At 42.5% G+C, this 124,963-nt stretch overlaps 1 protein-coding gene across 1 annotated transcript; it reads right to left on the reverse strand.

Annotated features, from left to right (window-relative positions):
* Window positions 1-2,913: 2,913 nt before the first annotated feature.
* LOC138603565 (beta-1,3-galactosyltransferase 1-like) lies at window positions 2,914-121,406 on the reverse strand. The gene is made up of 4 exons (XM_069675416.1): window positions 121,318-121,406; window positions 84,174-84,264; window positions 61,116-61,171; window positions 2,914-5,080 (listed from the first exon to the last, which is right to left on the reverse strand). Exon 4 carries the CDS (start codon window positions 4,825-4,827, stop codon window positions 3,841-3,843), a length of 987 nt encoding a protein of 328 aa, XP_069531517.1. The 5' UTR covers window positions 4,828-5,080; window positions 61,116-61,171; window positions 84,174-84,264; window positions 121,318-121,406; the 3' UTR covers window positions 2,914-3,840.
* Between the last annotated feature and the right edge of the window lie 3,557 nt (window positions 121,407-124,963).

Below are 124,963 nucleotides of genomic sequence, written 5' to 3' on the forward strand. Positions count from 1 at the left end.
GTGCTCCAGCCGGAAGGAACCAAGTACCCTGTTAAGAGAGGGGTGGCTTCTGTTTACCAGGAAGTAGGAAAAACATACAGAAATATGATTTTTGTTTGTTGGTATGAAATGTCTTTATTCAAACACAGAATTGCAAAAATCTAGTCCTGCAATCACGCAACTGAAGAACACATCACCTCTTACTTCACGCCAAGGTGAAAGCCACTCACACCTCCCGCCGCCGTTATCGTTCCGGGTAGGCGTCAGCGCCGTGCTGCATCCCGGCATCCACTCTGATGGCACTTCTCCGAGAGGAAGGAGAGGATTGTACTTTCTCCCCAGCTGCTCTCAGTGAGCCCTTTTCTCTCTCACCTTGGTGTTAAAACGCCTGCACAGATGGCAGATTGCGCACCGCCAATTTGGTCCGCAGTTATTTTTCTGGGGGAAAAAAGCGAATCCTCTGTGCCTCGCAGGACAGGTCATGAGGAGGTCATGCTAACTGGAAGGCTGAGGAGAACACAGTCAGGGCAAAATAACATGAATATGTATACAAGGATTTAAAAAATGCTGCTTTTTCTGCAGCTGGAACAAATTGCCTCTAGCTTTAACACCATCTTACCAGAATACAACACCAAACCAAGGTCTTCTCAGTGCCCGAGCAGCTTTTTATTCCTTCCCAAGCCTGCCTTCCAACGCTTTGTTTTGAAATGTGAGTGTTCCCAATTGTCTCGCACTCCGCCTCGCTCGTTATGAGCTTCATTTACCACAAGCCTCGGAATAATCACCCGCTTTTCATTTTCCCCAAGCTTTAGCCTTTTAAACGCTCTACCACTGGGTTGTTTGGCCAATTACAGAGCAGACTTTCTATTACTCAGCATATTGTATCAAATTGCATATGCCATAGGGGGTGATCTGAGGAATGCAAAACACAGCACAGAGGATAAGACGTTGCGAATAACAATCATTTCGCATGCGTTTCACTGGCCAGGCGACACTTGTACATTTTTTGGAAGAAAATAAAGCCATTAAATGATAAAATACGCCGGCTGTTAGGGGTTGAATCCTTTCCGTTTGCGCGCGATAAACCGGTAAAACAAACGCACCCTAAACTGAAACACTGGAATAAAACCGTCTCAATTATATTTCTGAAACAAAAGCTGATCAAAAAGGCGTATTTGACGTAAAAGCTCCAACCGGGACTAGTTTTGTTATGAAGAAATCATAACAGCGATGGTGTGTTTTTCTCCCTACATGCTCCCACAAGATTCTTCGGAGCGAAAAACCGTTTGAGGGGAAAGAACCTCGCCACAAGTGCTTCCCACATTTCTTATGTTTATCTTTGCAAGTACAGAACAGAAAGACATTTTTCATTTCTCCAGCACCAAATCCCGCAGGAGGGTTGCTGCTCCCTCGGATGAGGATGACGCCTGGAACAAAGAGTTCAGGATTCCAAAGCACACACACACACACAAGCGTACACACAAAGCACCTGCAGGCACTGCAGGCTAGAGCAACCTAATTAAAGTGATGTTGTGCAGATTTGTCCATGCTTGCTAGCACACACGCTAACACACAAGATAAAATGTTTGTGAGGAAAACAGAAACAGTATCTACAATCAATACTCATGTTTCAGTTTTTAAAGGCATCAAAGATTTAACCTGTTGGGTTCACCGGTGACACACTAACACACAAGCAATATGAGAGTCACCAGAAAGACTGTGCTTTATAAGATACAGTAAGGAAAGCACTGCAATGATATCAGGTCAACACTGAACTTCACACATAGTCACACGTTTGTTGAGTTGATGTCTGTGACACAGCAATGGTTCTTCCTGTAAATGCGCAGGTTCTCTCTGGGTTCACCGGCTTCCTCTAACACTCCAAAGACATGCGTGTTAGGTTAACTGGTGGCTCTACAATTTCCCGTAGGTGTGGATATGACCGTGAGTGGTTGTCTGTCCCTGAGACCTGTCCAGGATGTACCTCGCCTCCAAAGTCGGCTGGGATTGGCTCGAGCGCCCCTGCGACCCTGAACAGGATAAGCGGTATAGATAATGGATGGATGGATGGATGGATGGAAGTTGAACTGCAGGACAATTAACATTCAGTTTGTGTTACCTGGAAGTTTTCATCTTCTTCTTTTCCTTCCGTGTACCTGCTCAGCGCCGCTCAAGGCTGCATTGCTCAATACGGCACCACATTCAAAAAGATGCATTGTATTTTCACACATAACGTAACCTTTCAGCAGTCTTTTGATCTGGGTCAGAGGTGCTTCAAATTCATAACAGGGCTAGCCAGCTAACGTTAGCATCCAGCCACTTCCTAGCAAACATTACAGCTTGAAAATGTTACAGGAATCAATAGGAAAGGCAGTACGGTAATGTTAGCTGGCTGACTGTAATGCTAGCTGGCTATCAGTCATGTTAGCTAGCTAACCAGAATATTAGCTAGCTAATGGAAATGTTAGCTAGGAATTGGTTAAATGCTTCTGTTAGCTGTTGTAGCTTAGTTGTCCATTCTAAGCGCAACATGTTGTTTTGCATTGAAACAGGGCCGGTGAGATGATTTCAGCCATTAAGCTTCCAATTACACAGATGCTACATTTGATTTAATACAGATTGCACCAAAATGTTTTGCCACAAACGCACCAGCACCTGCATGGAAAAACAAACTGCCATGTTGCTTCCCGATCCACTCAGCGTTGGCCCGTCACTGTCGTGTTGAGAGCTGGGACCTGCTTTCACCTGAGCACAGCTGCTGCCGGATGAACAGTCCTAATGAGAGGCTTTCACTGCTGCGACTGTTTTCCAACAGTCATATCAAAAAATCTGTGTAATCTTCTTTGTTATTTATTAATATAAAGATAATGTGTATTAAATTGAGCCAAATACAAACTTTTATATTGTTTTCTGTAATAAATACAATATCAAGTCTTATAAAAGCGCTTTATTGAATCTCAAGTAATTGAAAAGAAGAAAGCACTCGAAAATGTAATATTTGTCCTCAGTACACACTGCTCCTACAGTACATCTGTTCTCCATCATGTTCAAGTAATAGAAAATATAATAGTCTGCAGCCTGCTCACAGCCCGGTCTGAGACAAATAACTGCACAGTACACATTAACAGAAGTAACATTCGCTTGGGAATGCAAGCAGCCAATATCTTCGGTGGATCTCTTGTAAGAAAATATGTTTAATTCTGAAGAACGGAGGCAAACAGGTTCGGTCATAAATTCTCTTAATTCCTGCTGCTTTCCTAGAGTACGAGCGACATGATGCACGTGTTCCAGCCTCCTTAAATGAGTCATAACACTGTCACTGCTGCTGCGAGTGCCAGACAGTACATCCAACACCTTAACACCTTTTTCAGAGAAGTACAACAACTGAAAAAACATGAGGAACATTCATAATTAGAGCTTGTGATGGCGAATGTCTGGGTTTTAAGAACTGGGTTGGCATTTCTGTATTCGCAGCTGAGCAAATGGGGACAGTTTGTGTCTTGTATAAACGAGTGCTTTAACACAAGCCTCTAAGCTTCCTGTCTTGTATTTTCCTATAAAAATCATAGTGCTGCTGGCAATAACAAACGACCGGCTGAGCATTTGGCACATTTCAGGGAAACATATTTCCAATGTTGTGCCAATTTAGTGAGTCTGAGCTGGGAAGCTCTCATAAACACCTTGAAGTGAAGGAGGATGTAGAATACAGAAGAGTTTGGTTTGGCCTTGCACTGTAGAGACTCCTGGCAAAGCAATCAGTGACTGGAAAAACACGTCAATACTGCTCCGGTAGCTTAGTGCTACCTGCTGTAAAGTACTTGCCAAAGCCAATGATGAAGAAGGCTAGTGCTAATTGTCTTGCTAACATTTCAGGTGTTTCTTGCTGGTCATGTCGTTCCAGATACGGTGCATCTCCTCAGGGGAGATCTGGTGGACGGTGACCACCCGGCGGTAGCGGCAAAGGCTGTAAGCCATCTTCCAGTGGTTGAAGCCGCTGTTCTGGAACGGGTGGATGCCTAGCTTACGGAGGCACACACCCACGTACACGTCCTCCAGGTGAAGCAGCCTGGTGTGTAAGGAAGTCTTGTATATTAGCTCGGCAACGTCCGCCGAGAAGATGTATCCGGTGCCAGAGCAGAAGGGTGGGTACTTGCTCTCGGGGTATAGATCCCTTGGCATGTACCATTTGCTGCGCATGTCTCTGATTGGCCCACCGTTAATGACATAGCCAGTGAAGTACCTCCTCCTGGGCTTGGTGGTGGGCTTCAGGAGGTTGAAGATTAGGTTCTCCATGTTGACAAAGATGTCACTGTCCGTCTTGAGGACATATTGAGCCTTGGAGCAGAACGTGGCGACCCAGCGCATGCCCATGAGTGTCTTTAGCGTCAAGTTGTGGTAAGAGTCAATAAAATCCTCGACAACAATGTCATGAAAGATCTGACTCTCCTGCTCCACCATCTGGTTGAGGACAGTGTCAATGCTGCGACCCAACAAGAACAGCGTCACCACACGAACGTCCGGGAACGTACTCTCGTCACCCCATGTCTCTCGGATGGCCTGACGGGCATCGAATTCCTTGTGGGTGGTGCTGATCAGGATAACGAGGAAGGGCGGCTCTGCCTCGCACTTTTTGGCTTCATTGATAAGGTAGCCAAAGTCATGCGGGTTGAGTGAGCGTGTGCGGATGTTGCTGAAGGTGGTGTTCTTGTTCACCTTGGGTGCTTTGCGTATAGGGATAGTCACCTGGCCCACATAGGACGTGGAAGGGCGGGACACACTCAGGTACCACAGAGCACTGGCCCAGCAAACCACTGTCAGCAAGTATAAGCAGGAGACCTTAGAAGGCATCGCTGGTCACTTGGCTGTTGTTACCAGTGGCAGCAGCGTCGGAAACATTGAGGCCACGCCTCCATGGGTTGTCTCAGATCAGGCGGCGCAGCTTGAGGCTGCCTCCGCAACGCCGCTGACATTAATTTCAGATAATGGACTTCTCTAGAGTTCTGATCCAAAACAAGCCCTGAGGAGATTTCTTATCATGACTATGTCCTTACTGTATCCCATGGCAGCTTGGAGGGATGCTTTCAGATCTCTGTTACAGCATCTAAAAAAAGATGAGAAAACAAGACAGTCAGTTTCAACATAAATCAAAACTACATTATGAAATCTGAGCAACGAGATAAGCATGTTGACTGTAGGTGTAACAGTCTAACATACCCTTATCTTATTCTCATGACAACGGCCTTATTGTAGCAAGGAGTGTGCCGTATTTTAATAGTATCTTTTACCCCATATTCATTACAGCCCATAACATCAGTCCACTGGCTAGGCAGGCGGCACAGTGGCACAGAGAGTTACCCTATCTTTCTATCACTGCTTCAGATAAGAGCTCTGTGGTCTGAAGAAAGTGAATATCCCGGGAAGCCCTCTCCATTGATAGGCCCTGCTCGGCTCCAGCTCCCTACACTTTCTGTTTGCTGTTTATCTCCCTCTTATCCCCCCCTGGACCAGACACAGCCTGGCGAATCAGAGCCACTCCGACAGTCTGAGAGGAAGAGGAGGAGGAGGAGGATCAGGGCAGAGAAGGTGAAAGTAAAACTTTCTCCAGGGGAAAAGATTAATATCCACTTCCCTCTCCTTCCCCTGGTCTAACCAACCATTTACTCCCACCATTTCCCTCCTCAACCATCCCTTCCATAAGTCAATGTCAAACTGAACTTTGGCGTGCAGATTTTACATATTTCCTTCTGTAATGAGCTGCGCTTTCGTTAGCCGTGGAACTTTTAGAATCTGCGCTCTAATTGGACACACTGACAGACCATAGGGGATGAATTTAATCTCTAAATATTAAAAAAAATAAGAAAACAGTCCGCCTCCTGTGTTTACATGTCAGTTTGTGTTCAAACGCAGTGATGCATGGGCAATTCGAAGGATTATTGGCGTCTAATCCTTCTTTACAAACAGACTTTTATTTGCTACATAATCTCTTTTGATGCAGCAGCTGTCCTGTTGTTCTTTTGGGGAAACACATTTTTGTTTCGACCGTGCATAACTGATGATAAGCAAAGAAAGTGGCAAAGATCCTATTAGAGATACTGAAATCTGCAAAGATGCTGCTCCGTTTAAAGATGGAAGCGGCGAGATAAAACCCGGCTCATTCTTTTATCAGACACCAGATTTCGTCGGGTCTCGGGTCTTTTCATCAGGACTTTTCTGTTTTTCCTCCTCCCCCTCATTTCTCCTATCTCTTCCATCCTTTTCAATCCCTCTTTCTCTTTCTAAGGCAGAATCATCAATCTCATGGTCCAGTAGAAACCATCTCATCATGGCCGGTTTTCCACACCTCCTCCCTCTCAATCACTCTCTCCTTCTCTACTTCACTGGGTGCTTGATCCATCTTTATATGTCTCACTACCTCCCTCCCCCGCCGGTCTTCCTCCCAATCTCTATGCTTTATTGTTTTTGTCTCGCGGACTCATGATCGCAAACCCTTGTTCTTTCTTCATACAGTCCTGCGCAACCTCTCCTTTACTCATAATGTCGATGACATTTTTCCTATGTGGGTGTACGTTTCATCTCCTCAAATCTCTCCTCTAACTTATTGACAGCTTATATCGAGTTCAGTCTCCCTGAAGCCATTCAATCTCAACTCCCTGCACTCCTCCTCCCTCTCTCTCTTGGATAAAATCACCAAATCATCACCCTCTTTCCTTGACCTCGTTTCCCCTCGCTCCCTTCTACCTCAGTTGTATCATGAGGAGGGTCTATTGGTTTCATAATCCTCCAAAACTACCGTGCGCTCATTTCGCTACAGCCTAGAATAACCGATATCTTCGCCCGGCGATGGTCCTCATGCAATCATGAGACCTCACTTTCCCTCGGAGCAAATTGAGAGATGACTGTATCCTTTCATGCCGTCGTGTCACTTTGAATTACATTAGGGCTAGGCAAAAGTCCTCGGCTGAATATGTTGCACTTCCAACAGAATATCAGGGCATGGGATCGTAGCTTTAATCTGCAGTGAAGCAGCTCTTGAAGTTGTCTGGAGAGGGTCCGTTTGCTGCCAGATGAAGGACATTGGCTGATAATGGATGGTATATACTTGGATACAGGAGGCATTATTGTGTTACTTTCTGTGTTAAATTGTTTACAACTAATACCTTATTGACAACTGACAACAGGTTAGGCTTTACTGTAAAACCTTTAAGAGAACCATAATAATTTAGGGAGAAATGGTTACTGTAGGGAGGCTATGTCTCACTTTTGGATTCAAATCTTTTCAAACCATACATGTACCATGACGAGGTTGTTTCCAAGATTGTTTCGTTGACCGTAAACCCCAAGTCGCGTAAGTCGGTTTATTGGCTTTCATTGGGTTATTTTATAGCTCAAGTGTTCCTAAGAGAAACAAAAGCTCCCTAAGCTGAGTCAACAAACGTGCCAGTGGCTAATACCAAGTCCCCTAGGGGTATTAGTGGTTTAAAACCTGCGGCCCTGACTTCACTGGTAATGACGGCATTCGAATAAGCTCTTGGTAAACTCTCAATCGGAGGTAAAAACAGGGTGCAGCATACAATTTAAGTGGCCAGTGTGATCATTGGTGTTAAAGTGTCTGATTTCCTTCTTATGAGAGCGACTTCTAAGGCTTGAGACATCTCACAGTAAGTCCTCTTGATCCTTTGTATTAAGAACTCAGGCTCCAACAAACCTACCCTTTGGGCGATTCCGGCTACCAAATGCCAGGTATTACAGGATGGATACATTTTTTGTCTCTGAAGCCATGAAGCTGTCCAACTCTCATGATGATCACTCTCACGGCTGATGATTAGTTCCCATTCACATGATGATGGTTTAAATGATGGGTTTACATGTCTAAAGTGCCCTAATGTCTCTTGAAGTATTCACGTATTTGACCATATTTTTTGTACCTGTGTCCGGTAGCCTGCTTTTAAATGTGTTATGCCATTCCACTTAATGACAATAGAGTTGATGCTGAGGATGCTTGTCTTTCACACCGCAAGTGGTTCAATACCAAAGCTTTGTCACCGCTCTCGCATCATACAGACGCACAAGGTTCCCTTAAAGGGCCAGTTCGCCGATTTTCAACCTCAGCCCTATCATGCTGTTATGGGGAGCTAATGCAATTATGGTAGGAAAAAAGTGCAATTTCGCTCTGTGCCTTTGGAAGACGCTATCTGCTTCTCCGAGGTCCAGGGAGCTCGCTAAACTACACTTCCTCAATCACTAGGACGCCCTCCTCTGATGTCATGTCTCAAAATCGTCAGGTTTGAAATGTAGACTGCAGACCTGAAGATTCTCTAGACAATCCACCGGTATATTCTCGTCATGTTTCGGATTCTGTACCGCTCTGAGCCAATGCCTGCAACGATCAATGTCCTTGACTGGAAAGCGGTAGTATTTCACTCCAGCCGGCCATTCCTTTCAGAGGGAGGGGCGCAATGCACTCTGGGTGTTGTAGGAATGTAGAATGGGCGAAACCACGAGCTGTTTGTACAACTTTCTCCACAGCTATGGCGCCAATTTCAAATATTATTGCTTCTATGGATTACAGAGAACACCAGCTTTGACTGACAGTGGCTTTTTCCAGGGGTGAACTGCGCCTTTGCATCATCTGCATAATAAGCACCAGGCTCTTGTAATGAGCGGACAGGTCAGACCACAAGGTATCAGGTCATCATCAAACTCTGAGCTAGCTACACTCCCAAGTTTTAAGCCTGTTTGCCATTTGTCTGACTCATGTACTTGTTTGCCTCCCTAGTTCCTTGTGACGTTGATGTAACACAGATGCCTGAGCATAGCATTTAAGTACAACTTCAGGTCCTTCTCTAACATTACTGTAGATCATCATAATGACTACCCTGCTGTTAAAAGGGCAGTGAAACATGCCAATGAAAGAATAACTCCAAAATACCAGAGTGCAGTAAAAACAGGTATTAACGTGTAAAAAGGGGAAGGGGAAAAAAAGCGCTGAATAATTACAGTTATTATTAACATCCATTCACCGGGGTTATTGCTAATGATCTGCTAATCTGAACTGGTTGGCATGACAGCGCGGTGACAGGCCGTAGGGGGAGAGAGAAAGAGAGAGAGAGTGGGAAATGAAGGAGGAGGAATGGAGTCAATGTTCTGCGCGGCGGCATTAAGTGCTAAAGAGTTTTGAATGTAACCCCCCACGGGAAGTCAATTTAGCAACATCGTACCAGCTCTGCTGCTCGGGTCGGCGCTTCATTACGCCTCACAGTGATCCAGGACTCCACATTATGATCACCTTTGTGTGGGGGAAGAAGAAGGCGGCTCTTCCTTGTACCGGAGAGTGATCAAACATTTATCCAGTTTTTGGAGTGCTTTTATCACTCTGTCGCGCTGAGAAAGTTGATTGATTTACAGATGAATCAATCAAACAAGCAGCGAATTTGATGAATGATTCATCGTTTGTTAAGTCGTTTTTTCAACCAAAAATTATTGGAGCAGCAGGATGTTATTTATAGCTTTGTTAAGAGGATAAAACAGACCAAAAAAGCAGTCAGTGACATCACCCTGGGCTTTGTGACTGCTGACGTCTTATTGATGAAATAATGAATCAGCTGAGAAAGAACTCCGCCAATAAGTGAATAAATTCAGAGGATGTGAAACAGACATGTTAAAGAAAGAATGGTTGGATTGATGAGGCTGAGGCCTAAGGCCCGGGCTTCAATAGCATCTTATTGAATCCACTCAACCAGATCTAATCCGTTCAAATCCCTTATCAAATCAAAGTTTTAAACTTTTGCACGTAGGCAAGGCTAAAAATACCTTAACTGAAATTGATGTCTGTACTTTTTTATTGGCTGAGGAGGCAGAAATGTCGAGCAACAAGCCGAAAAAATGAAGTGATCAGCAGAAAATGTGAAAGGTTGATTAGATGTATCCAACACATTAAAAGTACAGGTGCAGGCTGTTAAGTTTTACAATCAATTTTAACAAGCTGCTTTCTCCAAATACTGGAGGTCTGGATATTAAATTCATAAAGGTAAAATCCTTATTGTCATTAGAATATAAGCGGAAGTTAAATTGTATAGAGAGACGTCAGCAATCAAGGGGTCTTCTGCCAACTGGTGGTTAAGAGAGCGAGGAGAAATTAAAGGACTGATTCATTGGTTTTTTCAACTTGATGAATCAGAACACTCTGCCAACTGGGAACCAAATCTGAAATGGAACCAGCAGTCTAAACCCATCCCTACAAAGGCAGATCCTTATATATATCCGTCAACCCTCCAAAAGTGTTGCATCACCAATGTCCCGAAAGATGTCTTTGGCTCTTTTAATACAGAGTTCCCTCGGACATTGAAAGGAAGTCATTATGCCCACTTTGATTTTTCACGCTGGACGAAATAGCCCCGGCAAATTGCGACATTTAACACAGCATACCACCATTCAAGGAGCAGACGCAGAACAGTGCTAGTCAGACTTGTGCATTGGGAAGCTTTCTAAATGAAAATAATCAACTCTTTATGTGATTTGTCTTGCTTTTTGCTCAGAGAGTAAGGAGCTCTTGTACCATGTTGTCTGGGCACTTAGCGGACAGTTTTTGCTGCTTTAGGTGAGCGGATAACTTTTTATATTTTTGAGTTAACAAACTGCTGGTTGTTCGCATACATGAAATGTGGTCAAAAAGTCCCACCCCTGTCCCGTCCTTCCAGTCCCCCCTTTGGGGTAGACGGTAGCTCGGTCTGTAGGGACTTGGCTTGGGAACTTGAGGGTGGCCGGTCCAAGTCCCGGTATGGACCAACCATGGAATTGGGGCTGGTAGATGGAGAGGTGCCAGTTCCTTTCCTAGGCACTGTCGAGGTGCCCTTGAGCAAGGCACCGAATCCCTCAACTATTTGGGGCGCATGCCCAATAAGATGCAGAAGTCCATTCTGCTGCTCTGATACTTCCCTTGCAGTTGGCTTTAAGGCCAAACAACATGGCCCCCGCTTTGCGTTGGGGTTCCATACCGCTATAACAACCCACTCACTGTGCATTATCCCTTCATATACAATAGCAAGGCAGGATAAAGGCACAACATCCCACCTTGCACAGGCTATGTAAAAGTGGCCTTTGTTAGACCATCCCTGCTTGCCGAGCTTATGCCCACATCTCCCAAACTCTGCACCTTCAGCCGTAAAAAACGTTTGGTCTCTAAGCACAAATTGAGATACCCTGATGGCGTCACAATGACATCATCAAGGGTATTTTCTACCCTCAAGCCGAGTCATACAAATGAATTCTGTCTTTTCTCTCTTTCGATCGAATTCTTCAGGAGCTGGGGTTTATAACAGCACTATGTTATCATACATGAAAGAAATCAATTGCGTATTTTACTCTCATATAGTATTTCTGCTGGGGTGGGAGGAGGGGCACAGGAACTTGAATCATCTGCTCGGTTGTCTTTACAATCATGTGACCTCTACAAGCAGGAGCAAAACACTGCAAGGCAACAGAGATGTGGGAGTTTCAGTCTCGTTTAATGTTGCGCCGGATAATTGATTGCGGTCATTAGTGCAGCGCAGAGTGACCTTGCTCGTGGGGGGGATTACTGTGTGTTTGTGAGTCACAGAAGGAGGGAGGCACGGGAAAAAAAAAAGGCTTTGCAGATGTGCGTCTGCGAGGTGGATTAATAGACTGTAACGTCTACTGTCTGTGCTGCTTTGGAGGATACATGCGAGTGAGAGATGAGCTCAGAGGGCAGACGCACCTGGAGGTAAATAAATCATATTTCGAGCGCAGGGATGACATCTAACATTCACGCTGCCTGCTTCAATATCACACGGTTTATGATTGGCAGAGAAAACAGGAAGCAGCCGCCATCGCTTGTGGTTTTTCATGACTGCTGATTTAAGCAAAGCTGTCAAATTGTCTTTGTAATTCTTTACATTGCAGCATTATGACGGGGTAATAGTATTGGAAAGCGAGGCATGACCTGTAAATATGATTCAATAGCGACGTCAAAGCACAGGGGGGGGTAATGGAAACAGAAAATTATTGCTTTTTACGTCTGAGGGGGGGAAAACAGGTACACAGGACCAAATTAGATTTATCAAACACACTTGCCACTTTGACTTCAGGCTGTGTGACATAGTCTTAGAGTGGCTGCGTATGCTTTATGATTGCTGAACAAGCAACAGACTCTCTAGAGGGAGAGGCGCAAGCAAACTACGCCGAAAACCAATGGGATGAAATAGACTCAAAGGCCAATGAGAGCTGCATATGAATGTTGCGATGTGGAGGCACTTCTGCGACTACATTTCAGGATTTCGACAGGCCTCTGGATTTAATGTGAGCAAGAAATCCAAGCGCATCCAAGACTCGTCCAAACCCTTCCTCCGTCCATATCCTGTAACTCAACACCTTATCTCCAAGCTCCTGCTGTTGAATATGTGATAAACCCAACAGGAGGTTTATAATTGTCAGCCCAACACGCACAAAAAACTGTCTTCTATTCGACGTTTGATCCTCTTTCCTTCCAATCTCGTGCCAAGTCCAAAACCCATTATGTCGCCTTCTAAACATTCAAAAGAGGAATTAATGCGTGAGGAATTTAACGGCAATGGCCAAATTGGTTTGCATCCCTTTTAATATGAGCGAAGCACAATTAAAATGTCAGGGATGGACGGCTCCCAGTGTGGCACTAGCTATGCTTTTGTTTCCTGGATAATAAAGGACTCGATGATTGTTGTGGAGCAGCACAGACAGCCGTATAGTCAGTATTACAGGCCACGGGCTGGACACTCTGGGCTTAGCGCGAAGCCTCTGAATGCAAAGCAGCTTAGGAGTGACAGAGGAAATGGGATATCAATCGCGGCCAACAGATTTGGCTGCTGTACAGACGGCTGATGCTCCATCCCCACTTCAGTGCTGACTTGAGCCCAAACAGGGCTGGGGCATATCAGTCTGCGGCCAAGCAGCGCTTGCAGAAATTTCTCAGTGTTTGTTTTAACTCCCTCAGAGAACTCAAAGGACGGTATAATGATGGCGGGAAGAGAAAAAGTTGCTTAAAGTCAGTTCTGAACTTGAGAACTTGCGCGAGCTTTGACCCCCGCCCATCTGGTGCTTAAAACAAGCTGTAAATTATGAGCAAAGGCTACAGCGCTGGTGGATGAGTAAGCAGGCAAAAAAATACATGGGGTTTGGCGCAGAAACACAGCTGCATTTCATAATTACGCACTCAAGAAAAATGCAAAAGTGGATGAGAACAGGTGCATTCGGTCTGTTCTGCAGAATCACGCGGATAAAAAGCAGCACTAGGCGTTGGCGAGGGATTTCAGAGTGGATCCTTTCAAGGCAAACCGCTTCAACCGACTCCTCACAGCATCCAGGCCTGTGCCTGGAATGTTAAGCTCCCTCATAAATTGGAAATGACAACTTGATTCATGCAGGTAATACATTTCACTGTCCGACTGGATGACATTGCCGTTATACAATATTCAAGCTGCACTGGGGTGAGCGAGGACGATGCCCCAAGAAGGCACTGGAATTATAGTAATGCCACTGAAACATTGTGTGACAACAGCTGCTGAGGACAAATGCTTCACTAACAGGGAAACGAGGCAGGGTGTTTTTGTGAAGGTGCGACAGAGGGGAAGCAGAGCAGTTGAGGCTTGATAAGGGAGGATGAGGTGGTTATAACCTTCAAAGATCCTGCAGGAGAAGTCAGAGTTTTATAGTATTGATGAAATGTTTCAGCTGTAGTCACTTGAGAGCCCGGCGCCCGGGGCAAGGCAGTGTTCGCTTTTCTAAACTTTTACATTATCCAGGGCACAGTTTTGCTGAGCACTCACTCTCAGCGCATTTGTACACTCACACGGCCATATACATCTGTGGCCAACAACTACACACCCGTGTCGAATTTACCCTTCATGGGAAAAGTCATTGAGAAAAATCCCTCGCAACATCTAAATGAATTCATCAATTTAAACAGCTTTATGAATTTCCTTTGGGGATTTAACCTGCATCAGCTATTACCAAGGTCCTAGACGACTTTTTAAAGACCCCTGATGCATGCAAAATTTCGAATCCGCAATGATCAGAATTAACTGCTGTTGTTGAACACAGGTCCAACTTGCAAAACTGAAAGAGTTGGAAAAACTCAGTGTGATCTGTGGAGTACCGCAAGGTTCAGTATTTAGCCCCCTTCTATTCAATTTGAGCATGCCGCTGTTTGGCCAAATATGTTTGTATGCAGATGATACTCTAGTCTACATTTGTCTTTAACTGAATGAATATGGCCCTTAGTATCTCGGGCTGTGGCGGTACAGAATTTTTCTAATCGGGGGTTAACCGCCGCGCCAGCCTGCTGCCAGAGTATGTTTTGTTAATTTCACGACAGTGCGTCCCCCTGTCGGTAAAACACCAACGACATGAGTGAACGCAGCATGAGCGGTGGAAAAGCAATTTTATTAACCGCTACTAAGTTCGCATCGTTAATTGTTGGAATGAAATCCGTGGTGATGGGTTGTTGTTGAGGTGATTATTTTTGGATCCAGATTCAGTTCAGTTACTGATTTAATACAGATTTTAGCAGTCTTAATAAATCAATACCAGCAGTATCCTTTCTCATCTAAAATATATTGCAAAATCAAAGTTCAAACACCATCCTAAAATATCAATCCAAACATTCATCTTTAATGTGCCTTACTATCGTCTTTCCTCAGGTCAAGAAAAGATCTTAGGCAGCTACTCCACTAAGGCAGAGAATTGATTTTAAAAATACTCCTACTGGTCTTTGAACGTTTTTTTTGTTCTAAGCCTCTCTTGTGTGTGAATCGTGCAATATAAATAATCCAGGTTCCATGCAAGTGAAAGAATTTATAGTATCTCTGAACAACAAAAGCAGTCTGGCGGACCAAGAACGTAATAAATCCTACTTTATGTCCAGAGTCATCACAAGGGTCTAACGAGCAAACATAATAGTCCATTTGTTTTAATTTTAGCCAACCACCACAGCACATGCATGGGTGTTTATGTGTCAACTGAGAAGGCTTCAAACAGGCATCCTGGCGGTTTTTATAAGTGATGAAACCAACCACGAAATGATTTCAGAGAAAGCAGGAAAGCAAGAAAAATAACATCAACGTTTTGAAGCTGACCTCTCCTCTCGGGGCGGCTGTATATAGCAGGTCATTTTCCAGATGCAATAGAGCGTATCCATCGGCCCCACTGGGCTTTGTCAACACAAATCAAGTAGAACCAACATAAAATAGTATTAGCAGGATCATTTTAAAGCTGACTAACCAGCAGCATAATTAAATGTTCACATCTGTAACAGACAGCAGGATTTAAATTGCGTATACAAGGCTATCCGTGCGATCGTCTTCATCTAAATCCACCTTTGTGATGGAAGTTCTTTTCCAATCTTACAATCTTTCCTTGTCAAGATTTTATATTCATTCATGTCAGATAAGATGTAAGCAAAAGGAGTCTCAACAGAAGCAGAGGAAGCTTTGTGTAAGGCTGAAAAACAAGCCGAGAAGCCAATCAATACAGCAGCAGCCCGCAGTGAAGTGTAGACACATTATGTAGCAGGCAGCAGCCTCTCAAACTCTTCTCTTTATATTTAAACGCCCGACCCCCCTGCTTCTCTTCTTCTTCCGCACTCTCCCTTTTCACTGGAGCATTGACCTTAAACCTGTGAAAGTGTCTACAAGCATCTTCGACACTAAAAGCCGCCGCAGCTGCCTCTGATGAGCTTGTAAATTTGCTGGTATTGATCTGGCCTCGGAGGGTCTCTCAGGTCGTTTCTCTGTAATTTTATTTTCCTTCTGTTACGTCCATCAGCGAAGCAATGAATCAGACTTCCATAAAATTGCGCAAGCATAATATCCTGAGGACAAGGGCTTCCATCAAAAGCACAAAATCTAAACCGCAATGCACGGCCGCAGACATACGCAGAGTAAATGAAAATGGTAATTCAAAGTGAGTGACAGTAAACAACAGACAAAGGGTGAGAGAAAGATAAACAGGCGGCTCAAAATGATCCTCGAAATATTCAAATCACTGCTAACATTACCATACTGACTGATCACCTTTCTCCCATCATGCTCCTCTGTCCATATGGCAGCAGTTTCTATGGGGACGAAACGGTCCCCAATGTACCAGGCACTTGGCGATGTGAATTGCATGCATATTACGTTACTCATATCGAGTGTTTCTCTCCAAAAATGAACCACCAATCTAAAAAAGTGGCACTTCAGCTCGTGATGGATGGGACACGAATTGAGATAAGTGATGTTCCATTCTGAACACAAATGGGTAATTTCAGCACTTAGGTGATAAAATTAGATCACTTCTAAGTACACCGTCCTCTCTACTTTGAGGATAATGAAATAGGTTTGGGGCAGTATTTTCCCAAAAGTGAGCGTAGTGAGTGTAGTGTTGGACTTTAAGGCTTTGTTTAACATGATGTATAATAAAATATATTTTGTGGTCTGTAGCCATTTAACTTTACTTTACAGTTTTCCTCCATTAGTCATTGGAAACTGTTGGTAGAAAGGTCTTGCGTGGAGTTCTTTATGTCTTCTGATAGCCACTTCATCAGCCTCTAGGTTTTCTTCCTGATACAGCTTACTTGACCATTGTTCTGCTAGCTGCTATATTGCTAGCCACTAAACCATGTTACTGAAGGCTACCACTGGCCACTGTGCTGCTAGCTACCTTACTACCAGTCGATAATCCAGGTTGGTGCTGGCCATTGTTGATTAAAAGGCCACCTCTTTGCTGACTATATCGCCTTACTGCTTGGTGCTTTGCAAAGTTACTGCTGGCTACCATACCTCCCTGCCATGGACCCACATTCCTGCTGGCTACATTAATACGAACCCAGGTTTGCTTCCTAATGACTACCACTTACCAGTTGGCCACTGTTCTGCTAGCTACCATACTGCTAGCCACAAAACCATGTTACTGATAGCTACTTCTGACCACTTCACAAATCCTAGCTACCAAACTGCTAGCTGCTAAACCACGTTACTGCTTGCTACTTCTGACCACTTCACAAATATGCTCCTAGCTACCAAACTGCTAGCCACAAAACCACATTACTTATAGCAACTTCTGACCACTTCTCAAATGTGCTCCTAGCTACCGAATTGCTAGCTGCTAAACCACGTTACTGCTAGCTACTTCTGACCACTTCACAAATGTGCTCCTAGCTACCAAACTGCTACCTGCTAAACCACGTTACTGCTAGCTACATCTGACCACTTCACAAATGTGCTCCTAGCTACCAAACTGCTAGCTGCTAAACCACGTTACTGCTAGCTACTTCTGACCACAAATGTGCTCCTAGCTACCGAACTGCTAGCTGCTAAACCACGTTACTGCTAGCTACATCTGACCACTTCACAAATATGCTCCTAGCTACCAAACTGCTAGCTGCTAAACCATGTTACTGCTAGCAACTTCTGACCACTTCACAAATGAGCTCCTAGCTACCAAACTGCTAGCTGCTAAACAACGTTACTGATGGCTACTGCTGGCCACTTGACCACTGTGCTGTAAGCCACAGTATTGCCAGCCACTACTTGGCTATTTGATCACATTACCACGTTATGCTAGCTACTGTTGACCTGTTGACCACCTTGCTGCTCGTTGCCTTACTGCCAGTCCCTAGGTAGCCTTCCTGCTTGCCATTAATGGCCCTAAAGAAACGTTACTGATGGTCCCATGACATTATTACTTCTTACTTACTAACAGCCAATAGGCTCCTGGCTACAGCTGGTTTTAAGATCACCTTATTTATAGCTCGTGAACTCCCAGCCTTTATCGCTGCCTACTGCTTGCCCCTTGGCCACCGCATTGCTAGGTATTGTAAACTACTAGGCTTGTTACTACTGAAGTCCTGCATTGGAGAGAGTGTTTTCAGGGCAAGAGTAATACAGATATTAAACAGCTCCTGTCACTGGACTAAGCTCATGTGACTGCCCCATATTCTCATTGAAAGAATAGAGGTTTGGCTCTGCAACATTAAAAGGGCCATATGCTCAACATAGGGATTGTTGCACAAGGAGCATCAATTAGTACCAACACACACAAGCACACACACACACCGGAGAACCTCCCAAGTCGAGCTTTCATATAAGGCAGCTAATTAACTCACTGATTCTGAACAGTCACACACATTATTCACATTAACTAATTTACATGGTAAAACACCTGGAGGGAGCTGATGGAGACAGAGGACCTGCACTAGCCCAAACACATGCCTGTCCAATAGCTGTATTCCTCTACTGTGCTTCACCCCGCTGCAGAGCTCCAGCCTGCAGAGCTCCAGCCTGTATCAGGGGGCGAGGAGTTATCGGAAACACCATCTCGGAACTGGCAGGCGGGTGGAGCGTGGAACAGGCTGAACACGTCCCATTATATAGCAGGGCGCAGACAACTGCACCTGTCGAGATAACACAGGTGATGCTGGGGGGCGAACGCACATGATGCAGAGGCAGAGACGACGCAGGCGGACACTCTTGCGGGTTTTTTAATCTAAAATTCTCACGTGCGGGCGTCTTCCACTGTCTCTTAAAGGAAAGTAGTCCTCTTTTTTTGCCCCCACAGGTGCACACACACACCTGCTCGGTGTCTTCGCCACAAGCTGACGGAGCTCTTGTTAGCTGCTCTGTTGAACCTGAGAGCTGAGAGGATGCCAGATGAAGGGTCCTGTGATAATTACCCAGCCTCCTAGCTGTTTCCACCACACACACACACACACACACACACGTATACACAGACTTACGCACACACCACCCTGCCACTGCTGATGGCAGCACAGGCCGAGGACATGCAGCTTCAGCAGTCCTTCCGGTAAATAACACTGCTCCTACTGAGGGGCAGTGGGAACACTGCACACACACGCACACTTAATGCTAAAATGCAGTGTGTGTCTGGAGCTGAGTTTACTCTGTCCAGGTGCAACTACAGCAGGTACACACACAGGTAAGAGTTATTGTCATTAACGTTAAGACTTTCAAAATAAAGGCCTCAAGTTAGCGAAATAAAGACATTTAAGTAAGTAAAGTTCTAAATAACTTAATGGGGGAATAAAAAAAATATGACTAGATAATAATGTGAAATCAGCTTTTGTTGTTTGATAAGGCAGAAAGTTTTTGATAGCAGCCTAATTAAAGTCGACAACCTGAATCGAGGAGCAGAAAATGAGATGTTAATTAAACGTACAGGTATCTGACAGCTGAAGTCTTCTTACTTTAACAACTTATTCTTTCGTGAGCGACTCGCTTCTGCTGAAAATATTTTTACTTTTGTAGAGAAAGGATTCCACTCCGTTGAACTTCAGAAAACACTGTCAGAGCAATGATTAGTGGACTAGTCAATTATCCATCCATTCATCATCATACCACTTATCCTGTTCAGGGACACGGGGAGGCTGTCGCCCATCTGAGCGGACATTGGGGGACGGCTGTTGCTCAGTGGTAGAGTCAGCCGTCTCAAGCCGGCTCCGCTGTTTACACTGACGCCGATTCGCCGCTGTTGCTACCTCTGAAGCCAACTTCGCCCCACCATTCCGCCTCTGTGCATTTTACATATAAAGCGTAACAGAGGCGTAATAATCCCGCCTTAAACTTGATCATAGTATAAGGGGCTTATGTGTCAGCCCTGTGATTGACTGGTGATAAGTCTATTGAGCACCAGCTGGGATACACTCCAGCCCCCCTGCGTTCCTGAACACAGTAAGCGGTATAGATAACGGATGGATGGCGAGGTATTTGTTAGCATCTGAGCTAACTAAGCTTCTGCTGTCTGTCTTTGTTGTCAGTGTTAACCTCCCTGTTTGTGCTTGGTTAAGTGATTGTATGCTTGCATGTGTGTGTGTGTGTTTCCCCTCACACTTTCTAAATCCTGGTCATTTAATCCGCCTGACAGCGCGGCTCATTGTGAGCGTGTGAATCTGAATGTCTTCCAGCGTTTGGCAGGCAGGAATTGTAGCTGAAAGGGGGATAATTAGATTTCATTAGAAAGACAGGCGTCTCTTTTCACTTTTAATGGAATAAATTCTTTCTCTGCCGCTCTGATCTCATTCATGTTCCTCTTGCTTTTGAAATCCCCGGCAATGGGCTGTTCAGTAAATTCAATAATTATACAGTTTGTCCAGTTGGTTTTCAATAAAAGGAAGTATTAAAAGTGGTGGAATTTCTAAAAATAGATAAATAATAATACTGCTGAAAAATGGCCGCCGGTGGATGCAGGTAGATAAATATTAATGCACACTCTCCTCTCCACACGCACGGTGGCACACATGCATGACATTCCCTATCCTGCAGAAATCACAGCAGGCACTTTAGCCTCTCTGATGTGTGTGTGCGGATGGCGTGATAACCCACGGTCTAACTGCCCGCAGCTGCCTCGGGCCGTCGGGAGGTGAAGCCGCTATCTCCAGCCAGCATGAGGTCCGGTCAGAGGCCGCGCTGCTCAGTGCGCCCACGGTAAATAAATGATTCCACCTGTCAGACCTGCTAAGCTTCAGCTTCATGGGGGTGAGACGCGGGGAGGAAGCGTGTCTGTGGGTCAATTTTTCCCTGCGTGTGTGTGTGTGCAAGAGAGAGGAACAGAGCGCAGAGCAAAGTGGGGTTACTTTTAGCCGGCTTCAACCCAAAACCCCTGACAGAAATACACACTCCGGTTTCATTGTTCTGTCAGCCTGTCAGACGCAATTTGGGTTAAAAAAACACACACTCTATCCGCGCGCACACTCAAACAGGAAGTGTAAACCTCTGGCACACATGTCGGCATAGGCTGGGAAGTGATTCAAAGAATCTTAAAGTGGGCTTTTTGGTTTGGGTCGGAGCAGCCCTGAGGAAATCCTGTGACATCAGAGGGAGCGTGTGCGCGGAGTAAATGATATGCATCTCCTCCAGCAGCAGGAAGATGAATATTTAAACTCCCCTGTTGAGATTCAGACAAGGTTAACTTCCTGACTGGACTTCCACCTGCTTTTTTCGCACATTTTCACCTCCGCAGACAAACTGTTGTTGCATAACACGAAAAAAAAAAAAAAATGACGGCAGGAGGATGAAATATAAAGATTAGAGATGTGCTGCAGAGTAATGGGGCGACCTTAAGCCTCATAAGTGCAATTTTTTACCGTCCCCTCGCACAAGATGACCGTAATATATCTGCAGAGGTTGTTGATCAATAGGAGTGACTCGACGATTATCGTGCCAAGTGCTGAGGCTTCATGTTTCAAACGTTGTAAATAAAACGCCCATTAGATGACTTAACACCGCGTTGAAGTGCTCTTATAATTAGGATTAAGGGGCGATGCAGAGAAGAGGGGAAGTCCTAACAGGCATAATAAGAGACTGCAGGACAGTTTTGGGAAGGGGATTGTATAAGCTCACTTTGACCTTGGGCCACCAAAATTGGAACAATGCTATCTTGAGTCCAAGCGGACGTTTGTGCCAAATTTGAAGAAATTCCTTCTAAGATTTCCAGAGATATTGCTTGGAAAAATGGGACGCCAGAGTGAAAGTGTTTCTTCAGGTCGTTATGATGTCATAGTAAGTTGACCTTTTGGGTCCAAAATGTCATCAGAACATCATTTTATCCTTTCAGACGTGTGTCAAACTGTGTTATAATGAGCACATAACAATTTGGTTTATGGCTAAAAAGCGCTTGTGAAAGATTACAGTGACCTTTGACCTTTGACAGCCAAAGTCTTATAAATTCATCCTTGAGGGAAAGTGGATGATGCATCCAAATTTGACAAACAAAATCATGTAAAGATCGCCCAATGGCGGCTGGGATCGACTCCAGCAGCCGACAACCCTGAACAGGATAAGCTGTATAGATAATAGATGGATGGGTTGTAGCTAGCCGTCACTTAGTGATCGCATGTACGAAATGAGTACATCTAAAGAAGACTCACTGATCTGTGCGCTCTGTATATTGATTAAGCATCATCCCTTGTAATGAGGTGAACCTTAAAGGAACAGTACGCCAATTCCACCTCACTCAGTCTGTCTCTAACTGCTGGTTAGATAACGTTAGCTAGCCAGCTGTCAGCAGATATCAAGCTCATGTTAAGAGCAAGAGCAGCAGAATCAATGTGTCGACCTCTCTGCACTTCTCACTCTTATCCTGTCAAATGCGACAGCTTGGGTCTGTGTCCCTAAGCTTCAAAATATGACTAATTTAGTGCGCCTTGTGCCAGTCTGGCACACGCAGGGCTAAGCAGTCAAGTTAGCAATAATAAATAAGAAAGATGAAGTTAGACTTTTAGACGTGCAACCATCATTAGTTGGTTATATTTAGGAAAAAGATCATGGCTCGTGTTTAATACGTACTAATGTAAGTTTGAAAGTTACACAATAAGCATGGTGGACGGAGCTAGAAATTAAAGCCTCTGTAGGTCGTTAGTATGCTAATAGATGTGTCACCGAGAGTCGTTAGCACCCTCTGATGGGTCGTAAGGCTCACATGACCCAGAGTGATCCACTCATCTACCGAGGCTTATATTTCTAGCTCCGTCCACCAGTCACTTTAGAACTGAAGAAGCCTTTCGGATGAGAGAGGTGAAACGTCTTCACGAACGTCAACCAAGTCCAGTTGCCTTTTGGATTAAGCTTCGAATCACCAGGACCTGGATGTCTGAGAACCTTCACAGATACGTCACTTGACTTCAACCAGCATCAAAACAATAAGCTTGAGAACACGTCCAGACATGACGCTAAAGGAGTACCTACAGCGCTGTATTTTGACGCCTTGGGCCACTGACTGTCCACCAGTGGCCCAAGTAAAAATGATCATATTTAAGTCTTTTTTAAGAGGAATACCATTAAGAATGTACGGAATAATGTGTTGATCTTGGACGACAAAGTTAAAACAGCCTGGCTGTTACCCTCCGTTTAGCAGGAATGTGTGTGTGTCTTTACGCTGAGTGAGTGCGAGTGTGTCAGAGATGACAGGAAGTGATCCAGTACCGCTCTCACTGCTTATGACGGCTGTCAGGCGGGAGATCCATCTGTGTGATTAGCCGCTGGACCGGCTCCCTCTCCTCTGGGACGGATCGATGCGAGTCGGGCCGCTGTGATGACGCTCCCTACTGTCAAAATGACTGTGTGTGTGTGTGTATTTTTAGCAAACGCACACAATTTGTTGTTTTCTATTCTGCCTAAAATTCTTCTAAAACACATCATTAGATAAAGAAGGGATGAGGCAATGATGCAGAACAAATAAAGCTATTAAAAGCACAGATTGCACCTAATTAGACATTATAATGATGGACTAATTTAAAATTAAACAACAAATCACTGCCAGAGCCTTCAGTATATTTATAATGAAGCTTTAAACTCCATCTTTCTTTTCATTCCTCCTCTGCCTCCATGTTTTTCCCGCTTTCTTCCCCCCTCGACACCTTCCTCTCATCTTCCAGCCCGTCCTTGACCAACTACAAAATAGCCTCCATCAAAGCAGGATTATTCAGCTCCTTGTAGAACCCACTTGGGTGTAGTCCTAAAAAAGAAAAAGACCGAGTTGATGGGGCTTCACTGGAGGGGCGCTGTGACAGATGAAGCCAGAGCGACTTCTCACAGAATCTCTGATTAAACCATTTCTCTTTCAGTTAACGTGGAATCATTCGGGATCAATAGGCGAGTCGGCCTGCGCTGTTAGGAAGATAACGTGGACTGATTTGACCAGAAACCTCAGAACGAGATAATCCACAAGTCATTTCTCACTTTCTTTATCTGCTGTATCGTTCCTCGCGCTGACCGGCTCACTGCTGGAACACGGAGCCTCTTTCAGCAGGAGATTGTCTCCGCAGCGGCGGCCATCTAGACCCCGACGCAGGTCAACCACAAGATCAAACTTCCTAACAAGTTTTCTAGAAAGTTTCAGAAATCGTTCTGTTGCCTGGAAATGTGAAACCTTTCTGATACCATAGAAGCCGAGTGACTCCTCCGCCATTGTTGTTGACGAAGCTGATATCGTAAGTCCCGCCCCGTCTTGATTTTGATTGGTTGATGAGGGAGAAGTGACATTGATTCCAAAAGTTTTACTTTTATCAACTGAGAGCGCAGCGACAAAAAGAAGTTGACACCCAGGGTGTTTTTGCGCTGAGGACGCTGAACTGTATTGGCTTTTAGTGAAAACAGGGGCTGCCAGTGCAAAAAAAACGCTGTTAGTGGACACAGGACCTTAAGAACTGTAGCGGACATTAAACACAAATTACTTGGTTGTGGGGTGTGGCCAGATTTCATTGTAGGCAAATACTCCTGTACTGCACTGTAAAAGATGATATTTTCAGTATTATATAGTTTGTATTCATCTATTTATAAAACATCTTGGATTTCACTTTGAGACAAACTTGTGCTGATTGTTGAAAGTGCACCTTTGCTGTAAATTGACGTCTCAGCTGTTTGGAAGAGGCTCATTAATAAAAAACTCTGTGGTCTGTTGTGTTGTTTTTTTCTCACTTAGAGCCCAAAGGAACTCAGAAGTGCAATACAAACACTTCTTTTGTGGAAGAAGGTCAGTGTACTTTTGTGTTGTTCTGATAAAACAAGTGAGATATTGCATTGAAAGTCACACTTCCATTTAAAGAAGCCAAGCTAAAAGGAGTCAAACAGGAGGCGGGCTAGGATTGTGCACGGCAGCAGAAATGTCCACAACACTTTCCTCCCTCTCCGACATAAACATAGCTTTTAACTGCCCCCCTCCCCCCTTTGCTACAGATTCATTTTCCCTCTCCGTCCTTGAAAGGAGGATGTCTGAGAGCTGTCAGGAGCAGAACTTCTTGGTTGCATAACAGCAGCCACACTGAGTGAATGTTGAACTTCAGGCCTCCATGAGGCACTTTATCGCATTGATTTTTCGGCTCACTTTTTGATGGAATAAACGGTCGGTTAGGATCTGTTTCCAGATGAGACAGGCAGAGATGAAAGTGAGATGGACCGGCCTGTGCTTTGTCTCACTATGTTAGGGAATATAATCGGACTGATTAAATGGAGAAAAATTCTCTTGTGAATCTCTGTCGATAGAGTAAAAGGACGGACACTGTAAAAAGAAAACTGGTCGATTTTTCTTTCTTCGCTGCTCGACTGAAGTTGTGGTTTTGAACAATCTGTCCGATAAATTCTGTTTGCAACAATTTTTAATTCCTCCAAATAAAGTTTTGCTTTTTTAAATGCACTTTTCTACAGTCTAGGGGCCTATTGGTTTCAATTCAACTAATCAGAATCAACTAGCAAAGACTTAACACTCGTTAGACAGTCAAAACAAAAGACACACTGCGTCCCAATTCAGGGGATGCATCCTTCAAAGAACGTATTTGAAGGCTGATCGCGTCACAGCGGCGCGTCAAAGGCTGTCCTATTTAGAAGGCTCCTTCAGATGCAACAGACAAATGCGTCCTCCTTTTCCCAGGCCATGAAGAATCCAACCGGTACATCATTCGTGGCCCAACTTATCCCAAGATTCATTGCGTGCCAATTCAAACAAGATGGCGGACTCTCAAACAGCCGAGGAGTACAACTCAACTCAATCGAATAGCGATCGATACAAATGTTCAAAAAAACCTTACGGGATGTTAGTTATGTTAGCTAGTAAGCCTGCTAGCTACCTGTTACCTGCTACCAAAGTTTGGCCTTAGTGGTCTACGCAATCTACGAATGACTCATCCTCTGTAGAACGCGTCCTTTGAAGGATGCAGCCCCTGAATTGAGACACACCTACAGATCCATGAATACTTCCTGGTGGTGCATTCAGGAACTGCGCAGTATTCATAGCACTACATTCATAAGCTACAATGTTTGGAACCTTACCAGGGAGTACAAATAATAATTAAGCATGAACATTGAAAAAAAACTATTTTGCTAACTTAAACATTAAAGAGACATGGGATTGGTCTATGGCTAATTCACATGTTCATCATTGGTTTGTCAGGACTGGAGATTTGTCTTACACATTAGTGAACATGAAGCTAGTAAGAAGGTTTGATCTGCACAGGAGTGATGCTTTAAATAACGATGTCGTAGAAGGAGCTCCAAGTAGAGGATTATTGCACTTAGAGCAACTGTTTTAGTGTTTCAGTTGGAACCAGAGTAGAATCCTAAATAGAGAGTTGTAGAGAGTTATAAATGTGGGCAAGAAAGCGCAGAACTTTTAGGTGGTTGCATCACTTCAACAGGTTTTTCTAAATATTACAAAAGCTGGAATACGGCTGCGGGCTTTGGCACTAACGGAGGGTTTAAGCAGATAGTAGTAATTCTGCTTAAACATGTAAAACCATTGCTTTGGTCTTTTAAAAATGCTGTAAAACGCATTTGCTGAAGCCTATGCTGAAGATTTTAATGTGTACGTGTTGTAGATAAAACAATATACCTAAATTGTATGTCTTCAAAGCAACGCCATGGTGTTGAAAGAGAGGATAGAACAGCGGCTGCTGCTCCCAGATTATGCAGATTTACTCTATAAGCATAATACAAATGAAATCATCCGTTACGTTTATTATATATGTCATAAATTATGTAAGATCCAGTCATCTACTTTGTAATTGACTCTTAATAGTGCCTTTTCAAAGCACTCCAACAATACAGACACCAGTGACTAACACTTAATACTCTGGGGCTTCATTTGTTACCATTCAATAACCAGGCCTGCATTGTAGCTCCCATTAAATTGCTAATTAAAACACCCATAGTCACTGTTAAGAGAGTTTACAGATCATCTTTCTATCAGTTTAATTAGGCTCATTGCTATTTGCTACACTGCTCAGTGTAATTTCATTTAATTAAGGGTGGAATAAATAGATCTCACAGTGAGAATCATAAAGGTTCTTAACAGAGAATCAGCTCAGTATTCAAGCTTGATGGATTGATCAAGAGGAAGAGCAGAATGTGGCTGCCGTTTTATGTCATTTCTAAATGATAGCTATAGTGAGAATGAAAATGAAGCTATAGCTTATGTACGTTAGATGAGATTGAAATGGAAGTATGAGCTAAAAGGGCAAGTACTGATTATTTAAAAGGAAATTTGGAACATCAGATGCAAACATCAAGGTGTCATCGGCGTATGGGTTTATATTAATGAGGCCTAAATCTGTAGGTTTCTGAGATAAGATGGAAAATGTGTTTGTTTTAAAAGATCCTCATACTAACTGTGAATTAGGACTGCTTTCAACTACTACTCACCTCACTACCAAACACAAACTGCAAGTGAGAGACCCTCATTCCTCTATGTCAGGTCTGATTCAACAGCAATTAGAAAGGCAAAGTTGTAGCTAATAAGCTGTGTTGCACCATCCAATTTAATATAACTCTCCCCTGTCAAAAGTTCAACTTCTCAACAGATGGTTATTAGCTAAAGAGAAGAATCTTTTGAGTGTCTGATTAACTATTGATGCGGACCGTACGCAAGAAGACTTGGATAAAATCTAATGATAAATCTTTAAAAGACTAGAGACACCTTCTCACATCTTCAGACATTTTAGACTATGAAAAGACTGGGGAGCTTGTCACTGTTTACAAGACTGCAATTAGATTCCTATAAGGATTATTTTCCAAGGATACTTGTCCTGGCAGAAATTTCCAAGAGGGGAATAAACAATGGAGCAGGAAGAATCTGCCCTTGTGTGTACAGTGTTTTTTTTAAACTAGCTGCACCGATTGAGGACATTAAGGTAGCAGGGTTAGCATTATGAGCTAGCAGGCCATAAGCAAGGTATTTCATTCTTCCATAGTCCTTCAAAGTTTCTCTGGTTTACTGGAGCTAACTGTTGCTGCGCTAACAAGGTGTCCAAACAGCAAGCAAGCATCCAACTATCATGTCAAATCACAGTAGTTAGTATTATCTGTCGTGATTGAGGCTTTAGCTTTCTGGGTAAGCATTGCAAGCTAGCAGAAGGCTGATAGCGATGCATTTTCTACCTTCCTACTTAGCCTGCTAGCTACCTGTTGCTAGGCGACAGAAGCGGCATTTGGTGACACAAGGGTAGACCAGACCGTCTCGTTTCAGTTTGGCTTTAACGGTCTACGCAGGCTATGAATGGAGCATCCTCCGTGGACCGCTGCCTTCGAAGGCTGCAGGCCGTGGATTGGGACACAGATAGCGTCTTGCCCAAAGACACTTCGGCATGTGACTGTAGCAGTCAGGGATCTAACCCCCAACCTTCCAATTGAGAGACGACCAACTCTACCACTGAGCCATACCCGCCCCTGCCCATCATACCAAAAAATGTGGTTGGTAAGGCCTGCTAGCAGACTGTTTTGGGAGGATGTGCAACTTGTAACCGGGTCTTTAACCAGTGTGCCGGTGTGATAATTGCTTTTTGTGTGAGTGACTCCTCTTGTTCTATTGTTGAATGTATGAAATAAACTCTCAGGCCTCTCTTGAGCTCAGTGACACTTCCTGAATAAAGAAGCCCTGCTTGGTTGAGATACTGTATTCAGTTGCCTGATGTCACAACTGCTGACCTTTTCAGTTGAGTACAAAACATTTGTCATCTAACTTCAGTGAACATAATAATAAATGGGAGATCATGAACCGTAAAACTGAAATGTTGGCACCTGAAGGCAGCTGGAACCACTTTATCGCATCTCTGATGATTCATGATGGGAGGCAGACTGTATATGTTTTGACTGTCATCTTTTACAGCTAGGAGGTAGCGATCTGCTATCTGTTTTGAGCTGCTGTAGCTATGATGCACATTTGTATCCCACCCTCCCCTGTTGTTTTAGTGCCTGGGAAGACTTTATGGGCCGTGCATCAGCTGTATCAGGTGATACGTCTGAGAGAGCTACTTGGAGTCATCCATCTTCCCACTGGTGGGCACAGGGGTTATGTTTTAGATTATGTAACCCGACGACAGAGAGAGGAAAAGACATTATAGTCGGATACAGCAGTTTTTTTAATTATTCAGAAACATCTTGCTTGAGAGAATTATGTTATCCTCGTGTATTACAGCGTAGTGAAATCACAGAGCTCATTCTTCTAAACCTGATGAAAAGTGAGCAACAGCGGCAGACACTCAATATCTCCCAGAACATGTAATCCAATAACTTCTGGTACGGACAGGATGAGCTCTGAAAAGAGAGGAGGGAGCCGAACACCAGCACACGTTCCCAGGGCTGAGGATTAAAGGTACGGCTGGGATTCCTTTGAGTTCCAAATAACCGTGAAGACAACAAATAATGTGATTAAAGCCACATGGGAGGACTTATAGTGTTGCTTGTGGTTGCATGCGACTGAAGTTCTATTTTCTCAGAAGAGCTGAGGATTTTATTCACAGCTTGAACTTCATTCTTGCTACAAAACCGTCTTCTTCTGTTTGTGCACTTGGCCACTGTGTTCTAAATATTTAAAGAATTTCATGCATTTGTTTAAAACATGTAATTTTCATTGTCTCTAGCATCAAAGAAGACATACCCCAGTTCCCCTCTTGTAAGGTTTTAGAGGTATTAAAGATGAGGTAAGAATCATGATTTAAACATTACGGGTTTGTCTGGTTATCATGCAGGAGTGTGTCTGACTCCTCGACAAAGGTCATTCTCTGTCTGTATTGAGGTGTAGGCAGTGCATCAGGATCCAATATTTACTTTAATTATAGTCACTATACGCTCCAGATACTATATAACTTGCAGTGCATCCTTTGCCTACAAAAAGGCCGCAACCACTCACAGACCTTTGCTACAGATGCAGTTCTGATCAGCGACTCTGGGGGACTATGTCCAGCCATATCAATCCACAGAAAGTCTGCTACATTGAATGTCAGTCTGTTAACTGTGGCAAATAAAGACGACAGACAGGAAGTGCATGAATGGAAGTCATTGTACACTCATAATAATGAAGCATCAAATGAGTGCCAAAAACGTCCCCACTGAGGCCGACAACAGAAGCCAGTCGATCCCCATAGACTCCCAGAATGAATTACCAAGCCTCGTCCAAAATATGGGAAATGGAAATGGACTGTACTTAAATAGCGCTTTTCTAGGCTTGTGACCACTCAAAAAGAGCTTGTACACTACACCCATTCACACACAAAATCTGATGGGTGACATCATGTTGGATACATCCACTTCCTGTATGCAGCCTACGACGAAAACATTGCTCAATGGCGCCATAAGAGTTCAAATACTCCAGAGGGAACAATGGTGCTACCAACAATAATGGTTTCCTGTAACATTCTGTTAAGCATTCAATATTAATGCTATACAAATATCCATAAAGAGAGGATGACCAATAATAAATGACCAAACTTGTCGTCCAAATATGGTCACTTCTTGCAACAGATAACTAGGTTGGCAGCTACCAAAAAGACAAAGTCATCGCTCAAAAACATCGTCCAAAATCTGATGGGTGATAACACTTCCTGTTTCGAGTCGACTACAAAAACATTGCTTCATAGCGCCATTGGAGGTCAAATACACCAGAGGGAACAATGGTGCTACCGTTGCTATTGTTGGCGCTACCAACAATAAAGGTTTCCTAGCACATTCTGTTACGCACTCAATATTAATGCTACACAAATATACATGAAGAGAGGATGTGTGGATCAGTTGTGGAAGGACAGTATGGGCAACACTGAATTCCTCAACCAAACTGAGCAGTTTAAAGATGAGCTTCATCTTGGTTTGGATCCTAATAACAAAGAATACTATGTTTACATTGAGCATGAGAAACCTTGTTGATCATATCTCTGTAGGCTGAAGGAATAAAGGGTCGCAAAATATGCAGCAGCCAGCAGTTCAAATTAATGATAGATGCATGACAGCGGGTGTCCGCCCCCCAACAGGGCTACTCCCTCCTGAGTCAGCCGGCAGACTCCTCCATGCATCAGCTGCACTGTGCAGCATAGCACAGCGTTAGCAGCTGCTTTATGTAATAATGAATTGGGCTTCTGCAATTTCAGAAACTCAGTAAATGAAGGTTTCTATGGAGAATGTAGCCTTGAACTTTCATTTCAGCTTGTTAACATGATTCTGCCAACAAAGCATGCTTTGAAAACACTTGCTATGGCATTATGTTTTACCTCTAACCGCTCATCATCAATACATACTTCTTGAATGTGTGCAGGAGTAGGCGTTTTGAACTAACTGCTTTTAGGTCATTTTTGCAGTAATTCACTGAAAGTTTGAGAAATGGTTTGAAAGGATAACTTTTTAAAGGCTTCAGATTTATTCCCCGCCAGCACGTAGAGGTCAAAACAATCGTTCACAGGTCTGTAATTCTTTCTTTTGAAGTTTCACTTTAAATGAAGAACGGCTTAAGCTCGCCTGCCGTGTCAGATGGTGCGCGCAGGGACAACAGGATGAGATGTAGGGTGTGATTAACACTTCTGATATCCACCAACCGGTTCTCAGCTCTTGTTGCTTTGCTTTGTCTCCTTCTTGGCTTTCAGATCGGAGATAAGATGAAACTTTAATGATCCCCGTGTGGAAAATCAGGTCGATGGAGCCGCAAACAGGAACGAGACACAGCCAAGACGTAGAGAATAAAAGAGCGAAAGCAGGTCTTATAAACATGTGCCGACAATATGTTCAATATTGGTACATTAGTGCTGTATGTGGGTGAAGTGTGGAAGGGATTACACAAGAGAAAAGGCAATAAATGGGCAAAGAATAAACTGGATTTAAAGGAGTAATTACAATATATAGTTTGGGCATTAGTCTTTTTAGAGCATCATTAACCGCTAGCCAAAATGGCCCCAGTGTTGTTGTGAACCTGCTCTTCCTGTAAGTCGTTCGCTGTGGGTGAGTAGGCAAGCTTATTTCCTGTCCTGGTCATCACACACTCGATAATAACTGGAAAAAATCAGTGAAAACTCCCAAAGCAGTTTTCAGCAGGAGCCAAATTCAGGTCAAATAGGGGTCTATGAGAAAATGCAGCGGCTAATCAATGTGTCAAAACCCAGGGTTTATCCATAATGGTGCTGAACTGAGTTTTTAAATGTTTGCCACCGTGGAAACCTTAAATAGAGCTAAAGCATGTTTCTGACCTTTAAACTGAAAGTTTTATTGATTGCAAGATTCTGTGAATTTCCTCAAGCAAAGGCACGCAGTGAGGAAGCTGCTAAGCCTTTAGAATTTACCCAACCCGATGGTGTAAAACCATCAGGTTGCTGGGGGTGACCTTTAACAGAAGGAAAGTAGCTCTTCTTTTAAAACATGTTCTCAGGCTATATTTATCAAGCAGAGCCGGGCTTCACTCCCGATTGGATCTATACACTTGCACTTGCAAAGTTTTTGAGACCTAAACTGTTTGTAACTGACCTTTTGATGGATGCAACACAACTGAGCAAAAACGATCCGTCCAAATGTACTGATCTGCCACAACCGACAGTTTCAACCACAATGAACGAAACTCTGATCAGTTACTAAGCTCCAATGATAATTCACAGATTTATAATTGGCAACTATGCTTGTTGCTATACTGTTCGCCAATTTGCATACGATCAAGAAACAAAAAGGTGCCATTTTCTTTGTCTTATACCTCAAAACTTTTTGTGTTAACAACAGTGGGCTCATCCAACCAGTTCTCCAAGAGTGTCAGTCAAGATTGTTCACTTGCAAGAAGGAGGCTTCAAAAACTCTAAGGTTTAAACTTCTTATTTCCTCTGTCAAAACCTTCCCAGAAAATCAAAAATAATTGGACAGTTGAAGTCAAGGCAAGATCTGGAGGACCAAGACAAATGGAAGATAGAATGGCCCAAGACTAGATTGGAAAAGATCCCTGAATATAGCAGCAAAAAGAGGTACGAAAAAGGGGTGGACAAGAGTACAACATTCCTTCTAAAGTATGCAAAAAATCTGTTGAAGTAAGACGACTCCTTGAATTTGCTTTTCATTTACCAAACCAAAATGGACCTTTTTGGTCCCCTCCAAAGAAGGTATCTTAAGAGAAAAAATGGCAAAGCACTATAGGCAAGAACACCTTGCCAACTGTTAAGCATAGATGGGAATGAAAGGGAGAATGGATTCTGCCAAATATCAAGAAATTCTAGGGCCTAACGTTCGAAGGTCAATCTAGAGAGTTTGGGTATTTCAACAAAGCAATCATCCAAAGCATACCTCAAAATCAACCAAATCAAGCACCACACGGAAAGATGGACCAAGGATTGGGAAGGGCCAACACAGTCCCTTGAATGGACTTGAATATTCCAATAATACTTCCAGAAGAATGGGGAAAGATGTAAAAGGGAATGACCGAATTAGCAATAGAAAATGTGCCACATTTTTGTACCATTTGGAAGTCAGGTTCCGTTCTCTTGGATATTCATTGTGGAAGGCAATTTGATTCAGAGTGCCCAAATGTCTTTAAACCGCGGCATCTTTCAGTCCTACTTTGAGCTCAGGTTTTTTTAGTGCTCGTTTGACTTTCAGTCCCTTTCCTGAGGGAATCCAAGATGCCTGATAAATACAGGCCCTGAGGTTCTGTTTATTTTCTGGTCTCCCTATACAGTTCACTTAAACTCTAACAAATTGAAGCAGTTGTACAGTCCACACTAGTTCATTTACTCTCTAACAGTGACAGTAACAATCAAGGAGAAACGGGAAGAAATTCAGTCCCTTTGAAACTCCCTTTTTGGTGCAACAAGATTAAAGAACAAGATGCAAATTTAAAGGATAGGCGGCACTTTTGCATATGAGTGGTATTTGTAGGAATGGTTCATGTTGTATCTGTTTTAGAAAACAGCTCCTTCCTACTGTAGATAACAAGGCCAGTCTCTGGAGACCTTGATATGTGCTTTACTGTTCGCCTTATCACGAACTCCAGGCGGCGGATTCTTAACGCGGTGACAAAGTGCAAGGTACCTGTGCTTTGTTGCCTGTCCTTACTATCACGATCACCGTATAGACGCCATTTATGGATGGTAGTAGTGTGCGTTGAAGATAGCGTGTACAGAGATGTTATTCATTCTTTCACGACAGATATCACCTTGAAGGTAATACCCACATTCAATATTTCTTCCTTTACCTGTAGCAACTTCAATTATCAATCTTTTCCAGCACTTTCCCTTTATGTAGGCTAATGCTAATTCATTCAAATTTCCATGTATTGTGTTAGTTGGATTAACATTAACCTCTTTTAATATTTAGTCAAGCAAAAAGTGTCTAAGCACAAAGGACTCCAAGCGTGAATCCACACAGATATGGAAAGAGACAGAACAGTAGGTGTTAATGATGAACACTTTTTCAGCCAAAAATGAGTGACAATGATGTTGCAAAACATATCATCATGTGGCCACAGTGGTAATTATGGTTTCTAATGGGGGGCCAATTACAAAGGCCTGTCAAGCTGGGCTGCTCTCAATGTGAAATTAGATTTAATTACATGATAAAAGCATGGCTGATAGCAAGAGAGGACGGAATCCTGTTTGTGAATCTAGAGAGATGGATATGAGGATCGATGGAGGGGAAGGCCAGCGCTCCAAATTTAGACACATTTGGGGCTTTTTCAGAGGCAAAAAATGGGGTAAATTGTGACCGAAATGGGAAGTGTCATTTGGCTCTGAGTGCTGCAGTGTGTGACGGCGGGCCAGCCAGACTTGTTGAGATTTTTGTCCAACTCTTCCTTCCTTCCATCAACAGCATTTTCCCGCTGTGACACTCAGGCTCCTCCTGATATGGATGAATGTCAGTGCTAAACTAATATACATTAATATTGTCCAAACTTAACTTACCAACCCAACCATATACACAATTTCTACTACAAAAGCAGCAGGATATTTTGGGCACTTTTCTACATGTTCCACGTCTCGCTTTATAGAAGCCTGATAATACAGCCTGAGGTCTCAGAGGAGTATGTTTTCACAAAAGTCAAGATAGTCTGCTGGAAATCACAGCTGATCCACGTGAGACACAGCCCCCAGGTCAGAGCTCACTTTTGGTTTGACTGCCCAGTTAGTGAGAGCTGTCAGCTCCGCTTTATTGTGGCTACAGCCGCAGTGATGTAGTGGGGAATAAAAAAGGTGAAATACCTCCACTCAGTCAATATCAGTCTTAGTTTTTACCTTAGCAGTGCAGTTCTTCAGCTGGGTTGTAGCCTGTTATTTTATCGTCTAGAACCGTGGGTAGGGCTGGGCAGACCTGTCAAGCTCTGGTTTTTCTACATGCTAAAGCTGTGTGAAGGGCTCGCTGTTAAGAAAGACATCTGGCATGTGCAATTCATTAAGAGAGCCACACCTACAAGACAAAAGCTGTAACGAATAGTTTGTTTGCTCTAACTTGGCGGTAGATGCTAGCATATCCAGCTAACGAGCAAACTACCTTATTTAAATTAATAAACACGCATTACTAAAAGGCCAAGTAATATGTCATTAGCTCAATATAATTTAAGGAGGCTACATGTTATGTTTTAAAAAGTCTTGTTCAGGATAGAAGATTGGGTGGAAGCCAGTAGCCTCGAGTTTTCGCTAACATTAGCACCTGTCAGCAGCACCTCACCCACGATGGTACAATAGTTTAAATGGCTACATTTAATGTATAATTGTATAATGTTGTAGTGTAATAATTAAGCCGACTATCCAGCAATACAAGAACAATGCTGTTTCTTTATATCCATGGCTTCTACATGGAGCTACTTTTTACTTTGACTAGCTAGATTAGCCTTCATCTGTAGCTAGCTAAGTGTACATTTAAAACTGTTTAACATGGCTGCCCTTTTAGAAACGGTAGCTGGAAACATTTGAAAATTAACTGGTGAGAGTTTTGAACCAACTCATACAATTATTTGATTGATTAAAATTAATTAATTTGATTGATTTGCTAGCTAGTTACAGCTAATGGAATCTGCTAGCCATAGTTGATGATCATCGGCTAAACATGAGAGGCAGTTTTTGTTACTTCCGAGTGAAATCAAAGGCCAATTGTTTTACAAATTTCTAGAACTTTCAAGTGGGAATTTTTCCATTTTGTAAACTGCATACGTGCTGTGCAACAAGGGAAAGTTTAAAGCACAGAAACAGTACCTCAGAGAGGCAGGGATTAGCGAAGGTCAATTCATTACTAAAAGGCTTTGGGAATTAAATATACAAAAAGCATGATCATAGCTCGGACAAACAAACAGGGTTTAATTAAGGAAAATAAACCCTCTTCTACAGTTTTTCTGTCAACATCATGCCTGGTTTTAACTAGCCGCCAAATAAAGCGTTTAAATATAATTGGGAAACTGAAATGAGACTACACAGAACAGTGTGGGCTGACTGTGCAGTGTTCAGCACTGCTGCAGCGAGTCAAATTTAAATGAAAGAGAACAAAGACAAACTGCTGGTCACAAACAGAAGTATCAGCACTGCTGCTGAGCCTGGCCTCGCCGACTTGCTTTGTCAATATTTACCTCTTAGAGTTTGATCTCGGCTGCTTTTATAAGTTTGTCTTTTCCTTTAATGAGATTTGTTCTGCTGATTCTTCGTCCGCCGCACTCGATGATAACCAAAAAGCCATGCAAAGGCGAGCAAATCAGGCCTGGATCTGAACCGAGGCGGCGTAATGAGGAGTGTTTTCAGGCCTCAGCTGCAGGAGAGCCTAATGCCCTGTCAGTAACCTGCTGTGTAGTAATGACTGCGCGCGTCACTCTCTAATGCTATTTCTCAAACATACACAAACACAGATACTGAGAGACGTACACCCATGTGCAGACAACTATGAGTTTCATTATTTTCTTTTACCCCCAAATACACTAATGGCCAATTATTTCTGCAATCTTTCCAGCTGTAAAGCGAGCCAGTGTCTTAGCAGCAAATACCCAGCAGACTTTGTCCTGTGAACTCTGTTGCTTCATGAAGACTTTGTGTATGGAAGTCAGAATCCTCCCGCGGCCTGTGGGAGTCTGGGTTCGGCTGAAACAGGCCAGGCTTCTCTGCAGTGCTGACATTTGTAGGACCCAATAAAGTATGAAGCGTTTTTTTCCCTTTTTTCCCCTTTAAATAGGAGTTGGCCTTCTCACTGATTCTTAGTTGGTGGTTTTCTCGGTACCCACAGTGCATTGTTTTCCTGAGAAATGTATTATGGCACTGAAAAGACCTGTACTTAGACCCCATGGGAATTAAACTCTCCACTAAATCCAATACTAGCCAAACTATTTAAAGTTGAGTGCAGGTCAACTCCAGAGCAAGTTGGACCCCTGACTATTCACAAAACAACAGTTACTGTGGACATCATACAGACAAAAATAATAGCAGTTTACTGGAGCAGGAATAAGCTATTAAATAAGCCAACTATTCTCACATTGAAGCTAAGTCCAAAGACATAACCCATAACTACCATAAGTATAATATCTCATACCTAAAACAGGTAGTTGGCAGGTCGTTGGCGATTTTGTTGCCATGGCCCAATCAGAGCGCCAAACCCACGAGGCTGTTACTGCATCGTTAACCCGTCTAGTCGTAGACTAAGGATGTGAAATGTTGATTGGTTTTGTTGCTCACTGCACAAAAAGCCGACAGAACTGTCATCAATAGTGATTCATAATTGGGCGTCAAATCATTGGATTGTCGACTCATTTTTCATCGGGCCAATCACCCAGATGGTCCACAATGTAGCTGCCAAAAACCATCAAAAGAAGCCTCCCAAAACCTGGCAACACCGAACTTGGTCTGTGAACCGTGATGGATTGTGACCACAGCGAGTTGGGTAATGATTTTAATGTTTGTATTAGCGATCTCTTCTCCATCTGATAAGCACAAGGGTAATATTTCTTAACGAGTTGGGTCGCTTTTTAGCCGGATTAGCTTTGTGATTATAATGCTCTTACCGTTAGTAATGATGCCAAAAACACTCAAAAGTAGGTGTAATATCCTGAATTATCCTGTCAGGCCCTTAAAACTGATCATAAGCTTCTTACTGTAAGCAATGGGGTTCCACATGAACTCATAATCATAATTTGAAGTTTAAATAAGTCGTTATTTTGCCAGTGCTCTTCATATTGGAAAAATGGGACCCTCAACTACTGATTAATTCATGTCATTGACTGGACATGCTCTCTCCTATATAAACACATACATATAATCTAAGAGGGCTACATAAGCAAAGGCACCATAAGTATTCACATAAGTCACAGTGGGTTCAAATTCTAGAGCCCAGGTAAAATTAATAAAGTCTTTGCTTTTATCGAAACGCTCCACCTCATCTTTCTTCTTAGAGAAAGATGTGGTAGTGGTGGAGCCTTCACTGGTGCTAGCTACCTCCTGGTCAGTCAGATTAGCTGTAACATTAGCCTCCTGGCTATACTTCGTCTCTTAATCCTGGCAGCTTTCTGAGCCGACAGAAAAAAGTTGGCATCCCAATTTATTTGCAGCTACTGGCATGGCAAGCAATGGAAAGAGTCAATTTTTAGAAAAAAACAGGCTACATTTCAATAAAGCAACAACAAATCAAACAATTGTAGGCATTTTAATAAGTAATGGCCTAAGCAATGGCGTATGTGATGGCATATAATGGCATATGTAATGGCATATGTAATAAAGTAAGCAATGGCTTAAGTTATGGTGTAAGCAATGGCCTCAGCAATGGTGCACATAATGGCATATGTAATGGAATATGTAATGACGTAAGCAGTGATATAAGCGATGGCCTAAGCGATGGCATAAGCAATGGTCTAAGCAATGGCATAATTAATGGCATAAGCAATGGCATAATTAATGGCATAAGCAATGGCGTAATAAATGGCGTAAGCAATGGCCTAAGCAACGGCCTAAGCAACGGTCTAAGCGATGGCCTAAGCGATGGCCTAAGCAATGGCCTAAGCAATGACGTAAGCAATGACGTAAGCAATGACGTAAGCAATGGTCTAAGCAATGGCGTAAGCAATGGCATAATTAATGGCTTAAGCAATGGCCTAAGCAACGGCCTAAGCAATGGCGTAAACAATGGCCTAAGCAATGGCGTAAGCAATGGCATAATTAATGCTGTAAGCAATGCCCTAAGCAATGCCCTAAGCAATGCCCTAAGCAATGGCCTTAGCAATGATGAGTATTTCGGTTCAAATTAAGACTTGGTAATCAATGCTTATCTGGGCCCCAGACAGCTTTCCCTGTTCTCCCTTATGTGCAGCCCTGCGTGTGAGTATTTAATTTAACAGGAAAATCTTCATGATTTTGGGGGGAAAAAGTGTTGTGATGCTGTATAAGTATTGTTTATATCAGCAATTTGATTTTCTTCTTTACTTTTAATGAATTTGGAAACACAAAACATTAATTTTCAATGTATAAATCAAACTCAAATTTATGAGACTGTAAATTTATATTAATAAAAAATGTTTAAATGTTTAATGATGCCAGAATAGATCGGTATTAAATCAAATTTGTACTATTTTGTCTGTTATTTTACCTATGATTGGTAAGGAGGTTGTTATGATTACAATAAATTAATTTTTCAATTATTTTTTTTCCTTCAAAGAGTGAATTTTACACAATAGCCTGGAGTGATGTTTGCACTGTGTTTTTCTCATTAGCTTGTGAGGTGTTGCACAGGTTGCTTTGAACATGTGGCTGTGTCGGAGATTTGGACCGAAGTCGACATATTGGTGACATCAAAGAGAATATGTGAGAGGCTGAGAGGTATGTGCACCATATTGGGGTGACAGAACCTGCAACACTCACACTGCCTTCAAAGAGTTTGTGTGTCTGTGTCGAAAAGGAGAAAGGCAAAGAAAAGAGGATTTGTGACATTTTGCATATGTTGAATATTTGTTTTTTCAATTTACAGCTAGTGCTTTTTTTTTGCCTCAAAATGTAAGACTGTTAGGGCTTAAAGTAGAGACGTCAACAAGGTTAAAAGGAAACATTAAATGTACCAATAATAGTTTTATGCAGCAAAAACATTTTATAGTAAATTGTAGCTCTTTCCACTTCCTCCTGCTTTTAAAGAGCAGGGATGTGTGTAGCGTGGCGGATTCTTCGCCACACACTGTTTTTATGGGGATGTATCATTTGCATAAAGGAAATTATATGTTTAAGTATAAGGTAAAATGCAAGGGAAAAAGTGGAAATGTCACACTAGTGTAACAAGATACATATCAAGAGCAGAGTTTCTTTCCGCTGAAGTCGCATGGGATATGGAGCTCAGGGAAACAAATACACGAGTCTGCGACCTCAGCCAATAAAAATGTCTTTAGTAAACCTAAAAGTCCCCCGTGACGCCCATTGTGCAGTTTTATGATCTCGTGTTGCAGCGCGGCAGCCTCCTTATTCCCAGCGAGGATGTCACCGCTGACTGTTTACCCGTGCGCACACAGACGGAAGACAAAATCCAGAAGAAGACGGAGATCCCCCCGGAGATGTAGAGCGAGGTTGGAGTGACGGCTGCACTCTTGAACTCGATCTTTGTGATCCACTGTTTCGCTCAGACGAAAAAGGCGTTATCACACGTTGGCTCTTTGTCTCATCTTTGTGCTTATGGCACTTTTGCAGAGCTGAATCTTTTGGGTGTAATTTTTTTTTCCTACATGTAAATAATGATTCTCAGTGATGAGATGGAGGGGAGTGTATTTCCTGCAAAAAGCAAAACCAAGTGATAGAGCGTAGGTGCGTGCGTGGGCGTAGTTGCACTTCAGCGTCCAACTGTTCCGAACAAATCAACAGTGTGTGCGACAAACTGATCTCTCACCACTCGTCTGTTCAGAACAAATTGCACCTCAACATTGTTCCTTCTAACTTATAAATTAGTTGAATATTTAAAGCTACAGAGCGTGACCCACAGAGTCTTGTTACAGCACTTGAATGACAAAGACGACCCTGCGCTTTTGGGTTAAATGAATCGGAAAATGAACAAAAGCTCCCGCCGAAAAACGTCTTAATGACTCTTTAATTATCTTTGGTGCTGAGTGATACACTCGTCATGTAGGACATTCTAATCCCTCTTACGCTAACCACACATATTGAGTCTCCCACAAAGAAGTGTTGTGGATTTAAACTCCTCTGCAGGTAAGAAATGTTGAAGACTGGAACTCCCACACACTGATCTTGCTTGAAAGGTCCTGTGAGAAGAAGAATGCCTTTGTCCATTGTTTCTACACTGAGCTGTTGTTTTGTTTGCCAAAAGCATGACACTGTTTTGGCACGTGGATATTTCTGCATCAAAATCTGACCTTTTTTCTTTTCCTTCAGTGGCAACAAATCCTGCTCTGTTCTCGCAATATCTTCTCGATCACATCTACCTTCATTTTCTTCCATTTCTTTTATTTCCTCTACACTGCCAGCTTTTGAAGTTTAAAAACCAATTTCCTTCATGCCTGACTATTTTGTTTGATATGAAAACAAGGATAACAATTCCACCTCGAAAAGGCAGTGGAAATCTATTTTCTCAATCTGAGCCTGTACACAAATACTCTGCCGAAGCGAGGACACATCTCGACAGCTGTGCTTTTGTCTTTGCTCCTCACGCTAATGTGCAGTAGGTGTTGTTCAGGTCAAACTGTTCCAAACTTGCATAGACTGTATGAAAAATGGACGTAGCCAATGTGACATCACCCATTGGTTGCTCGACCGCATAAATGAAGCCTCAAGTTTGGCATTTGGTCGCCGCCATGTTGGTTTTCTGGAGCCAAAGGTGACCATATTTGGATGGGAAGGAGGTGCTGGTGACGCCTATGAACTGGCCAACAAATAACACCAAAGGGCTACCAGGCATGGTATGATGTGCCATATATCAACACAATAGTACAAGAATTTCACTCCCTGTAAAGTCTTGAGAACAGACTTGGATAGTTCCATACAGCAAACCAGATTATTTGTCCCCCCAAAAGGCAAGTTCAATGGCTTTATTAGCTGTGTTGAGGTGCAGTGGCCTAGGCCTAGGTCTGCCTCAAGTCGTTGACTTAGAGATGACGTCAATGCTGAAAATGCACCAACATCAATATTTTTCAGTGATTTCTTCTACGTCACAATGTCAGTTGTTTTTGGCTCAAGTCACTGGCTCCAGTCAATGCAACGCAGTTTTAAAAACATGGCGGCGGCAGCAGCAGAGTCCAACTCAGTTCAGAGTGAAAGTTTCCAAATGCCCAAGGCTTTGAAAACAGGAGTACTTCAAATGATCACAAAACACAAAGGTGATTTTCTACCCTATTCTGGATGATGGACTGCCAGAAAAGAGTGCTGTCTATTCATTAGTAGGGAGAGCTTTTTAACATCTTTTGTATTCATAGCTGTTTAATACACTGTCTAGGCCTCAGGCATTCCGTTGAGTAAGTGTTGCAGAGAATGTTTCGGCTAAAATCTGGGCTGATTTCAGTCATTAGTGGCAGCCCTACCACGGACCTCTAATTTTAGGTCTAATTTAATTAAAAAGGGTGTGTTATATAAAAAGTCACCCCCGTACAGTTGCCATGAATAGAGAAGTGAGCTATTTAGAACAAACCTGTTTTTTGTACTCTGCTGTCAACATGTTTATTTCTGCTGTAAAAATGGGCCTAATGGGTATTTTTTAGCCTTAAGTGAACAGTTTTTTGCACCTCCTCGTTAGCTTTGTTTTTTACCACTTGGCTCAAAAACTCCGCAACCTTTCTGTGGTGCACTCCTTGGTTGCTGTTTTATTGCTGTTCCTTTTCACACTGTACGATTTTCTTTGATATTTTTGAGTCCATATTGGAGAGATTCCAATCCAGACGGAATTAGGATTTTTGCCATGTGGGTTTAAACATACATGGAATTTGTCTTGGTGTAAAAGTTCCCAATTCCAACCAGCCCTAAGGTGGAAACAACCTTGACAGTGTCCGAGGGGTTAATCAGACCCATAATCTGCTTAATTATGCTCCATTGTAGGGCAAGAGTTAGCCAAACCATTAAAATATACAGTATGTCTAACTATTACGAAACACAATGCATGTGTGTGGTCCACCCACACAGGTGTCTTCCATTAAGCTCGTTAAGAAGGCAGCTGCTCAGGATGAGATCCATATATGGAAATATACATCATAAGGTGTGAGGGATGTCAATCAATAGGCATTATGACACTCCACAGCAGGAAACGCACAGGTGTAAACAATCAGCTTTAGTGTCCTGGTATTGAGGGAGGATTTTGACGGAATAAAACAAAGCCATCGACTATGACGAGTCAAACCGTCTGCTGTGAAAAAGGCAGGTTATGCGCACGCCCACGCTGTCCGGAAAAGAGTGGACGAAGTAAAACAACTAATGTCGATGCATGTGGGAGTTAACTATCAAACACTAAAAGGTGAGGGAAAAGTCGTCCAATCGTGTCCGCATCAACATCAAAACTGATGGCTGCTTCTCACCCGGCGCAGAAAAATTAATTACTTTTCAAATCCTCATTAGTGCCTCTTTTCGTGACCCTCCATGTAAAGCATTATACATTACACGACCGCTGAGTGTGTCCTGCAGAGGCAGCGTTAAATTACACAGGCGTAGGAGGGCAGGTCTTTACACTGTATGGCAGATAATTTTCTCTTCTATTCAGCGCGGCTTGTTTTACTCCCTCCTCTCATTTCATGCACAATAACCTTGTGAGATGAAGGGCTTATAGTCGGAGTATTTCTGAATATCTCACAGCCCTTCCATATTTAATTTTTAATTACATTTTAAATGGGCGTATATTTCCCAGATTCCTTTTAAACATCTGAAGATTCTAATGCGATCGCTGGGTTTGAGTTATTTTTGTGCAAATATCTGTACCAAAGGCCCTACGGCAAGATTTGTTCATGACGCCGATTTAAACATGTTTGCACTGCTGCGAGCTGATGTTTGTGTTAGAAGATGTGTTGGAGGATTTTCAGTGTTCCGATATAGAGAGATAATAATCTAGAGGGGGTTTTATTAATGATTTGTAAGTGGTTAATGGCTTTTCTTAGGAGTCATTTTGCTTTTAAATAAGCACCATGTGCTTTGAAGACCCACCAGGAAAACATTTGATCTGAAGAAAGGGTGACATTTTCTTGATCACCCTGCTTCAGACTACTACCATCACGCCCCCACACAGGTCTTCTGGAAACACTTCATGTCCGCACCAAAGCAGGCGGTATCAATCCAGCCCAGACGCACGTCACACATTCACAGCAATTTCCCAAGAATCTACTCATCTTCCCTATCCGCCGTTTATATTTCACGAGTGTAATCACGCTGGAACGAGGCAGCCGCTTGTTTGGATCTCATTTATTTTCCCGTGAAATAGTGTGTCATTACTTTCGCTTCATCCAATTAAAGCGAGAGCGGAGGAGAGAGAGTGCGTAAAGGCACATGGAGAAAGGACGAATGTATGGTTTTTATTTTCGTGTCGGATCGTTTACACGGCCCATTAATCACCGCAAACCATCATTTCAATATCAATTTCCACCAGCACGAACTGTTGACATCGCATATGAACAGCCTACATATAATGTCCCGAGAGATGTCCGATAATAGAGATGAAATAAATGTATCTACACAGAGCATTACAAGTGCATACATACATTAATGCATTAGTGTACGTCACAGTCGAATCTGATTCTTTTAAGCCCATAGAACTCTGCAATACAAATGGTCAGCTGGTGGCATTTTTGCTTATCATGATGTCATTTCTTGGACTATTTTCACTGGCTCTGTATTTCTAGAATCTTTACAACCTAAGCTGAAAGTTGTTTAAGGTCAATCTGCCCTAATAATTAATAAAAAGATTGAAGTTGTGTCTTTAATTACAAAAAATCGACCAGTTTTTCATCAAATCTGCATCTCTGTGTTCTAATGTTTGTATCACTTAAATCTGTACGACCTGCAAGTTATGTAAGCAATGCAAGTTATGCGCTAGCTATTTAGCGTGTTATATATTTTAGCGTAATTTACACAGGATTATGCCAACAACTTCCTTTGGTGCAAGTTCGCGACAGTTCGCAAACGTAACAAAACGTAACGGTGTCATCAGCGTACGTACAACATAATAACGCTAAAGACAGAAGCCTTAGCTTTCCACTGCAAGGAGAGTTGACCATATTCACACGGCGGCCATTTTTCTTTGATGTCATACTCAAGGTAGGCAGGTCAGATGCTGGTATCATGATGTACTGATGTGTACCAGGTTATTAATTGATAAATTTAGGGGTTCTGACAATCATTATCAATTCACAGCTTCCAGATTGACCTAGCTTATTTCATAAGCTAACGTGAGCATTCAGCTACTTACTAGAGAATATTACTGTAAGCTAGGAAGTGGTAGAAAGCTAATACATGGTCTGGTTGTTATACAGGGTACAATATGGAAAGGCTTAAACAGATAACTGCTAATAACGTACTTAATAGCTAACGTAATGTTAGCTATCATAATGTTCTCTCAGAAGTCCTTTAATGTTAGCATTAGCTATTTTCTAAAGGTTCTAAATAGGTTTGAAATATGCTTTTGAGAGGCAGCTTCTGATAAGTGTAAAATGATAACTGTCAGGTATTGACGTAGCTTATTTCATAAGCTAATGTGAGCATTCAGCTACTTGGGTGATAATATTACCTTAAGCTAGGAAGTGGCATACCGTCTAGTTGTTATACAGGTTACAATAGGGAATTTAATTACCTAGCTAAAATATTGTTGGCTTGGAACAAAAAAATGTGTACCAGGTTAACAATCACTTCACCAATTCACCGCTTCCAGATTGACCTAGCTTATTTCATAAGCTAACGTGAGCATCAAGCTACTTACTAGATCATGCTACTGTAAGCTAGGATGTGGCAGAATGGTAATATGTGGTTGTTATACAGGGTACAATGGGATTTCCTAACTTAAAGAATGCTAGCTTGGAACAAATAACTCGTAATAACGTACTTCTTAGCTAGCATAATATTAGCTATCGTATTGTTCTCTTGGAAGTCGTTCAATGTTAGCATTAGCTGTTTTTTAAAATGGTTTGAATAGGTATCAAATATGTCGTTTCACTTTGAGACAGCAAATCTACCTCATTTTCAGACAGTAGAGTAATATTAATCAGGGTAAATATAGAAGGCATGTCGAACAGCTCGTCTTGATCTATTGAGATGTAGATAATGTAGTTCAGGTGTAAAATGAAGGTACAGTAGCTGTTTAACGCCCCACAGCTGAAGGTCACACGCGTTCATGCATCGATTACACCTGGGAAAAGTGAGAGGGAGAGCCTTGTCTTGATTTTCTGTCGACGCCGGCTCCTGTTGAACCGTTCCTCTTTGTATCGAGCTCCGGGTGAAGCAGAGGGAAATGTTACATCGCTGTGTGAGTCAGACGGTAAAAAATCAAGACGAGAACAGAGAATAGAGGGAGGGGGATCCTGCTCACCTCCTGTACGCTTTGACGCCGAACTCTGTCCTTGAGCTTGCCGCCGGCGGAGGATCCCAAATGTGGGAAAACAAGGAAGTAAGATCAGTGAATCATCCGCCAAAGCAAGAAGCTTTAAAACAGGTGGAACCTAGCGCTGGCCACATCCTTAAATTGACTGCACTGTTACTGTACTGCACACACACCCACCTGCTGCAAGTCATGCTGCCAGCACACATCCCAACCGCCCACACACACACAGAAATACACTACCTTTAACAATCCAGTCCCTCTGATGTCTCTAATCTCCTGATGTACAACATCGCTCTTCCTCCTGGTGGATTTATATCAAAGACGAACGCCAGAATAGTGAAAATAATAAAAAGGATAAAGTTTGAGGTAACTCTGCGGCATTGTACTCTGAAAAGTTTCTACAGCTACAATAATCTCTCCACCTGCTGCTTCTGGATGTGGCACAGTTGTCACTACACTCCATTATTTTGAAAATATCATCTATGAGGATGAAAATGACAACAGCTCACACCTGTCTAATAAAACCAACAGCGACAGCTTAACACCACGCGGATGATGTTGTATTCTATTTTCACATTGTGCACGTGTGTGTGTGTGTGCACAAAAAAGCTGCAATCTAAAGGAAACATCTGCTGACTCGTACAAGGCTTTTCTCTTTTGTGCTCTGTCAGGTGGAAAGCTTCAATTGAAAAATGTCAACTGTTTCCAGCCTTGAGCGCTGTGTACTTTTCACTCAGACAGTGAAAAAGGTTTGAAAAGACCACAGTTACGTAAGTTGCTCAAACAAGGACGCTATGTAGTCATCAAGTTAAGGTTACAGCTTACACGTGAATCTTTCTGTCCCTCAATATATATTTTTTAACTGTTTTTAACAATGTTTATTGTTATCAAGAGAACAACACTAACTCATATATTAACAATCACAAATACAACCCACCCTCAACATTGGACAATCTGGGCAAAAAAATAAATAAATACGTCTATAAAAAATAATTAATATAATAACATTGATAATAATAATAGTGAATAAAAAACAAATAAAAATAATTTACAATAAATAAATAAAAAAACATATATACATGAAACTATAATATAATAATTCAAATAAATACATAAACATGTAAAAGTTATAATAATACTATTAGTACAAATATTATAATAATAATCATAATAATTAAAATATAAGGATTGAAAAAAATAGTGCAATAAATAAATAAATAAAAATACAGACACATAAAATATAATAATAACAATAGTAATAATAGTAGTACAAATATAATTATAATAACATTCAAAATAATAGTACAATTATAATAAAATAATCATAATTATTGCAATATAATGGGAAATATTTGACCAAAATAGTGAATAAAAAACATACATAGAAAATAATTTAAAATAAATATAATACAATAAAATAAAATAAAATATTAAAGTAATCAAAATATAACAAGAAAAAAAATCTTACATACATAAATAGAGTAATTATAAATAATCTATATTCATAAGAGGCAGTGCCTTTCATAAGTCCTGATTTGTTAATCATTTTACTAGGGCTGTCAAAATAATGTATTCATCTCCATTTATGATTTACATTAAAAATAATGATTCAAAAATCCGACCTTGATATTTAAATTCATGACACATGATTACAGTAAGACTCGTCTCTCTCTGTTTATCTACTAATAAGCCAGCACCTGGCAACAGTGTAAAGGAAAAACTACCTTTTAACAGGCAGAAACCTGGAGCTGAACCAGACTCATTGGTGGAAAGCCACCTGCCACACAGCTGGGACATCACAAGCTTCACCAGTGATGCAAAAACGGTCTACACTTCCTGTCTCCTACATGGGTGTGGGCTCATTTCTACCTCCAAAAACTGTTGAATAAAAATCATCATAGAATTTTTATGCTAAAAAACGTCCTCTGTTTGCTCCTCATATTTTTGTTGTACTATACTAAGGTGAGAAAACTCTCCCCTTGCTGCATCGCCTTCCTCCTTCTCTGACTTCTCTCTGGGCTCTCAGTCCCTCCTGGCAGCTCCAGAGACCCGTTTCTTATTTCCACTTCAATTACATCCCACAGCTCGGTGCCTTTTCAGGTGTCCCCTGAAAGACGAACCTCTTCGCACGTCAAGAACGCATACGATCGTTATAGAGAGTGATCAAACAGTCAGAGTCCTCCCCTATCGTCCTGGACAAGCGGTGAGTAATGAGAGCGGGGGTCCGAGCCAAGCCGTTTGGCGGAGTAATCTCTTTCATAACGCCCTTCATCGGAGGGCCGGGGGTGATAAATAAACAACAGAGCGGAGGGCGGCGCGGCGGCACAGACGGCAGCGTGGAAGGCAGGCGGATTGTAAATTGGTCCTGGCCCGGGTGCAGGGCTGGGGGTCACACGGTGTCATGGTGCGACTGCTGCAGACACTTATTATGCTGAAGGTGTGATAGGTGGGGAGGGAGAGGAAGAGGAGGGGGGAGGAGGAGGAGCTGAATGGCAGAGCTGTCTGGGGGTTATGTTGTCTGCTGGACCTTGTGATGATACGGAGGCTCCCGTGGGAAGAGGGGACCTAGAAACAGCGTCCCTCTGCAGATGTACTCTCTGTGTATGTGTGTGTGTGTGTGTGTTAGCGCATGACTGGAGGCTTTTTTTCACCTCCTGTAGCTGTGAGAGGAGCTGCTAGGTGCACATTAGCGAGTCGCTGCAAGGTCAGAGCGGGCCTCGTTGCTCAGTGTCAAAATGGAGGACGTCGAGGAGGAGGAAGGAAGGTGGGTGGGTTGGTGTGGGAGGGTGGGAGGAGAGTCATCATTGTCTCTGTGGGGGGGTGGGCGCCCCCCTAGGGACCTGGGACCTTGGTGAGTCCTTGAACTCCTCTGTTTTCTTCCTGCTCAGAAAAATAAAATAAACGGCCGCCTTTCTGAAGCACACAGGAGAGTGTTTGAATGAGTGATACGTTATGTGCTCTTATGCTATAAAAGGTTGAGCTGTTGTGCAGGGGGCAGCTATAACTGTGACAAGTGAACGTTACTCTCAGGTGAATGAAGCACCTATCCATCTATCAAGTGCTACATGTACAGTCCGAGACGCTGCTTTGTTTAAGCTGAACAGCTGTCTGCCTGCCTCAGTCATAATGTTTATAATCAAGGTTGTGCATTAAAGATAGACACTGTGATTCAAACCCACGTGGGCTCATAGTGGACAAATACCATCCATTCTATTGCACTCCCAAGGATGGCTGTCGTAACCTTGAATTCCCATGGTTGGTTCGCCCAAACAGCCCAGTACGTAGATGTAGCATGTAAATATTGCCTATCGTCTGCATTGATATGCGCCTCTGGAAGCGGCAAACTTTTCGGGCACTCCGACGTAGCCGGCGGTTAGCGCTAAACAACTTCAAGCTAAGGCGATCATGGCCATACAAAAATGTTTTTCCTGCTGTTACATGATTGGTCAATACTACTCAGACAAACGGACAACAAACAGAAACCAGAACACTTCCTTTACTAAAATCTAGACATGGATGTAGAATCTGCAAATGGAGATCACTGGAGCTTGCACAATCTTAACAGTCTTATCCTGACCCAAACCAAGCCTTTAAAAGCTATGAAGTTAAGTTGATTAATAACTTAAAGAGGGGGTATTATGCTGTTTTACATTTTACGACATATTTATAATGTTACAATGTTGGATGTCCAGACTAAACGTGGGTGAAGTTTCAAATCTGTAGGTAAAAGTATGTTGGAGTAATCCCCAGAAGAAAGCGGGCTCGTAGGGGCGGGGTTTCTTAAAGGGACAGAGCTGATTGAGTCGTTTCAGGCAGAGGCTGTATGAGGGCCTGCACAGAGCACCAGTGTGAGCATAATTTGTTGTTTTTTTTACTGTGATACCTGTGGATTATCTTAGCATAATTTACAAAGTGAAATATGAAGCTTGAAATTAGCACAATACCCCCCCTTTAATTGATCGTCTATTTTTGATTGGTTAACTGTCACCTTAGGAGGATAAAATACCAAGTTTTCTTTGGTTGCAGCTACTTTAATGTGAGAGAATGCTACTTATCTGTACATTGAATTAATGTAAACTGAATGTTTGAGTAGTTTTGGGCTTTGTTGGATCGGACATCTGAGGACTTCACTCTGGAAACATTTGGCACGGCGTTCTGACAATCAATAAAGAAAACACAAATTATCTGACAATGAAATTAACATTAGTTGCAGCATTCAGGTGTTGCCCAATCTTAACCATTCTTTAGCCAAATTATCTTCCAGGCTCACGTCCACAAAACTTAGCCAAGATTGTCAGCAATAAACGCGGCCAAATCGGCTCTCTTTTGGTCCTCTGGTGCCAGAAAAGTGTGCTGACTAAATCTTTGCTTAACAGATCTTACTCTAACAAACGTTTGAACAATACTTGAGAGAAAGAAAATTCATAACTAATCGCTGAAAAAGTTCCTGAGCATTTTGGCGCATTTTTTTAAAGATCCAATTAAGGTTTTGCTTCTTGAATGTGAGGTTTTATTCCTCATCTCTGTTTGTATCATTATAAATTGAGGAATTTGGGGTTCTAGAATGTTGGTCGGATGCTTCCTCCTTAAAATCGACCGTGATTTGAATCTCTAAGCTTCATATTTCCTGCTGGATGTCCCACGTCTCTTTGCATTCTAATTAAAGAAAAGAAAAAGGTGTCTTTTCCACTAAAAGCATGCCAGAACATGCCTACCACAGCCCACATCTGTGCTCCAGCTTTGCCCCTTTTAACTGAAATTAGCCCTAGAATCACTTTTACATAACATACCACCGACACAAAGTACTTAGTATGCCATGCAGCCCACTTGGAGCCACCAGAGACGGCTACAAAGCCTGCACTCCCACGGATCGGAGTGGAGAGGAAGCGTGTGTGTGTGTGTGGCGGAGTGCTTGCGTCCGGAGAAATAGTTTTGGGCAGAACTTTGAAAGTTGTCTTCTTCTAAGTCCGTTGGAGCGGAAAAGGAAATGTTCCGAATGTAAAAGGGAATGTCAACATGTTTACCGAGACGAAAGTGAAAGTGAAACTAAAACAGGGGGAAAGTGTGGATGAGGAGGAGACAAACACACTCAATTGACTTTATATCCTGCAGTTTTCCTTCCTTCGTCATTCTTTCATCTTTTACCTCGTTCTCAGAGCGCTCTCTCTCTCTCAGCTCTACTGTCTTGCTTGCTCTGAAAGAATAGAGAGAACAATGAAAAATGACCCAGTTGATGAAGGCGGACGTGATAAATGGCCAAAGAAAACTCCGCCTTTTGAACCTCGTTCTAATTTTATGCCGCATCAAAACACTATTGTGCCAACGCTCGAGCTCCCACTCTGGAGTAGCAGCATCGCAGTGCACAAAAGCCCCCTTATGAAGTGTTCTGTCAGCGTGTAGAAGGAGGGCCTATTCATCTACACTGAGTTTAGCTTTATCAAAGTCATGCATGGTTAAGAGGGCGCGATCGCTCACTGAATATACAAAAGACTAAAGGATTTAGGGAAGGAGAAAGCTTCAGAGTCCACACACTCATTTCTTACATCAAACACCACTGTTCAAAGAGATACCGAGCTTTGTGTGTGTGTGTGGATTCACCTCCAGGAAATGGAAAAAGAAGGGAGCGTAAGGAAAGAAGCGGGGGGTAAATGGCAAAGTGGGCAAAGGAGAGTCGACATCCAAGAGGAGCAGAGAATGAAAAATGCATCAGCGGAGGTAGCCGCGACTGCATGTCTCTCCGCCGAACAACATTTGCGAGCACTTTCACCTTGATAACTTGTCACCAATGGTCAACCTCAAACATCATCCTGCCATGTGCGTACGCCACTGGCAGGCTTTTTCGTGTTCGACAAGACTTTTAGTTGGAAGCAAAGTGAGCGGCTTTTTGAGGCTGCAGGGTTCACTTAGAGGAGCAGTGGGTAAAGCTTAGAAAGATCTGAAGTCAAAAATGGAAATGATCTTCACAAGCACGATTTAATTATTTAATTAGAGTTTAATTTAGAGTTTTAGTTACCTCACAATGAGCTTTTTATATCTGCTTCCACACTGCACTACAATGTTGCAACAGCAGCCCAGAATATAAAAACTAGGGGTGGGAATTGCAGGGTAACTCAGAATACGATGCACGATCAGTGCGCGATATGATGTGCGATACGATGTGCGATACGATGTGCGATACGATGTGTGATACGATGTGCGATATGTTGTGCAATAAGATGTGCAATAAGATGTGCGATACGATGTGGGATACGATGTGGGATACAATGTGCGATACGATGTGCGATACGATGTGTGATGCGATGTGCGATGCGATGTGCGATGCGCGATGCGATGTGTGATACGATGTGCGATACGATGTGCAATAAGATGTGCGATACGATGTGCGATATGATGTGCGATACGATGTGCGATACGATGTGCAATAAGATGTGCGATACGATGTGGGATACGATGTGGGATACAATGTGCGATACGATGTGTGATGCGATGTGCGATGCGCGATGCGATGTGTGATACGATGTGCGATACGATTTGGGAAGCGATGTGCGATACAATGCGCGATACGATACGCGATACGATGCGCAATACGATGTGCGATACGATACGCGATAATATCACATTATAGAACAACCGTAAAATCAACAAAGGACTTTGGATTTGAAAGTAGCTGGTGCATCTCACATCTTTTTACCACTGCCTGACATTATCCAGCCGTCTTCTTCTTCTCCTTTAAACTGCTGTCAACTTACCCTCATTCATGTCATAAGCACCACCGCTGGAGTCGTAGTGATGCGGTGCGTCAAAATCGTAAGGACATCTGTTTAGAGCGCCTTATACTTGTAAATTAAAATGTTGATATTTGGCGCCAGTCTATCAATAATTGTATAGCACGAGTCAGGACGACGATATATTGCCGTATCTTTATTTTGTCCCACCCCTAATGAAAACCAAACGCAGGCTCTAGAGAGGGCCTTTCATGGTACCTGCGAGTTATGGGGCTACTGTGGTTTCTAGTTGCCATTGGAAACGACTAGATGCGAAAATGACCCGACAGCCGAGTTGATATATTACTACATTTTATGAAAGAGTTTTTGGTCTAAATCGCAAGTTTAAAGTCTTCTTCAATACAGCATGATGTTTATTTTATAAATCACGGTCCAATTTGGGGTAAAATAGACCATAAAGTGGGGCATGCTTTGGGGCGTGGAGAGAGATCTAGTACTCCCAAAAAAACAAGTTAGCAAAGGCCAATCGATGACAACAGAGTGGCCACGCCCACTTCTTGTATACAGTCAATGGCTAAGAGGAGCTATTGTCAGTCGGTTGCAATTTCACACTTCACTGCTAGATGCCACAAATTCCACACACTAGTTCTATAACTTCATAGTAAAACATTAAATGTTACTAACAACATTGTGTTTATTTTCCAGGTAATGAGGTCTTTAAAATTATCAGGGTTTATTCTTGAGGGATTATTATTAACAAGGTCAGCAAAATCATTGGGGTATATCCACCAGGGACGATGAACATCAACAGAAAATGTCATGGACAACCATTCAGTAGTAGTGTTTGTTTATTGGATTATTTGACTTGACAGTGGTGTTCAAAATCATTAGGAAGCATCCTCTTGGGACCAAGACAATCAATACCCAATTTAATGGCAATCTGTCAAGTTGTGTTGGACCAACAACAGCTATGATTAAAAGGAAGTAGTTCCCATAAATGCAATTAGAATATTGTCAAAAGGATTGTTGATACACTAGTAAGGATAGACAGGCCACAAATGGTTGTTATTATATCCTATTTCAGTACATCAAACAGTATATACAATCACAAACCTGGTCACATGGTTTTCACCAATGCCCCGCCCCTTTAAGAGACTAGCAGCAGGTCCTGAGACTATTCATTCAAATGGGAGAAGGGAACATGAGCAGAGATACTAACAAATTCCTTTGCCCAATAGTCACTAAACCACATATTGGGCCCATTTCTCACAAGCAACATATCTTGCCAACATTTGGCCACTTTTTGAAGACACATTCTTTCGACAGACAAATGAGGAGAGATTTTACTTTGTTCCAGACCCTTCTCTATCTTAGCCACAAAATCCCCGAAGCAATCTGGCAACACGTAAATCTCTTCTCTCGAGAGAGATCTGGCAACCGATATATTTGACTGAATTGTTAGCTGTTGACGCACTTTCCGTCTGGAACTGAAACCATTAACTTTTTCTTTGTAAAAAAAACAATGTTTTATGTTCATTTTTATTCAACAGTTTTTGGAGGTTAAAAAACTGGAAAATGAGACCACTTGGGAGGATTGTTTCTTGTCATTGACTCAGCTTGTAATGCCTCATTTTGACATCAAATCCTGCAAACAATTATACATTAAATTACCGCTGATTGGATTGCTGTTTTTTTAAGTCAGAAAAACTGAGAAGTTCAGTGAAAGCACACCGACGCCTTTCAGGCCAAGAATTGAGGAGGAAAACACACAAACCTCCAATTCTGTTTGTATTCTTTGCTTTTGTCTCTGTTCTCAAGTGCGAGCAGATCTGTGATGTTCCGACAAAGCAGAAGCAGTCTAGGCTGCAGATAGCTCTTGCCGGTGAGTGACTGCTTATGGACTTCTCACAAGGATGTGTCAGCTGAAAACTTTAAATTAGCGGCAAAGTGAAATACAGCGACGAGAGGGGGGATTCACTCCAGTGATTTCAAAACAAAAGCTGCCCGCGACCTTCAGTTTAAATGAAACCTTCATTTGTCAAGAGATGCTCCGACTGCTGAGGACCGACAGAGCTCTTTTCTCAAGTGTCTATATGTTACCACTTGACAGAGCAGTACTTAAACACATCACTGATATATACAGCTCTGCATTGTGCCAGGTTCAAAGGAGCCTGTAAACAGTATTTGCTTCTTCTCGCGCAGGTTTAACCTCTCGGAGAGGAAGTAACCCAGAGAATCAGAAGGCTCACTTCGCAGTCCTGAAGTCAGAGGCTGCAGTGGTACAGCCTTTGAGTTCAGGTAAATAACGCCTCCACACAGCCTCATTGATTGATCTCGCTGATATTTGGAGGGGCCGCTTTTAATTTGTAGAACCTGCTCACCGTGAGATGAGTGGTTTGATACACAGAGAGAAAAGCAATTTACTTCAGCGAGGATGAAGCTTATTTTCTCATTCAATTATTTTTTGGTCATTGGTCTGTGATCAAAGGCTTTTAAAGTCGTTCATATAAATCAGCACTTTAAATGCTTAATGTAACATTATCCAAAAGACGTGGTAGAAGAAAAATATTCTTTATAACCCTCAATTTTACTATTATGTGTAAGTCAAGTCAGTTGCCAGATGATGTCATGTCTTCTTTGGTCTCTTGTTTCATCATCTATTCATTATTTTATGTTATTACACGGCTGTGTTAAATACTTGATTCTGATTGGTTAATTACAGCATTCCGAGGTCTGTTATTTCTCGATAACAGACTGTTGCTATGAATAACAGACCGTTGCTAGGGATGCGACTCTAATCACACAAGCTGGAGGACTAACTGCAATTATATCAATCCGTCGAAAGAAGTGCGGCACATTTGAAGTCGGTCTGATTACAGAGGGGAAAAAAGAAAAGAGAGGGGAACAGGGGAGAGAAAGCAATAAAGAAAAAAAAAGTAGTCTACGACAGAATGAAAGACCTGCTCACCCTGTTGGGGTTCCATTCTGCGATAACAACCTGCTCACTGTACGTTATCCCTTTCGTATTACACGGCTATGTCGAATACTTAATTCTAATTGGTCGATTTCAGGATTCTAAGGTCTGTTATTTCTCTATAACAGAATGCTGCATCACTTCACAAAATCAGCCAGTTGACATTATGTCCAAAAAGACACATGCAGTTAACACTTAAGGGAACAAGGTATGGACTATGGCTGTTTTAAAAGACTGGATAATGGATAGATTTGTTGTAAACTGAAGAGCTCAGTGGGCCAGTTTTTAAAATCAAGCTGTAGAATCTAACAGACATTTTTTATTCATGGGAGAAAGGAAGTCATTTTCAAATCAATAAAACAATTTCTAAATCAATGAGACTAGTAGTCTGTCTGATTCACCCCGTTGGGGTTTCTTTCAGCTATAACAACCTCTCCTTTAATTTCTAACACTTCACTTCCTGCCCTTGTCTGTCTCCTTCTTGTGTGATTAGCTGCCACTCCCTGATTGGTTTCACCTTGTCTCATCAGCCTCACGATCCAGACATTTCGTCTCTTAGTTATCTTAGCTTTACTTTTGATTCCCCCCCCCCTCCCCTCTGGATGAATTGGACTGCTTCCCTGCTTGACCCTTACCTGCCCCGCAGTTGCACAAGCCTTGTGTTTTGGCCTTTTCACATTAAATGCATTTGACATGCACCGAGTCCACAGTCACAGTCTGCCTTTAGGTCCTTTCTGCTGTGTTCATGTGTCCGTGTTTGCACCGTACGTGACACCGCCGCCAGGGAAATGCCCACAAAGGGACTTGAAACCCTTTCAAAAGAGTATTCAAAATAAGTTTTATTCCACTTGGAAAAATATCTGACCATACCTTATTATGCGCATAATCAGACTATAAGATTAACATGGGTCCTGACCTGTTTGCCTCACTTCCTTACTGACATTGTACTATTGATGTAAGTATTTTAATGCGTCCCCGTACAGTGAGGTTAAACCGGGGCACTCTCAGTTTCGCTGACGCTATCAGAGCTGTCCTGATGCTGCAGCCTCCCCCCGTCAACAAGTTAAATAAAGCCTTAATTTACATTTAGCGCTCGACCCCGGCGCGACCTTTAGCCCGGTCGATCCCAGATATGATCTAAAATCTTGTACATCAGCAGAGAGGGAGCGCAGCAGGGTGAGGCCGTGTCAGCGTAGACAGATAACCTGTGCTTGAGTAAAGCAACCTCTCGATTATTTAAACCTCGGCACACATTATAAATCCCTCCTGCTCTGGCTTCTGTTCCAAAGGACGGTTTCTGTTCGAATCCGACGGCCGCTCGCTTCTCGCCAATTGAATGCCCACCGCAGTTTTCATTTAATCTGACAAGCATAATCTTCTGAGATTGCCCTTTCCCGCTGTGATGTTTGGAAAGCTTCTAAAGGACTCACTTCATTGATCTGAAGACACTTTAAGAGGCTTTATTGTTGTTGCCATGCCATAATCACAAATAGAGCCATTGGATGGAATAATGCCAAACAATGCCAGTCAGTGAGCGAGTCGACCATGCAATAAAAGGCTTAATGGTTTTATCATTGCTCTGAAATTTGTGCCGTCCATCTGTGAATGTGTGTTTGTGTAAATCTGCCAGCAGTTCAAGTAAAGCCTGCCTAATGTAACCACCACTGTTGCAGCCGTATAGATTAAAAGAAAGGGTGTTTTATTGTGAAAATACAATGCGATAAACTCTTTATCTTTGGGGATAAACTACTATTTTCATTGACAATCAGAGTCATTAAATGGAGGTTATAGACTCTCACACTCATCAAGTCCTTCACCTCCCACTGCGCCAAAATGGATTCCCCCCTGAGGCCGGCATTCAAGGTTTATGTTCCTAATGACCCTCAATAATTCACCCGTGATTGATCAGCGGAATCGACTAATGACTTACAACCCCAACGCCAAAGCAGAGACCTTAATCTCTGAGGCTTTTTCACAGCTGTATAAAGCATTGTCTGCTCCCCGATATCTAAATAACTCACTGCCATTGGTCGAACCCGGGGGGATATCTCACCGTGGTTGGCTGGCGTTTACGCTGAACACACATAGGAAGGGGAAACCGTGCGTGACGCAATGCGCCCACTTCATTCGGAGGACACCGCAAGGTGCGAGGACAGCCGCGGAAGATGTATGAGTCGGTGTCGTAATGTATTCATAGGGAGAAAAGATGGAGAAATTGGTCTTGAGACATGATGAAGCGCCTGCTGAGGTGTTCAATTAGCCCGACACTGGCGGTAGACTCATACATGGCTGAGCAATGACTCCATTTATCAGTGACAGTCATAATAGTGCAGAATTGTGGTGAAATGTAAAGCAAAGTGTGGATTTGTTACAGATTTAAAACAGAACGAATTTTAACACTTAGATACGTCCATAATCTAAAATCGGCACTTTTTAAATGGGACTCTTGTTAAGGCCCAAATTAGCAAGCCTAGCAGCAAGACAAAGCCTCATAAAGAGAGTTTAATGATATCATTTCATTACACTCCTGCTGCTTGACAGACAAATTATCTCAAGGGCTAGTTGAATATTTAAAGAAATGTGTTTTATATATAAAAAGACTGCAAAATGTAACTTTTCCTACAGATTCATAAAGAATTAAAACTAACTCCCTGAGTCCTGATCTGGGAAGTTCAAAGAACGCTGAACTGCCTTTCAGACTGTTCCTCCCCAAGGCCCATCAACACATCCAGTCCCTTCCACTAAATATTTCACCACGAGGTAATGCATGAATCACCCGAGCATACAGGGTTCACACTCATGGCAACTTGTAGCGGAGAAATTTCAACCATGTCTTTGTAGTTTGCGATTACATTCAGCTTTGAAGATGGCTTCTGTTTTCTGCCCTTGTAGCCGCTGCAAAAAGATTCTATCAGCCGCTGAAACCAGATCCATCTTTACTGAAAATCTATTTCAATTAGCTGCTCGATATAAATTTATCTTGAAGCTCTTGTCATTGATGAGTTAAGAAAGATGGAATTTCAGTGTGATTAGTGCTTTAAATAAAATAATACAGCTGGAAAAACAAAGCCTCTGTCTGCGTTGAATACTCTTCAAGGCTAGAAAATGCAAATTATATGCAGATTAGTAAAATGATTTATGTATTAATTTGGCAAGCTGAGTGGTGATTAGATGAGTGGGTGTAAGCAGCAGTGCTAATGCTCAGAAATGGCTAAAATCAGTATAGCAAAGGGAAGTGAAAAAAGGGCAATTTCCTTCATTTGCTCAGTGAGAGAGATGACCTTTTCCCAGAGTCCCCTGCCTGTGGCGTTAAGGAAGCGTACACATGAAGGGGATTTGAACTTTAGCTCGCATGGAGCAGCTGACATATGTATGCTAACTGTTTGTGTCTCTGCGGGGCTAGCGCAGATGCTGGCAGGGCACCAAGAAGGGAAGTCAGAGAGGGGTGAAAGAGCATGCTGAGCAAGGACTCTTCTTAATGTCTCATTTAAAGACTCATCATGCAGATTGTATTTAACGGGAAAAAACCCTCCTATCTTTGGTGGAGGGAAAATCATAAAGGGCAACTTGTGAAATCGTTTTAGGTTCAGTCTACTCTAAGTGATTACCACTACTAAGTGTGTTAAAGAGGGGGTATTATGCTGTTTCACATTTTAAGACGTATATATAATGTTACACTGTTGGATATTCAGACTAAATGTGGGTGAAGTTTCAAATCTGTAGGTAAAAGTATGTCGGAGTAATCCCCAGGCTTCTCAGCTCAGTCTGCAGGCTGCTGTGAACACCAGGTTTCACACTGTTTTTTCTACATGCTGCACTGTGTGATGTCACAAGGGCTGGCCAATCAGAGGAAAGTGGGCTTGTAGGGGCGGGGTATTCTTAAAGGGACAGAGCTGACTGAGTCATTTCAGAGGCTGTATGAGCGCCTGCACAGAGCACCAGTGTGAGAAATTAGCATGATACCCCCCCCCTTACATGTCTTCTTGGTTCTATAGGAGCTTCTTTAAGTCTAAGTCAATAATTCTGATGATGTCATAGTGATGTCATTCGCGTTATCTTGGCTTGGGCAGTAAAACTTGCATCACAAATTGAGGTAAGGGGTTTTAAAGGGGACGAAAGGTGCTAATGAGTTTATATGTATCATTATTTAGTGTTTCCAACCAATTGACTCAATTAATGGCCACCCTAGTATATTTGTTGACCAATTTAAGTGACTGACTGACTGAGTGACTAAGTGAGCGACGGTACTTTCAGAGCCCTAGAGAGAGAGAGTTGCGACATCGCAATGGCAGAGCATGGAGCATATTGGACATCCACTAACGCAGCTCTGGATGCATCAGTTGACCTGCCTCACTTTCGTCTTAAAGGTTGTAAATAGTACTGATGCCGCTTCATACCCGGTTTGCAAGTTCAGGTTAGAAGTCAGAATGGAGGTTTGTAAGGAAGGACAATCAGACCCCTTCATGGAAAAAACGGCAGCACTGGCTTTTTGGAAGACTGGCAGTTTGATACTGGCTCTGAAAGTCAACAAGATACTGAGCCCTAAATTGCTCCCGCAGGCACAGCCATGGGTGTGTGAATGAAGTAGATTAAATCCCGATGGGCAGGTTGACACCTTGTACGGCAGCCTCGGCCATCACTGCATGAATGTGTGGACGTAAGCATGCAGGAGCACGGCAAACAGCAAGGCAGCACAGTATTTGAAATATTAACTTTTACTGGGTGTGATTGAGGTTTAAGTTTTGTTCAGAATAAAATATTCATCGGTGCTATAAAAAATCTGTGATACCACAAGACAGACTAGAAAACGCCATCTCCATCCTCCTCCTTCCATCATATCTAGTTGCGACTTGAGAACCTAACTGACATGAACCACTAGAATGCACCATATTTCCTCTTCAATAATTAATTTCTAATTCCCTTTGAAGACAAAGGAAACCCAGAAGACTCAAACACATGCACGGGCGATAAAGCCTCTGCTTCATTAAACAGCGAGATTGAAGCAGTGAACCTCAGAGGCAACAATAACTTTTATTCTAAGCTTCTGTTTCAGTTTTCAATCTTCCTCTGGCTTTCTTTCCCCAGCAGAGACAGCTGTGTGAAATACAGGACCACTGTGCCTGCCTATTATGAAAGGCCCTTTAAAACCAGAAATAGGCTACATCCCTGACTGAGCAGCTATTTGACAAACGGACAGGGAGCTGAGGTCAGTGTAGCATGCCGTACCTGACACAGCTGGCGCTCGTCCAAGGCAATATGGGCTCCGTCTCCTCATACCATCTCTGTGAAAGAGGAGAAAAGACAGAGGCAGGTCAGGGAAGCTGATATTAAACTCAGAGAAAGGGAGGATATTGGAAAAAGAATGGAGGAGATTAGATATAACTGTGAAGATGCAGGAAGTGTGTGACGCTGTATCACTTTTAAGATTGACTGTTATTACTGCAACTTAAATAAACTGCACAAAAGCAACAGGGAAAGTGAACCCCTGCTATCCTCCGACGATGATTAAACCGTAATATCAGAAGAAATGGTAACATGACATGAATTATACAGACATTAGAGGCAGCTCTGCTAGCAACCCCTTTGCCAGACATCCTGTGTGCACCAAACAACATTGGAGAAACACTTGTTTTTACGTAATAGGGCTTTCTTAAGAGTTTATATTGGTTTTAATTACTGGGTCTGTTGTTTTGAAGATGAGGAGACATATAGGAATGATTCGGCTTCCGGTTAAAACCTTTTCAACATTGAACACTGAAGAAATGCTAACACAAGCTAAGCCCCATAAAACAAGCTAACATAATGTTACTAGTAGCTCAACTTAGTGCCCCTCCTGATGTTCTGTTTCTGTCAAAGAGTGTTGGCGAGACTTTGATGGTAACATGATGCGCATTTTATGGATGTTAGTGGCAGCTCAGTTAGCAAACCCTTCACCAGACATCCTGTGCGTACCAAACTACACTGGAGAAACACTCGTTTTTACGGAAAACAGCTTTCTTAGTGTTTTTATTGACTTTAAAATCCAGGTCTGTTTGTTTTGGACAGGAAGAGACTTTTGTGGAAAATTCAGCTAAATTCAGTTAAACCTTTTCATAATGAACACTATATGAATCCTAACACAAAAACAAGCTAAGCCTGATAAAACAAACTAACATAATGTAACTAGCCCCTCAGCTCACAGCCCCTCCTGATGTTCTGTTTCTGTCAAAGACCGTTGGTGAGACTTTGAAGGTAACATGATGCACATTTTATGGATGTTAGTGGCCACTCGGCTAGCAGCTATCTCGCGGGACATCCTGTGTAAACCAAATAATATTGGAGAAATACTGATTTTTACATAAAACTGCTTTATTTCATGTTTCAATGGTTTTAAATAGACGGTCTGTTTTTTTTGGACAGGAGGAGACTTTTGTGGATAATTCGGTTAAACCTTTTCATAATGAACACGAAGGAATCCTAACACAAAAACAAGCTAAGATAATGTAACTAGCAGCTCGGCTCATTGTCCCATCCCAATGATTTGTTTCTGTCAAAAAGCGTTGGAGAGCCTTTGATGTTAACATGGCGCAGATTTTATGGACGTTAGTGTCAGCTTGGCTAGCAGCCCCCTCGTCGGACATCCAAACTACATTGGAGAAACACTGATTTTACATAAAACTGCTTTTTTTTGTGTGTTTTGACTGGTTTTAAAAACCACGTCTGTTTGTTTGGACAGGAGGAGACTTTTGTGGATAATTCGGCTACTAGTAAACAGAGGGAATCCAAAACAAAAAACCAGCTACATAACGGCTAATGCTGCTAGCTGCACTGCTCACAGCCCCTCCTAACGTCATGTTTCCGTTAAAGACCATTGGAGAGGCTTTGATTTTTTACCATAAATTCCTTATATTTAGTATTTTTTACAATACTAGGTTGAATGATCTTATTATTAAAAATAGGAAAACACAATGTTAATCAAACATATTCTAAAGTAAATTAATTAAACGTCTAGTTTCTTTACTAGTATCCTCCTAAAATTGGTGGCATTATCCGATCTTATATCGTGATTAACATTTATTATTAATCAGTATAGAAAATAATGTTATGATTTTACAGTATATTTGTAAATGCAAACATCTCTCTAAGTTAAACTCATTCATTCAGTAAATGATTCAGCATCATTCAGTTTTAAAGGCAGCAGACACACACCCTCTCTCTCTGATGCAAACTGAGTCTCGCCTCGACTCAAATTGATCTCGACGCAGACCATGAGGGAAGTTTTAAGTGTAATCAGCCCCCTGCTCATCTGTATTCTGCAGCCACGGCCGCTATCTCCTAACTATGGCAACAAACAGGCGGAGTAGGTGGAGGGATCTATTGATGTATGCTCTTTTATGAGAACTTATCATTCAAGACCCACTTACGCCCAGAAAAGGTCAAATGAAATTCGCTCGTATCAAATTGAGTTTCTCGCTTGATTAATAAGCTTCCGTGACAGACACCCGCGCTCCTACACATGACGCATTTCAAATCATTTTGGAGGTTTTTCATTCATTTGAGGACGGCACAGAACTCACAAGTCTAATTATAATATCCCTAAAGAAAATATTTCAATTACCAGACTTGGCACAATCATTGAGACTTTCATGTTTCACTATATGTCTCTACTCAAGCTGGATGTCCTCCTCTTCTGGTAAAAATAAGACCAAGGCTGTCTGAAGTACTCTCTCACTACCTGCTTTATACTCACTAAACTTTATAAAAATTAAATGATTTAGCAGCAGGCAGTGTGACAGACAGAAAAACACTCAGCAGAACCTCTCAGAGCCAAAGCAGAACATTATTAGATTGCTTGTTTTTCTGACCAACAGTCTAAACCTGTAATATATAGCAAGCTGCCATATTCGATATAGTAAGGGTGCATTCAGACCTGACCGCTTTGGTCCGGACTTTCCTACTTTACTCTGAAGGTCCGGTCCATTTGGACCAAACCACCAGACCCTGGTCCGCCACAAAAGAGGGGACTCGGTTCGATTCAGGTGAGAACATTTTGTTTACTTCAGGGAGCTCTCCCATGTGGAAATTCTGACCAATCAGAAAGCAGGTTCCTTGCACATCAAATATGTTCGTCCGCTGGTAAAAGCTGTCGTGTGAACAACCAAGCTCAAGGCAAAATGCGACATTGTAACAATTTGGTCTTTGATTCGGATCAAACAAACTGACTTTAGGTGTGAAAGCTCCCGCAAAATATTTGGCTTGAGTAATTTAACTTGAACACAACGAATGAACGGTTGTTTTCAATCGCCTCATCACTTTAGGTTGAGTTTCCAGGCATTCAATCCACTCTTTGAGGCCAAGCTTAAAGAAAAGTCAGAGGCAATGAAAGTTGGTTAGGAGTTACCCTCTGGGGACCATGACCATGTCAGTACAACAAAATGTGTCACCAGAGAAAAGTTTAGCGTTTAGTTTATGCGTCATCCATATCGTAGTAATCCAATTAATACATAGGGCAGAAATGGAAGATTTTTTTATATACCTCTTTAAAGATATAATATCAGTTGCGTTGTCTTTGGCGGCACCCATGGTGATAACCGGTAATTGCAGGAGCTCACTTCCCAGATATCCAGACAGTGTTGCATGTGTGTCGTCCACGGTTGGCTCTGGTTCTAATGGTTGATTTTCCTCGCGGATAGGTGCTTTCCTTTTTCAACTGTTTGCCTTCATCTGAGCGTCGAATTTCATCTTTTCTTTGTTTGTTCAGCCATAGTAGATTACTGTTTACTCGCAACACTTGCTGAGATCGGAAATGCAGCCGCTTAGCTCCGCCTACCCTCTCTGGCAGACCAACCACTGCTGGGTGATGGAAACGCGTCACTAACTGGGTGCCGCTTGGAATTTTTTCCACAAAAGTCGCCACAGACATCCAGTCCATGATACTGCAGATGCAAAGGCTTTCATCAGTGGGCCATAGGCTCAATCACCATTGTGTTACCTCATTTGGCGATAGATAGACCAAACAGACCATGAAAATCTTTGAGATTATTACTTTAAATGTCCGAAAACACAAAGGTCTTTACAATATTGGCAACAGAGAAAAGAAGCAAATTCTCACATTTAAAAATCTAGAGAATCTTCTTTCTGCTTTAGAAAGACTCAAATAACAACATTAGCCTCCCTGGAGCCAAGAGGCAGGTTGAAAATAAAACGTAAAAAGAAAGGCAAAAAAAAGTTTCAAGCCCGTCATTGTGTGACTGTCGCCCTGCCATCGAGGTGAAGATCGAGAGAGGAAACACCCCGTCAGGGTCAGGATGGAGCCCTGTCACCGCTCCCGCTAACAGGCACAGAGCAGTGCGCTCTGGGTAATTGGGGAGAACTTTCTTTGCCCTTGGATTTGAGTGGCAGGTCTCGGCCGTGGCAGGAAGTCAGTCACCTGATCGCCGCTTAGATACACTGAGCTGTCAGTTAGTAATCACAGCGCTGCATTAACAGAAGTGTCTCTAAGAGAGGGAGAAAAATACACAACCGAACACACACATAATAGCGTATAAACCCACACTCAGAGGAGGCAGCGGATGAGCAACCAGCTTGTAAATTGGCTTTCTGTACAGCTGCATATTTATTGGTGTATTACAAACATGCTTTGGTGGCCTTGGCACACTTCTGCCGTACTATAGGAGCCAATTCAAACATTTTTCTCGTACATTTACCTAATTGTGAAAACATGCCTCCGAATAATTTCTCTGACGCCATTTGGAATGCATTACAACCCCCCCTTGTCACCGTGCTAATCAGCATAATATGAATTATTGCTATCATTACAGTGGGTGGCCGAGAAATAACAATAGGTCTTAATTATTCAACAACGAGGAATAATAAAGGGGAAGCAAACGCACCTTTAGTTCCTGCTGCCAACAATCATTAGACTTTGTATCTCTCTCTCCTTTGGGAGCGGAACACGGCTGCGTTTCTCTGTTGTGGGAATCATTTCCAAGACTGTGATGAGTGATGAGCTTGTTTTTTTGTCCTCACTATACTGCTTGTGTTGTTTTTCTCTGAGTGCTCAGTGTGGAAATTACCATAAGAGCCCAATAAAAAATGGTCGTGCAATGTTTTGGTTTTTTTTGAGGTTTTATTTCAAGTGTGTAATTGTTATTGTTTCTGTGTGAAATTAAAATGATGATTGGGAGGGTAATTTTGCTCGGGTTTCTTTTCAAGTCATGTTGTGGAGCCAGATTTGAAGTCAATGCTGGCTACCTTTAACATAATAAAAATACTAATTGTATCACTCAGCCTGAAAGTTTTTGAGTATATTGTTCTGTTTATTGTTGATTCTTTGACCCCAGTTATTCACCACTTATAAATACACAGACGAAATCATACTGTGCATACAATGTTGTTCTACTTATAATATCCGGATTATTATGCACTTTAGTTGACCTAGGATCACATTTTTTTTATATCTGTCTATAGGAATGCTAGCATGTAAAGCAACAGCTAACAATGCTAACATGCTAATAATGACAATGCTAAAATGCTGATGTTATAGGCATAATCTGGGATTTTTTTTATTTAATTTTTTTGGTTTGTACAGTAGATGTCAGTTAGCACGGCCCCTGTTAAGCTAAGCTAGGTAGCGCTATGGGGCCATGAGTAACATGTATTTCAGCCATTATAAAAATTGTCCAAAATATTATTAGAAATTCAGTTGTAGTGTACGCTAGATTTTGAATATTTTCACCACTTCTGTTTGACTGCAGACAGCCCTTTCCTTGGGACTACATTTTGACTACATTTCATGTTAGCATGCTAGCATTTGCTGATTAGGACAAAAAGCAAAGTACAGCTAAGGATAATGGAAATGTCATTTTTTTGTAGGCATTTGGTCAAAATTATTAGAAAATAAAATTTGACTTGATGACAGCACCATCCCTACAGCCACAATGCTAATAGGACTACAAATTCATCTGTTGCTAAACTAAATGTAACTACTTTTTGCTGTATCCAGCTGTATGGGAATTCCCACTGCATAGAAATATCATTTCTCTTGGTCACTGGAGTTTTTTATGCTAAGAAATTAGTTTAGGAAAAATTTGGGACATCACCTTCTTCCAGTGCTACTTAGCTAATTAGCTAATTAGCCTTATGAGTGAACATTACAAATAAAAGGAGACACACAGGCTGTGTAACCTTTTAAGACACTGCTAATGTGTGATAAAACCTTCTCTTATCAAACTAAGCGATGACAGTTCTAGAGATGAAGGTAAGACCATTATTAAAACCGATTTAGCTACAAAACGATAACTCCTGTACCTTCAACGTCTCTCTGGGCAGCAGGTTTGATTACCTTTAAAGGAAAAAACTGAACTCTGATCCATCCTGTAAGCCCGCTCAAAAGGATTGCAAAATTCGCAATATTCATTTTTTCTAACTGGGAGCATGAATTACACCGGGGTATAATAATTCCAGGTTGCCGAGGTCAAACTCATTATAGTAGACTTTCCTTGAGAGATAGAGGATTTGGCTGAATCCGCAAATTCGCTGGTACTGCAGGGTCTCTCTGACCTTTCGGAGCGAGTTGCCAATCAAATTTCAGCCCGTCTTAATGGAGACATGGTGATTACAGAAGACACGATTCAGAGCTATAAAGCGCTGTCCTTCAAAGGAAAATGAAGTATCAAATGAGTGAATGTGGCTAAGGACGGATGAGAAAATACTGTAAGGATTTCATTAGCGCTTTCAAGGAACACAGTTTCACTCTAGTAATGACCTAATCGACACATCTGTCAGAGCCGGCCTTCGTCTCAACGTCCTATTGACACTCCAGGAAGCCTGATTGCCGCTAAGTGGAAGGGGGGTTGTCACAATTCAAAGCATGTCTTTGTGTGGCCTGAAAGGTTGAAACAGATACCGTTAGATCCTGAGATACCCGCAGGGGGGGAATGAGATAATTAACTTTCAGCTTGAAGGCGTCCCTAAGACTTCCTGTCAGCTGCTGTTAGCGTTGTTGACAAAGTCTTCAACGACAGCAGATATGGAAATGGTGTTCGATTTTTTTCATTTCAATTACTTCCCAGGTGATTTATGCAATGAAGACATCCTGAGCTGGAGTTCAGTGTATTCACTGTGCCATGGTGTAAGAAATTCAAGGTCACATTTCACTCCCCTGCCCAGCGGATTACATACAAAATTGAATTTCTAGCACATTTTAAGATCATAAGGGTCTTTGTCGAACCAAAGCAATGCTCTTGCTTTATGTGAACCACTGCCAGCTTCACACAAATTTCTGATTTTGCCCCTGAACGCACAAAATATTGGCTTTTGGGTCAAGCAGACTTTGGATTGTGCCTTCCCAAGAAACGTCTGGAACCTGAGGACCTGACTCAACCTCGACTAAAATACCAAGCTACTACCCTGTTTTTGCTTCAACAGCTTGTTTCAGATACTTTCAGACAGTCATCATATTGCATCTAAAGGTTGTAAGGAATTCATAGAACCGTAGTTATATTTGTAACCAAAAGATAATCTTATCTTTTGCGTCACACATGCCCAACCCAAAGCTTCAGTCCTTCCAGACTGCCCAACATCACTGTTAGCTAAAACAATGTGTCTTAGATGTATGATCTGAACTGCTAGCTTAACGTTAGCTTAGCAAGGCTACAACAGAAGTTGCAGGGATGGAGAGCATGGCGTCAAGTAACAATCAGCTCCATTATTGATTATGCTGCTGGTTATTTTCTAGATTAGCTGATTAAAAGTTCGGTCTAAAACATGTACATGATGATGTCTGTTAATGTCTCAAAAAATATATCACGTGTAATTGGAATTTTCAGCCATTTTTGCATTAAAAAAAAGCCTTTAGAATGAATTGATTATCCAAATTCTAGGCAATTATCTTTCTTTTGATCCACTTAATAATCAGTCAATAATTAATTGGTGTTATCGTCCAAGAGCTAATAGAGCTGGTGTAACAATGCGAGTAGTAAGGGCGTTATAAATCCAACAAAACACTTCAACAGTGATCAATACGTAAGGATAATGTATATTGAGCAGGTTGTTATCGCATAATGGAACCCCGACTAGGTGAGCAGGACAGGTCTTGTCTATATTGTCTTTCTTTCTGATGTCAAATTTACTGGACTTCTTTCGCCAGATTGATATGGTTACAGTTAGTCCTCCAGATTGTGTGATTAGAGCCTCACCCCTAGCAACGGTCTGTTCTTCAGAGCAACGGTCTGCTATCGAGAAATAGACATCGGAACGCCTGAATTAACTATCCAACCATCCATCCACCCATTTTCTTCCGCTTAACTGGGGTCAGGTCGCAGTGGCTCCCGAGGCGCTCCCAGGCCATGTGGGATATATAATCTGGGTCAACCCCGGGGTCTCCTCCCAGTTGAATGTGCCCGGGAAAACCTCCACAGGCAGGCGCCCAGGAGGCGTCCTAATCAGATGCCTGAACCACCTCAACTGGCTTTTAATGTGAAAGAGTAGCGGTTCGACTCCGAGCTCCCTCTGGATGTCTGAGCTCCTTACCCTATCTCTAAGGCGTAATTAACCAATCAGAATCAAGTATTTCACATAGCCGTGTAATAATGTAAAACACTGCTTTCCATCTAGCAGAAGTAGCTTCTCTTATTTAAAAGGTCACAAATCTCCACAATCAACATTCTTAAATCAGGCAATCACAGCCAGAAATTAAACTCCTGATTTGAGTACGGCCTCATCATGTTAAGAGACGACGGTGCCTGTTCCTTTAAGAGCCTCGGTTTATGAATGGTGACTTTTTAATTTTAATGGAGGTGACCCAGATCAAATTGGAAATGGCCTAGATCTTGATTACTCTAATTATGCACCTGCAGCACACAACACACAGTGTACTTGACTTAATACGTGGCTGTTTTTTTAACATTACTATAGGCTTAATCGGTTGACCTTTACAATGCACACGGCAATATTAAAGCCCTAATTAAGAGCCCCATTAGAGCCTGAGATCCTGTCAATTACGTCCTTAAACATTAAGATTTAGGACTCTCTAAGAATCTGAGCGGCCGTTGGAGGCCAACGTCGACCTGAGGAATTAAATAGTGGTAGCAATGGCCGCACTGGTGTTAAATCTTAATGCAATTACATGACTGGAAATGAAATTAAAATGCTAAAATATGGGGGTTTAAAACTTTTGACTTAGAGGGTACAGTCTTTCTCAAAGTCAAGCATTAATTAATGACTTATGTTGGGGTGTTAAAAACACTTTTCTCCGGCCTGTGGAGAAAAGTGGAGAATGTAAAGCCGGAGAACAATGAACATCCACTATACGCTCCATCCCATAACCAGCGAATCATGTGTATCAAACTACAATATGTCCGCCGCCTTCCTCCTTCAGAGAGAAAGAGAGCAGCTGCACTCACAAGGGAGAAATAGGTCACATCTCCCTGGATCGCCTCGGTAACCTCTCGGTTCATTATGATCATGTTTAATGAGTGAGAGGCTCTTCATGCATTTTTCAGCTTTATATGCGCTGCATACATTGTCTTTCAGTCGGTAAGTGCCCCCCTTTTTCTTCCAATGATTACAAATAGTCTGTGCTGAAATATTACAAATACGACGCCTCGATTTGAGTTATAATTGTAGTTCTACCCGAGGCGAATCAGCGTAATTTCGAAGGCAGGTTGCAGCTGTTACGACGCATCTTTTCCTCAGGTTTCGTCAAAGTGAGATCAGTGGAGTCTGAAGTATTGCATGTGACACATGAATGAGCAAACAAATTATGTCAAACCAGGGCTGATCGGTGTAAATTATGGAAATACAGCATTGTAATAAATGTGGCAGAAAACTCCTGCAGACAAATCAGACCAATTAGTGAATTTCAGGAAGATTTTGTCACAATGAGATAATGGAGAGACAGATGGATGAATATATGTATATTTTGTGAGGGCTTGGAAAATGTCAACCTTTAATGTAAAGAACTATTGTGAATAAATTAACAGACATTGGTGGTATGGCTATTTGATGCCTCCTTCATGCCCTTTTAGGGCAAACACATTATGTCAGGAGAGGCTGCACACCTAGCTGCCGCTAATGTTAGCTTAGCTTATGTTGAAGTCCGGACTCCTCCAGTGCTCATCCTTCACAAGGTGGTTATCAGAAGCTAAATTATCCGCTAAGATTTTCTCCCAGGGTGGTTTAAATCCAGCTTGTTCCACATAAAAAACAAGGCGCGATTTGGGGGCTGCAAGCTAAGCTAGTGCAATCTTTAGCTTAGCTTGTTTCTCTGATAATTTAAGATCATGACTAAAATCGTTCTTCTGGATAGATTACTTAGCGTAAAATACAATGATGTGGCAAGAAAGGCAAAGAAAGTAGTTGGCTGGAAATATGCTAAAAACTAGCCAATACTCTGTTCTGACATACTACGACAAACATGTGTCTGAGAGCTAAAACGTGTTGCTAATGCAGGCTGATAAAAAAGGAACATATAGTCAAAGCTTTGTATTAAAATGCAAAATAAAGAGTTAGTAATAGATAAGGTCAACGATAGTGGCGGGAATCGCAGGGTAACTCACGATACAATGCGCGATACGTAGCCCACGATAATATCACGATACAGCGATAATTGATACATTGTAAGACAGCATATAATGATACATCACGATATCTGATCTGCTTCTTCAGCCAATTAATTTTCGCTCACGTTACCCTCATTCATATCATAAGCGCAACCGCGAGGAGTCATGAAGTCGTGGCGCGGCGAGTCAAAATCGCATTGCGATATTTGGAGCCAGCCTACCGATAATTGTATCGGGACGACAATCATTGCCGCATCGATATTTTGCCCCGCACCTCGTCAACAAGACCTAAAGAACTGTCCATCAAAGACAAGACACAGCACAAAAGACTGATACCATTGACATGATAATACAGCCTGAAACCAACCCTTCTGATTTTGTGACATCACTTAAGGCTGTAAACATTCCACACTGCAGTATTTTTCTCCACTTAAATAGATATATAAATAGAGATAATGCTATTCAGGTTGTTAACTCAAGGCTTTGGTGGTGTGGAGTAAATGTAGGATCTATTTTTCCTCCGTTTTCATTGTGGTTTACACAAGACCTGCTGAATCGCTAGAAAACTACAGTCATTATTGAATTACTGTATGGAACACGCATGAAATAATAATGCTTTCAGCCGGGGCGCATGTATATGTGTATAGTGTACTTACGCCTGTTACATCACAAATTCATAAAGCTTTCATGGAGAGTGCACAGAAGATAAATTATATGCAGAACGATGTAGCGACAAGACGAGGCTGGGCAGAGATATAGCTACAGGTAAGAGGATTACTCTGTCCTCTTTGGTTTGTTATAGCCTCGGCCCTCATCGTCATTGAAGCCCTCCCCACCTCCTCGCCACTGTCAAAGGCGAGGAGAGACAGGCCCTTGATGAGAGCACCTTTTGATCTCTCTGCTCCTCCTCCCTCCTTTCTCCCATCCTCCCCCTCTGCTGGGGAGCTGTCAAGAGTCCACCACGACCTCGTCTCCAGGCTCTTTCATCCTCACGCCCAACGCTTCAAGGAGGCGGCTCGAGTCCCGGATGGACCTCGCCGCCACCCAATGTCTAGCCGCAACCTCCCTCCCATCATGCCTTGGGGTATTCGCAGTTTTCTTTCATTTAAGCGCCGCCATTAGTCAGCATTGCGGGGCTCATTCTTCACTGTTAACAGCTAATTGTTGCTCCATTTTAGCAATGACGCCGTAGCGTATGAAGGCGCTATGATTGATGCGGCAGCATTGATCATGTTCACACATTAAGTGTGCATAACAAACACTTTATTTCTCTGCTTTTCTGTTTATTTATTGAACTGTCAGCACTGAAACTGCCAATCAATTCAGACCCAGGGGGAGGATTCAATCAGCCTTTGATTCAATCTTGTTATTTACACTCTGTACTCCTTGTTTACCATCTCCCCACATGTCTCGCAGCAGTATTTCACTTTAAAGCACCAGTCGGACTTGTAGCTAGCTTGCGCGAGTCCTCCCTCCAGCTCGGCATTTGTGATCATCCCATGAAGGGAGCCGGCGACCCGGGCCGACGCTCCAACCAAGCAATGAACCGAGCCCCACTCGAGTCCCTCGTGCTATTACATATTCAATTAAATTTGTAGTCTCCTCGCTGGTAATAGTGATGAATATGCAGGGAGTTAATTTCTTTGTGTCACAGGCTCCCAGGAAGGAGACATTAGGGGTTGACAAAGCGTGGGAGTTGATTGGCTGCTTCGTCGCCGCGGGGGAAGCTGGTGGAGGTTAATGTTGCAGGCAAGGACGAGGTGTAAAGAATGAGGCATTCGCAGGCATTAGGGAAACTGGAACGCTGTGAATCGCTGACATGGGTCAGAATGAAATAACACATCTGAGAAGGAGCTTCCAATAAGGACGGCTGACAGTGGTAGCCATGACATGAGCAAAGGAAAAAAAGGCGTATTTGTGTACACTATGTATATTTTCTTCTTGAGGACGTGCAGGTGATTAAATAAATGAATGAAAAACTGAAAATTCCTTGCTTAGGTTGCCTTCACTTCTCACATTTTGTGAATGAATCTCGGCCGCAGAGTAAAAAGGCTAATTTCACACCCTGTAATTTGTAGTTCTCATGTTGAAAAGCAACAGATTAAAAAGTAACAAACGTGGCAGCAGTCATTAGAGGACCTGAAAATGTGACTACAGCTGCCAACAGTGTGTCACTGCAGAGCTGTACTGTGACAGAAGTAATGAAAGAATGGTTTAAAATGAAGTAAGACGCTACAAAGTGTATTAGCTGTGTCTCAATTTAGGGGCTGCATCATTCAGTCTATGGAGGATGAGCCATTCGTAGCCTGTGTAGACGCTAAGGCCGAACTGAAATGAGACGGTCTGGTCTACGGAGGATTTCCAGCTGTTCCCGCCCACTCCTGTCGCCTAGCAACAGGTAGCTAGCAGGCTTACTAGCTAGCATAACTAACGTCAGGTAACTTAACCTATTATTTTAAAGATAATTTGTTTCAAGGCTCCTTAAGTTTACATGTGTATCGCTAGCTATTCGATTGAAGCGTTATTCCTCTGCCGCTTAAGAGTCCGAATCTGGTTTTAATTGGCGCGCAATGAATCTTGGGATACGTTGCACCTGATGGCCCGGGAAAAGGGGGGCGCATTTTTCGGGCGCATCTGAAGGAGTCTTCGAAATAAGACGGCCTTAAACGCACCGCTGTGATGCATTGGGCCTTCAAATACAGCCTCCGAATTGAGACACAGCTACTGACAAAGCAAAGCGATCCGAGACTTACACAGGAATTGATCAGGTTTTGCAAGTGGTACCTGCAATGGCATGATATTTTCTGCCTACTATTTTGCTATTTCAACATTATCGCAACATGAGCATTCGCAATAAACACATGGCAAAGGTCTGAAATTATCGCAATCAATGAGAAAAGTTATTTTATGTAAACAAGCCCAGCTTTCTCACTCAGCAGGCAGAAATGTTACATATTGGACAGAGCCCTTGGTATGATGGCCATGCTCTCACACTATTTGAATACAATCAGATGAAGCCCAAGCTAGCTAGCAGCTACCTTCAGAGTCATTGGTTAACAAACTGCATGTTGCAAACACAGGTATTGTTTAAAACATTGGTTCATGACTGGTCTCGCCTCAGGATCCACCACCGCCTCCTTAATGACAAACCGAGGCCCAAATCTCGATGGAACGAGATGGAACAAAACATCACAGTATGCCAGCTTCACAAAAGACAGCAGTATAATAGTCAGCCAACATGGTGGCAGTGCTTAAGGGGAAAATATTCGCTCTACAGAAATATGCTAAAAACAACAACATAAATGCGACTACTGTCGGGCTCGTCAAGTTTGAAGAATGTAACTGTAGCTGGGATTAGCCAATCAGTGGATACATGGAGTGTGATTACTTCTGCACTAAAACTACAGATATGAACAGTTAAATACATGTACCCTAATATAACAATGTTTAACAGTTGCCACTCTCTCTGTCCTGTCTTTGGATATTTGTTGGAAGAGGTTCAGATTGTTTAAACATTTGAAAACTAATTTCCGAAAACATAAATGCACGAACCTCTCTAAACTCAAAAGGCTGTATCTTTTTGGTATACGACAATGATGCCACTGAATGGGTTGTTTGTCCATTATTTTGAGGGTCTGGCTGTTTAAAGATGGAAGGTTTCTGGTTGTAGAGGTTGATGCTTGAGCCCATACTGACATACAAGTGACCTACAATAGAAAGCATGAATAGCTGGGCTGCTTGAGTTGGTATATAGTGCTTAATATTGAACATGTTGTGCAGGCCTAATGGGGACCTATTTTTAGGCATGTGTGACGTCCACAGTTGGCTCTTGATTTTCCTCGTTGACGGTTGCTTTCCTTTTTAGACTGTTTGCCTTCATCTGAGCGTCGTTTCGTTTTCTTTTGTTGTATCTGTAGTCGTCGATCTTTTCTTTGTTTGTTCAGCCATAGTAGATTACTGTTTACTCGCAGCACTTGCAGATACCGGGAAAGCAGCCGCTTAGCTCCGCCTACCCTCTCTGGCAGACCAACCACTGCTGGGTGATGGAAAACGCGTCACTAACTGGGCGCCGCTTTGGATTTTTCCTTGGGCTTTCATCAGTGCATTTTATGTGCAGCAAGGTTCAAGGCCAGCTCAGACTCTCTTCTTCAAGTGGACAAAGAAAGATCCATCACAGACGTTATGTGCCGAGGTAGAAAGATAACACTAACTTTATGTAATCCAGTCATATAAAGTGACATAACTGTGTGATGTGTGTAATTGTTCAATTACCCCACTATGATGTATTCCTGAATGTATCCTTTGAAAAAGGCGGCCGGCCATGACTCACAACAGATTGCGCTCAACATGAAAGGGATTTGTTAACTCCTGTTCCCAAGTTATCGCTTCTCTTTCAGCGGAGCCATTAAATCTTCAGAGGGATCGATGGCTCTAAAATGTGTGGAGACTAAAGTTGTGAGCAAGTAACAAACTCCGACGAGCTTAAATTGCTTTCCACCAGACAAATGTCTGACCCGATAATAAAAGTGAGTCTGCTTTTTAATGTGCAAACTTTTAGCTTTGATGGATCATTGGTTCACAGAAGCTGATTTCAGCTTCATTATCCTGACGTCTGTGAAGAAGCACTTTGTCTCCTTTAGATGTGAAAGAAGTCATAGGATGAAGAGGATTCAAAGTCGGATTCCAGGTAAAGAAAGTGCAGCAGAGGTCAGGCTTAATTACTGCAGCCAATCCAGAAACAAAAGCTGCTGCTAAAGCTGCCAGGTAGCACTCGAGAAGAAAGTCTCGCATGAATCGATACTCGATCCCAGAGAAATACAGCAACAATCTGACAGGTTGTTGATATGTCAGTGAATTAGATCTGATCTTAATATCTTGTATTTTTGTCACATTTTATGCTCCTACTGTTTGAGTATTAGGAGTGCCACGATTCTGCAAATCTATCAGTTTGGAATTTAAAGCTCCTGTGAGGAACTTTCCGTTTGTGTTGATTTTGGCGCCCCCTGTGGACAAAGCCGTACCTCTCATCTCTTGCTGATTTTGTCCTGTGCACGCTTAAGTGGTTTTTAACTAAAAATGTCATCCTGCTTTGTTTAACAGTCATATGTATCACTCACTTAAAATGTTTGCCCTGTAAAATATAAACAAAGGCAGCGTGCAGTTAATCGCTTTATCTGACACCTACCCCCCACCAGCAGTTTCAGGCATTAAAAATAACTATATAGACATAATCAATGTTGTTGCTGATGGTCTGGTTTGCTTTTGTAGCTCATATAGAGTCATCAGAATTAATTTCAGTCTGTTTCACGATCAGTGAAAAACTCCTCACAGGAGCTTTAAAGTCCCGATTTGATTTTGATTTTTTTTTTTAGGTTTTTTCTCTGAATTCTTACTTTAAGGGGGGGGGATATCATGCTTATGACATATATATAATGTTACAATGTTGAATGTTCATACTAAAGTTTCAAATCTGTAGGCAAAAGTATGTTGGAGTAATCCCACAGTTTCTTCTACATACTGCACTTTGTGATGTCACAAAGTGCAGCCTCAGCAGCAGAAGAAAGTGGGCTCGTAGGGGCGGGGCTTCTCAAAGGGACAGAGCTGAGTCATATCAGGCAGAGGCTTTATGAGGCACCGGTGGAGTTTTTGTAACAGTAAATTATGCTAAGCTACTCCACAGGTATCACAGAATGAAATATGAAGCTTGAAATTAGCATAGTACCCCCTTTTAATATAATATTACAAAATTCTGACTATTCTCAAAATTCTGAGAAATAAGTCAGACTTAAAAAAAAAACATCAGTGGCCCTGATACTCTTCCATACCGCTGGTATTATGCAAATGACAATATCCCAAACTTGAAGCGAGTCTTTATTATGCGGTTTATTTCTCCGTACATATTGTAGACATTACTGAAAAAAGGTCACAATGAGCCACAAAGTGAGAGCATAGGTTGAAACAACTTTTAAAAAATTACCATGATGCATGTCTATTAAAGTAAGTAGAACACAGACATGGGCAGTAATAAACAAGAGCATGTAAACAGCATTATCTGTTTGGATAAAGTAAATTAGCTCTTTCTGGTTTTGGGCCTGTATAAAGGATATTTATTAAATGGGCCAGAATATGTTTTTACCACAGTTTTTTAGACACGGGGCCTTTTGCCTGTTTTCTGTCAGCTCTTAACGTTGTGAGACAAACAAGTAGGGGCACCGGTTAAGCTCTCTGTTGAACTTTATGTTGTTTCTCTGTCTTCGCCGTCTCCGGCAGTGACCGCAGGGTCTCGTAAAGATGTTGCAGGCTATTGCCAAGCTACGCTGTGTCATCTCTGAAGTGCTTGTTTTTCTTTTTAACGTGGATTAATAGGCGAGAGCGCAGACAGAAGAGACTGACAGAATCCACACTCCTGCTTTTGATGTCAACGATCAAAACTGAAGGCTCATTCCGAACTATTTCAAGATGCCACTCTGATTTGGCTTTTGCTTGTTCCTTTCCTTTTCATAGGTCTCTAAAAAGGTGGAAGCATACATTTAGACATATAAAATGAATATAAATAGACATTTTTAGCCGTGAGAGATTGTCGAGGAGTAAAAAAAGGCCTTTAATCGCATCATTCTGGGAACACTTCTCTTTTGAATTGACATTTCAATACTGGATTTTTCCTCCCAGACGTTTTATCTTGACTGCTTTGCCTGCACTGCAAGTAGAACCAGTTTATCTCCCAAATTTCCCAGTCCTCTATCTTTGTCGCTGGCTGTGAAAATCGATGATAGCGACAGAGCGTGAGCGGGGGAGGGCTGCCAGAACGGTGTCATCCAGAGGGGCTGATGTCACCTCCACTGTACCCTGCACCGGGAGCGCTGCCAGAGTGCGACTTTTAACCGCTGAATCAGCCGGCGCTCGGGCTGGCAGCCATGGTGATGTGCGCCGTGGGATGTTTCTAAGTGTCATTAAGTGGCATGGATGAGCGTTGGTTGTGGCACACACACACACACATACAGACACATGCTGTACCTGGCCTAGGAATCAGAGGAGACACAGGAAAAGAAGGTCAAATCTTAAGAAACAGACTCAAAGACAGAGGGATAAAGAGGAGGGATAGAGGGATAAAGGCAGGTTTTAAAGGAGGAATAAGTGTGAGGGCACACTGGGAGCAAACCTCAAGAGACACCGAGGGTAAGAACCCACAATGCAAGGTGAGAAATTGAGAGTCAGAGTGGGAAGCAGAAAGAAAGGCAACCGAGTGAAGTCAGGCTGACTCATTCCCCGAGGCGCATCTCAAAATGCTCTTTCGTCTTCTGCTCTCCGTCTGAGTCCACAATAACAGCTCAGCGCTGAAAAGAGAAACAAATAACGGATTCATAAAGAGCTGTGTCTTCTCAGCAGAGGTACAGTCGCGGACGAGTCTCCGTCTCTGAAGCAGCTTTGAGATAAACACTGACGGCGTTCTTGGCTGGGAGTTGATAAAGCTGTTGCTATCGGCTCTGCTGTACCACGCCGCACATCACAATGCCCAACTTTCATGTTGGGGGATTAGGAGGGATCAGTTTTCTGGATCAATAGGATTATAGCTGTCGTTAACCCTTCTGAGACGGAGGAATCACAACCTACAGAGAAAAGATGGGTTTGTACACATAAAGAAGTCTGTTTCAGGGTGGAAGGAGGACGCTCTGCCAGTACTTCGCACACTACAACAAACTGTTACTCCGAGCAGGAATGATCTGTTCTTGGAAGCAGACAAAAAAACAAACTGCCCACGGCACAACATTACCAAACGAGAGAAAAGAAAGCTCTGATTGTTCAGAAAGCCTGAATAAAAAAATCACTCTGTGTAATTGGCCTGCCTTTCTTCTTCTTCCTCTCAAGAGGTAGAAAAGACGAGAGGCATGCTTGCACAGAGAGCACATGTCTTCTAGACTTACACAATAATTGGCTACTTTGCAGGGCACATACACCAGTCAATACGGAGCATCAAATGCACTTTGAGGTGCTTTCATCCAATTACGTTCACCGAGGCGCAGGCTGTTTAATATGGAGTCAGAGGAGGGCCGTAAAAAAATGTGTAAAAGGAATAAAGAGTGATGTTGAAATATGAAGAGGAAATTGAATGCAAGTAAAAAAGGACAAAATATAAGTATAAAAAATAAAGATTAAAAATATGAATTACAACTTTTGAAAATGTGGAAATAAAAAGTGAAATAAATAAAATAACAAATAAATGTGGGAATATAACGATAAGAGAATTTTCATTATTATTTTTTATGTATTTGATTTTATATATATTAAAAATATGTATTTATTTATTTTACATATAAAAATTATAATAATATTCTATTTTTTGCTGTATTTTTATTTTTTTAATTATTTTATTTCTTAATTTTACATGTGGAAATATAAAAACAAACAGGAAAGAATAATTAACATTTTCATTATGATTATTTATTTATTTCATGCTATATATACTTAAAATATGTATTTATTTATTCGATGTATACACATTTGTCTATTTTGAACTTTTTAAACTTTTAAAAAAAAATTTAAAAATTATTTTATTTCTTAATTTTACATGTGGAAATATAAAAGAATCATTATAAGAATTTTCATAATTATTATTATAATTGTTGTTATTATTTTGTTCATTTCATTTAGTATATTCTAAAAAGATATCTTTTATATGTTATAAATAAATATTCTGATTTATTGATTTTTATCCCTTTATTTTTCCTTATTATTTCCTTTAGCTATTTCTCAAAGGGCCAAGCTGTCAATCAAATTGCTTTGGGCGGGTCTTTCTGCCCAGGCTGGATTTTAATCAGTTTTTTTATCTTTACATTTCTGCTTTTAATTTTTTTTTTTAATTCTTTACAAATTATTTTTTTGGGCGCACTGATGACTCCATAGTTTAAGTTACAGCTTGTAGGTGCCTTTTTATAGTGACAGAAGAAGCAAGCAGAGAGGAAAGTTCTGTTCTGTTGTCTATATGCAAAGACAAATGCTTTCTACTTTTCTACTATTTTCCAATTATAATTTGACACATAATGATGTTGGTAGTAAATGTAATCTACATGTACAGTATGGAGCAATAAAACACTGCTCTGGTACAGGTGTATTTGCAGTACTTGATTAGTGTGTGTGTCTGACTCTGAGTACTGCTCCCACATCACTCTCCGCAGCCGCAGCAGATGGATGCCTGAGAAATAGCCAGGGAGAGAATTAAGAACAACAGCTGTCAAATCAGTGAGCGGGAGAAAAAGACGGAGTTGAAGAAGAAGAAGAAGGATCCCTGAGAATTCGAACAGTCGCACCTCGCGCAGGTAAAGCCGGATTGACATTCAGCGAACGGCTTATTAGGAAATCTCATGGGAGTGGAGAAGTGATTATCCTGAACCTGTCAGCTGCAAACTGCATGTCAAAATGCCACCCAGGCATTTCCCCCCTCCAGGTGGCTGACGCGTTGCTGCACTGCAAACTGAACATGTGTTCATGAGACTGATGGCTGATGGGGGAGTTAGGGGAAGGGGTGGTGGTGGATGGGGGGTGTAGATGGAGGCCATATAATACCCACAGAAAAACACATTAAACATTAACTCTTAGTCCAAATGAGAACAAGAACAACTGAAGTGTGGATGATTCCCGCCTGTCTCCTCATGTCTATCTGTCAGGGAAAGGATTTGTTGCACAGGGAGCAGCTAATAAGGGGTGTGAATGGATGCAAGTGTGTCATCATGTCTCCTCCTCCCCTCTTTATGCTGTCACTCTGCGCTGTTTGATCAGCGCAAATCATTTATAATGTATCTCATCTTTTTCGTAAGTGACGGCAAACCACCTTTCAGTCACTGAATAATTCAAGTGCTTTACGTACTGTTTACCAGGTCTGACATGGTGGTCCTCTTTAAAAGTTGCCAAAAGTCAAGAAGGCAGGTCCGATCTGATATGGGGCTGTATATACTCTCATTACAGTGTACAGTATAAGTTACAATGCTTGACAGCGTACCTACAACCAATTCGTCACGAAAACCTCACAAACCACCTCTCAACATTAGCACAGCAGGGTTAGCCGTGCTAGCTAAAAACACAACATGCTAACTCTCCGATATGAAAGTCAAATAGCTACATGCTAAGACAAATCAGGTCCAAAATCTTACATCTGCTGTTTTAAAAAGGGAACTCCAAATTTTTGTGTCTGTTCAAAACTACAATTAATTTTCAGCTTAGCGCCACAACAAACTTCCGTATCAGTCTACATTAGTGCCTAATCATTCCCTGGCCCCGCCCCCTAAACGTGACATAACAGGCAAGACTCCCAGAGATGTGTTACAGGCGTTCACCCGCTCTGACTGCGGAAGCAGATAACGTGCCAAGTGTTCTAGCAGAGTTTTAGGGTGTAGTTACCCTGTGCAGCCTCCATAGTTTAAGGAATCGTAAATTTAGGGCAGAAAAAGTGGCTTTAGGAATTAATGGGAATTAATTTGGGATTTTTTATTTATTTAAATTTTTATTATTTAATTGTGTTTTGTTTTTTTTTTAATTTTGAGGGTTTTTTGGCCATATCGACCCCCCTTAACCTAAACTATGTGGTCCAATTAGTGGACACCTTTGTCTACATGTTAGAACATTGTGTGCAGATAATAAAATGATGAATGGCAAATGTCTACTTAGACATACAAAAGGTTGTGTGATTGTGGTATAAATATTCTCCTTGTAATCCTGACTCACGGACAGAATCAAATCACAAACAATACAGAGCTAATCAAAAATGGGAAATTGTTTATTAAGTTGAAGTGTGCATAATAAATGAACAGGAAGTACTTCCTGCAATCAGCGAAAGTCGTGCAACGGAATGATGTAGAGGTGACAAACTAGCAGCTTGAAAGACGTTGTTCTAAATTTATAATGAAGCTTTTCAAAGGTAGACTGATTTTTGTTTTTTGTTTTATTTAATATTAAGTTATTAGGGAAGACAAACTTCCAAGAAAAGGCTGGACCCACTAACTAAAAAAAGAAGTGGAGTACACAGAAGATGCAGCGAGTAAAATAATATGATGTTGTGGTTAAAAGCAGTAACAGTAAATCATTACTGCTTTCACAACATGAATGTATCTCACTAGTCCTTTATTCTTTATTTAAATTAAGACATTCACAGCATTGATTTAAAAAAGGCAAGCTCTTATTTTATGCCAGTCTTTTTCACAGCTTTAAAGTGTTTAAATTACCATAATCCTATGAAGCTATGATCATATATGCCACTGGGTTTAAACTTCATTTAGCATTTAATCAAGTATTCTGTTGGGGTAGTGTTTATTTCTTAAACTTTAAAGCCTCAACGAGATAAACTTGGAATTAGCATAGGGAGAACTCGGAGTGCAAACTTTTAAAGGATACTAAGTGAAGTGAAATTATCAAGACGAAACGTTACAAATTCTCTTTCATGTTGACTTATCTCGTGAGTTTAAGATCATAAACGGACAAATTCCGAGAGGTCAGTTTTATTGGGCCATTACTTCCAAACCCAAAAGATTGTGGATATCATAATCAACTTATATGACTACTCATGTTTTTTGGAATACGTCTCTGAAGAAATAAAGCTGAACTCAAAGATCTGTCTTTTGAAATTGCACTTTGATACCGATAAAAGCCGCTTTTCTTGGCTGATACTGAAACCGATAATTCACATTTTTGAACTGTAAAAAAAGTCACAACCTTTAGTTCATGCCATCCTGAGGATATGAAACACTAAGATGTAGAGAGCAAAGATTTTATATTCCATAGGTCTTGGAACCCTCGCAGAACATATGCAGATTGTAAACATGTTGTCCTCTGAAACTGTAACATACATCCATATCCGTGACATGTTGTCATATTTATGTAAACAATGGAGGCAGAGACTGTCCCCTTTTGGTTTTGGGTACATATTGGACAACACGTAAGTTAATACCGATATATACCGCTATCGATATATACCAATATATAGTCATATATACCATAATATACCGATATACCCCGATAAACATTGATATAAACCGATAAAAACAAAAAAATACGACATATACTGATAAATTCCGATATATACCGATTTATACCAATATATACTGATATATACTGATATATACCATAATATACAGATATATCCCGATAAATATCGATATAAACCGATAAATACCAAAAATACGACATATACAGATAAATTCGATATATACCGATTTATACCAATATATACTGATATATACCGAGGTGTACCATAATATACTAATATACCCCCATAAACATGATATATACAAATAAATACCATACATACGACATATACTGATAAATTACAATATACAACGCTATATAACGATATATAACGATATCTACCGATATCTACAGAGATATACCAATTTATACCGTTATGTACTGATATATACCAATATATACCATAATATATAAGAATAATAAGAATAATAATATAGGGAATATACCTTTGAGGATCAATAAAGTGATTGTTTTTCTTATAACAATATATCCCGATAAATACGACATATACCAATAAATATGATAAATAGGACATATACCGATGAATTCCGATATATACTGCTATATACCGATATAAATGTGAAAGGCAAATTACAGGTGATAACTTTTTGGCCCTGTATATGGTGGTCTCTATTGATTACCATGGTTGGAAATAAAATCAAATAAGAGAATATACTGTGTGCTACTCGTCACAAAAGCAGTGTTTGTAACATTTAGATTGGTTGCTCACCATATGATGCGTCGCTTCAAATGATGCTTCTGAGAGGAATCGTTGGATGTCATGATCTTCTTTCACCTCGTTAAAGATGGTCCAGTGTATCCTATGCAAAAGGAAGTAAGACAGAAAGCATTAAAGCACCTTTTCTTAGCATTAAGGGAATTCCAGAAGCTCTTATCATGTCTGGCACTATACTTCCAGGTCAGTTCACTCAGTTAGGATTCTGCCTAAAAAAAAATGCTATTTGACCGCAGCAGACATTTCCAGCTGTGCTGCTCTACTCAGAGAAGACACCCAAAGAGGACTTTTCTCCTCCGGGAAGTTCGAACAGCAGGTTTTTCGCGGGTCATCTCACTTTATGCTGCGACGAGCTCAAATCAAGCACTGACAAGACGAAGTTAGTGACAAGAGGGACTCAGGTAGAAGTGAAATAAGGTGTTTCTGCTGGGATCCAGTTTCAGGTCTGCTGCGTGGCAGCACTTTGGGTCTCCAATTAGGGATGAAAACGCAGGATTGCTGACAAGTGTTGTTTTATACTTTCAACATGAGCCTGAAATAAGTTTTTAATTGGAAACTCTGGGCGTCAAACTGGCTTTTAAAAAATCTATTCATCTTCCATTTCTGCATTTATGACGTTATTTATTTACATAGGCGTTTTAATGCATCCCGAAAGCTGCAAAATTTTATGCTAGCATTCTGATTTATGAAGCAGAAAACGTGGAGTTATCTTCAGGAAATCCTCCTGGGTGCTCTCCGTCACCTTTATTATCCTCCATAATGTATTCTCTCCGGAGCCACCGCCGATTTTTCATTTTGATGAAGTGACAGGTTGGACTCTTTTCTTCTTTAGTTTCCATTTTTAGGAGAGAATTGTTCAACGCTAAGATACAGAAATGAGAGTGTTAGTTTTGATTTTATGGCGACATATGCTATGAAGGAATAACACCAAGCCAAAGTTGTCAATATGCAAAACAACATCCAGTGTATCTGTATTGTGTTGGAAGCTGCAGAGGACATATTTCCACTGGAATTGTGTGGGGGATGAATGCACGGAGCACATGTGAAAGAAAAGCGATTGTTTCCGTGGCGCTTGTGTGTGTGTGTGAGGCGGTTTTGTATGCAGGGTTGGACGGTGGTTGAGGGGACTGATTAGCAGCAACATCTTGTGCCAAGCTACTTCTTAGCCGCACTGATTTCACCCAGCTATCTGTATTCATTTATGCATGGAGCGACTGTGGAGGATGAGTGGTGTGCAAAACAGAATATTTCTCTTCATAGCGTGTCTGTCTCTCGCTGTGTATTCTCCTCTCACTACTGCTATCTGCGCTGCCTTCATTCCCTTTGCTGTTTCAGTTCAATATTGTGAGAAATAACATTTAGATTCTCATTTTGTAGTTCTTTTGTGCACGATTCAGGACTAGAAGGACTACATTGTGGGTTTTTTTCTGTTTTTTTTTAATGCCACTATAAAGCCACCCACTGCTCAGGAGCAGCCTGACTGTGAATCATAACTGAATGACTCTGAGAGGGAGCAAAGCGCTGTGCATTACATATCATCATCAGGCTTTCAGAGCCATTCGCTCCCAATTATGCGCCTCATTTTCGAGGTGGGGTTCGAAAAGGGAAAAACAAAACGTGGACATGTGTGAACATGCCCTCAGAACGGCTCGTTGGTTGAACAGATTTGACTTTTAGGAATCGCAGACGTGTTAATCAGGCTGATTTAGGGAGGATTTCTATTTCCAATGTGATTATTTGCTATCCAGGCCTGTTTAACGGTCTGTTGGATAAACTATAATTGGTCTAAGAAGGCCTATAATTACTTATCTTTCTGCCAAAGTAGAATCAAAATATAATGAAGTTGCTTGATGTAAAATTGCACACTAGGGAGCAGGAGAAAAACAAGCCTTTAAATACAGTTTGTAAATGTTCCAGGCTTAGGCGCAGCGCCTGAGAGTTTTTGCGGAGCGCCTAAGCCGAATGATCGTAGTAAGGCAAACAACGGTGAGCGTTCTATCGGCTGATGTAACTGCAATTACAGCATTACACTGATGGCCGGGCCGATTATCGGCATCTGCCTTTTTTTTTTACATAAAAAAAAAAATTATTATGATTTTTTTTTTTTTTTTTAATCCGACGGCCGATAAGAGATCAATTTAAAACTGGGTTATTTTGGCTCTAATGCATATGCTTAAAGGCATTTAAACAAAGTTAAGTGTTGGAGTTTGTATTATTCAAAATTTTGACACCAATATTTTCACTTTTACTGCAAATGAATATCGGCTTCAAATATCGGTTATCGGCCTCCTTGATTACTAATAATCGGTATCGGTATCGGCCCTGAAAAAAACATATCGGTCTATCTCTAATCATAATCCAGTGTTTCCGCTGCATACATTTTGCAGCGGCAGCCCGCCACAGCAAAATTATTGCCGCCACTGCTTCGGATTTCTACAATGAGTCCCGAAGTTTCCTCTGCGGAGATTTCCGCTCCATATGAACGGTCGTTCGCCCGCCATCCTCGTTGAGGAAGGGCACTGAAACAGTGACAGGAGCCACAGGACGACAATCACACGTGAAGCCGTGGCAAACCAAATAAACAACAGCGGGACCAGTTCACTCCTCGGTGTTCTAACGGTAAAAGAGGGTCAGACATCGAACGCTCTCTGTCCGCACACAAGCATATGCAGTTCTGTTACGCAATGTAAACAATCCTATTGTGTATCTCCGTATGTCCCTATTGTAAATGTATCGAGTGTCCCCGTCTATAAAGCTCATCGATCGTTTTGATCGCTACATCATTAATAACGTCCCTCGTGCACACGCAGCTCACGTGCTGTGAGAACCGAATTGCGAGAGTCAACACAGCAGACAGAGACAGCCAGAGAGAGGGGGGCGGGGCCAGCAGCTGTGCAGAGAGCAGAGGTGCAGGTGTGGAGCAAAGCAAAGGGATCAGATTAAAGTAGATTGTGAATTAAATCTTAATAAGGTGAAGAAGAGAGTTCAATTAAAGTGTGGAAGTAAGAAATAACCGTTTAGGAAGAGGGTAATCCAGACTGAGTACATGTGATGTGAAAGAAGAAAAGTGAACGTCTGTGTTTTTTAGCTACAGGTAAGGCAATGCTTTGATATTTTGTGATTCTTTAAACATGTGAATGTTGTTTCTAAGCACGTCCGGTTTCTTATTAAGTTTTCCTCAACATCCGAGCAGTGTAACGTTTCCAGCTTCGCCGACACAGCTTGAAAAATGGAAATAAGCAATTACTTCTCGAAGCGAGTTCGGGAGGAGAATTAAGAGGCGAGTGAAACGTTGCAGACGCCATCTGATCGTCACAGGCAGTTAAAAAAAGTATGACTTTACATTACTGACGGGACTGTGACAGTGCGCAGGCACAAGACATGGAGGGGACCGGTGATGGCGAGGGTCAGAGTGCAGGGCGAGGCGTCAAGACGAGGGAATCTAGTTTCCAAGTCGTTAGAAAAAGATGTTTGCACTATTTTAAGGGCCAGATCTTCTCACTGAAATTGTAGTATAGAGAACACTATCACAATTTATGTCTGCACAGAACAATACAACACTCCTTATGCATGATTAGTATAGGTTAAGACACCCCTGTATAACAGAGTGTGTTGTACGGTGGCCATCGAAGGCCTGCTAGCTGTGTAACTGAACACATTAGCTCTTATGTTGTGTTGAATTGAAATGTGAACAGTGGCTTTAAAGAGAGAATTTAAATGTTTAATATATTGTTTTAAATCTGATGAAACTCTCTGCAAAAAAAAGAAGCATCTTACAACATTTTGATACCTGACTGACGACCCCGAACAAAACTCCTGACAGCTCCATAGCTGCTTAAGCTAACGTTAGCTTCACAAGCTGACAGGACGAGCTGCTTCACAGCCCCGAATCCTGGAGGTCTCACTTCACAGCGTCTGACAACTCTGCGTGCCAGTCGCCTGTCATCACTCTCAAACACTAACAAGCTACCTGCTAGCTAACCGTCTGAAGCCCGACATGAAGTGATGTGCTGGATTGTTTGGGTAGAGAAAGACTCGTCACTCTGGTGGGTCGTGTACGAACGGCAAAAAAAAACTGTCTTTTAAAAGTCATGTTGAGGAGTGTTCTTTCGTCTCCCACAGAACCAGCTTTGGCCAACGGCAATGTGCACACATGTAGGAGACAGAGCAGCTTTGTTATATTCTCAAACAAATGTTATTAAAGATAAAAAGCTGAGTGACTTGGTAGAGATTGTAGAATTCACACTAGCTGGCTTCTCCTTTAGCTATTCAACACACTGCTGATGATGCCGAATAAGGCCTGGCTCAGACTAAAGGAGTTTTGGGCCAATTCACACCCAATTCACCCCTCCTGTCAGCCAGAAGAGAAATCTGGCAGGGATCTTATGTCAGTACTAATCTTCGGACCAGATTCTTCTGGCACTGTGAGGAGTTTACAGATCCAGTCTTAAACCTCCAGTCTTAAAAGCTGGATAATTATATGACAGTAATTTCCAAGAGCGGACCACAACAGCCGATGAGGGAGGAGTCTACAGGAAGATGGACCTGCTACAGTGTTTTCAAGCAATAGTAAATACTCTAGCCCTTGAGGCTAACGTTAGCTAGCATACTACTGTGGACAGAAAACAAACAGGAACAATCCCATCAGCACTGTCAAGGTTCCTGCATGTTTTTTCTCACTTAAAAGCATTATTAGTCTGTTGAATAGGGGCAGGAATTGCAGGGTAACTCACGCTACGATACGGTACATTACGATACAGTATGATACGACACGGTGCGATACAGTATGGTGCGATACAGTACGGTGCGATACAGTGTGATATAATGCGGTACGGTACGATAAGGTATGATACGGTACAGTGCGATACGGTACGGTATGGTTCGGTGTGATATGGTATGGTATGATATTGCACGGTACGATATGGTGCAATACTATACGGTACGATACGATACAATACGGTACGGTACAATGCAATACGTGATATAAGTCAGGACGACGATATATTGAGTCAGGACGACGATATATTGCCATATCTATATTTTGGCCCATCCCTACTGTTGAATCAGGTCAATATCATTTTAAAGTCCCATAGTCGAATGCCTACCTAAGTTGAAACCAAGCGGCAACTTCTGGTGTTAAAAAAGAAGCCAATGCCGAAGTGCGAAAAGCTACAGTTCTATCGAGTGTCCTCTTGAGGCTGGCTCCAGTACAACAAAACCCCAAAGCCCTTATATTAAAAGTCTATTTTTACAGCTGAAAAAAAAACATGTTTTCAGCCTGGTACAAAAAAACAGTAGCTCCGCTCTCTCCTCATGATAACTGTAAGGAGGTGATTTTATATTATTTTTATAACTCACCCAATTAAATTATATTGAGCTTAAAGATAAATGGCCAGGGTCACTTAGGTAACAGGTGAATACTGCTGGCTGTCAGCTAATTGAGTCACTTAACTCAACCTCCAAATCTCAAACTTGCTTAATTTACGCAGTCAAGAAACCAATTGGTGACGTCATGGTGACTAAGTGCACTCTTTATACAGTCAATTGTTAGAGCTAAAGTTTCCCTGGTTTCCTGTTCCCTGAAATCCAACTCCTTCATATTCTCATACAATTGATTTCAGAATTTAAGCCCTACATGCAGCTGTGACACATTTTCTTCTAAGCCTTTTTTCTTGGCTTGCCTACATTTAGAGGTGACCAGGTTTAGCAGGGCTGCAGGGGCTTCTACAAATGGAAAACCCCATGAAGTCAAGAAGTGGACCTGCTCCGCTCGGTTCGCTGCGAAGAGCGGCACTCGCACGGTAATGACGGCCCTGGCACAGACCTCCCTGCTCGCTCACTGCCACGTTTGCTAACATCGAAACATCAGCAGCCGAATGTGTCACTGAATGTGGATGTGGAAAATAAATACCCACACACAGCTATGCAAACTGAACAGATGCACAACACAACAGAAAAAGCAGCAGCTAAAGGCGCAGCCGCGACACCTTGGCGGCTCTTCAGACTCCCAGTGACAAATATATTGCAGATATATTACTATGAAGATTAGCATTTTGCTCCTGGTGATTTTGAGTGAATATTTAATAACCACAAGATTTCATCAAAATACCTGCAGGGCACATGGACTCCAAAATGAAATATTACTCCTCATTTTCAGCATTTACTGGATCAATATTCATCAAGCTGCACATGCTGGTATCTGCCTCTGATATTATCGCGCAATCTAGATAATGCACTTTTCAAAATAAAAGGCTAATTTAAAAGCAGATGGTGTAGAAAGGTGTAGTTCCTTCACTATCTATGCCCGAGTGAAGCAGCGGAGAGAAATGTGTGCGGTTCAGAGAGGTAAGCCAAGTGTCCCATCGGCCTCATTAAGCAACTAAATAATGATGACAGTAATGACAGTAACTGTAAAAGGGAAGTGAATGGCAAAGACCAATTAAAGGAAACACCTGAATAAATGAGGGAGACACAATTGATGCAGAAGCAGGAAACAGAGGAAGGGTAATCTTTCCGCAATAATGCTGTTTATCCCTCCAGTGGAGTTCTGCAGACGCTGACATTCAATATGAAGTGATATAGTTCAGTTCCCAGCAGTGATTTGATTTGTTTCCAGAAGAAAAAAACACTCATGTGCTGAGTAATGCACTTCAAAAATACCCAGCAAAAAAAGGCTTCTGTCGTTGATTGAATATTCACCGATAAATAGAGCAGGGAGGATGTGTCGATGTGGGGCTGCACGCTGATGGACACATTGATTGGATTGGTAATTCGAGTCTGTCTTTGGGAGTTGGGTGGACAGGGTGTTAAGCATACATCACACACTCATCATGCTGCACTTTGTGTAGTTTAATCAGCTGGTTTAACAAGTTAGTTGTGTTGCAGGTTTCATGCTCTCTTTGCATATTTTTTTTTCTTGCCCTGAACACAAAATACCTCCAAACAACCGAGGACGAGCCGTTTCCGGGGGGACCAGTGTTTCGGTTAAACGAGTGGCTCTTCCTGTTTTGGTGCAACAACAAGGAGCGTTCAAAACGCGGCTTACGTTAGCAGCCTACATGACACCTTTGCACAAACAACACTTCAAAGACGTAACAGATACGTATGAGTTCTAATGAAATACAACAAAGAGGCTTGCACAAGGACGGCTACGTATTCTCTATTCTCAGCTGCTGTAACTATGACAACCACAGAGGCATTGGGCTGAAAGTCGCCAGTTAACTAGTCACTTGTTGAACTGAAACCCCGGACTCTGTTGTTTACTCTTGCACTCTAAATTGCCGCTGCAAAGCAGGCGCTCAGGACATGACATGCCAGCTCCCCCTAAAGTGAAGCCATAACCTCTCCATCGCCCCCTGGGGGAGTGGCTGTTAAACGTTAATCAGCGTCAATCAATTGTTTAATCGCGGGAAGCCACAACCGTGATTGCAATTAATATTCGATTAAATATGCAGCCCTGCGTCAATCAATCAATTTGTCAATCATCAGGAGATTCAATTTAGAAAGCAGGCGTGTCAAAAGTGTTGTTAGCGTTTTATTTTCTCCCATTTATTAGTGTTATTTTCTCCGTTTTATAGCATCGTAAAATGTTTAAAGATGTTTTTTATTTCTTCCTTTGGTCTAAAGGTCACATGACCTGCGAGACATGTTACAGATCATCCTGTGTTACTCAGGCATTGACTTTACTTGGCCAGGACACCTACACAGAGTAAGGGACAACATAGCTTGTGTTTGGCGTCTAGACTCCGACCTCATCGCAGATTTTTGTTACATGCAGAAATGTAAGGTGATGAGATAATATCTTAAACCCCCTCTGGCAGGAGCCTGCAGGTGGACCATTTGGTGAATGTCCTCCCCTACTCTCTCCTCCCCAAATATCCTGCCTCTCTTCAGCTGTCCTATCAGATAAAGGCACGAGAAAAATAGGCCGCCAAATTGGGAGGAAGTGTTTGTCAGGTGATTACGGAGAATGACGCATGTCAAGTGTGACATCAGTGCAGCTCGATTGCAGCCGTCGCTCCATATTTAGGTGATCCATTAGAACATTTACTTAATATCCGATGCCATCCCAATTAGTGGCTCTCCCCCTGCTTTCTAACACTCCCATACCTGTGCTTTCTGACAACAAAAAAGTACATCTATTATTATACTTTAATCAAAATGTAATCAAATTAAATCAATGAAAATGAGGCCTATTCCAATTGCCTTAAATTCTCTGAAACATCGACTGCGTGATCAACCGCTCCAGATTCTCGAATCCAAATGCAAAATAAACTCCCAGACAACAGATGGAGACAGCCCTGACTCACACCAAGCAGACAGAGATATGCACTATTTCCCGAGATGCAAATGAGTCCCCTGGACGCCCGAGGACCCAGTTGGACGGCAGCTGACAGCGTGCGTCAGCGTGTGCTTGTGGTCCATCAGCAGGAAATCAGTGAGAGTTTAGCAGCTCGTCTCCAGGCGCACAAAGGGCTCATGTAGCGTAATGGATTCTGGATGACATAACTGTGGTTTATTGATAACATTATTGATGACTATAAAGCAGAATATCTGTACTGTAGTGTTTAGAAGTCCCTGGCTTTCATATTGTTGTGTTTATGAGGAGAATGTTGTTTAGAACACAACGTCTCGATGATCAGCTTCTGGCTTTGTGCGCGCCCAACAGGGAGGCATCAAACACAACGGCGCTAACAGTCTCCAGCTTTCTCTCCATAACTGAATACAATAAGACGGCGGCTTCAAACTCAGCATCCAAATGGAGCCACAAACAGCTCACGAGCCATTAAAGAGTGAGCAGTAATGCCGCGCCTCCCCGGTACACACCGCGTCTTTTGATTTATGATTGGTCTAAACTACTCGCCGTGCGGCGTTAGCAGCCACGCTGATGTTTCCCCCGAGACGCGTCGCAATAAAACGAACTGCCATTGTTTTCCCGCGGAACTGAACAAATTGCCTCATCAAAGCCACAACATGGGTCCTCCACCTCTCGCCATTAATCAGCGGGAGAGACGGAGGCGATGGGAAATTCTTTTTGGAGTTGGGAAGCATCAGGCTGACGAGTTGGAGGAAGAAGATGAAGCGGTGTTGTTGCCTTGAAACGTCTTCATACTGTTTAATCCGCATGATTTAGTTTCACTTTCTGAGTGACAGCAGGCGACCCTCTGCTGGTGTTAATCCCTGACCTGTGTGTCAAAGACAAAGGCGCCCAGCTAAGTGTCTCGCATTAGACACGCCGTTGTTCCAAATGACACCCAGCGATGGAAATCTTGCCGCCGCCTTTCGGCCTTAATATGGAACCGATCCATAAATGAACGCCGCCACTTTGGGAATAAATTAGACGTGCTCGGGCTGAATGCTAATGCCCGTGTTAACCTTTGCTAACAAAGTTCCATTGACTTTTCTAAGACGAGCGGGAGAAGACGGCCCGCTGTAATTTCCACCCAACTGTTCTTTTAATAATTTCCCATCCATGTGTTCAGTTTTTCATTTTCTAATTGGGATGAGAGCTGTGAGGACGAGACACTTGAATTTCATTAAAGTACCAAAGATGGATTTAATTCCACACGCCTATGTGCGGCATGATTGTGCTATTTTTTGCCCAGGCATGTGTGAGATCTTGAACTAATTGCGTCTGTGTGCAGAGGGCGGGCGCCTTTATTATTCTTCAGTGTTCTGATGAGCGATTGGAATCTCACTATGTAAAAATGCACGCTGCAAAAACCAACGGAGGTTAGCTTAAATCAGCGTGTGTGTGTTGCAGCTGCAGCAGGGGAGGGTTTGTGTGAAATGTGAGTTATGCAAAGAGTCCGCTGCTTTTATACAAGAATAAAACAAGCTATTTCCCCCAAGTGCAGACCTGAGGGGCCTGTTAACCTGAACACACAACATTCAGACGGGCAGCAGTGAAACTTTCTGCAAGGCTGAGTCCTCTCAAACTAACAGGAAGCTCACACACACACACAACAGGGTTTCCATTTAGCCTTACGCTGTCTGAAATTTCATTAGGTTCGATGATGCCGCAGAGTAAATAAATCCACCTCAGTCAGTACGCGGAGTTCATTCAGAGAAATAAGTCGGTGTGAGTCTTAAAGCCCTGACAGCAGATTTAAAGCAGACTTTTCCACACACGTGACTGTCTGAGGGGAACAGATCCTATTTTCATGGGTGTGTAACGCCGAAATCCTGCTGGGACTGAAAGAGATGAGATATTCTTTTTTTTTGTTTAAATCAGACCATTTTTTCAGCGACTAACTAGATGAGAAAGCTTGATATTTTCGTGTAAGCTAATTAACAAGAAACACACTCAACAACCAGGGTTTGAAAGAGGATCCCTTTAAAGGAAATAGTTTGAATAAAGAGAGAATGAAAGGGCACATTTAGCACCAGTTACACATTTGAATCCCTTTTAAATGAAGGATAATTGAGGGCCTGTGTCCACTAACAGCGTTTATTGCGCTAGCAGCGCCTATTTTCTATGCAAAACCAATGCAGATCAGTGTTCTGACGCCCTCAGCGTCAACTGTTTTTTGTCGCTGTGCTCAAAAATGAAAAGATCTTAACTTTTAAAACACCGCCGCGCTCGTCAATATCACTTCTTCACCAGTCAATCAAAATCAAGAAGGGGCGGGACTAGGGATGGGCATCGTTAAGATTTAAACGGTATTACTACTCTTATCGATACTGCTTAATGATCCGGATATTAAGGGTATTCCCTATTGGTTCTTTTTGTTATTTTTTAAGAGAAAAAAAGAATTAATTTTCTGAAATATTAAATAATTATTCACAGCAAAAGAAACAGCAGTGTTAAGAACAAATCACTATCATAGAGTTCAATGTTGTGATGATGTAAATATCAAACAAATTAAATTAACAATTATTTCCTGCAAAAGAAAATACAGCGGTTTAGAGCAACACGGGTGGGGCGTGCAGGTAGGCTGCTAGCACACATACCTGACGTATATGGTCCAACGAGAGATGAACTGCAAGCTCCGGTGCATTTCTCCGCCTGTATTTGACGCACTTCAGACACATGTTTGGACAGACTGCTCGTGTTGTGTGTGAGAGCTGCACCGCCCGCCTGCACACAGCCTCCGCGAGAGATATCTCTCTTTTGGATTGGGAATATGCATCAGTGTCTGATTCATATTGCAAATTAGAAACGGTTGGTGACATTAAATGTGCAAGATAACGTTTTTGTAGCAATAATAAACTTAATTTCTCTGGGACCGAAAGCAGCACCGATAACATCGGGAGCCTATCAATATTCCGGTAATTCATAATTTGCTAACTGATGAAGATTATTGCAGACTAACATCAGTCTGCACTGCAGTTTAAGCCAATATCAAGCAACTGACGGGCGGCTGTGGCTCAGTGGTAGAGTTAGTCGTCTCTCAATCGGAAGGTTGGGGGCTTGATCCCTGACTGCTGCTGTTACATGTTGAAGTGTCCTTGGGCGAAACACTGAACCGAAAATTGCTCCCATAGATCTGATTGTAGATTGGCACTTAGGCCTTTGCCATCAGTGTGTGAATGTACTGTAAAAGCAGCTTTGAGTGGTCAGAAGACTAGAAAAGCACTTTCCGCAGTGAATTAGAACACACTGTGAGGGGACAAAAAGTAAGCAGGACTGCGTTGCTAGGATATGTGAAGAAAAGATGTAATTGTTGGTACATACATCCTTACAAAGGGGAATAAGATCGCATGGATCAGACTTTCAGTGTGCTCCTGCATTGGAAAAACTGCCTTTCTGAATCCTCAAATAACCTCAAATCAAGGAGGGCACAGCTGAGTGAAAGTATGTTTTCAAACTCAAGCTTCATCCCTTCCCCAAAACCCCTTAAAAAAAAGATTCTTTCTGTGAACCTCAGCCACTAAATCCCGGCTGCCAATCCAGCTCCAATCCCTCTCACACTGAGAGCTTTCCTCACAAAAGAGCCATTCCCACTAAACTCCCTGAATATAAAGAGTGGGCTGTGAAGATGCATGTCCGCGCTTGATTGCTGTCCGTTTCTCATAATTACTCTGTTACACTTGTTGCCCACGGAGCGAGGGGTCGCCTTCCACGGGGGCTGTTGTCGGCTCACCTCTATCAGCCGAGGGTGCAGGGAAATCAGCCGGGGAGAGGGGGAATAATGGCGTTTGCATGCCTGCCGCCTCGCACCTCAATAAACACAGAGAAATGTAAATAGTGAGGGCATCGCTCGGGCGTGATTGCAACAGAAGTGACCTCCTGCCTCGCAGAATACGTGGAGCGATGAAGGGGAGGTTTGCATTACAGAGGCGTCTGCTTTCGGCCCTTTATCGGCTTTAGCAGCCTTATGAAAGAACTGTCAACTTCATCAAGATGTTGTTGCCCTGGAAAATGTCACTTCAAAAATAACCTCAAATAAAAAGCTCAAAGCGATAATTCCAAAGGGTTACAAATAAACTCAACGCCGCCGCTCCATGGGAACCAACATGGCGACAAACATTAGCTGCAGCCGCGCTAAGCCGGGGCTTTTTATTGCTTCTGAGAGTTACAGTGAAAAGAGTATTATAAAGGCATACACTGGAGATTACGCCGCTAATCTGCTCCGACAACCACACTGTCATTGATTATTAAAGGCCCAATCTATAATCCAAAAGCACACAGGGGAGGCGGGGGGGATGCCGCGCGGCTGGAAAAGCCTCTGTAAGCATTCATTTAGTCTTTGTTTTAATACACAGAATGGCAGCTGGGATGGTTGATAACAAGTTGGTGATGTAGCTTTGGATGCAAATGTGCTTGTAAAAAAAATATAATTCAGTTATTTGTGCAGAAAAAAGACGATTCCTGAGTCGCTAATCCAGTTTGTTCGGTATTTAATTACATTTTAACCCTTAAAACGCTGCAATAGAAATGGTCGGCCCATGCCTACAATGGTATTTTGGCTGAGAGTATCTTCTAATTCTTAATATCCCTTGAATCCATACTGCTTAAGCTTCTTGTATCATATATACTGTATATTTATTAAAAAAAATACTGTTTCTTTAACAATTTCGCGAAATAATCTCATGAAATATTCTTATATAACAATTCTGACTGTGGAGACATAGACGCACGGCCAACACGCCGATATCCGCCGATATAATTAACCGATAAAATAATGGGCTGCTGCATACTCGATTAAATGCCCGACCTCGGCGCAATGTCCCCGGCGCGAAGAAGAACTGCGCGGCGCAGCGTGATGACGTCACGTGTGTCTACCTGCAGCATGAGAGAGTTAGAAGCCAAAATGTCCGTGGTGTGGAAGTTTTTCAAAGTGTCCGAAGTAGATAGCAAAACTGCTATTTGCAATGACTGCTCAGCTTCGGTGATGCGAGGAGGAGCCAAGGCAAAGTCTTTCAACACTACAAACTTGATTAACCATCTCAAGACCCGTCACCCCGACCGTTGTAACAGATGTGATAAGAGTATCACCATTATACTGTACGCTTATTCCAATACAGAAGAGAGTTGATGATCTCTGCAATTAGGTGTGCGGGGAAAAAATATCGGTATCGGTAATCGGCTAAATGAGTTGTAAAATATCGGCATATCGGATATCAGCAAAAAATCCAATATCGTGCATCCCTAAATTATACAAACAACCAGGTCACGGTTGCCACCGCCAACCAAGTTGTATTTACAGATGTGGGATTTGACGAAGGAAAAATGTTCTTATTACAGATGTGGCGGATTGTTAATCTGGAATAACATGGGCCTTCTTTAAGTGGATAGCGAGGACGTCTTGCATCCTCACTGACCCTCATGATGTGACCATGCAAAGGCACTCAGGAGTCGGCTTTCTTTATTCAACGTCATTGTAGTCCTGATTGGCTCATAACATTGGCCGACCAATTACTACCCAATGACACTTAAAAAAAGAGAGTCAAGCTATTTTGAGGGTTTTCTCTTGGCTGCAAACGATCAAATATTTTTATATAAGATCGATTCCAACATTTCATACGGTTAAAAGAGCTCCCTATTGAAACAGAGACGCTGAGTGTTGTAATTGAAATTCAGCCTTCGCAATCTATATTCATTACGAAGAATAAAACAATAACACTTGTGTACAGTTTATGGAGCAGAATCAAAAGTCATCCCTGTGATATTAAAGATCAATTTGGTGCAATCCCGAGAAATATGAAGCCGTCTTTTCACGAGGAAGAATGGAAACTAAAAGGCCAAGATATCCTCAGCAGGGAAATTTCTCCTTAATAATGATCTGAAGCCAAGTTAGCGGGGAAATAATTGGTATCCAAGGGAGGTTTGAACTGAAAATTGCAATATTTTACTACATCACAACTGCTGATAACAGTAAAATAAAGCTGCAACCTTAACATCTGTGGAAACTGTCAAAAAGGAGAATACAATAGTTCTGTTTTCTTGCCCTAGCAGATATTTATTCACGCTGTAATGACGGGAAAATTAACTCTTTTCGGATGGATCCTCTTTGTGAGGAGGACAGGCTTTCACTGGTTGCAGATAAAAGAGGAGGGGATGCCTGTCGCAATTAATATCACGCTACTTTTCAGCAGTCGGTTTTATTATGACACGGGCCTATCACTCGCTGGAACGCGAGGAACCTCTGGGTGCCAGAGTCTGAAGCCTGGCATCCGTCTTCGCTCCCCAGACACCTGTAATGCTCGCATCTCTGTACGGTCCAATCCATCCCTTTTCATTTTTCTCCATTAATCTCCCAGCCTAGTAATTCAGTTTTCATTTGTTCCTCATCTCGCAGGCGGGGCGGATGCCAAGCCGACGTAGCGAGGGGCTCGTGCCAGATGACTGCTTAGCTTTCTGTGTATCTTTTTTTTTTTCCTCAAACAGGAAGCCCGGGGACAGATTAGGCTAACCGCAATTACAGGAAGAACAGTGAAGGGGAGGATTCTCTTCGTTTGTTGTGGACCTCGGCTCACCCCAGCTTGTATCCGTGCACCTGGTCTGTCCCTCCTGGGCTCCGGTACTTCACTCAATTAGTGAGGATCCTTTATTGCACCTGTGCCTCGCTTTCACCAGTCTGTGCGTGCCCTTTCCCTCACTGAAGATGGCAAGCATCCAACGCTACGGCAAAGACAGTTCTTTATCATTGCCTCTCTTTAATCTCTCTCTGATTTTCCGACAGTTATCAAAAATAGAAACTTTGAATGATTCCTGCAGCACCTGGGAAAACACAAGATCCCAGCATGTGAGGCTTTTTTTTTGGGAATCTAAAGACGAGGGACTGGGATGAAAGAAGTGAAGATGATAAGAACTTCAATTGAGGACGCCTGCCAATCTTTTTCACTCTTTTTTTTTATATTCCCATCCTAAAAATACTCCCTGTTGCCCTCTGCAATCAGAAAGTAAAAACCAGCCTCTTCTGCATGACAGATGATTCATCACCGACTGCCACGAGTTTAAAAAAAGAGCCGCTCTCCATTCGTGATTCACGCGTTACAACAACACCAGCGCGGCCTATCGCGTCTCATTGGCCCCTGAGGAACTGACTCCGGCTGACTCTTTATCATGAAACACAAGCCCCCGTGAAATTGAAGAAAACACAAACTACAGATAACGCAAGGCGAGTGCGTAAATTCCCTACACACCCGGCCCCGCAGCAGAAAGCCGGAGGGGATTTATGGACAAGGGAGATGAGTTGCTGTTGCTGCTATAGGGAGTTTAAGTCCTTTTGTGTTCCCCATAAAAAGGAAATATCCACCCCCAGATTGTTTTGTGCTGAGTTTGTGTTTGTGCACGGTTTTTGTTGGAGGCTTGATATCAGAGGCAGGTATAATAAAGTAAGCGGAAAGCTTAGAGCTAGCCGGGGCTGTGGAGCTGCAGATAGACAAAATATGGCGTATTATACGAGTCTTGCAAACAAAAGAGTCAGTTTTAATGTTTAGTACATAAATACTCTCTCTCTAATACTGCTAATGTCATTTTTCTAACTGTCTTTATGTCATCCAGTTACCTTAAATACACTCACACAGGTCATATTAAAGGAGCTATACATCAACAGGCGTCTTATCAAGCAAAACAGATCATCAAAATCACAGTGTTTTTTATTTTATGCGCTATAATAAAGAGTGTGTTACAACACTGTAAAACTGCATGTGACTGTTAACTACTGAGCCAGATAATGAGGGTACAATGGACTAAAAAAGCAAGAACAATGTGGAGCATAAAGTATGTTAAAGTTCAAACTGTAAAATTCGAGTAAATAAAAAGAAAAAAACCAGCCGTAAAAGCCCCAAAAGCAAGACTAGGAGGGAAAGACAAACATTAAAAGACTGGGAGTTCCTTAGCGGAGGATCCCACTGCGCAAATGCCTCTTAGGACCGAGCTGAGAGTTGTAAACTGTAAATAGTGATTACACGCAGACGATAGTGTAGTCTGAGGTTAAGAGACTGTTTCTGTTGGGTTTTGTAGGCAGGCAGCTGAGAACAATCAGCATGAAAGCGGAGAATGTTGTCACAAGTCTCTGAGAGAGAGCAGAAGGAGAAGATCACTGGGCCCAGTATTGATCCCTGAGGAATACCGAAGAAAGGCAAGCAAAGAAAAGAGATGAGAAAAAGAAACTAATCTGTAGACAGTCGGGTCTAAAGTGGAGAATCTTGGTGTATTATTTCTTGTCATAGACTCAAATTGAGAAAAATGAAAATTGAGACCATAATTTGCAGCATTTAAGCCAAAAAGTGTAATTTAGAAATCAGTCTGGAAGTTTTCTGGGAGGTCCATATGAGGCCAAATTTGGAGTTCTCATCCAGTTTTTCATATGTGAGATACATATTTCATTATACTGGCGAAGACTGGATTGAATTTTCAATCATCTCCAATTAGCATTATAATGAAAGTGACTGTTAATCAGTGATTTTAAAGCAATTACATTAGTAACATATTCCCATGATCCCCGGCTCCTCCTGCGTATCGAAATGTCCTTGGGCATAGCCATAGGATCTATTCCAAGTCATTCACACGCACTCTCACACCTAAGGGAGGTTGGCACATTGCATGGCAGTCTCCACCATTATTGTATGAATGTGTGAAAGGTTAAATGTGGCGTGAAAGTTTAAGTGCTTAGAGTGCTCGGGAGACGAACACTAGAAAGACACAGTTCACAGTTCAGCTGTTTTTTAAACAGTTTAACTATAGTTCATTTCTTTCAACTTGCTAAGCAATACATTCAGTTGGATTGAGCAGTAGGACTAGTTGCTTAGTGAACTGCAGAGAAGTTGAGCACAATTCCTCTGATTGATGTGGGAAAATATCTGTAATGGCATAAAAACCTGCTGTAACTTTAACAACAAGTTAGGATCAGCAGCAGGTCGAGGCTTCTGGGAGACTGCTCGCTGTTGGCAAACACTGCCTGGCCTGTTATTATAGAGTCCTGGCTGTTCTCATCAGCATTCACTCTGGGGAGCACCTGCTGCTGAGGTGGATGCTCCACGAGTTATTGGATTGCTAATCTCTTCCTGGGAGGCCTTTTCAGCCAGGCGGACAGATGAGGGTGGAAAAGGCAATAAGCCATCTACGGGGAGCAGCTGATGATAAACTTGAGTGTGACGGCAGCAACAGAAAGGGTTGGGGAGGAGGGGGCTGAGAAACGTATGTCCCTATACACGGCTGAGTTGGGGAGGGATGGCTGTCTGGCTTGCTCGGACACGCCTGCCTCCTGATTTCCTTCATCACAGCCTGCAGAGTTATTGCTTTTATTTGAAGACCGCTGCCGCTTTCCTCCTCAATAGATCATAGCGCTCGATAACGTGATGGAAGTGGGGTGGGGGGGGTTCGGATGATAGGGAAGGACGGGGGGGAATCTGGACCCGCTATCTACATTGAATGCTTCCTAAAGCCTAAGCCGATCTCCAGCACCAATGATTGCTCTCTTAATGGTGATGAATGCACAGGAAATGGCGGGGCTGCTGCCACAGATTCGGTGATGGAAGGGAGCAATAACTCTACATCACGGGCACCTTTCAAGACACGACGAGGAGCACGCTGTCATCACTGAAACACTAGCATTACTAATAACAGTCTAAAGGTTTTAGAGTTTTACCTCGTAGGAGGAGAGTAAAAACTTTCTGTGCCGCATTTTCACACTTCAAACTGTCAGATTTGTTCATCAATTTTTTAAAATCCAAACCTCCAGATGCCAAATATTGCTCGGTATTAACAGCAGATAACAAACACGGCAAAAAGCCCTTTCAGAGTGTGTCATTTTGGGCCGTCCCATGATGAAAGCTGACAATCTACTGACGGCAGATTCAATGCAACAGAGACAAAAGACCTTACAATGCGACTGCTGCTATGACCCACATTTACAAAGCAACAAATCTTAATACGAGACGAAACGGCAGAGTTGCAGAAAGTTCTGGCAAGCTAGCTTAATGGTAGTGCTAAAATGTATGGTGCCAAGTTGCTCCACACTCCCCATCCTCTTGTGGGGTTTTTCCATGCAGAGAAAGGTGGCTAGAGCTGCTTTATTTTATAAGTCTCAAAACAGATCGATGACTCTCTGCATGCGATTTGGTTAGCTGATGAACACGGCCACATTGGCGAATTATAATGATGTAAAAGAAGCTCTTAAAAGAACTAAGAAAGTCAATGTCATTTGGTCGGCGCACCAATTTCAATAATCAAATGATATTAAGCTAGCATACAAATCTGACACAGGGATCTTTAGGGCTGGAAAAAATGTAATTTCATCGCCGACACAATATGAACTTACCCAATAACAACATGGTAAGAGACTGACTGAAATGCAAAGTTTCAGGAGGCGACTGGACTTGATGTTTCACCTCTCATCCGAAAGGCTTCTTCACTTCTAAACTGGTGGGCGGAGCTACAAATATAAGCCTGTGTAGGTCTCACAGAGGGGTTCGACGTGCCCGGATGCTACGGCGGATCCCGAATGAAGCTTCCCCAAAACGAAGAACTTCAACCTCCCCATGGCCAAGCATTACTATTTTAGGATGCATGATATTATCGGCACGTTATCGGTATAGATTATGGCTTGGAAATTACATATCGGCAAAATATCGGTTATTTTTCTGCCGATATTTTCTGCCGATATTTTCCGCCAATATTTTCTGCTGATATTTTCCGCCGATAAAACAACTAAAAAAAGAAAAGAAAACGTTACAAACAAATTAATATATCGGCATCAAAATCGGCAGAAAGGGTTGGAAAATATCGGCAATATGTCAGATATCGGCAAGAAATCCAATATCGTGCATCCCTAATGACTATCAATCTCATTAATCAATACATTGTTAAATCATATCATGTTGACTGTGTGGTCCTTGCTGGTGAAATGTACTTGTGCCATGCTTTCAAATGCAGCATGTGACCATTTGACTGGTCAGATGCAGCCCTGTATCCACGGGCAACGCGTCCACACATGTTTAGGCAGATAAAGCCCAAACTATCTGTCAGCTTCACTAGGATTGATCGGTGTTAATTCGGTGGCGACGGCGAGGTGAGCCATCACAATGGCTGCTGGGAGGAAAAATGTGGATGATGAAGACGACACAGACGACAATTTAAACAGGTACTGAGAAGAATATGGCAAACAGTAGAGAGACACAGGAACGATTTGTTTATTTTCTAAGTCCATCCATTATCTATAGCCTATCTCTTATCCTGTTCAAGGTCACGGGGAGGCGAGAGGCGGGGTTCCACCCTTGACTGACTGTCAATCACAGCGCTGACACTTAGAGACAGCTCTTTTTACGCTCACATTCACACCTACGGGCTAATTTAGAGTCACCAATTAACCTAACGAGCATGTCTTTGGACTGTGGGAGGAAGCGGGAGTACCCCAAGGGAACCCAGCATGCACCGGGAGAACATGTAAGCTCCACACAGAAAGGCCCGCTTCGTGCGAACCGGGATTCGAACCGTGCAGCCCCCTAGTCATATCACTGCAATATAGAACAATATTATAGCACATTGCCTATTGTCTTAATATCATGAGGAACCTAATGACCATCGTAACCTGCTGTCATTTGCATGAGCTCAAAGCACCACCCAGCCTCAGTCCAGCCACACACAGGCTACCCGGCTGTTGTCCTCTGTTGCTGTAATGAAGCAGCAATAAAAAGGCATCATGGCGTTCGAATCAGGTGCTCCTTGATTGATGATTTTATTAATTGACATTTAGAGGGCAGCTACAGCACCATGATGGATTAACAGCCGGGCTTTTCATCATCGTGTTGCAACAAACTGCAGCATGTTGCCAAACAACTCTTCATCGACAGTGCATGCGTGCTGCGCGGCGTGCGCGGGGACAGCCGTGCGCTCGGCTCTGAACCTGCATGGCATCTTTAGGCGTCACAGCACATCAAACACATCTCGGAGGCTGTGGGGAGTCGGAGCCGCGATCCTACAAAGTGCAAAGCAGGACTATCATCCTGTGGTTCATTACACATGGGCTGTTTCTGTGTCATCATGAATAGGGGAAGTGTCACGACAGCAGCTGATAGATGATGGTGACAGGCCGTGCTGTTTTCTCTCTGTGTAATAACAGGTGGATGTGTCTTTTATTATGAGACTTCTCTGTGCGCTCTCTGTAACATGACAGAGCAGGGGTGACGCAGCAACAGTTTTGGACGCTTCGACGAGTTAAATGACTCCGCGGCAAATTTCCCCCCCTCAGCGGATTCTTGCCGGAAAGGTCACCAGATGTCCATGACGGAGCCCGAGCTGCTGTTCCCTCCGGCAAGATGGATGATGACAGTGATAGATGGATGGAAAAATGATGCGAATGTGAAGATTACCTGCTGAGCCGGTAAGCGGGGAAACAGCCAATCAGGATGTATCCATATAAGGAGAAGACTTTAAATGGATTCTGCTCCTCTGCACTTTTTTAAATCATGCGTAAATCTTTATAAGGGTGAGTTATAACCTCATGAATATATAATGTGAAGCTTATATGTGTTAGTAGTAAACAGCCCACAAAGGGTCAGAATAAGAACATTGAACATAAGCCAGTGGATGAGCAGATTCTGACATCGTGTGATGGGGAATTGCATCTCCAGGAGAGCAGAGAGGCGGAGAAGTGAAATCAAAACGGTCAGCGAGCATGGGATGCATATTTAATCATTTATCAATCCGATCACTTAGATCATATATAATGTATGACTTATGTCTTTTATAATGGATTACCAGGGTGTTTTCTTGCTGGATTCGCTCACGGCGAGCGAGGGGAAAAAAAGAGCAGATGCAAAAATCATGGCTGCCGATTGCGAGGCCCGCCGAGAGTGTCCATGTCTGAACAGCTCAACTGGTGCATAACACGCACATACAAACCCATATGGTTGCATACTATGTGTTCATGTGAGCGTCAAACTCCTGTTACACTAGCTATGTTAGAGAACAGGGCAGTACAACTTGGTGGAAGGGTGTAGCAATGGCCAATTTCGGACCCAGTGTGGATTGTTAGTTTAAGCAATTAGTCGACTAGTCGTTACACATTTATGAGATTAATTTATTGTACAAGCATATTTTTCGGGGGGCAACAGAAAATGTTTGGGAGCTACAACAGTAGACGGAGGAGCTGGTCCCCTGAAACGGCTCGTCGTTCGGTTGTTAGGAGGTATTTCGGGTTTAGGGCGAGGGATGTTCAGCAAGACAAATAATATGAGAGTGCATGAAACGTGTCTGTGCGGCAAAGCAACACAACTATCTTGTTCAACCAGCTGAAAGTGCAGTATGATGCGTGTATGAAGGCCAAGAGGAAAAAATGTCGCTACTCGCCGTCCTTGTCCTGCATCAAGTTAGACATCCATAACTGCAACAATGCAAAGATGCACAATCGTCAGGTAATGGAGCTGATTACAAGAGCTCAATTGAAAGCATTGCTATAGCATAATATTACATAATCATGATCATCATTTTAGCCACAGCAGTGCAGCCATAGCTGTAAGTAACATAATAAACACATTACAAATAAATTCAAAGCCGTAATAATGAGACTCTAAAATGTACATTTTACAAGCCCAGGCCCAAAGTGACTGTTAACGGTGCTCATGGGAAAAGCAGTAGTGATTCTGAATGTTTCGGACAACCAGTAAGGACACTGAATATTTCATTTATTTCACCTGGAAACTGTCAATACAAGACTTCTCGTCTCCTGGGTCTGATTTAGCTGGTATTAGCCTGGATTGTAGCTGCTAACTAGCTAATTAGCAAACGATCTAACGAGTGAATAATGGTCCTTGGGTATCATGTTAATGCTGCAGAACAGAAGCTGTATTTTGTGTGCAAGTGTGCTGTTCACTTTTCCCAACCTGAGCTTATTCGGACACCGACTTCTTTTCTTTCCTGTTACGGCTGTATGTGTTCCCTGCACTGTTTGTCCCTTTTGCCTTTTTGTTGTCTTCCCAGCTCTTCCCTGCTGATTGCACAACGAGGTTCCCCTGGTCTTGGATGCTTAAAAACCCCAGACTTGGCATCTGAAGGGGAGAGGCTTCTGGAGTGGGGACTGCTGTCAGACTGGGATTCTGTGTTGTGTTCTAGTTGCTTTTGTTAGACTTCAGTTAATGATTCAGTAGTTAGTATTGTCTTCAATAAATCCCTTGGTTTGGACTTTTTTAAGGTGTTTCCTGTGAGTTTGTTGGATAGTTGTTAGCCCCATAGGGCCGCCTTGGGGTGGGGCGTAACATTAGTTAGGGCCGGTAACACTGCGGATAAATCTAACTAGAGATAGACCGATATGGTTTTTTCAGGGCCGATACTGATTATTAGTCGTCAAGGAGGCCGATAACCGATATTTGAAGCCGATATTCATTTGCAGTAAAAGTGAAAATATTGGCGTCAAAATTTTGAATAGTACAAACTCCAACAGTTAACTTTGTTTAAATGCCTTTAAGCATATGAATCATAACCCAGTTTTAAATTGATCTCTTATCGGCCGTCGGATTAAAAAAATTTTAAGAATTTAAACATTTTTAAATTAAAAAAAAAAAGGCTGATGCCGATATGCGTCAAAATGCCAAATATCGGCGCCAATAATTGGTCTATCCCTAAATCTAACAGATGCATAAACAACAGACAAGGTGCAGCTCCCAAATTGAGTTTGAGGCCTTTAAATCTGCGACAAAGACACATTTTTGGTCGACTATTTGAAGGACGCCCTTTCTTAACCACTGTTCAATCTCAGTATTTGGTATCCATATTTAAAGGATGCACTACTAAGGTGTTTTCCACGATTCTAAGTTCAATCGTAGAAATTCATGATAAGCTCCAGCTACGCACAACCATCTTCTGACATAATTCTTAGTCCATAAATCAAACCATAGCAGTGAATTAAAACAAAGTAAATGCTTGTATGTTATGTGGATACGCTGAATATTAATGACCACTCTTGTGTAAGTAATACCCATAGCGCCTGGAGCTGATTAAATATGAAAAATCATCCAGAGAATGTAATCAAGCGCGTGGTGAAAAATGCATGGGGTTCACATATTAAAGAGGACACAGTGTGCACTCAGCAGAACGCACATGAGCCTGGCCCGGTTACCTTGTTCTAGTCTGTGAAGGCAACTGGATAAGACAGACATTCCTGAAGTAATCTAGGATAAAAGCTTCATCATTCATCATTCTCAGATCATAGCATCTATGTTGCAGGAAAGGACGCTAATCGAGCGCAGCACACAGTATTCAAATCAATACGCAACATACTTACAGGCTTTCTGGTAAGATAAGCGTGCATGGCTCGCCCGGGGTGCCGAAACAACAAGAGAGAGCCCTGAATGCCTGAGAATAAACACGCTCCGAGAAATGATTACACCAAACAAACCTCCAATGTGCCTCCCCGCTATCCCCATGTCTTCTTGGGTGCTCAAGGGGGAGAATTGTTTTCCTTACCCCGGTGCCACTATGAGAGCACAGTCAAACAACAAATAAACTGCGTCTGGTGCAATAAATAAAAAAGATAAATTGAGCCTGCACGCTCGCTCGGATATACTCCCAATATGGTTTTTTATTTGTTTCGAGCACACGGGGCCTGTGTGGTCTACGTGATGATAACATATATTTACTTTTTGTTTTTGTCACAGAGAGTAGAGCTGGGAATATTTTCTAAATATGATCTAAAATATGTCAGAAAACGGCGATAAATCGCACGATTTCCCACAGCTGAGGGTGATGGCTTCGTCTATCTTTTTTGACAGACCAAACAGAATCATTTGCCATCACAAATATTCACATTTCAAACAGAGGAATTCTAGGAGAAAATAAATCCCCTCTTATTATCATTCAGGCGGCTTCATTTGGTGTGATTTGACCTTTTGAGGCTTCCTTACAGCTGTTCTCAGGCGAGAAAAGGAACAAACGAGAGCCTCTAGAGAACACAACGCAAACAGTACAGCTACACTGCACTCCTTTATGTGCGAGCATGAATGCTTACAGAGTCTACAATGAGTCCATGTATGATTACATGTGATTAACAAACTTGATGGAAAGAATGGATTCAACAACTTGCTCTTCCTGGAAAGGGATTATTCTACACACACACTCCAGTCAAAGATGTCCTTACACTGTAAGCACCTTCAAGATGTTTAATCAAGTATTATCACTTATTTTGGCTGAAAGGAACACGACTTACAAGCCCCCCCGACCTTAAGTCTGTTGAGTCAAGTTTAAACTCCACCTAAGTTAATCAAACAAAGTGTCTAAAGGGAGCCTCATATCTGTTGCTTCATGTGCCCCGAAGCTGCACACAGCTTGTTTAATTGCAAAGCCTTCTGCAGGGACTGTGTATAGATTTTCCTTAATGCTACTTAAAATTAAAGCCCTTCTCCCACTGGTCAAAAAACTCGCTAACACGTGGCTGTTTTGCGTCGTGGAAAGGCTACAATCTGCATTCAGACCTGGGTCAAATCACTCTGCTGTAGACCCGGGTAATTATCGCCTCGGCTCTGATCGCTAATCTACTACCCCTTTTCAGCGTGATGCTATGCTCCATCGGTAACTTCTGCGACTGAATGAGTAATAGATACAATAAAGACCTAACCACCATAACATCTTCACTGTTTACTAACCCTGTCTACGGCGCGTTTGTGACATCGGGCGGTAACGCAGCAGAAAAGAGACCGACAGGAGGATACTCCACTGGCAATGGGAAAAGAGACAATCGGCATCTATAAGCAGGTCTTCCCGTGTCTGAAAAACCCGCATCAACGCACTCATTTCGGTGGGAAAGGCTTATCATGTAGACTGCCCAGCTTGATGACCTTTTAGCCAGGTCAAGCTAAGCTCGGCTCGTTACCAGGATTTATCGAATGGTAACAAGCATTCTTACTGCAGCGGTATGAACCCAAATTAACAGATATTTACTGTGTTTTTATTATACTAAATAATAAAGGGATCAAAAGGATGCTGAAAGAACTATATTAAGATGCTAATTTGTAAAAAAAACAAACATCATGCCGCCTAAGGTCTGTTTGAATGACAGGACAAGCAAACTGCTAAAAAGTGTTCGTTTTTTAAATGGAGTTTGGTTTGACTATTTATGATGCAACTGGGACATCAGGAGAATGTCAACGCTGATTGGCTATTGCATCATGGGAGCAAAAAAAATCTAGCCTGAAATTCAAAGAGAAAATTCAACCCCACAAATATGCGAATGACACAACCACAAAAGTATGTAACTAGCTAATAAGGTCAAAATGTACTTTTTCAATACCTCAAGTTTAAACGATACAATCTCAGTTTTCAACCCAAATCTGCCGCAAGCAAAAGAGAGAGAGCAGCTGTGGTCGAGCAACATACACAGCAAGTAAAAAGAACGAGTGCCATTAATGTAAATGAAGCTGTGAAACTGAGAAGTAAGTCATTATTTTCACAGCAGTTCGGCTCTCAACAACAAACACACACTGTACACATCAAACACGCCTACACCTCCGTACAACCCCGCAGGAAGGTACAGGATTTAGTGTGCAGCTGAAGTCACGCATCATCCTGCTGACTGCGCGTGTCTCTGCTCAGCCCTCTGTCACCTGCAGCTCTACAGCAACGACACAGCGGACTGTTCTCATTCGCATGTCTGCAAATACCTACGTGTGTGCGGTCCTCTTGGCATGAGGAGCGAGTCACGTTAGCGTCTGTTGCAGACAGACAGACAGCAGAGAAGAGAGACATGTCACCTGGTCTCTATGTTTTCATCCAGGCCTGACCACTGCACAATTACTGACACCAAGAAACAACCCAAAACCTTTTACTTCAAGCAACGCAACCATCACTTCACCTACAGGTTACATTAAGCACACCGTGCATGCAAAAAATAAAAATGTGATTTATTGTTTTGACATTTGCTGCAGGATAAAGTAGAATTAATATTGTTTAGACAGAGTTGTGTTTACCTCTGCAGCTGTAGCAGAGCCCCTCAGTGCGGAGCGAACGCAGGGGAGAATGAGTCAGGACAAGGTTAATGAATGTCACAGAGCGGAGACAAAGTGTGTGGGGAGAGCTGTGCAACCTGTCAGCACGGCAGGATCTCTGAGGAGAACTGAGTAAGGGATGTGACAGGATGGAGGTTTGATCAGTAGTTTCTAGAACGACTTGGTGGTGAAAATCGGAGCTAAAAAGGAACGAATGAGTTGATAAATGATCGGCACATTAATTGACGTAAATACAGCCCGGCTGTAAGTGTTTCTCTTTAGCTGAAAGTTAGACCCAATACATACTTTCTGGCGTTTTCCCCAAACCTTTTTAACCTTTCGGGGAGTAATTACTCCTTTTTGCAATCATCAATAATGAGAGCTGAAGAAAAAATCCTTAATGTGAGCAGTGGATCCCTGCAGCAGCAGGAGCTGGATACTGACTCAACTTCTATGACGTGTTCCGCGAAAAATAAAGCATTAGGTTGTGTTTCTAATGACACGAAAACGTTGCATGCACGAAGTCAGAGTTTTACAGCTTCGGCCAGGAGATAATAGCACCTGTGGCACTCTGCATATTAGGGATAGACCGATTATCGGCGCCGATATTCAGCATTTTGATGCATATCGGCATCAGCCTTTTTTTTAAATCCGACGGCCGATAAGAGATCAATTTAAAACTGGGTTGTTTTGGCTCTGATGCAGCCGCGCCTCTCTGTCTGCAGTCACTACTCTGCCTCCAGCATTGTCCCACCCACAGCGCTGATTGGTTACACGCAGAGCCATGGCACGGGTAACAGCCAATCAGCAGTGAAAGCTGTGCATGCAGAGTGCTCACACACACGGCGGAGAGGAGAAAAAGTTCATTTCTTTGCAAATTTTATTTAACTTTGTTTTATTTACTTTATAAAACTTCAGGAAGTTATTTATTTATTTATCTAAATTTTCAGTTAACTTTATAAGAGATGATGCTGACCCTTGTTTGTTTGGTTAATAAACATGTGCTTAAAGGCGTTTAAACAAAGTTAAGTGTTGGAGTTTGCATTATTAAAAATTTTGACGCCAATATTTTCACTTTTACTGCAAATGAATATCGGCTCCAAATATCGGTTATCGGCCTCCCTGACTACTAATAATCGGTATCGGCCCTGAAAAAACCATATCGGTCTATCTCTATTTCTAATGACACGACACCCTCACATGCACGAAGTCAGAGTTTTACAGCTTCAGATAAAAGCACCTGTGGCACTCTGCATGTCATCCCACTGTGCGCGTACAGTCACCTGCTGCAGCCTCATTTCATAAGATCGTCATCTCAACTGTTTGATAACAGGAGGTCGGCTGTGAAACTTTATCATCTACCTCTGTCAGTCTGAATAGATTTTTCCTCTTCCGGCTGAGAGTCGAGCCAGTTAACAAGACCAACTGGGAGATGATGGGGATGAAGGAAAAAAAAAATAGCTCCACATTAAATCACCTCAAAATCAATTTGGGCGGACGTCACTTTGAGAGGCAAATGTCAAATTTACATACCGGCCTCGGAGACGCTTAAAGACGCATCAAGTGTATGAAACATACGCGAAATAATTGCATCTAGTTCGACGAAGATTAATGATGTTCTGTTTGGTGTTTGTGCACACATAATAGTGCGTGCGCTATAATTAGGCCTAGGAGTCAACCGCACGACTATTCAAATGGGTCCGCTGAAGGATGTGAGAGCAGATGCTAATTGAAATCAGCCGTGCGCGCGGCGAGATATTAATATCACCTACAGAATTGCGCCAAAAGGAGTACAGAATGTTACACGCAGAGAATTAAGAAAGTAAAATGTAAAAATGTGATGCTCTGAGACTGAGGGGCGAGCTGCTCGATCTGTGTTTAATTAATTTAGCTAAAGAACTAAAAACAGCATGACGTAGACTCCTCATCCCATAACCCCCCCGAACCCTGCTGCATATTAATATTACGGCAGCATGGTGGGCTTCCATAAAGAGGATTAAAGCAGGAGGGGGGAGTCATGCTGTAAAAAATACAAAGATGTAGTACGGCACAGTGCTACGTCTTCAAAAAGCGTGCTGCTCTTATTGTGGAAAACAGCCTCTTTATTGTAGCCAGATGGTTTTGGAAGTCTGTCATGAATACGCTCAAACATAAAGGCCGGAAAGACAATCAAAGCTTCCTCGTATTATGCCTTTAAATTCTCCGTGGCCAAACAGCCTGTGGAGTTACACATTGAGAAGACTGATAGTCCCTCACCCCTCCTTCCCCTCGCTATTTGACCACTCCGATGAAAATCCAATCATCTACTTGACCGAAGGGGGAACTGGGAGGCATCAGCAGGCGCACCGGCCAGCTTGGCAAACCAGCAGATCCCCCCCCCCCCCTCCCACACACACACACACACACACACACGTCATCAGAACCCAATTAAAAAACGCCAGGGCGAGGAGTCTCGGCTTTGCAGTCATCCCATGCCAAATGTGGTGGCGGAGGACGAGGAGGAGGAGGGGGAGGAGGGGGGAGAGGCTCGGCAGGCTTTGCGACGGGGAGGACAGCAGCCAACGTGGAGCCACAGCTGGAAGAGTATGAGATAACGGGATGAGGGGGAGCAGCATGAAGCTAGCAAAGCCCCTCGCTTCCCTCCTCCTAACTGGATGTGTGATACGGCTACATTCCTAAAAATGAACTGCCACGACCCTTCAAGCTGAGGAGAGCAGAACTTAAATGTACTTTAGGGAGTTTTTACTGCTTATGGGACAATACTGATGCCTCTATTTGACCTACAACGTGTCTGGTAGACTATTAAAAGCTGTTGAGTGACACAGACAGGAAGTGAAGAGAGCGAGCGCCGTTAACGTAAATAAAGCAGTGCAACAGAGAAGCAAGACATTGTTTTTTGATTGTTTTACATCGGTTACGCTCTGAACAACAAACTAACACCTGCGTGCAACCCCGCTGGAAGGTACAGGACTTTGTCTTTATAGGCTGAAGTCCCACTTCATCCTGCCGACTGTGTGTCCCCGTCTGTCCGCCCTCCGTCACACCTGGAGCTCTTATACAGCAGCGACACAGCGGGCTGTTCTCATTCACAGAACAGCAACATCCTGTGTTCAGACCCGTACTTAAGGCTGTGACCCCGATCACAACTGCCTCAACTGTCCCGTTCATGATGTCATCACCATTCAAATCCAATCACCCGAACCCCCTCTGGAGGGTTTGGAGTCCACCCACCATATACCTCTTTCCCACTCACATTAGCGCATTGATGCAGGTGTTTCAGACCCGGGAAGACCTGCTTATAGATTGTCTCTTTTCCCATTGCCAGTGAAGTATACTCCTGTCGGTCTCTTTTCTGCTCTGTCACCGCCTGACGTCACAAACGCACCTGAAACAGGGTTAGTGAACAGTGAAGATGTTACAGAGGTTAGGTCTTTATTGTATCTATTACTCATTCAGCCTGTTTATCAAACTATAGTCCTGTGGGAAACACTGTTGTTGACGTGCTTCTAGTGGAGCGACATGTCCACCAGCTGATCTCCATTAATCAGCAGTTTAATTCCGTAAGTATAAAGTTTGTTCGTCTCTTTACGTATAGGTATGATTTAGATCGTGATATTAAAGATAATAGGCTAATGTTAAACAGAGTGTGACCATTTGATTAGCACAGATACTGCAGCCCACACTTTCTAAACAGAGCTGCTGCATGCTGGCACTTCACCGACCTATCCAATCAGGATCTTTTGACGCACCAGGTGCGCCGCTTCTGTCCACAGGGGTCTCCAAAAATTGACACAAAATGAAAGTTCCTCACTCCTGCTTTAAGCAAGGCTCCCCTGACGAAATTCAGCCTTATCGAGCGACGTAATCACCCGGCTGTTTCATCGGGCCTGGGTGCAGTAGAAAGCCTGAGAGGCAGCAGCGACGAGGACGTGACAGGCCGCGTTGGGTCAGTCCGTTCGCTTTGTGCTGGCTTGTTGTCTTCAGTAAAGATAAAAGACGGCGTGCGCCAGCTGGGTATTGTGGGTAATAACAGCGTATTACGTTGTCATTACTTATCATGTGTCATTTTTGTAAACAATAGCAGTGAAATGGATGGCAACACATGTAATTTAGCTTCTCCTTGGCCGTGTTATTACTCCAACTGTGGCATGCATGTGCACATAACCAGACATAAAAACAAACCACCCGGCTGTTTGTTGTTTTATTCATGTGCCATGTTGCTGAAAGGACGTGTGGGTAGAACTCAGTATGATCACAGCCTGCTGCCGTTGGATTTGAATCTATCATATACGGAGTCATATGCAGAGCTGGGGACACGTGTGGCTAAGCTGCGGCCAACAAGATTATCAGATGATCCAATAAAGTTTGGACGGCGGTCACAGACATGATCACAACGCGCTAAGCTCCACAGATGAAACGCACAGTGTAGCTTTCCAGAGCCTGCCCCACAGAGACGTGGCGAGCGCTGCTGAGAGAGAGAGAGCGTATGAGAGGGAGCCAGTGTGCAGCAGCAGCCGAGGTCAGAGCGCATCGGTGAACACCCCTCGGAGAGGAATCAGGGATGGATCCTGCAGCCGCAGCGGCACACGGCTCGAGACCTTTTAAAAGATGGCAGCTCTGTAAGTTATAGCCTCGTCCGATCAGTAATTACAGCGCAGCCAGACAGTCATAAAATCTAATGCTTTGTAAATTATAAGGTGTTACACAGGAAGCATTCATTCTGCGTGAAAACAGGCAACTGGGCAGCGCTCTCCTCCACTGGTTTCCTTCCTCATGTTGTGATTAAAGTGAACGATATGGTCATTAATAATGCAGAAAGAAGGCCAAGTGAATAAATATAGTCCCTCTGGGGGCATTGTGCTTTTTGTTTGCCCCGGCGCAGGCAGAGGTCGTGGGTCAACAACTCCAGCGCACCCTCGAGATGTGTTAGAGGATGGCTCAACAGGGGGGCATTTAAAGGATCCTACTGCGCAGATAGAGGCGTTTTATTGATGCTATATTACTTTAGCAATTTAGCTCAAACTTGACGACCTCTAATGCTACAGTAGGGGTTAGTCTTTACAGATTGACAAACAGGCTTAAAAAAAGATGTCCGTCACTGACACACACAGCAACTGTTGAGCTACCTGCTAGCTAACTGTCTGGCTCTACGGATCAGTGTTTCCCATTAATTACCTTGACTGAGGCGGCCTGCCATAGTCTAATTTGTCCCACCGCAGCTTCATAATGAACCGAAAATATTTTTACACTTCAGCCCGGTGCTCGTTAACGCTGTGGCCACAGATACAGGCTTGTAACGGAGCAGATGTGCTGTGGCGTAAAGTCGCTTGTGCCGACAGGAAGTGGGATACACTAAGATTCTAATAAAGAAATATTTATCTGTTATAATTTCCTGATTTTTTTATGTCACTCAAATGCGGGTAAAAATCTAATTTGGCAGCTAAAATAAATGAGGTTGGGCGCCAGGGGCAGGTGCTCCCAATACTACAAAACATACTTTAAGTTGTTTGCGAAGTTTTGTTTTGCAACGACTCCGCACGTCGCTGGCGTGTGCCCGTGAATAATTATATCGCAATCCTTTAATTGACCCTCGCTGACCACCATCGACGCGCTCACGCTTCTGTTATTTACCTTTCGTAGCAGGGTTTTAGTGCGTCAACAGTTTAACACTTTCGCACCTGACATGTAGCAAGTGTAACAGAGCAGCTGTTAGAAACGTGAACTAGTCGTTAGCGGACCGTGGGTGTCCTCTGTTTACTGCTATGCGTCCTTTGGACAGTCACACAGGTGTCGGCTCTATGGGGGCTGCCAGACAAGGAACTGACGCTACATTAGCTGCCCGCACCGGCTAATGAGCACTTGCTACAGCAGCAAATTATTGAGTTTCCATGTTGTGTGGGGATGTATTTCCAATTCACTGAGCCATCACTGCATCTCGACTACAGTATTAACCTGTACCACTGTCACTACAGGGAGGCAGAGGAGAGGCTAAACACCTGAGACACCTAGCAGGAAGCAGCAGAGGCTATCGCTAACAGCTGAGCTACAGTACGGTCACTAGCGGAACTGAAGAGCTTGTAAATGACAGTCGGATGAGCGATGAAGGAGAGAGCTGAGTGCTTGATCAGAACCACTGCAAGGTTATTAATGAGCTGCACTAATGAAAAGCTTATTTTGTTGCAGAGATGAAATAAGTACTTGAGAGTGTATAAATACTCATTACAAGCAAAAGCCCTGCGATAAGATAAGATAAACCTTTATTAATCCCGAAGGAAATTAAAGTGCCAGATAGCTCGATAAAAACACAGTAAAATACTAATAATACAAAATCAATAAAAAACTTTAGCAAGAGTGAAAATGACAGGAATCAAAATATTCTTACAGTACAATAACTTAAGGTAGCATACTCATTGTGCAGGGTGGCCTTTTCCAGAATAATACGTTTAATATTAGCGGATTATTATTACAGCATTACTTCGTAGGCCTACACCACTTTTTATATGTGGAGCTATTTTTAACTACTTTATGTTTATCTTTAAATTCAGTGGAGTAAAAGCAGAGATACATTATAAGCTCAGTACTAAAGTAAATGTCTTAGTTTATTTCTACCGCTCTTTATTATTGACATTTTACCTAAGAAAGTTTTTATGGCCGGTTAGTAAAAATTTTTGGCGGGTAAAAATTTTTGGCTTACCCGCCAATGCAGGCAGGTAGACCAAAAAGTTAATTTTGGACCCTGGCTACGACCAATTTGTTTCCAAGAGCACACATTACTAGCCTCTTTATTTTTGTCTCAAAGTGCACCACATTGTTCCATTTAGCTTTTAAATGTACAAAACTGTCCAACCCTAAACCTAGAGGGTTCACCGTCCAACCCCACATCGTCTCACAAACTCCTGTGGGAAACAGTGGGGATAAAGGAAACTCGAATTCACCTACAAAGTCTCTAAAGAAAATAGGAGGTTTCCTCCAATCCAAACTAATCAGACAGTAATTAAAACTGGTTAAAACACTGAATAAACACTGTTTCCCTGCTCCAGATGTTCAATGACTAAAATAAATTTAAAGTGACAGTACATCAGTTTTTTGTTGCAGCCTTATTGAGTTTCACAACCTCAACATACGAGGCAGCTGAAGAGATAAAACGCTCCAACTGTTCGGATTAAAATGTCGACATGATATGAAACAAAACTGTGAGATGATCAGTTGGATTATTTCTCACCACTCTGTTGGTCCCCTTTGACAACTGTTGTACAAGGGTGTTACAGAGTGTTGTTTCTCACACTCTTTGTCTTCTTTCAGACACCAGCAGCTGCACATTAACATCTCAGTTTAGCTGTTAACATCTACAACTAATCTTATCTGCCACTGGTTATTTTTTGTCATTTAAACAAGCAACAAATCAGAAGAAGTTAGCTTTGTGTTTTCCATTGATAGATTGAGATTTAGGGCCTGTGTCCATTAGCAGCATTTTTGGCGCAAAAACGACCTCGGCGTCGGCTCTTTTTTTTCGCTGCACTTTCAGCGGGCTCAGTTAAAAATGGTTCAACTTTTGGAACACCGCCACGCTCGTCAATGTCACTTCTCCCTCACCGACCAATCAAAATCAAGAAAGGGCAGGTATCAACCTTGTCAACAATGGTGGAGGAGTAGCCTATCGTTTAGTTTTTTTCAAGGGTACAATTTCCTTGTCTAGAGCTGCTGCTAATGTCAGGACACGTCTCCTTTCCATTGTTTTTATTTTTACTAAACACACAGAGCAATTTAAAACCGACTTAACGATCAGTACCGAGGGAAACTGAAGTGCCGCCAGACAACTTTCCTAACCAAGCAACAGTAAGCGCCGGTGAGAAGGGCTTTGAAATTGAGGTTGTGGGCGCTTCCGGCGCAAAAAATGCTGTTAGTGGACACAGGCCCTTAATGCTCAGTAAGACATCAGTCGCAGTCAGAGCTAATACAGGTACTTTGCTAACTTTTTTTTTTACCTAAAGCTTAAATATATGAACATCACTAACATGCAGAATTAATGATGGCTGGTTACAGTGATCTGTTGCCGTTACAGCCGGTGAAAACCACAGGTGGAATCTTAAACTTCACCTTCTAACTGGATGGGTTTTTTTCCGTTTATTAAATTAATTTAAAATAAAATCAAGGTTCTCGCAAATTGCTTTTTCAACACACATTTTTTTCTGTGTAGTGGACACAATTGAGGTGTAATAAAACTGCAAGACAAAAGCCTCAATACCAGCTACACCTCATGTTACAGGAACTCAGAGATGATAGCACATAGCCCACGTAGTTATAATTAGCATTTCATCACCAGCAATATGTCACTTTAGCAGCAGAGCAGACACATGGTTGTGTAAGGGGGAAAAAAATGTAAAGCAATGTGCTGTTTGAACCTGATGATGTTATTCATCTTTGTTTCATACTGTGTGAGCGCACAAAAAGATTTGGAGTGACTGATGCGGAGATTAAAGACATGGTGGTGACACGGAGAAAAAAGGCTACATTCAACGCGAACTAAAGGTCTCGATAAAGCAGCCGTTTCAAAAGCAGCGTGCGCTCCCCGAGGGCACCAAAACGCCACGGCACGCCGTAACAACCAGCGACACGCAGACTGACAGATTTCCCCTTTAAATCCTGTTGACGAGCGAAGCAGCAGAGAAAAAGCGTAAGTGCATTGGAATTGAGAACGAGTTAATAAGCTGGTTTGTAACACACTTTTTTTTATTGCGCTCTTTACAAACGCCATTCATCACTGTCACACGCACTTTATCTCATCTGGGGGGGGAGCGGCGTTGCGCCATAAATCGAACTCCAATCACATCCAGGACAAAAATATGATGTAATTAAGAGAATCCGCTGCAGCCTGAGGGCTTTTGCGGATTTATTTCGGCTTCAATTTCCTATTCGGCGCTGCGAGAGAGGAATGCATCAAGTTATTTAGTGGTGAATGTTTCAAAAAGATCAATTCTACACGTCGCATTCGTCCAATAACTCTGCATGCAGGGTGACTGCACACATTAAACCCCCCGCATGAGGGTTAAATGAGTTAAAACCGGCTTATGAGATGCACACCGAGGGGCTTGCTTCCTCTCACAGGATGTCATAAGGTGTAGATTGCAACGCAGCGGATGTAAGCAGCCTATTTATAAGGGCTGTGATAATAAGACGCAAAGGTGTTTAATTGTGATTTACTACTACTACAGCGGCTTAAAAACAAAGGGAAATGATTGATTCAGAGCCAGAATCATTATCATAATCATTTTGGAACAGATGCGGTTTGACAGGGAAGTTATAAGCTGTGATTTTAACATCTGTAATCTTGAAATAGCCTCTAAATGTGAACATTTATTGAGTTTCAATGACAGAAAATGACTTCTATAAAGATCCAGCTTCATCAAACAGAAGCTGTGGCGTCTGAAATTGCAAAAAATTGACATTATAAGAGGAAGTCAAGCAATCTGCTCTTTAAGAATGCAGAATCGGTCCTTTTTATCGCTTTCATTTCACCGAGCTAGACCGGCAAACTCATGTTCCCAACTGTCGCTTGAAATCACCCATGTATGCCTGTCTCCAAATCTGATTTGTCATCGCTTAATTGAGATTAAAGCACTGTATTTCACGTCACAGAAGATGAATGGAGGACTGTGTATCTTGAAATTAAATGAATCATTTTTTTCCCTCCCCGGGATCTGGTCCGGCGCCAGCACACATCACAGCTTAAATGAGAGAATCTGGCAGGAAGGGTTGCAGGTATTAACAACCGAGGCGGTGTGTTGCAAGGTTGTCTCCACGACAAGAAACGGTGTGAAAGAAGAAGTATTGATGGGGTGCTGTAATTCCAAAATAAAAGCAGGATCAGGCCAGTAGGAGGGAGATACGCCTGAGAGTCATTCATGTTTCCAAGACAAAATAAATCTCAAGAAATTGATTTTTGGAGGCTTAGGCACACTGTTCACAGCGAGCCAAGACACTGGCCGTGAATTGTTGTTATGACCCTTTCACTACAAGGTAAAATCCCATTGAGCAGCTTGCCACAGAGGCTTATATATTATATCCCCCCCGCTTTTCATTTCACTGTTCCTTTCACTTCCTTAGAGCAGCAGTGTATCTGACAGAGTGTTAAAGCACAGCATGGTGACACTCATCCCTTTATGCAGTGAAACAGAGGGGCTGATGGATTTTACTAGTCCATGTTAAGTGACATGGATTAGCAGCCAGATAAATCATTGTGCTTAATATTAGGCTATAAAGTGCGCAGCATTATGAAAAGCACAATGCTCTCATCTACTTATCTGGATTTATTCTGTCTCTGCCCAGCTCTGTCTGTCTCTCACACACTAACGCCAATAAGCCAGACACGCGCTTAAAACGACAAATTAAGGCTATGCTAACCTCTCAAAACACAAAACAGATAGCAGCTCCAAAAACAGAGCTACTTTGAGGCAGTTAGAGCCGAAAAGACGAACTCAATTCAAAGTAAACCTTCAATAACGACTTTAAAATTCCTTGTTACAATCTGACAGCCTCTTCTGCCACAGCTGAGGGCAGAATTAACTGCCCCAGCGAGGGTCAAACTGCGCATTTGTACACAAAACAGCAGATAATGGACTTAGCAAAGCGTTAACTCAATTTGACTTCCAAACACAGCATCCGTCCGGGAGCGCGTGAGAGCGCCTGAAGCGAGACGTTAGTGCCTAGAAAGCGTTCAGACAAACCACACACAGGGCAAAAGCAGCATATTAAGCATTTTTGAAGCACCTACCGGTGTTGTAGTCCGTGTCCCGTCGTTAAAACTTCTCCTGAAAGGCGTGCAGAGTGGGCTGCGTCCGCTCCACACCGCGCGGATGCCTCCTCTCCTCTGCTGCCTGGTCGGCGTCTCGCGCTGCACGCTCGTGAAGGGGGAGGAGGCGACAGCCGGTGGAGGAGAGGAACCGACCAATCAGCGGCCGCATAATTGGGAAGGATCGCAGCCAATCAGTGCCAGCCGGGAGCGTGGAGGCTGATGCTGCTTTGTTTAACTCGTATGGACTTAAAGGCTTATTTGAGTGAAACGACACTATTCAAGGAAAGTTCCACATACAATTCAATGCGCATGTCAATATGTGTTGGAGGACTTACATTGATAATTGCATTGATAAGGGATTGAAGGTGTCTTTAGTCTTTTACATTGGCAAAGTAATTATTCTAGGCGTTGTACAGTGGGACAAATCAATTACTTTGAAGGGCTTAAGGAATGTGTGAGTGGCATTAATCAACAGTTAACAGAAGATAATTGCCTGATTAATTAAGTAAAATTATCAGTACTCCCTCCTCCTAATCCCCACTGGGAAAAGAACCCTTACAATGTGTAACAGAAGGTAGATGTAGCAGGTGGCTTCGATGCAATGATAGCAAAACAAGCAGGAAATGCTTTTCAAGTATTGTATGCCTTCATTAGGCAGGAAACAAGCAGCAGGAAAGATGATGTAACAAAGCGTTCTGGTCGGATTTAACCCAGGGGCACTTCTGTTTATTAGGGATTAGGAAAAGCAATGACTGCAACTCAACCTCGTATGCAAAGTGACATCACTTGAGGCACTTTATCACACTTTGTGAAGTTCCCCCTGGAAACACCAAAAGATTTATGTAACTTTGTGGAAAAAGTAGCACTCCAAAAGACCTGGAAACATACTTTGATGTGTGAAATCTGTGGAGTTCCCCTCTAAGGATGCTTTTTCAGCATATACGTTCTATTTTTCGACAACAGGAACATTTGCAGGTACTATTAACTCTTTAAATGTACATGTGGTCATGTTATTATTGTTTTCAGAAAGACTTGAAAAAATGTGGACCTGCCCTTTAACCTGACCTTTGGTGACCTATCAGACATGAGCAACATTTGTAGGTATCTTTACCTGATATACAGTGGGCAGTTTGATTATCTGTTTTCAGAGGTGAAGAGTACTGAAATATTCCAATTAATAATAAATTATAGTCAAGTAAAAGTCAAAAGTAGCTCACTTAAAAAGTACTCGAGGTAAAAGTTACTTAGCTACTTTTCACCTTGCTGATTTTCATAATAAACAAATGTTGCCATGGTAACCTTATACATGCATCCTTGTTATTTTCAAACTTGGGCCCAATGTTTACATGTTTTGGTGTCAAAATGACGAGATGGACGTTTTGTCAAAGAGTAAGATCCTTTGTTTAACCAGAAACAGCAGCTCTCTACATAGCCACCAGACTCCATTGATAAAAACAGCAAATTTACCTCACAGAGCACGGGTGTGCGGCTGCTTAGTTAGTTTGTTGTGTCATTGTGTGGTGTTTTAAGTCGTGCTGTGACGTTCACAAACTATCTGACTCTTTTGTTGAGAACGACAGGGTCGACCGAGTCGTAGGTGAGAGCCATTCTTTTTATAGTTGTGCCCAAATTTCACTGCCTGCTCTAAAACCACTCCCCTTTATGCCGAATTACAACAGGCAGCTTTTTTCAACTGCCACTCCGCTATACTCGGTCAAGTGCAGCGGAATCATGTCACTGCAACATGCCGACACTGAGCAACATTATAACCCTCCGCCAAGTTTGTTGTATCTCTGTAGTCGTATTGGCAAGTCAATGGTGTTGATGTTTTGTTCCTACATTATTCTGCTGTTTCCTATTTTAAAAGCACGGAATTTTAAATACACGTGTGTTGACACGGGAGAACATAGAGCAGGCACGTTCACGAGTAAAATTAAAACCTAGTATGTGGCTGACCGCATCAGGTCAATGTGCGCTTTTGTGGGCAATGTGTTACAAGGACTGTCCTTATGAGGCCGATGGCAACGTGTTTGTCGCGTCACTGGAGGTCCAATATGCTCCATGATCCACCATTGCAATGTCACAACTCTCTCTCTCTACGGCTGTGAAAGTACCGTCACTCAGTCAGTCAGTCAGTCAGTCAGTCAGTCACATACAGACACGTGTGTAGGGCAAAAAAGACTGTTTCGCAGTGCATTTGATTGGTGTCTAAAGCAAGCCAGTTTTTCTTTCTAGGTTGCAATATCCATAGATAAATATTTGACTCAGTAACGGATTGATGTACAAATGTAGCAAATTACTTTACTTGAAAGATACTCCAAAAAGAACAAGTTCACCTATACTCCCTGATTGGATGGGCAGTTGTTCGGCTTTGTAATTGCTTGGCAGGGGGATAAACTGACTGTAAAAAATGTAGAAAATTGCCCCAACTTTGGCTTGTCAATGAAAACGTTACAGGGAAAAAGAATAACCCAATTAAAAAAGATGCCAAACAGCATTTCAGGAAAAGGATGCTGAATTATTGAACCAGGAACTGTCAGCGAAATAAAGCACGATGACCCGCAGTGAATATGTAAAGCCATCACTTTTCTGACACGAACATACAGCCGGTTTTCTCTGCTGTAATTAACATTGCAGTGTATTCTCTCTGCAGCCAATTACAACTCTGTAACTGAGAGGAGGGAAAAATCTGTCAGAGGTGACAAAAGCCACCTAATGGAAAAATCTGTAACTCCTACAACAGGCCTGCTCTATCAGTGAAAATCAATACGCCTTTCGCCGAGGAGATCTCAGCTGGGCTGTGTTATCTAGGTAGGCCATAGATCAAACTAGCCGGCCGCACAAAGGGGATAACCACCATTACTGCGCCGGCGTGCGTGCACAGATTAAAAAGTCATATGTTGTCGAGGTTATGAAGCTTTATTTCAAACAGAAGACATAATAGAAATGAAAAAAGGGGGGAAAAAGTCTTTATTCAGACACAAAAGAAAGCTGGCAGGCATTCAATCAAAGAAAACATGTTGCAATTATTGTCAGCAAAAATATAGATACGCATACTAAGATGCAAGAAGAAATATCCACTCTCTGTTTCTGTGCACGCCAGGTGCATTCAATCAGCATCAAACAAAGCTAGATAAAGTACAAAAACACTAGAATCAATCAGAGCAGTTCATCTCTCCATGGACATAGCTGTGAAATAATTATAAGCTGAATGGGCTGGATTCAAGAGCTGTCGTCGTCATAGTATCTGTTCCTCTTGATCTGCTCCTCCACTGTCAGAGCGTCGTCGTCTTCGTCTGCCCACAGAGAACAAGTGCCGCTCCCGCTCGTCCCATCCTCTCCTGCTTTATTTGCGCTCTCTCTTGCCTCCATCCCGAAATCCAAAAGGTCATCCAGCGCCGACGCCCGCGGCGGCAGCGCCGCCTCCTCCTCCCCGGCAGATCGAGCGAAGATGTCGGATTTGAAATCAGATAGCAGGCCGGCGCTGCTGCTGCTCAGGCCGGCGAAAACGTCCTCGAGGAAGCTTGATGTGCTAATCTTCGGCTCGGCGGCGGCCTCGTTTTTGAAAGCTCCCTCGGCTGTCTCTGTGAAGAAATTTGTGTCTGAATAGCAGGAGTCTGTGGCT

The sequence above is a fragment of the Semicossyphus pulcher genome, unplaced genomic scaffold, assembly GCF_022749685.1.
Source record: "Semicossyphus pulcher isolate SPU_LCO1_2020_fin unplaced genomic scaffold, fSemPul1.0.p SCAF_24, whole genome shotgun sequence".
Taxonomy (NCBI): Eukaryota; Metazoa; Chordata; class Actinopteri; order Labriformes; family Labridae; genus Semicossyphus; species Semicossyphus pulcher.

Excerpts from the sequence above, each read along its gene's own strand:
- LOC138603565 (XM_069675416.1), bottom strand. The coding sequence starts at position 4,827 with ATGCCTTCTAAGGTCTCCTGCTTATACTTGCTGACAGTGGTTTGCTGG.